This window comes from Eptatretus burgeri, chromosome 2 (assembly GCF_056783735.1).
Source record: "Eptatretus burgeri isolate ZD-2024b chromosome 2, Ebu_testis_v1, whole genome shotgun sequence".
Lineage (NCBI taxonomy): Eukaryota > Metazoa > Chordata > Myxini > Myxiniformes > Myxinidae > Eptatretus > Eptatretus burgeri.
Genome location: NC_140962.1, coordinates 153,334,118 through 153,478,296, shown reverse-complemented (window position 1 = coordinate 153,478,296; position 144,179 = coordinate 153,334,118). Strand labels below are relative to the sequence as shown.

The following is a 144,179-nucleotide window of genomic DNA, read 5'->3' as shown; positions in this document are numbered from 1 at the left end:
AAAGTGTCTTTGAGGTTTTCATCTGAGATGATGTCGTCCATAACCCGTTGGAAGCAAGCTACCCCATTCGTGACACCGAAAGGTATTCTCCTGAATTGGTAGAGGCGCCTCCCTGCCTGGAATGCAGTGTAAGGTTTGTCTTCCTCTCGGATGGGAATTTGATGATAGGCGCTTCGCAAGTCGATGGTACTGAATACCTTATAATTGGCCACGCGTTCGACCATCTCGTCTATGCGCGGCAGGGGGTAGGCATCGAGTTGGGTAAAGCGATTGACCGTTTGGGAATAATCGACAACCATTCGTTTCTTATGGTTCTGACTGCTGGTTACTAACACCTGTGCGCGCCATGGCGAGTCGCTCGGTTCTATAATTCCTTCTTCCAGTAATAGCTTGGTTTCTGAAGTGATGAAATTCATGTCAGCAGTGGTATATCGCCGCGATTTAATCGCTATCGGTTTGCAGACCGGCGACAAGTTAGCGAACAGCTGGGGGGACGTCACCTCCGCGGTGGTCAACGCATTTAAAATTAGACGAGGTTTGCTTCCTCCAAAGGGTATTTCGACGCTCGTGTGCTGCTTGAGGACATTATGACCCAGAATTACGTCTGCGCACAAATCACGAAGCACCAGTACCCTTACATCCCGATGCGTGTACCCTTTTACGTCCAATTCAACATTGCAGTACCCTCGTACGTGGGATTGTAGTGAGGTGGCGGCCATGCATACCGTATTGTCAGTCGGGTGGATTATCCATTTCCTGCCCTTCACTAGCGAGCTGTTGACGAAACTTTCAGAGCTACCGGTATCAATCAGTGCCTCAGCCATATGCCCGTTAATTCGTACGTTGATGATAGCCTTGGATAGATTCCCCGTGTGGCTTCCTTTCGGTGTTCCTCGGCGCTTACGGCCCGGAAGCTGCAGTCTTTTCCCAGCTGATTCAGAGCTTGCAGGAACTGATCGATTGTCTCCCCGGCTGCTTGCTTGCGTGTGTTGAGAAGATGTCGTATGTATACCTCGTTCTTGGGCTTCACGTAGAGCGCTTGCAGCACGTCGATCGCTGCTTCGTAAGTGTCGCACTCCGAGAAGAGCCTGTACACGCTGGGCGAGACATGATTCACGAGAGCGGCAAATTTGTCGGCTCCCTCCTCGATGATGGTCAGATAGTGTGAGAAGGAACAGAACCAATGCGACCATTTCATTTCTGCGTCAGTCGCGTTTGGGTCTGCGTCGAACCTCTCTGGTTTGTAGATATTGTCCATCGTTGGTTGAGAGAGCCGAGAAAACCAAATGGAATAAATTGAAATGAGAGCGAGAGAAGAACCTTCAGAGTTTAGGCTTTATTCCATTTGATTGGAGCCGCTTCTGTGGGCACACCGGGGAATACAGGTTCAGCTAGGAGTACATAAGCAGTAACGTATACATGTGCGATTAATCATTGCAGACTAAATCCGCGTAAGCACGGAGTTCGATATAATCTCCATTCTCACCAGTCAATGAGCACCTTCAGTTAACGAGCATCAAGTGAACAGCCGATGTAAATGGCAATGCCCCGGGGACAACCACTCGTGCCGCGGAGACCTCCCCTTATACGCGAGACGCACAACATGCGATCCCGCGTCATGTCCCTCAATTCACCTCAATTCACCACAATCTTGAAGAATAAGGGCAAGATATTTGGACAAGTGGAGAAGATCGTGAGGCCGGTGGGAAGTGTGAAATGCGTGAAATGTGTGTCCTTTGAAGATGTCGATTAGAGGACATTGTACTTTACGGTACTTCTACATATCGACGGTCCCCTGTGCCAGTGCGCATGCGCAGCCTGAGCCGGAGCCAGGGATGTTGTGGGCTTTTCAACCTGTTCAATACTTGTTTGATTATTGTCGTTCCACGCTAATAAAGTGGTCGAACAAATTGAACTCTGTTCTTATTTGTCGATGATGTGCTCATCATCTGGTTTCGGCAAATGTCGGCTCAGCCAAATATTCGGTTTCGGCCGATTCGGCCAAATATTCGGCCGATACTGTCTTTCGGTGGAGGATTGCCCAGCCAACATCATGGAATACAATGACCGGTTTGAATCCTTTCTCATGCACCAGATGCCCAAGAGTTTGAGGCATTCAAACATAACGGATTACTTCGCGAAGAAGTAAAGGATCGATCGAGCTTCGTATTGAAGTCCGATCATGGTTTTATCTTGGCTTGTTTTGTACATTACCGCACTCACTTACACATAGGCATTGAGTGGTAATCATCATCACGATGGTATACGAGTTGTCTTACAGAGTTGTTCATTATCTTTACTTTTGATAAACTGATTCATGAATTCCATCTTTGCTTGATCACTTTCCAACTCACCAACTCACCCCCACCTATGCCCCGAGGATTGTGTTTTCCTTTTGGTACAATAGCCGGCTCTCACACATATGTGTCCAGGCCACGCGTGACTTCATCCTTCACCCCACAGTCATCATGAATGTTCGCATACGCGTAAGTCGTCACATTTCTAAGTCGTCACTTTTTTCTCGGTCCCGATGGTGACGACTTACGCCTAGTCTACTGTATATATATATATATGTATATATATATATATATATTGTTGCGGTTTTCGCGCCCGCCGGCGTGCTGACGGCCACGTAACTCGAATCGCGGCACGTCGCCCACCGGACGGACAATCCAGTCGTGACCCTCTCGGACTAACGCCGGGAACCAGTCACGGGTGGACCTTTCGGTCACACCGCGATCGAGCCAATCAGCCCCCGCGTGGGATAGGGTTGCTCGCCAAATTCGAACTACCTAAGTACCCACACGGAGGGTAGACCGGGCGATCGCACCTCGCCGCAGGTCGACTTCGGACACGGGCCACTTAAGCGACCCGTTCCGTACTATCAGAATAACCGAGCGGTGTTATCGTCGACCTCGACGGTTCGATTAATTATCGGGCGTGTTCAGCCCACTACCAACCCTTTACGTGAAGCAAGATGGGGATTCAATGGGGGAAAAAGACGAAGCGAAGCGGGAAACAGTTCAACAATAAAGCACATTTATTCTCGGCACACGGGAAGCACACAAATACAATTCCACCAAATGCACACAAAAAAAAGAAAACACAATTCCATTTACACAAAAAGCAAACATAAAAGTGAAAACACAGTGCAGAGCTAATACCGACTACCGAGCACACGGCAACACTTATACAATTCTACTTCACAGACGGCGCCGACAACACATACCCAAAACCAAGGAAAAGAAATCCCCCAAGAATGAGGTAGGCCTGAGGCCGAGACCGGGTCGGGCCTACCCGTCTGGTGATGAGACGCGGAGCGGCGATGGCCCCGCAACCCGCGGGCCTCGTGGACAGTGCCTGGCTGGGGGTGGGAACGGGCCCCCTTGGTCGCACTATCTCAGCGCGGGGGGGAAACAGGAGGGGGTTGCTGATGCTCGGGGTATAGAGGATCTTTATTATGTGCGACGAGCGTCTCCACCTCGGCCAGGTCGCGCTGTCGGCCTCCCTCGGGTGCAGCTTCCTGCACGACGCGAGCACCCCCTCGTCTGGTGTCGCCGCCTTTCCACAGCTCCGTCCCCTCCGTTCCGACTCCAACGCACACGACGAGCAGCTCCACCGCCCGCGAAGTCTTGACCCTTTGCTTCCGACTCTCCTCTTCTTGACTCTCCGACCGGTTCTTGTTTGCGACTCTCTCGTTCTGACTGACGAACACCGTCCTTTTATCCCCCCCGTAACTTCGCCTTTGACCCCCTCCCTTTGACCTTTCACCTCGCTCCCCATTGGCCCGAGAAAAAGTGGGCGTGAAGGCTTTTTGATCCACAAATTTGCATATATCGATCGTTCTGGAGGCGGGGCCAATTCGCCCCTCGCTCACCGATTGGACGGCAAAAAGTGGGCGTGTGTCGTTTTTGATCCGTTTTTGAAGCAGAAAATCCGTGGTTTTGTACACGCTGTTCGACGCGCGTTCTGCATGAGTCCAACACCGGTACCCACAGCGGGGCAAGAACGGTGGCGATGCTACGGTTGTGAGGTGTGCGTGAAGGTCGTGGCGGTTGTGGTGAAGCGGTGGTTGTGGTCGGTGGTTGATGTTGTGGTTGTGATCATGGCGGTTGGTCCAAAATAAAGATAGTAAAAGAAAAACGGCTATCCTGAAGAGTCGCAGCTCGCATAAATGACATGTATTCCCACTAGACAACGGGTTTGGGCCTAACTACACATGCACTTACCGAGATACCTCACCTAAGGGACCTGAATGGTGGTTTGCGAATCTGGTAACCACAACACTACCCCTTCCCTTTTTACAGACTCGTCCCGAGTCGTCAAATTTTCGTGTGCCATCATGTGTAGTTTTCCCCTAGTACACTTTACCTACGGATCCCTGAGTGCGACATTCATGGTATTCGTGTCCCCAAAATAAATAACCTGAGGGCTGCGTAACTACCTAAACAAACTCACTCACACGGACGACTTAAATAAAATTGCCGGCGCTAAGACATACATGCCGGGGGGCGCACTCATATTTACAGTACATCTTACCTTAACTTACAAATTTTACACTAAACCATGGCCCAGGATCATTGAACTCTGCAAAAGAAAGCAGTCAGCAGGGAGCCAGGCTGCCCGCATGCAGTCTCTGGCTCAAAACAATGCAGGTGACAGGGAACGTGGCTGGCTGCTCACACGCAGTCCAAGGCCTTCCCTTTTGAACTGAACTCAGTGAACCACAACGGTGCTTGGGCTGCACAACGCAGTCTCCGTGCCAGCTCAAGTGGCACACGCAATGAACACAACGAATGGATGCATGAACGGTTTGAACTGAATGCAGTGAACCACAACGGTGCATGGGCTGCACAACGCAGTCTCCGTGCCAGCTCAAGTGGCACACGCAATGAGCACAACGAATGAATGGATGAATGGATGGACGCAAAACACGGTGCACGGGCTGCTACTGCAGGCCCGTGTTGTAGCTGCCAACAGGGCAGTTCTCGCAGCTTGCAAACTGTTGCCTTTACGATCCTGGCGCACATGGAAATGAACAGGGGGGGGCAAAGCAAAAATTGAACGGGGCTGGTGAACGTGGGCAGTGGGCATGGCATGGCAAAGGTAGCAGGCAAACACAGCCCGCAGAAGAAGGCCGCTGCAGGCAAACATAGCGGGCAGATGAACTGGCCGGCACAGGCCTTGAAGCAAACACGGCCAGCCGATGGCACAGGCCTTGCAGCAAAACAACAGCTGCCGATGAAGTTGGCCGGCCTCCGCCTTGAAGCAAAACACGGCCAGCCGATGAAGTTGGCCAGCTCTTGCCGTTCAGTGGAGGTTGGTGGAGGGAGTGCGGTGGTGCTGGCCACTTGGAAGGCGGGCTCGGACCTACCTACCTGTCTCCCTCCCAACCTATCGCCTTTGCCTGTCACTGTACATACCCACTCCCTTAATTTGTCAAACCCCAATTTAGCCCCAACTTATTTTTTTATTGTTTTTATTTTTACTTCCCCACTATAAATCGTCCCCTAACCCCCTTTATCGTCCTTGTTCGGCTAACCTATTCTGTCACCTAGCCTACTCCCAACCCCTACGTTCCCTTCCCGGAGGGGAACAAGGGAGAGCTAACGTCCTGTGTCGAGGCCCAACGAAGCCTCAGAATGGCCTCCCCAGAGTTCGGCGATCTTAACCCAAAGTGGGTCCAGCGGCCCACAACGACAGCGAGGGGATGGATGGTGCGGAGGGGTACATCTCCTAATCTACCCTATCCATTTAACTGTTAAACTACCCCGGGGCTTTCAACAAGCGCCTCTCGCTTAAACTATTGGTTCTAACAACCCAGATTCCCGTCGCCTGTGTTGGTGTCCTCACAATTTCGGGCCTCACCTCCCAATTTTCTCTCCGTGCCCTCACACGGTCTCCTGGCTGGGACACGTGGCTCACTTTGGCAGGCACGACCCTCTGCCGATTCTCCCTCTATGGCACCCCCGGGCACTACACTGCCTCCGAGCCTACCAGCTCCCTAACACCGGGGAGTGCCCCCCATGGCACCTCCCCTGAAACGCACACGTGGCAGGCCGGCCTCCCGGGCCCCTTTCCGAGGGTCACCCGTGCCCACAACACTGCCCACGCGGCTAATGGCTCCCCGGGCCCCCGCACCAAGCAGGCGCACCCGTGCCCACTACTCTATCCCGGCCCCCCATGGGCCCATGGCCTACCGCGGCCGACTAGCCTGGTGCCCGGGGTACCCACTCAGCGATACTCACCTTTCGCAGCCACGCTCCCAAGCCCGTCAACAGGGCTCCTGCACCCCTCCAAATGGGTCTCGAGCCTACTTTCCCACCAACAGCAAAACGACCTCCATTTTCAATTTGTCTAACCCAGCTAACTCACTCTACACTGACCCCGGGGGTCCCTTGGGCGGGAGTCACTCCTCCCCCCAATCACTCATCGCACCATGCATTCCCCATTCGCTCCATTCACACAGACCCGCTGGCCTCACTCACTCACCAAGCACATGCTTCCACTTCACTCACCAACTCTTCAACACACACACCGCTGAACCCTGCCATCCTTCTAACTACATCCCCTAACTAACTCGTGCTCCCACGTCGTCCCTTAAACTAGTAGCACGTTCCTTTTAACACTACGTAGCTAAACTACGTCCCCTCTACACATCCAAAGTCTGTCACTGTCCTCAAAATATCCCATTTTATTTCCCAACCTAAATCTCGCTACAATCCCTCTAACTAATCCATTCCACGGACTCCATGAGGACTTACCCCTGCCCCATGAAGTCGGTCTAACTAAGCTAACCCTTCCCCCTAACTAGTTTTCATCCTGTGCCCAGGTAAGGGGGTCTTTCACCCCTTGCCCAGGAATCCTGTACACCCGAAAGTGAGGCTTGCTCCTTTTTTTTTTCCCATGCGCAGCACCTGCGCGGCAACTCAGAGCTCGCGCACTTTGCACCTGGCCGTGACGTCATGCAGCTGCACGTGTTCCTCGTCCCTCCTTGGACGGGACCATCCGGCAGAGATACCCCTCCTGCCGAATTCCAACCACACGTGCAGCCATGGCGTCACCGTGCGCATAAAAAAAAAAACAAGCCCCACGTCTCGAGGGGTTTCCCACGCGAACACATGTGCTTTGCCCGTTGGAGCTGAACACACACGATCGCGTGGAGAACCCGTCCGGTCCAAATCCGTTTACCTGCCTAAACTTTGTCCGTCCGCGGGATCGGCAAATCCACCGCGTGAGTTTCCGGACCGGGACTTCACTCTCGCAAGCGAGCACATGGCGGTCTCGTGCGTTGCACAGCACGAACCGCGTGCTCACTGCTGGGTGAACCCGGCACGGTCCCCGAAACAACTACAGCCGCTACTCGGCTTTCGTTTCTCCCATGTCGCCGTCGTCGCCATTCCACACACGCATACCTGCGTGTTACGACGCACACAGTCCACTCCATCACATTCACACCGGGAGATGCGGCTGCGTGCTCCCGCATGCCAACCGACATCTCCCTCACATACCGCTCTCTCACACACACGGTCTCCCTTGCACACAGCGACCTTGCACACGGCCGTTCACTCACGCGTGCGGGGGCACTCACCCGCGGTGCCTCACTCGCACTCCGTGCCTCATCCACACACGCGGGGGCACTCACCCGCGGTGCCTCATCCACACACCGTGCCTCACTCATACACGCGGGGGCACTCAACCGCGGTGCCTCATCCACACATGCGGGGGCACTCAACCGCGGTGTCTCATCCATACTCCGTGCCTCACTCACACACGCGGGGGCACTCAACCGCGGTGTTTCACTCACACTGGCCGTTTCATCCACACACACGGCCTCACTCACACACGGCGTGCTGGGAAGCACGCACTCCGGCACCATCGCCACCACACCACTCACACACGGGGTCGCTTCCACACACGGGGACGCACTCACACCTTGCACCACACACACAGGGACAACCACACTGGGGATTCGTGTCCCCACAAGGGTCTCCGGGGCCTCTATACCCCCCAAGCTCTCCGTGCACCCGTCCACAGCACTCGTCCCCTCAACCTCGCAAAGCACGACCGAACTCACCTGGTCGTGACTCGCCTCAAGGGGGCATACTCCCTCCCCTCGTTCCTGGAGGAGGCCATCCCGCTGCTCGCACCGGGTCCCTACACGCTCCGCGAGCTCACCCCCATTGTCCTCCACTACCTCCGTGTGTGTGTGTGCGTCACTTACCCCGTCTTCATCGTGTAGTCTTCCCTCTATCGTTCCCATCTCCCGTGTCTCTGCCAACTCTTCACCCTTTACCTCCCTTGTCTCAACTATTATTTCTGTTGTCGTCACCTCGTGTCTCGTCTCACACGTTTTGGTCTCCCCATTTAATTTTTCCCTTTCGGTCATCGTCACGACCCTCGCCCAACACGTTCCACGAATTATTTTTTCACCCGCCTCCACCGCGGGCCTGTCAGCCGTTGCACCCCCACCCAGTTCGTTTGCTCCCACACGTGGAGTCGCCATTCCCAGCTCCCTGGTCACGGCCTTCATGCCCGCCTGCAGGCATCGGCCCATGTTCTGCGTCTCACCCCGCAGCTCTTTCATTTCTTCCCTCATTTGCTGTGTATTCGCATCCATCGTCGTTTTCACTTCATTCATTTGCTTGTTCATGTCTTTCATTTCGTTTTTCATTTCATTTGTATTTGTATCCATCGTCGTTTTCACTTCATTCATGTCTTTCATTTCGTTTTTCATTTCATTTGTATTTGTATCCATCGTCGTTTTCACTTCATTCATTTGTTTGTTCATTGCCGCCAGCATGGCGCATAGCTGGGCCATGTTGGATGCACTCAGCTGAGCCGTTTCGGCAAGGGTTGGGGAAGGGTCTTGGTGGAGAGGGGGGGGAGGTGTCATACACCGCGGCCGCTGCCGCACCCACCTCGGGCCCTGGGTTCAGTTGGGCGAGTCCGTGTTCCTGCACAATCAACATTTCCTGCTCGGGGATTCCATCCTGGACCATGGACTCTACATTATTACACATATACATTTCTAATACCCCCGGCTCCCGCTCGCCTTGAGACGCCATCTTGCTTCTCGTGAAGGGTTAATTTGCTCGCTCGTAATTTGGAGGGAATCGGGGGTCGCTTCTCTCACCCCTGGACCGATTCCCGTGAATTTCGCTGGAGACAGGAGAGCCTGTTGTCCCGCTCTCCAATACCAGTGCCGCGAAGAGGGCGATGAATTTGTATCCCACTCCTGACACCAGTGTTGCGGTTTTCGCGCCCGCCGGCGTGCTGACGGCCACGTAACTCGAATCGCGGCACGTCGCCCACCGGACGGACAATCCAGTCGTGACCCTCTCGGACTAACGCCGGGAACCAGTCACGGGTGGACCTTTCGGTCTCACCGCGATCGAGCCAATCAGCCCCCGCGTGGGATAGGGTTGCTCGCCAAATTCGAACTACCTAAGTACCCACACGGAGGGTAGACCGGGCGATCGCACCTCGCCGCAGGTCGACTTCGGACACGGGCCACTTAAGCGACCCGTTCCGTACTATCAGAATAACCGAGCGGTGTTATCGTCGACCTCGACGGTTCGATTAATTATCGGGCGTGTTCAGCCCACTACCAACCCTTTACGTGAAGCAAGATGGGGATTCAATGGGGGAAAAAGACGAAGCGAAGCGGGAAACAGTTCAACAATAAAGCACATTTATTCTCGGCACACGGGAAGCACACAAATACAATTCCACCAAATGCACACAAAAAAAGAAAACACAATTCCATTTACACAAAAAGCAAACATAAAAGTGAAAACACAGTGCAGAGCTAATACCGACTACCGAGCACACGGCAACACTTATACAATTCTACTTCACAGACGGCGCCGACAACACATACCCAAAACCAAGGAAAAGAAATCCCCCAAGAATGAGGTAGGCCTGAGGCCGAGACCGGGTCGGGCCTACCCGTCTGGTGATGAGACGCGGAGCGGCGATGGCCCCGCAACCCGCGGGCCTCGTGGACAGTGCCTGGCTGGGGGTGGGAACGGGGCCCCCTTGGTCGCACTATCTCAGCGCGGGGGGAAACAGGAGGGGGTTGCTGATGCTCGGGGTATAGAGGATCTTTATTATGTGCGACGAGCGTCTCCACCTCGGCCAGGTCGCGCTGTCGGCCTCCCTCGGGTGCAGCTTCCTGCACGACGCGAGCACCCCCTCGTCTGGTGTCGCCGCCTTTCCACAGCTCCGTCCCCTCCGTTCCGACTCCAACGCACACGACGAGCAGCTCCACCGCCCGCGAAGTCTTGACCCTTTGCTTCCGACTCTCCTCTTCTTGACTCTCCGACCGGTTCTTGTTTGCGACTCTCTCGTTCTGACTGACGAACACCGTCCTTTTATCCCCCCCGTAACTTCGCCTTTGACCCCCTCCCTTTGACCTTTCACCTCGCTCCCCATTGGCCCGAGAAAAAGTGGGCGTGAAGGCTTTTTGATCCACAAATTTGCATATATCGATCGTTCTGGAGGCGGGGCCAATTCGCCCCTCGCTCACCGATTGGACGGCAAAAAGTGGGCGTGTGTCGTTTTTGATCCGTTTTTGAAGCAGAAAATCCGTGGTTTTGTACACGCTGTTCGACGCGCGTTCTGCATGAGTCCAACACCGGTACCCACAGCGGGGCAAGAACGGTGGCGATGCTACGGTTGTGAGGTGTGCGTGAAGGTCGTGGCGGTTGTGGTGAAGCGGTGGTTGTGGTCGGTGGTTGATGTTGTGGTTGTGATCATGGCGGTTGGTCCAAAATAAAGATAGTAAAAGAAAAACGGCTATCCTGAAGAGTCGCAGCTCGCATAAATGACATGTATTCCCACTAGACAACGGGTTTGGGCCTAACTACACATGCACTTACCGAGATACCTCACCTAAGGGACCTGAATGGTGGTTTGCGAATCTGGTAACCACAACAATATATATATATATATATATATATATATATATATTTATATATATATATATATATATATATATATATATATATATATATATATATATATATGCTGGGTCGCCAAAATAGGTGACCCTTATTATCAGTAATTCTGTCTGTTTGGATGTTTGTTCGTTTGTCATCAGCATAATTGGTAGTTTTTTGACGCGGGCGGATTTTGACCAAACTCGGGTGGTAGGTACATCTTATGACCTCGTGCTTTGGAAATTGTGATGGTTGCGAGGGACGCTTTGGTTCCCTCGCAACAACCGAAAAACCTTCAAAATCGGTACCGTTCATGCGAAATCAATTCCGAAAGCCATTATCCCACGTAGGGTTATGAAATTTGGCACGAATGATCTACAGGTGATGCTCTCTCAAATATATTCCGGTTTTTGTGATATATGGAATACTTTACCCGCAGCGCCCCCTACAATTAGGGTATGCACGAAAATTGGCGAAAATTGAAGGCCCCCTCGCGACCAGATGAGTGCATCGATACGAATGAAACTTTGCAGGTTCATGGTACTCAATGGGTACTACAACTTTGCCTCAGGACATATTGACCGATTTCGCTTAGGTCAGGGGTCAAAGGTCAATTCGTGCAAAAATCGATAATATGCGAGAGCTGGAGGTGCCTTTGCGCCAACTCCTCCTATAGTGGGGCAACTTAGCATAACAATTGTGCATTTTGTGAGGAAAGCACCAAATTTGGCACACTAGTAGCCTATCATATTATGAACAGATTTGGATATTGGGCCATCTCAAAATTTTTGATGGCAGTGGAAAATGGCTGCCAAAGCCATCAGCGGCTGAATTTGAGATGGCCCAATATCCAAATCTGTTCATAATATGATAGGCTACTAGTCTGCCAAATTTGGTGCTTTCCTCACAAAATGCACAATTGTTATGCTATATTTAGCTAAGTTGCCCCACTACTATGGTTATGGTCGGATGGTCATGAAAATTCACACTAATCGTCTGGAATACATTGTGCACAAACGATCGAGCCGGATTTTCGATTTCGATCTTTGTTCACCCACAGCACCCTCTCGAACTTTGGGGATTTCCGATTTCAAACCGCATTTTCGGTACTTTTCAGTCAAATGGATACCGAGTAGTTATCAGTAGATGGAACTGGATGAGATTTGAGATGCATAATCTTAAGGTGATTCCCTATCTGCTATATAACATCCATTTTGCTCTCTGTCTTATAGTTTCCATGTTCGGCGACCCATCGCTGCCTACTGGCTTGTATAAATGTGTGTGTGTGTGTGTGTGTGTGTGTGTGTGTGTGTGTGTGTGTGTGTGTGTGTGTGTGTGTGTGTGTGTGTGTGTGTGTGTGTGTGTGTGTGTGTGTGTGTGTGTGTGTATATATATATATATATATATATATATGTGTATTGTTGCGGTTGAGGAAATTTGCAAACCACCATTCAGGTCCCGTAGGTGAGATATCTCTGTAAGTACATGTGTAGTTAGTCCAAACCCGTTGTTTAGAGGGAATAAATGTGATTCATTCGGGCTGCGACCCTTTGAGATAGCCGTTTTTCTGTTCTATCTTTATTTTGAACCAACCACGTCTCAACCGCCATCACACAACAACCACCAACCACAACGCCGCTTCACAACAACAACAACGCCAACAGCCACGATCTTTACCTTCACAACTCGCTCCCGCAAACATCGCATCACCGCCATTCCGAACGGCACCATGGCCATAAACCACCACCATAAAACCTCCACCACCTTCACCTCTCTCCTTCTGCGGCCATTCCCGCACCACCTGTGAGCATCGAGCGTCGGGCTGTCCTGGGCTCGTACAAGGTGCACGCCGAACCGCGAGTGCAAAATGCGGCCTTTCCGAGGAGAATTCGGATCAGGAATGCTGCACGCCCACTTCTGATCCGTCCAATCAGCAAGCGCGGGGCGGTTTGGCCCCGCCTCCAGGCGCGTCTGTGTGGAATCGAGATATGCAAATTATAGGATCAGGGGAGATTCACGCCCCTTTTCCTCCTTCCAATGGGCGAGCGTGGCTCCACCCCCAAGCTCGTTCTGATCCAGAAATTTGCATATGGGTTCTCCTGCCGGCCTATTAAGCGCCAAGCGCGGGGTGAATCTGGGCAGAGCCGGCTTTGGAAGAGCGGGCTTTGGAAGACCGGGCTTTGGAAGAGCGGCAGAAAAGGCAGAGTCGGCCTTGGAAGAGCGGAGAGTGGCAGAAGAGCGGAGAGTGGCAGAAGAGCGGAGAGTGGCAGAAGAGCGGAGAGAGTTTTGGGCAGAGGCAGTTTGGAGCGCGGAGTGGAGTCGGGAGGCGAGGGCGTCCCGGTGGTTTTCGGCAGTCGGCTGAGGAGAATTGGGGGAAGAGACCGAGGAGTTCGGGTCCGAGGCAAGGAAGACGGCGGTCGGCGACGAAGTCGCGGTAGAATCGCTCGTCGCAGGACCCAAGCAAGCCAGCTATACTCTTTCCCCAGAGCATCAACAATTCCCCCCCCTTTTCCCCCCCACGCTGAGATAGTGCGAAAAGGGGGCCCCGTTCCCACCCCACTCCAAGCAGTGCCAACGAAACCCACGAAGGAGCACGAATTCGGGGCACCGCCGCGCTGCCACATTTGCGGCTCATCACAAAGACACGGGTTGGACCCACCCGGTCTCGCGGACCTGACTGCTCCTTCAGGTCCCGCGCAAATATTGGCCCACAGACCTCGTCTGCCCCCTTGTCTTTGAGGGTGGCCTTTTCTTTTGTTTCTGTGTAAACGTGTGTGTGTGGCGCCAGTCTGGTGAAGTAAAACTGTTGAGTGTTGCCATGTGTCGGTCTTAGTCGGTAGTATCTCTGCGTCATTATTTCTTTTGTTACATTTGCTTTTTGTGCATAATTGTTTTAATTGTATATGTGTGCTCTCCGTGTACCGCGGAATAAATGTGCATCATGTTGAACTGTTTTCCCGTTTCGCTTCGTCTTTTCTTTAATTGAATCTCCATCTTGCTTCACGTAAAGGGTTGGTGGTGGGCTTAATACGCCCCATAATTAATCGGAACCGTCGAGGCCGACGATAACACCACTCGGTTATCTCGATAGTACGGAACGGGTCGCTTAAGCGGCCCGTGTCCGGGATCGACCTGCGGCGAGGTGCGATCGCACAGTCTACCCTCCGCGTGGGTACTTAGGTAGGTCGAGTTTGGCGAACAACCCTATCCCACGCGGGGGGCCGATTGGCACGATCGTGGTGAGGCCGAAAGGCCCACCCGTGACTAGCTCCCGGCGTTGGTCCGAGAGGGTCACAACAGAATTGTCCGTCCGGTGGGCGACGTGCCGCAATTCGAGTCACGTGGCCGTTCGCACGCCGGCGGGCGCGAATTCGCAACAGTATATATATATATATATATATATATATATATATATATATATATATATATATATATATATATATATATATATATATATATATACGTGTGCGTGTCTCCTCCACCACTCTAAAACTATAAAACCGAGCAGCCTGAAACTTTACATGCTGCTAAGAAAACTCCAAGGAAGTGCAAGAGTGAAAGTTGTGTGTTTGGGTTAATTAAAACACACCTTTTGAAGATAATTAATGGCCTTATTTAATTGTATCCTTCATCAGGCGATCCTCGGCCACCTCACTGTCTGGGGTCTGAATCCGCCATGTTTTTTGGCCTGGAAGTAAGCTCCAGATTTGAAAGCATCAGCTGTTCCGACTCCCCCAAAAAGTGTTTATTTGTCCAATTCAGACATTGCACGGGCGTTTCTGGGTAAATTCTTGTATTGTTGCGGAAATGGGCCCTTGGTGGGTTATCAAATGTAGGATTGGCCCAGATCCCCTTTTCAATGCATGTTTAGCCAGGTTGTTTGGTAATCGGACGTTACATGTGTGTCGGGAGGTGAAGCAGGATGTCCAGTGTTCATACAGTAGTGGAGTATGGAGAGGCGGCTTCCTCTTCTTACTGCCCCCCTCTGACCTCACCCCCGCCCAGCGCTCTGACAGTCAGTCAACGAGACGTGCCGGCAACCCATTGGCGGAGAGCCACTGCAGTCTCGAGCGATGGACCAATCACGGGTCCCCGGAGGCGTTCCGTAAGGCCCGCCCCAAAAAGGCGAAAGGAACTGACTGCTTTGTCGGTCGGGAACGGCTTTTGTGAGTCGGCGATCGACTTTATGAGGAGTGACTCGACAGCTCGTCCTCCTTGGTTATGGATCCAGCCCGAGGTCATCCACAGGTTGATCCTGAGTCCAGTCACGGAGCCTCGGACTGTCCTTACTCACTGCACGGGTTGACACGTCTTGTGATCCCATCGATCCACCTGCGGAGCCCAACACCCCGATTTGGCCTCATCTGGTGAACATGCCATGCCTGTTGCGGGTGCCGTGGTGGTAAAGTTTCATCCCGTATCATGTTATGGAGGTTCTATCAGGTTTTCCTGCCCTCACGCCCGTTTCTAAAGCATTTGGTGATCAGATTTGCTTTACAAAGGATAAATGTTTGACAAAGGATAAAGCAAAATATGTTTAACGCCCGATTTCTGAGCCGTTTGCCGTATTAACGTGTTTTCTGGTTTTTTTCCCCCCCCCACCAGTCACACGCAGCTGTTTATTCTTGAGGTCGGACATACGTACAGTCACGTGACTTCGCTTGGTAACACGACCCGCCATGTTGGCGAAGGGGAAAACAAACGCAGCACCGATCGCAGACTCACGCAAAGCCGAGTGATTTGTTTTTTTTTCTGTTGATGTATTTCAGATAAATTGTTGATACATCTTGTTCACCCAAGTGTTTGCAATGTCACATCAATATATAGAACATTTGTCAGGTGATGCATTGGCCAGATATCGAGCCAAAATACAGTTAATTGGCCTTGATTCTTGCCCCCTACCAGTACCCCAGTGATTCGTGGATCGACAACCCGAAGGAATGGCCGAACGTGCAATACCCGGACGTAAACACGTATCTACTCAAGACACCAGGTATGTAATTCAATTTTAAACCAAGTTTTAACTGTGTATTATCTCATATTACTGTACTGGAGTGTTAATATATTATTTATGAACTCCCGAGCTGACATGACTAGTTATTCCCGTGCTTTCAAAGAAAAGCGGGAATATTGTGATTGTCTTGTTCGTCCGTCCGTATGTCCGTCTGTCTTACCCTGTAACTCCTCCTACACCGTTTGAAATAGGAACTTGAAAGTTTGGGGCATAGTAGATATATGTATGGGGAAGTGCACAACACTTTCTGATTTTTGATATGACCCCTAGGGGCCGGGCCAGAGGGGTTGGAGTCATGGGGGGCTGATTTTTTTTTAAGTGTATTTACCATTGCACATGGTAAATTTTTTTATAAAGAACTTACTTATGTGGCCCCCATGAGTGACAAAGTCACAGGTTTTACTGTATTTATCTAATTGATTATCACTGGTCTGAATCATTTCAGAGGTCGTGCTTTCTCAACTGTTCTCATATGCTTTTTGCATGCTGAATTTAGAAATGTTTCATTTCACTCAATCAGGTCAAGTTTTTATGCTATCTCAATTTTAAGGAAAAAAAATAATCAAAATTTTTGTTTTTTTAATTAGCATTTTTTAAAATTCAAAATCAGACTTGCATTGACAGAAAATGTACAAACTATATATGAAATGACGCACAAGTACCGTTAATGTGAAATTCAACATTAAACAGACGAAGAAAAACAGCGACTGAAGTTGGGTGTTGCCAGAAACAACGATTTATCTATTTTTCTGAAATTGAAATGAAAGTAATTGAGAAGGCACTTTCTTCCACATTAAGTGTACTTGTGTGTCATTATATGTATAGTTTGTACATTTTCTGTCAATGTAAGTCTGATTTTGAATTAAAAAAAAAAATTTTGATTATTTTTTTCCTTAAAATTGAGATAGCATAAAAACTTGACCTGATTGAGCGAAATTAGATACATTTCTGAATTCAGCATGCAAAAAACATATAAGAACCGTTGAGAAAACCTAGACCTCTGAAAACAATATTTCAAATGCAGTCCAGTGTTATGAATAATTAATATTATACACAGTTCATTCCTATGATTAAATTGATGCACAGTTCTATATTGCTGGACAGTGTTAAATTAATTTTTCATGAAATGTCGACATGCTTGCGATGACTTCTGATTTAGTAAACATAGTTAGTCTTTGGTCATAAAGCACATCAAATAGAAAAGAATAGTCAATCCATTTTGAAAGATAAAATTTCACCTCGCGTTAATGGGACAAAGCAGTGCGCGCGGGAATGTGCGATGGTGTGCCATCGACAACGTAGTTCTAGTTAGTAATAGTTTTAATTGACCTGCCTTGTCTGTACTGTGTAACGGTGAGTCATCTGTGCTAGTTGTGGGTCACTCACTGACGCAGCAAGAATGTCAATGAATGATTAAAATATTGCTCACATTCATGTTGTATAAATTCTGTCTTATCCCTGATTTTAATTATGTGTATAACTATGTATGTGAGTGAGCATGTGTGCCTGTGTGTCTCTACGTTTTATAATGATGTAGCAGTGCGTAGCTATTTCTTGTGGCTGCTGAGTTGAAGCGCCTGGGCTGAGGACAAGACTGCAGTGAACTTAAAGGAAAGGCCGACACATTGGCATTGCATTTAGTTTGCAAGTTCTAATCCTATTGATGGAAATCAAGGGCCAAGGCATTAATGTTTTTGCATGATGTACCATTGCTTAATTATCCTGGTACTATTTTAATAACTAACCACAGAATATATTTTTCTTTTTAATCACAATCATGATATTTATAAACTCGCTGATTGTCCATTATTTCTGGTTATTTCCATTTTATAACACATATACATCACCAACCTGATACAAAGTGCGCTGAACAAACGTAGGTGTAATCGGACTTCGGCTCCCAAAGCTTCCCCACGGCATCTTGCGTGCCACGATTGATGGCTCTAAGCCACAGAAGTCTCCTCTCTGGATCAGTAGCCTGACTTGGTATGGGATAAAAGGAGAGTTCTGAATTTTTTGCCTTGTTATTAGTACAACTGAAAATACAGCAACTTTTCGGCATTGTTGCAAATAATAATGTGTAATAAAGGTTCCGAAAGAAACAAACTTGTAACAGGTACGAGTTGAGTGCCGTGTGATAGTGCTGGCGCTACATACACAGGGCGATCCGAGCGAACGAGGTACTTTTTTTTTCCCCTTCACCAGCGTTGCTATGCGGACATTGCATTATGGGTCGGCGAAGTTCCCAGATGTCCGACCCCGAGAATAAAGATTAATGTTTGTGAACATATCCCTGAAACGTCTGCATAAATGTAACATTGTTATTCGGTGAAAACTACTCAAGGTTTCTGGATTGTGAACAGTAAGTATTGTAGTTGGTAATCACACAGACTCCAACCTGCGTGTGTGTGTGTTGGTTGTTATCTCCATATGCTGGTTTGAGAATGTGAAATTGAGTCCTCCCAGGGTGCGCTTAAAGTATCCACCCTCATTTCAGTATGGGGTCACGATTCACGGACCAAGGTGTGCAGTTTTGTGCCGAGCGCTCTTTGGGATCGTTACTGAGCCCCGGACAGCTTCCAACTGTAGTTCATTTGTAGTAATATTCCCAGGGATGGTTTTAGTTCACCTGTAAAGTAGTTATGGGGAGCTTATGGGATGGGGCGTCGTCCGTCCGTCCACAAATACTTGCAACTTCTTCTCAGAAACCACACATATGATTTCAATGACATTTGACCACAACCTTCATCACCCGTGATGGCATAAAAAAACCGGGTTTGAAGGGGTCTATAGAGGGAATTTACAGGGGTCAGTGGGTTGCCCCCCCCCTCCCAAAGAGGTTTTGCTTTTTTCTCAAACGATACACACAATTCCGATGAAACTTCACGACAACCTTTATCACCCATGACTTACCAAAGTTTGTTCATGACATTAGAAAAATCTGCTGTAAGGTGGGTTGTCCCCAAAAATATGCATTTGCTTTCTTCTCAGAAACTACATGCAATTCCGATGAAACGACCACCATCTTCATCACCCATGATGCACTAAAGTTTGTTCATGACATTAAAAACAATTTGGGTCGAAGGAGTTCTACGGGGGGGGGGGGGTTCCCCCCCCCCAAAATATGTAGTTCTTTTCTTTTCTGAAACCAGACACACAATTTCGATGAAACTTGACCACAACCTTTATCACCCGTACCAAGGTTTGTTCACAGCATTAAAAAAACATTCATAGGTATTTACTTTCTTCTTCATTATATATTTTGCGGGTCATACACGCCTTCCAGTGGTTGCCTGGTTATCTTACCCAGCCACTACCAGGTGAGCACCCATAGGTATTTCCCCATGTTTAATATCTCTGAGATTCTTTGTCATCCTTCCTGTAGGTCCAGCTTTCACTGGTACAACTTTGGCATTCTTCAGCTTCTAGGATCTTCTCACTTCATTCTTGAGTTCTTGGTGTTTGGTCATTTTCTTGATTTCTGCATTGTTTAGTCCAAAATCACTGTTATTAACACCTCAATTAGCAATGCCTTCTTCTCTGTTTTTTGTACCTAAGTATGATATCTGGTCCCAACGCTTTGTTTTCGATGCTCGTGCTCGATGGGATCATTAGTTCGTGCGTGAGCAGTTATTGTTGTGTCATTGTGTGTGCAGCTGTTCTGACATGAGTTTGTTTTTGTGTGTGTGTTTGGTCATTAAGCATAACATATCATTTTCTTTACTCACCCCTCACATTTCGCTCTATTCTTTTTTTTCCATTCCCTCTCCATCTCCCTCTCTCCCCTTCCTCACATCCCTCCCTCCCACGGTATAACAACTTTTGGTGAGATATAGCTCTCCCCACCTCCCCCCACCCCCCTTCAAAGCTCTTCCGTCCTTCCACTCCCTCCTGCCTCCTCTCTTTCTCTCCTCCCTCTCTCCTCTCTTCCTCTCTCTCCCTTCCCTCCTTCCTCTCTCAATCCCCCTCCTTAATACCCCCCGTCAGCGAAGCGACTGGTTGTATTTGCTCGTAGCATAATAAAGAAAGTACCTATAACATCATTTTTTAAAAATCACATTCCCAATGGGATACGAGCCAAGTTTCAATGTATGGTGAAAATTTCTTGTCAATCCTTTAAGTGGTTGCAGAGAATAGGGAATAACAAAGTGCAGACACGTACGTTCTACATACGCACGTACGTGGCCGATTGTTAAACTCTGCTTTCTGTTTCCCGAGCGCGGGCCAATAACAGGAATATTGGCAGGACTTGTAGGTAGCTTGAGTATGGATGGGTGACAGTGTGCATCTGTGCTGATCCTGATGTCTGTGAGACAGTCTTGTCAAGGGATAGGATCGTGAGCATGTGGTTATTGTACATTTTTCACCCACCTCTTAAAAGAAAAATTAATTTAAAAATAAAATAAATTAGAAAATATTGTATTTTTTTAAACACCAAAAAAATGAACAAAGATACAAACATCTTTTTCGCAACTTTATATTTTTTTCTCACACTCACTCATCCCCTCAATAACAGATTTATTTATTATCTGGTGTTGGTGTAACACAGGCATGATGGGCCGCATGGCCTCCTCCCGCATAAAATTTACTTGTTATTCTTCAGCTCAGGTGGCACGAACAATGGCTCGAAGCAATTATAATGATTCAAACGCGAGGAAGCCACTGTGTCTGGGGGGATTTCACTCATACCACAACGAAACGATGAAAAACATATTTGATGACCCAACAGCCAAAAAAACACCAACAACCGCTGGCCATAAACCGTAACAATCTGCCACCGTAAAGTGGGATCGCAAGACAATAAACTGTGGAATGCGTAATCTTCGCAAGAAAAGGGCGCAGAATAAACTGAACTACATTCGAAACAAAGAGAGAAGGAAGGCGGCCTTCCGTGTCAAGTATAGGGGTGACCCTGAGAAACTAAAGGCAGCTGCCCGGGCAGCTGCCCTCGCTAGCTATCGGTTTAACCCAGAGAGGAAGAAGGCCTCATCTCGCCTTTATTATTCTGGGAGCGCAAGATCGAAATCGAAGATCAAATGGTGCTGCACATCCTCCGGGGTCCCCGAGCTGCAGCCTGTAATCGACAAACGCCCTTCTCCTGATGAGGGCCTTCCTGATGCTGCAGAAGAAGCCAAGGTATGCACGTACCTAGTGGTGACTAAGCAGCAGCTCCTGTAGTTTGTGTTCGGTTGACTTGACATCCCACAGCAACTAGGCAAGTATGGTAATCTGATTCATCGTACTAGTGGAGTACCCACCCCATGGGTGATCTTGTTCCGAGTGTGCAACACGTATCCTGACTACAGTACCGGATTAAGCCTTGCCAGGGCCTGAGGCGAAGAATATTTTCGGTCCGGTCTCAACACGGGTGCCACCATTTGAGCACAGGATGTCTGAGGTTGAATGAAGAATCTCTCGTCTCTCTGGCTTACTTAGATTTAGAGTTGAAGGAGTTGTATTCATAAAATACGTTTTTTTAAAGCTTATCTGGAGATTCCAGATAAGGTATTGTCATCGTGGTCCATCCATCTCCAAGTTCGACCTCTCCCGCCAAACTTCTGGGCCGACCCGGCTGAAAATTGGCGGCAACGTGTTCCGCTCCTCACCGGTAACGGGGATGGCAAAGCTTGTTCCGGTCAAATTGGCCGACAGTAAATTCCGTCAAAAATCATCTTCTCTAGACGCACCAGTCACAATGCTACCAAATTGGGATTACAACATCAGGATGAGGTCCTGATGTTAAATTGCGGAGGTCATGCCAATCGTGTGATCTGAAGTTTGTCAAAATGCCAGCCTTGGTAAAATTTTTGGGAAAGTTGCGTAAATTCCTTCAAAGATCTTCTCCAGACCCACCAGTCAGAATGGTCCCACATTTGGGTTGCAGCATTAGGCCAGGGCTGGGGTAAGTTACAGGTGCAGTGGTCCTGTTTTTATTTTTGTCATTTAATCGACTACGTACAAACACATATAGATAATATTAAACTGAAAAACAATCATGAACCACCTGACTTCTCAAAAAACAAACATCAGAAAACTCTCAAATAAAACTCATTACGAAGAATAATCCTGAAACAATTTATAATCTAAACGAATAAATAATATCAATATGTGCGTGTCTCCTCTATAACTCCAAAACCATGAAACCTAGCATCCTGAAACTTTGCATGCACATGAAGAAAATTCCAAGGAAGTACAAGAGTGAAAATTGGGTGTTTGGGTTAATTAAAACATCCCTTTTGAAGATAATTAACGGCGTTATTTAATTATATCTTTCATCAGGCACATCCTTGGCCACCTCGCTCTCTGGAGTCTTAAGGCGTTTCCTGGGTAACCTCGCTGCGGTCTGAAGCCGCCATCTTTTTTTGGCCTGCTCAACCTCACCTCGACTTGGAACAGGCCGCAACCATTTCTTAACGATAAAGTTTATTTTTCACTTTCCTCACTCGTATTATCGAATGCCTGTTCATCATAGCTACGAATCGCTGGGTACATTGCAATGCATATAAACACCCAGAGGCATCAGCGTTCGTTGCTTCATTTCATATCCGCACATGCGATCACAACGAGTATCTCTTAATCTAAAGAGAATTCCAAAATTTAAGCTCCAGAATCGATCTTACAAGCAGTTCCGACTCCTGGAAACGTTCATTTGTCCAATTTGGACATATTTGACATTTCAGGTGTCTCCGGGAGGTGTATGTTTAATGTGTTGCCAATCGCATGCCAAATGAGCAGTTTCTTGGAGACTGTTTCGTTTGAGTGCTTGAGCCACTTGGCGAGCGTTCTCCAAACTGCTTGGTTGTTCGTTTTGGTAAAAGTACCCGTGCTCTCAATGGAACATCTATGAGACAGACTACGTGTCTGCCTGTGTTGGGCCGTGCGGTGCTGTGCGGTTGGTTCCTCAGGAGGTGTCCCACCTGCTAAAAATGAGCAATTATATTTTTACAGGATATCGCTTTGTTTAACCTTTTATGCGATCTCCTTTTAATATAATCCACCCCTCACTTCGACATGGATACTTATATAAAACAATACGGTCCTTCCGACCAGGTGTTCGCCTTGATCTGGTTGTGAAGCCAGAGAGCAGAGATCGACATTTTGTGTTCTGGTCTTTGATATATTTTTAAATTGAATTTTGTTAATTTCCCACTTGAATTCCTCTTTCAAAGAACTCTGTTTAAAGGTAAATCTTTGTGTTTGTCGTTTTAATGTATTTTTTGTGTGTGTACGTATACAAACTATTACCATAACGTGTGTGTGTTGGTTGTTATCTCCACATGTGGGTTTCAGAATGTGGGAATGGAGTCCTCCCAGGGTGGGCTTAAAGTATCCACCTTCATTTCAGTATGGGGTCACGATTCACGGACCAAGCTGTGAAGTTTTCTGTTTTCAAAGTTTTGTACCGAGGGCTCTCTTCAGGATCGTTACTGAGCCCAGGACGGCTTCCAACTGCAGTTCATTTGTAGTAATCTTCCCAGGGATGGTTTTTAGCTCGCCTGTTCGAAGAACAGAGAGCTATAGCAATACCCCCGGCGTGAGCGTCAGCGTGAGCGTGAAAACGTTAAACTTTTTGGTTCAAGTTATTTCCTTTCTAATGTTTTTATCTACCACACTATTTTTTACTGATTACAATACTTTTTCTTCTTCTTTCGGCTGCTCCCGTTAGGGGTCGCCACAGCGGATCAACCGTCTCCATTTCGCTCTATCCTCCACATCTTCCATTGACACTCCAACTGCCCGCATGTCCACCTTCACCGCATCCATGAACCTCTTCTTTGGCCTTCCTCTTCTCCTCCTGCCTGGCGGCTCCATCCTCAGCATCCTTCTCCCGATATACTCCGCTTCCCTCCTGTGCACATGTCAAAACCATCTCAATCTCGCCTCTCTCACTTTGTCTCCAAACCGTCCTTCCATCCCTCTAATATACTCATTCCTTATCCTGTCCATCCTCGTCACTCCCAATGAGAATCGCAGCATCTTTAACTCTGCCACCTCCAGCTCCACTTCCTGTCTTATTGTTTGTGCCACCGCCTCCAAACCATACAACATAGCTGCTCTCACTACCGTCTTATATACTTTCCCCTTTACTCTTGCAGCTACCCTTCTGTCACAAATCACTCCTGCAACTCTTCTCCACCCACTCCATCCTGCCTGCACTCTCTTTTTCACTTCTCTCCCACACTCTCCGTTACTTTGTACAGTTGATCCCAAGTATTTAAGCCAATCCACCTTCCCCACCTCAACTCCTTGCAACCGCACCATACCACCACCCTCCCTCTCATTTACGCACATGTACTCCGTCTTACTCCAACTGACTATCATTCCCCTTCTCTCCAGTGCGTACCTCCACTTCTCGAGGCTCACCTCAGCCTGCTCGCTACTCTCTCTACAGATCATGATGTCATCCACGAACATCATAGTCCATGGAGACTCCAGTCTGATCTCGTCCGTCAACGTGTCCGTCACCATTGCAAACAGGAAAGGGCTCAGAGTCGATCCTCGGTGCAATCCCACTTTGACCTTAAACCGGTCCGTCATTCCGACCGCACACATCACCGCTGTCACACTGTCCTCATACATATCCTGCACGATCCTCACATACTTCTCCACCACTCCCGACTTCCTCATACAATACCACAACTCCTCTCTTGGCACCCTATCATAAGCTTTCTCTAAATCCACAAACACACAATGTAACTCCTTCTGGCTTTCCCTATACTTCTCCATCAACATTCTCAAAGCAAACATCGCATCAGTGGTGCTCTTTCCTGGCATAAACCCATATTGCTGCTCACAGATCGTCACCTCTCCTCTCAACCGAGCTTCCACTACTCTTTCCCACAACTTCATGGTGTGGCTTAACAACTTTATCCCTCTGTAATTTCCACAGCTCTGCACATCACCCTTGTTCTTGAAAATCGGAACCAGTACACTTAATCTCCACTCCTCCGGCATCCTCTCACTTTCCAAGATTTTATTAAACAATCTGGTTAACAACCCCACTGCCATCTCTCCTAAGCACTTCCATGCCTCCACTGGTATAGCATCTGGGCCAACCGCCTTTCCACTTTTTATCCTCTTCATAGCAGTCCTCACTTCATCCTTACTGATCCACCCCACTTCCTGATTCACTATCTCCACATCTTCCATATCTCTCTCTCTCTCTCTCTCTCTCTCTCTCTCTCTCTCTCTCTCTCTCTCTCTCTCTCTCTGTCTCTCTCTCTCTCTCTCTCTCTCTCTCTCTCTCTCTCTCTCTCTCTCTCTCTCTCTCTCTCTCTCTCTCTCTCTCTCTCTCTCTCTCTCTCTCTCTCTCTCTCTCTCTCTCTCTCTCTCTCTCTCTCTCCCTCTCTCTCTCTCTCTCTCTCTCTCTCTCTCTCATTTTCTTCATTCATCAGCTCCTCAAAGTACTCCATCCGCCTTCACAACACACTCTCCTCGCTCGTCAGCACATTCCCATTTGCGTCCTTTATCACCCTAACCTGCAGCACATCCTTCCCAGCTCGGTCCCTCTGTCTTGCCAATCGGTATAAATCCTTTTCCCCTTCCTTTGTATCCAACTTCTCATGCAACTCGTCATATGCCTTTTTCTTAGCCTTTGCCACCTCTCTCTTTGTCTTTCGCCGCCACTCCTTGTACTCCTGCCTACTTTCTTCATCTCTCTGACTATCCCACTTCTTTTTCGCCAACCCCTTCTTCCTTATACTTTCCTGTACTTCCTCGTTCCACCACCAAGTCTCCTTATCTTCCTTCCTCTGTCCAGATGTCACACAAAGTACCTTCCTAGCTATCTCCCTCACCACTTCTGCTGTGGTTGCCCAATCACCCCACCCATATTTACCACCATCCAACACCTGTCTCGCCTCCTTCCTAAATTCCACGCAACAGTCTTCCTCCTTCAGCTTCCACCATCTGGTCCTTGGTTCAGCCCTCACTCTCTTCCTCAACCTCACCTCTAAAGTCATCCTACAGACCACCAATCGATGCTGTTGAGCTACACTCTCCCCTGCCACCACCTTACAGTCTCTAATCTCTTTCAGGTTGCATCTCCTGCTTAAGATGTAAACCACCTTTGTGCACTTTCCTCCACTCTTGTATGTCACCCTGTGTTCCTCCTTCTTGAAATACGTATTTACCACTGCCATTTCCATTTTTTTTGCAAACTCTACCACCATTTGCCCTTCCACATTTCTCTTGTTGAGACCGTACCTCCCCATCACCTCCTCATCCTCTTTATTCCCTTCCCCAACATGTCCATTGAAATCTGCTCCAATCACCACTCTTTCATCCTTGGATACACTCTCCACCACTACATCTAACTCACTCCAGAAATCTTCTTTATATTCCATCTCGCACCCCATATGCGGTGCATATGTACTGATGACATTCATCATCACCCCTTCAATTTCCAACTTCACACTCATCACTCGGTCAGACACTCTCCTTCCCTCCAATACCCTCTTGACATAATCTTCCTTCAGGATTATCCCGACACCATTTGTCCTCCCATCCACACCATGGTAGAACAGTTTGAAACCACTCCCCATCCACTTGGTCTCTTGTACACACAGTATGTCCTCCTTTCTTCCCTCCATCATATCAGCCAACTCTCGCCCTTTGCCAGTCATCGTCCCAACATTCAGAGTTCCAACTCTCACCTCCACACTTCTACCCTTCCCCCTCTCCCACTGCCTCCAGACTCGCCTTCCCCGTCTCCTTCTCCTCCTTCGCCCAACAGTAGCACAATTTCCACTGGTACCCTGCTGACCACCGGTACCGGTGGCGGTCGTTGGTAACCCGGGCCTCGACCGATCCGGTATGGAAATTCGTTTTGTTGTCCGCATAATGATTTGGCATAGGTTTTTACGCCACTCTCCACCACTGCCCAGATGCCCTTCCTGACGCAACCCTGGTCGCCTCTTGCGACACACAGGGATTTCTGATTGCAATATACAAATACATATATTGCTTTTAAATTATTTGGATCAGACTTCACTGCAATGCTTTATAAAAAAATATTATTAGACTAGTCTTTTTTAAAAAAAACGATAAATGTATAAACAGGTGAGCATTGGGTGGATTTGACACCAACTCTCTGGTTTTTTTTTTTTTTGTACCCAAGTATGATATCTCGTCGCAACACTTTGTTTTCGATGTTCACGCTCGATGGGATCACTATATCGTACGTGAATGGAACTTCAATGTTTTCTGTGATTGCTTTTGGATTATTTTCCCACATTTTCTGGAACTGGAATATCAAAGTTTTTTGCAGATGTGCCGGCGGATTACTTTACCAACTCTGTTGTGTCGCTTTGTGTACAGCTGTCCTGACATGAGTGCTTCTTTTTGTGTTCGGTCATTACGCGTCACATGTCATTCTCTTTGTTAACCCCACCTCCACCCCTCAACTGTCTTCTTTTTTTTTTTTTCTTTTCCTCCTTCCCCCCACCCTTCTCTCACTTTCTGTCCCCTCCTCACTCCCCCTCCCAATAAAATGCAGCTCTCTCTCTCTCTCTCTCTCTCTCTCTCTCTCTCTCTCTCTCTCTCTCTCTCTCTCTCTCTCTCTCTCTCTCTCTCTCTCTCTCTCTCTCTCTCTCTCTCTCTCTCTCTCTCTCTCTCTCTCTCTCTCTCTCTCTCTCTCTCTCTCTCTCTCTCTGTCGCTCTCCCCACCTCCCCCCTCCTTTCTTGCTCTCTCATCCCCCTTCTTCATTCCCTCTGCCTCCCCTCCCCCCTTTCACCTTACACCTCCCTCCACTCTCTCTCTCTCTCCCTCCCTCTTTCTCACCCCCCACTCCTTTATTGCCCCCCATCAGCAAAGCATCAGGTTGTATTTGTTCATAGAATATTAAAAATAGGGGCAATACCCCTTGGCGCTCACCTGGTAGAATGATGATTCTGAGGAGGAAGTCAACGTGGGATGGAATCAGCAAAATTTACCGATGAACCAATGTTATAGCAAATGCCTATTTTGGGGAAAAAAGTATTTGCCCCCCCCTCCCCCCACATAAACCCATTTAGACCCCGATTTTATTTATTTATTTATTTTAAAAATAGCGTGAACAAACTTTGGTACATCACGGGTGATGAAGGTTGTGGTCAAGTTTCATTGGAATTGTGTGTGTAATTTCTGAGAAGAAAGCAATTATCTTTTTTGGGGGACAATCCCCCTGTAGATCCCCTCAGACCCCTTTTTAGGTCATCTCTACCGAGATGACCTAATAAAGCCGGACCAAATGTACGTCCGTCCGTCCGTCAACAATTTTTCTTTCCGATCTTAATGAAACTTATAGTATGTGGGTAGAGGTCGATGAGTGTTGCACAACGATATAACTTTTGTCCGGGTTCAAGGTCAGGGTCAAGGTCACGAGGTCACGTAAGTTATAAAAATCGCCATTTTCAAAACCTATCTAGTCTGCCATTCTACAAGATATTCAGCAACTGTTTATTGTTTATGATAGTAAAAAAGATTATCTTGTATCAAACTGGACAGATTTTTGAATTTCCGTCCCGTTTGGCCGCCACGTAACCTGGAAGATGGTCAAAAACACCTCCTGGTACAAAGAAAACGTTTTACTTCCGATCTTGATGAAATTTGGTATGTGGGTAGAGGTCGATGAGTGATATCCAACGACATATTTTTTTCCCGGATTCGAGGTCAGGGTCAAGGTCACAAGGTCACAGAAGTTGTGAAAGTCACCATTTTCAAAACCTATCTAATCTGTCATTTTAGGAGATGTCTGGCAATGGTTCATCGATTATGATAGCAAAAAACATTAGAGATGACCGTCACCCCGACACGGGGGTAATTTTTTTTAATGGTGTGAACAAACTTTGGTACATCACGGTTGATGAAGGTTGTAGTCAAGTTCTTTCGGAATTGTGTGTAATTTTGAGACAAAACTCTCTCTCTTCCTCTGATGTGGTGACTTCAATTGTCATCACGCCAGTTGGCTAGGTGTGGGTACCTCTCTCACCTGCCATGGCACCTCAGCAAAAGCTTTCTGCGACTCATTGGGACTGACTCAATCGGTCAACTTCCCGACCCGGATCTCAACCAATGGTACTCCATCTCTTCTGGATCTGATTTTGACAAATTTCCCTGACAATATCTGCTGCTCTTCCTTCGCTCCAATTGGTTCTTCTGACCACGTCCTTGTAAAAGTGGACATCTCTCTGGCTGTTATCAGAGAACCACCTCACCGCCGTCGAGTCTGGCCTTTCACTCAAGCCGACTGGCAGGGTCTCCGAGCAGCCATCAAACTTACAGACTGGTCTCCTATCACTACTTTTTCAAACATCAACTCATCCTGGGAATTCTTTCAAAGAAACTTGCTCTCCCTCATGCACAGATTTATCCCCTCTCGTGTTCAGTTGTCTTACCCTTCCTCCCGCCCTTGGTTTACTGAAGCTTGTGGCGAGGCAGTTGTCCTGAAACAACTTGCCTTTGCCTCATGGAAAGCAAACCCAACTGAGGGCAATCTCAGTTCTTTCCACAAAGCTCGGAACAAGTGTGTATCTACCCTCAGGAGAGCCAGAAAACAACATCTTTCTCATCTCAAGTCTGAACTCTCAAACCTCTCTCCCTCCTCAAAATCCTGGTGGCGTTTAATCAAATCTGTTTCTGGTGTATGTTCCCCCTCCATCCCCTCCCTTACCTCAAATGGCCGCACTGCTGATTCCACACGTGATAAAGCTGAATGTCTAAACTCGGTGTTTGCAGCTAAATCTTGTGTCCTAAACCCATCTCTATCTCTACCCACTTTACCCAGTCGCACCCAACTGTCTCTGGACTCTGTATCCTTTTCTCCTGACAAGGTGGAGAGCTTGCTTTCAAACCTCGAGTCAGATTCTGCAACCGGTCCAGACGGCATCAGCCCACGTGTCCTCAAAGCCTGCTCGTCTGCTCTTGCTCACCCTCTCTCTGTTCTATTCACCCTCTCATTTGTCCAAGGTCATCTGCCATCTGCTTGGAAATCTGCTAACATCACTGCCCTGCATAAAAAAGGTGCAAAAACAGATCCCTATAACTACAGACCAATCAGCCTTCTCCCAATTATCAGCAAGGTGATGGAATCCATCATCGCCTCAGATATGAAATCCTTCCTCTTCTCCAATGGCTTGATTTCCAATCATCAATTTGGTTTCAGACCAGGTCACTCTACCCTGGATATGCTGCTTCTGCTCTCCCATCAATGGATGGAGGTCCTCAATGCCAGACAGGAAATCCGAGCCGTATCCCTGGACATATCACGTGCTTTTGACACAGTCTGGCACCCTGCCCTACTCACCAAACTCTCTTCCCATGGTATTCAAGGCCATCTCCACTCATGGCTCGCAGACTTCCTCTCCTGTCGCAGTCAACGTGTGGCCCTAAATGGAGTTCTTTCATCCCCTCTTCCTGTGCAGGCTGGAGTTCCTCAAGGTAGCGTTCTGGGCCCTGTTCTTTTTCTGGTTTTCATCAATGATCTCTCGGACTCTCTGGAAAATCCTCTATTTCTCTTTGCCGACGACTCCACCCTCTGCCGTACCATCTGTCATCCCTCAGACCGGCAAGCAGCAGCTTCTTCACTCACTGCAGATCTGGATAAAATCACAAACTGGTCCAACACGTGGAACATGTCTTTCAATCCAGACAAATCTCACACTCTCACTATGTCTCTTCGAAAGGACCGTTTACAAAACCCCCCCATCCACTTTCTCAACAATCCTCTGGAAGAAGTCTTTTCTTTCAAGCTTCTAGGTCTCACTATCTGCCATGACCTTTCCTGGGAAAGTCACTTTTCCAATCTCGCCTCAAAAGCCAGTCGCCGACTGGGAATCCTCCGTCGTGCAAAGTCCTTCCTCGGCCCTCTTGAGCTCCTGACCACTTACAAAGCTTTTGTCCGTAGCTTGATGGAGTACTGCTCTCCCCTCTGGGCTGGTGCTCCTGCCTCCCACCTTTCTCGGCTTCACGCTGTCGAAACCAGGGCATTTAAGATCATCGGCATCTCCCGCAATGAAGCTGAGTCTTTGGGCCTCTCACTCAATCACCGCAGGTTGGTCGGTGGTCTTTCTGTCTTCTACCGACTCCTCTCCAGCCTTGCCCCCCCCTGCTCTCTCTGCGATTTGTCCCCACCACATTTCCACAGGGCGCTCAAGGTCCGCCAACAACCCCCTTCTGGTAAAACTACCAAAATCACGAATCACTGCTCATCTTCACTCTTTCATTCCTCTTTTTTCCCGCCTTTGGAATAAACTTCCTCACTCTATTCTTTCCCATTCTTCCCTCCAGGCTTTCAAAACAGCTGTTCACCACCACCTCTTATCTTCCCCCATCCAAATTCTCGATCTTTTCTACCCCCGATAATCCACCCAAGCCCACTTCCTTCATTTCTCCTGCTTTCCTTCCTTAAAGTCCCTGAAATGTCCATCTTCTCTTCGCCATGTTCCCCGTCCCATCCCCATCCCTCTCCCTTCCACAGTTCACCTAATGTGTCTGTTCCCCACTGTTTTGTCCCTTCCACTCCCGCCCCTCTTGTCTCATGCCTCCTTGCTGTGAGTTGTGTGTTAGCTCTCATACGAGCCTCGACCAAGGTATACAAAAAAAAAAAAAAAAAAAAAAAAAACAATTCCTCTTTTGGAAGGCAGTTGAAGTCAGGAAGTTCAGCTCACTGGAAATATCAGGCTCACCATCTACAGTGTGTTTCCACCAATGCTTTTTGCAAAAATTTTATTCGACATACCATTGGATTTTTTTCGGGGTCCCTCATCATAAGTAACACTTGACCCAAACAAAGCCAATGGAAATCTGACACAACCAACCCAGACAGTACATATATATATATATATATATATATATATATATATATATATATATATATATATATATATATATATATATATATATATATTATATATTGTTGCGGATCCGGGGTGGCGGAATTCTCACCCGGTCCGAGGCGCCACCCTCACCACCACCGTCTCCGGGGTTTATAACGCAGGCCGGCTCGGCACAGGCCTCGGGTCACGCGCCTTCAATCGCGATACCAACGTAATCCTTGTACCTTGCCAGTTGGGGAAATAGAACCCCTGGTTACAGACTGGTTTTGTCAGATGCCGAGCGTTTTCTGCCAGTCTGTAACCATTTTAGTTTTATATGCCAATCGAACGGATCGTTCCTCGACGCGACACGAATTAATCCATAGCGGCAACTTCATACGAACCAACCAGCTTTATTGGGGAACATTAGGGATCACAACACAAGCAAAATTCACGACAATGTTTTTATTAACAATCCTCAACCCGTTCTTAACTAGGGAACCACGGACTACAGGTTTCGAGGGGGTCGGTACCGAAATATGCCTTAAACAACGTGCAGACAAAGACAGATAGACAGACAGCATGCATGCAAGACAAGACAGAGTACTTGGTGATGTCTCATGGACGAGAGGACAGTGTCAAAAGCACGAATGTCGCTCGCAACAGGCGGATGTCCACGGATTCGAACTCCCAACTCGAACGCGCCGCGTGGCAAGATGGCGGCGCTATACTCTTCCCTCTCAAGGCGCCGCGTGCGCACGCCCTCCTCAGCGCGTTCCGGCCCCGCGCAATGTCGACGATGGGCCTCAGCCGATCTCTCTCAAGGTCCAGCATACAAATCCAGGCCTGGCCTGTTCACCAGACAAGGCCCAAATCGAGGTGCCGGGCTCCGGCAAGCGGATAGGCAAACGTGTCGAGCCGTTGGTGTGAGCAGGGACCGTCAGAGGCTCCGGCGTCTCCTCTCCTGCCTTCCCGCCTCGAAGCCCCACTTCCCAACTCCGTCCTCTCAATTTCTCTCTCTGTCGAATCACCTTTTCTTTCCTCAGAGTCGGTCGCCGATTTGACGTGCAGGCAGCCTCTCTTACGTTCACTCGCTTCGAAGCCCTTGCTCATCCAGCAGATCGCGACTCGACACTCGTCGTTTCTCTGTTGCCTTCCCTGCCTTTCTTTCGGCTCGTTCCTCACGAAAAACAGACACAGCTGTCCCGTGTACAGCCGATCGGCGCCACCACCAATATATATATATATATATATATATATATATATATATATATATATATATATATATATATATATATATATATATATATAATCAGCAGAGGCCAACAGGCCCAATGTGTTCGGCCCACCAGAAAAACAAGATGGCAGCCATATTATTTTGTCTGAGTGTTATGGTGGGTGCAGTCAAGCGACATGTGGGTGTGTCCGGTAGCTGTCTGACCAATGGGTGCACATTTCAAAAATCGACCCTCAACAAGAACCTCAACAACAACAATAACAGGAACGCAAAGCTCCTGTAGACCTGCAACATATTGCAGGTAAAAATTAGCAAGGACTAGCAGAACATCTGCTCGATGTACAATGTGACTTCAAGTCCTCAACTCACCCCCCTCCCAAACCACAAGTCATCAAATCCCCCCCTCCTAACCCCAAGTAGTCAACTTCTGCCTCCCAAAAGTCCTCAAACCCATCCTCCCAAAGCCTCAAACTCCCCCTCCAAACTCTGTCCCATCTTTGCTCTCCCCCTCCTCCCAACCCCAACTCTCTGTCCTCCCCTCCCTCCCTCCTGCTCATAAAAGCAAAATGGCATTTCCACATCCATCATTACATATTTCTTCAGCACCTCATCGAAACAGCAAAATATTTCACTCTTTCCACTCCCGTATCATGATGTCATCAACTTCACACAAACTGCAATCAAAACAGCAACAGCAAAAAATGGCTCCGACACGCCACAGTCCATCATGGGCCGTCAACCTCACAATCCTGCAAAATATGTGAAAACTTTGTGGAATTGCAACTCTCAACTGACCATGAGCAGCCTAATTGTGCCAATAAAAGACCCTCAACCAATTATTTTCTTCCTGATGCATGTATACACATTTTAAAAAAGTAAATAATGACATTTCTTTCACAATCTCTCAAGATTTCCAGAACTCTTCGGACAAAGACCTTCATAATGACATGGGTTTATGGTCCCTGGTTGAGTCGTTAAAGAGAAAATAGTCAGAAACAATAGCAACGACCCATGGAACCTCCACGGTGAAAGCCTTCACTCGAGAGAATACCGCATAGTTATTTGGGTGGTGTATAGGCAACAGACCGCTGCCTTGATCACTCCTAAAAATAAAAGCTAACCCGAGTCCTGGATTTGTGCATGTATTATACATTGTGATTATATAGCTCAGATTCCAATTACACTGGCCCATTCCAGTGCATGACCCTGACACCAGAGGTGTGAGGCCTAAGTCCTGTACTTACTGTAGTCTTCACATGGCTCGTTGCGCCTATCGGCTCCAACCTTTCAATATTTGATGATCCTTTTAACAGTCGCTTTGGTCATTCTACACCGAAGACAAAACTTGAAGGGAGAGCATGGCGATTGTGAACATGACAGCTCTGAAGATGATTTCAGCTTCGCATAGCACCAACATAGTGGCCGTATGATTTTTCACGTAATTGTAGGTGTAGTCGGGCCAGCTGTTCAACCAATGGGTCGAAAGGAGCTTGCACATGGATGGGTGGACAGACGGACAAACAAGCGTATTATTGTAAAGATAAGGCACAGACAAACAACCGTGGGCTGGCAACCACTGCACTGGCTCGATTGGCCGAATGGCCGCCTCCTACATTGATGTTCCTCGTAAGGGAACTCTTATTAAATTACGTAACAAATGACCTGTCAAAACAAATTCAACAAATGAATGCACAATGCACGGTTGAAAGTGATGAGGAACTCCTTTTCCATCAGGATATTTGTAAAGGTCAGCACTTAGGCAGAGTAGTGTAAACAAGAAAGAGCAATCGGAGATTGCAGACCCTTACCATGATTTGTTTTGTGTGGTGTTTGTGTCCCATTGTGTTACGTAATAAATAAGAGACATAATTAGAATTGCCACTTTATAACTGCTGGAAGTGATGACCGGGTACCAAGACATCCCGCTTTGATGCAACTCCACTTTGATTGGACACCTGACCCTGACCCATGATGTTTTTTTTTATTATTCAATTGAATTCAGAATTGGATTAAAATAAATTCAATTCAAATCAAATGGAAGACCAAATCAGTGCAGTCCTGCATTGGAGTCATCAGGAGGAACCCAAACAAGCAAAAAGCAAAGATGAAGTCATCAGGAGGAACCTGGATAGAATTCACATTTCAGCTGCTACTCCTCGACCCCAAAACCCATCCAGGCACAGCCAAGTGAGCCTTATTAAAAAAAAAAAGGAAAATAAAAATAAAAAGAACCCAGATCAAAAAAATTTCATAATTCTGGCTGCCAGACCATGTGTCTGATCAGGTTGAAATTTAAAACCTGTATTCTCCATCACTACTGGATCATAAATGTGAAGTTTCACGTTGATTGATGAAGCGGTTCCAGAGAAAACATTAAGTAATATTTTTCTTCAATCCAATATGGCTGCCAAACCATGTGACCTATCAGTTATTCCTGAACAAACTTGTACAGGACACCTAGGGCTTGGGGACATTTGTGTGAAGTTTCCCCTCGATCCGTCCAGCCTTTCAAGAGGTTGGGATTTTTTAAGGTTTTATGACGAATCAAATCTGACTGCAAAACCATGTAACCTATGTCATCATAGGGTGGGAATGTGTTGTTCTTCATAGATAGATGGTCATACTTGTAAATTTCACCTCAATCTGTTCAGCATTTCAGAGAAGAAGATTTTTGAAGGTTTTCTTTAAAAAGAAAAAAAAAAAAAAAAAGGCTGCCGAACCACGTGGCCGATAATGTCATTTTTTTTTTCTGTCAACCATTTTATCCCTTGATGACCCTCAAAATTTTTCATACTGATCAGATGTAGCATTCTACATATGCACTTATGGCATCATAACAAAGGCAACTGTCCCATTCTTGCGTATGGCGGCTTGGCTGCCAGGTAGCTATCATTTCTTGGAAGTGTGGATGTGCTGCTGATGCCGTGCCCCTCTACCAGTGCACTGGGACTCATTTCGCCGACCGCAGTCGGATGTCAGGCTGAGTCAACCCCACCCGGTGTTAATTCAGCAGCCAGCGGGACTCAAACTCAAGACCCTAGGATCCTAAGCCAGCCACCCTAGCCACTAAGCCAACACCAAGCTTGCGAAGGCACCGATGACATCATTAAAATATATATATATATATATATATATATTTATATATACATCAGACTTATTCCCCGTGAGGAGTTCTTGACATGTGCCAAGTTTCAATTTTTTCTATGGAGTGGTTTCAGAGATACAGAGGTCCAAAGTTTTTCCTTTTTTCCACCATGGCTGCCACACCACATGACGTATGACATCATCATTATAATTATAACATTCCCCATGAGTCGTCGCTCCTAGGGTGAAAATTTCATGTGAATCGAACAAGCGGTTGCAGAGAAAAACCTGACTCACGTTCTGCATGGACAAACAGACAGGAGTTGGTAAACAAGTTGTTTGTACATGCAAAATGGACACCGACGTAGAAAGGAGGAGGGGAGCAGATCAATTAATTTTATTTTATTTTAAAGAAGAAGATAGATGGTAGGAAGTTGTGTGCTCGATGATGAATGATACATGTTGTGTTTTACGATACTTGCGAAATCCACCCATCCCCCCTTCCCCCCCAAAAAGTTGCTATGGATACATCAAATTGCCCATTTGATTGAGATTAAAATTGCCGATCTTAATCAAAGCTAAGGTCAATCGGATGAAAATGTATTATTTTTCAGATGAAAATTGATTTTAGAAAGGTGACCTTGAGTTGACCTTTGACCTTTTCACCTCAATAATCAAATAACCATTTAAATGATGCAATTGCTGTTTCATGTTCAAGCTCATTGGATGAAAACTGACGGGTGTTTTTTTTCAGATAAAAATTGATGGTTTTAGAAGTTTGACCTTGAGTTGACCTTTTGATCTCAAAAAAATAGTTGGTTTCGCCAATTCAGTGACCTAATATTCAAATCCTGTTCAACTTTCAAGTCGATTGGATGAAAAATGCCGTTTTTATTTTTTATTTTTATTTTATTTTAAAAATCTGACAAGATGACTTTTGACTCGACCTCAAAATCAAGAGGCTTATCAGTTGTGACTTCCTCTGCAACTTGGTAAAGTTTCATGACAATCGTTTGAAAATTGTGACCTGTAGGCGACAGACAGACAGAATAACAAAGTCGACTAACCAATATACTTGAAAAATCTTGGATTTTTGCAAGTAAAAAGCAAAGCTTTCGATGCAGACTGGCATCCCGCCTTGCGCCCCAAACTCTCTGCTTATGGCATCCAAGGCCAACTTCACACATCGCTTCCTGACTTCCTCGACTCACGAAGCAAACGTGTGGCTCTCAACATAATCCTTTCATTTCATCTTCCTGTCAAGGCTGGAGTACCCCAAGGCAATGTTCCAGGCCCAGTACTATTCCTGATCTTCATCAGTGATCTCTCTTACTCTGGAAAATCCCATTTATATCGTTACGGTTGTGGGGGTAGATGAAGGAATTTCATAGGTAAGTTCGGATTGAATAGAGTTGCTGCCTCGCAGCTTGCTCAGCTTGATGCCGTGGAAACCAAGGCCTTCAAAAACATTAGAATCTCCCGCGCTGAAGCTTGGTCGATGGGCCTATCACTTTCACATCGCAGATATGTCCGTAGTCTCTCTGTCTTCCACCTCCTCCTTTGTGGTTTTATATCTTCTACTCTTTCCATGCCTTCCCCCCCACCCCCAGGTTTATGCAAGGCACATGCAGTCCTCCATGAACCCCCCCTTCTGGTAAAACTCCCAAAATCTGCAATCACTGCCCATCTCCACTCATTTGTTCCTCTTCACCACCATGTCAGATGGATCTTTTCTACCCCCGTTTGACATTGCACAGGAATTCAATGAGTGTTCATCTGGAATATTATGTCCAGTTTTGGTCACCACATCTGAGGAAGAATATAGCTGCCGTACAGAGGGTTAATCATCGGGCTACTAGATCGTTTCAGAGCCTAACTCGACTCGGCTATGAAAAGTGGCTGTAGGAGACAGGGCTTTCTCCATTACAAAGGAGGTGGTGATGTGGGATATGATGGAGAGGTTTCAGATAATCTCTCTATCGAGTGCAGCCTGTGGCTGCTGGTTGCATCATTGGTTGGGACACGGCTATGCCGCTGATGCAGTGTCCCCCTTACCAGTACACTGGTACTCATTTTGCCGACCTCAGAAGGATGACAGGCTGAGTCAACCCCCTGGTGTATTAATTCAGTGGCCAACGGGGCTTGAACTCAGGACCATAGGATCCCAAGCCACCACCCTAACCACTAAGCCAACACCATGCTTGTTTAAGATAATGAAGGGTATAGACAAAAATAAGTGCTGAAGAGTTCTTCAGCAGAATAGACAGTGATGGGACCAGGGGCCACATCCTGAGAGTAAAGAAGAGGAGAGTTAAGATGGGAGTAAGGCTTTCACTCAGAGAGGAGTAATTTGTTGTGGGCCGGGGGTCGGTGGCTAGAACGACCGCTAGGTGGGGAAGGTTACGCCGTCTCCCACTTGACTCCCCGGAATTGTAGGCCATCGCTCCGGATAATTCCGTGAGCTGGCGGGTCGCTGAACCGACCATGGACGCCACTATCTCAACCGCGTAGCGTAGGGTCTGTTTGTCTAAAACCAATTTACCTAAGTAACTACGCGATTTCGACTACCAGGGAAACCACGCCCTCGGCACGTCTTGCTCGAACCGTGTCACTCTACCGACTGCGGTAGAGTTCCAACTACCGACTACCAACTCCGGTTCGGGTGCAGCCGAGCGGAAACTGCCAAAACCGTGCCGGCTGGAATGAACGGATTATCGAGGATGAAACCCCACTTATACTCAGACCTGGACCATGCTGGACCAATGTAAGAAGGGACAGAAACGGACTGGGAACATTTCTCATTAAGGTTTATTAACAGTAAAAAGACACAGGCAAGAATTAATGTGAATATGCAAGCAATATTTACAAGGATTCAAGCACTTTCACAGTTCTACTTAGACGGGCCCACACGCAGACACACACACAAAAAGAAAACAAACCCAGAGTTCTTTATTGGACCCTCCAGCTGATGAGAGAGGAGTTGATGTATGGAATGGTCTCCCTGGAAAGGTCTTGGCAGCACAAACAGTTTAGATAAGTTTAAAGCTGGGGTGGATCTCGGGGTTGGGTTAACTATGGTAACTCGGGTTTAACTCGGGTAGTTAAAGCTTTTCAAAAATTTTAAACGTAAAATCTGCAACGATTACATTTAAGAAAATGCTCAAAGTATTTTTAAATTATGTTTATGTTTTCGAAGTGTACTAATACATTGTGCCAAAAATCATGGTCTGTTAGTTACTCAACATTGTTTAAAAAGACCAAGATCAAAAAAGGTGTAGTTTCTGTTAATAGTGTCATTTTAATTTCCCGATCGAACAACAACAACCATATAGTTCTTCAAAAAGGGTGAAAATTCAAAGCTGTATTCACAGTTTGTTTTTCCAAAAAAGACAGAACTAATGGATCATGATATGGATGTATAAAAATGTAATAAATACTTAAGCTGTTCCAACTTGATTGTGAATCTCCACTAACCGGTAGAGCCCTCCTGCGTCTGTTTGGATTTTGTAATGATGATCACGAGCGATGTCGTGTTGTTGGTTTGTTCCTTTTATGCATCGTCATTGTGAACTATCCACTGAAGAAAGACAGCACACTGTGTGTTACAACGTAATTTAACCATGGCTTGGTATACAAGAGATCCCGAGTTCTTATCCCATCCTATGACCGTTTAATTATTTATTTTCAATCAAAACGATTAGGACTTCTTTTCAAGTTTATTGGCGCTTTCTTTGTCGATATTTGACACAAAGAAACCCCCACAAAAAAATGTTCCCCCTCGGTCTGCTCGGCAAAATTATATCTTTCAATGCAATGTAAATCTTTTGTGCCCCACCTAAAATCTTGGATCTGCCCCTGTAAATCCCACTTCTGACACCATGTAACATAAGCAAGACTCCAGCTTGGAGGCCATCTGGACCGTGCTGGAAATGGGTTCTTTATTTTTCTGGTTCCATTGAGATAACCAACAGCAACAACAACACTAAAGTTGTTTCTGAATTGCAGGCACTTCGAACGTCCATTACTGTGGAATTAGGTACCCAGAAGCATTGAAGATAAAGAGGAATAGGGATGTTGGTAGGACTGGTCCCCTGGTGTGTGCCCCAGTTTATAATAGGTACACCGTATCCCTGCGTGCCGTAAGAGGCGACCAAAAGGGTTGGTGTCAGGATGGGAATCTGGCCATAAAACATTGTCTCAAAATGGACCATGATGATTGTTAGTGGCTAACCCCCGCTCTCGCAGGGAAAATGGCCTTAAATGGTGTGCGTGCGTGCGTGCGTGTGTGTGTCGTACGACTGGTCAGTAGTTTGATTATGGATGGGTGGTGACGGTGTACATCTGTGCTAATTGTGACGTCTGTGAGAGGGTCTTGTCAAGGGATAGCGTGTGGTCAGTGTTGTTTAGGGTGGCCTGAAAGTTGCTTTACCCCTGCTAAATTACTCGCACCTTCCTCCCACCCTCCCCTGTCATTCTCTGTGGCAACACCGAATCACTGATGCTTGAGTCAGGAGGGCGTCGGACAGCATGGCAGACACAAGTTGTTACAGTGTCGAAGAGCGGTTGGTTGCTTGTGTTTGGGTGCATGAAAGGCCACACACGGGCCAAACGATTGCTCAAGTGCAGACGGCTTTCGCCGAACGCTTTGGAAATCCTCCACCAAAGCAGACATTGTTAAATTGGGAAAAACGAGCTTTCGAAACGGGAAGTGTGAAGGACAAGAAGCGCAGTGGAAGACCGGTAACAAGAGGAAACACGTGCGCTGCTGTGTTGGCGTCCGTTGACCGGTCGCCAAGAAAGTCAGCAAGAAAGAGAGCCAGTGAGCTTGGCATACCGCGGACCACTATGCTAACTCACATGAAAAAAGATCTTCAGTTGAAAGCCTGTCATCCATCATTCGTAAGTATTACGCAGTAAAACCTGTGCAGGTATATTAAAAGAGTTTAAGAATGAATACTTTACTGGGGAGGAGTAAAGCGACTTTCAGGCTACCCTGTCCACCTCCACCCCCGCCCCCCCCCAAAAATAATAATAATAAAACCTACAAACAATTAACACCCTCGTGATGTCCCTGAACCTGGCAGACTTTTCTCATCCACTCTTCCTCGCAATGAAATATTAACTCATTTCAACGGATTAATTTAATCTGGTGTTGGTGTCGCGTGGCCATGATGGGCCGAATGGCTTCCTCTTCCATCATGTTCCCTTGTTATTCATTGTGAGATATACATGAAAGTTTATACGCTTAAAACAACCTTGAGCATTAAATTTTCATGTTTCGATGGTGTCAAGAGGGAGGTAAAAGTACGTTTGTGCACATCCTGTGGATGTGTCCCTTTAAAAATAATGTCTCCGGAGAGGTGGCCTCACCAACAATTAGTTTTCTCCACAAACTTCAATGTTATTGCCAGAAAATTATATATATATATATATATATATATATATATATATATATATATATATATATATCCATATGAGGTGTGATCAAAAAGTTCGGTGAAAGGTGTCGCCACCATTGAACACGTGATGATTGGTGACGTCAGTGTGCGGGGCTTAATGTGCTCACTTTACGTCTTGCCAGAATGCAACCACACCCATCTACTGCACACCAGTACGCCGTGAGATTGCTTGGTGCGAGGTCATGTTTGTGGCGTTTAGTGCTTTTTGTCAAAAATGTCGAACTACGAGCAACGTGCAAAGATGAAAAGAAATTTCAAACTTGGCAAGACTGCTGCAGAAACGCACAAAATGCTCGTGACGGTCTACGCAGATGATGCCGTGACGAAGAAGACCGTTTTCAAGTGGTTCCAAAGGTTTCGGCAAGGAAATGATTCGCTGGAAGACGACGAAAGAAGTGGTCGTCCGTCAACAGCACGAACCGTTGAAAACATCTCTCAAGTCAGCACGATCGTCCACGAGAACCGACGTTTAACCATTCGACACATCGTGGGAGAGACCGGTCTTTCCTTTGGTTCTGTTCATTCCATCTTGACGGACGATTTGAACATGAGACGCGTCAGCGCAAAGATCGTTCCGCGCATCCTCGGTTCTTCCGAGTGGTTTGACCAATTCCTTTCGGATCCAACATCCTTACCCAAGGTGATAACGCATGACGAGTCGTGGGTTTATGGGTACGACCCAGAAACGAAAGCAGATGATTGATCCTGTGTATCATGTAAAATGTAGATTGTTCTGTTCTTTGTGAAATTGAGATTTTTGATATGACGTGGTAGAGTCAGCGCAAGCTGATCTATGTGCATTCCCAGTGATGATCTCAAAAGAGTCTTAAAGGCTTTCACTGTTGGGGACCCCGACTATGTGCTGAGGATTTCTGTTACAATCGGTGATTATCTTTTGATGAAAGAATCCTTTTCCGTTGTTTAGTCAAATGTGACAACTTATTTGTGTGAATCTCTGTGCGGGTTCCCCAACAGAAAATGGAGTCCACGACAGATTATGCTGACCTCGGTCCCATCCCGGGCTGGCTGGACTTCCAGGGTTTATCGGAGGAGTCCCTCCAAGCCGCGGTTATGGGTCTCGGGATTGAGATCCTCGGAGCGCTCTGTGCCCGTGCCGAGCCCGTTCCTGCGAGGGTGCGATTCCGTTCTTTGGCCACATGGAAGTTCACCTCCACCATGTACGCCAAGCTCTGCTGTTTCATGGAGTCGTGCCATGGGGGGCGAGGATCGGAACTCGCTGTTACGTCGGGACATGGAAAGGATGCCGAGCAGATGGGAGGACCTGCTGGACTTCCGTGGATGAAGGTCGAAGGCAAGAAGGCAGGTGGTCCTGAAGATGAAGGAAAGAACCCAGAATATGGTGAGTCATGGAAACTACTTGCAGGTTTGTGATAAATCCTTCTTGTCATTGTGTACATCTGTGGTGAGTGTGACGTCTGTTAGAGTTAGAGGGTCTCATTAAGGGATAGTGTGGGTGCTCGGTGTTGTATATTCTTCGCCCTCCCACACTCTCACCCCTCCATGTCCTCCTCCCTCCTCCCCCATTTTATTTTAACACCTGGGTGATGTCACTGAGCCTGCCACACTTTTCTCACCCCAACTCTTCCCGCCACCCCCCCCCCCCGGATGGAATTAAATAATTTGGACAGATTAAATTAATCTGATGGTGCAGCGCAGGCATGATGGGCCAAATGGCCTTTCTATCCTGTCATTCTATCTGTCTGTCTGTGAACAGGATATCTCAAACAGTTGTGGATGCATTTGGACGAAATTTGGTGGACAGGTTGGGTGTGTGACAAGGACAAATTGATTAGATTCTGGTAAAGATGTGGATCCGAGAATGTTTTAAGTGATTCTTCACCATTTAGTGTTTGGGGCCAAAAATGATATGTAGCTTGATATCTTAAATAGTTATGGACGGGTTATTACAAAACTTGGTGGATGAGTTGGGTCGGTGACGAGAACAAGCCGATTAGATTTTGGTCAAGGTCCGGATGCAGATCCGGCGGATCAGTGTGATACAAAATGTAAACTGTTCAGCCTGAGTTATTCCTTGCAATTACTTGAGCTAAAGTGTATCATACCTGTTGCACAGTGTTAGTGCTGCCGAAGCTTTCTCTTGGCACAGGTTATGCTCGGTGGTTTGCCATTGCCTTCACAATGGATAATAATTGGCTCGTTCTTCCCAGCAGTCATTCATGGGAGGAATTTGGAATTTTCCCAGGTTGCCGGCGATAACTCGCCAACCCTTAAAACGTGAAAACACTATGGGATCTTTTTAATGCCCACTAACGACCAATGCTGGACGATGGGTCCCCAGGTTCAACGTCCATCCGAAGGACGGCACACGTTGGTGAACCACCCTGCACGTGAAACACCAGGATGACAGTTTATAGCTGGGTCGCGGTTCAAACCCAGGATGACATTTTATTGCTAGCCCGAGGGTTTTCAATCGGAATCTGCACCTCGACATCCCAGTTCAACTATCGCCAAAGTTGCAAAACAATTTTGATCACGTGATCTTGGAGGTGTTGTGCCCTGGGAGTTGTGAGATCTTGCACTGTGCTCAAAAGATAGGAAATCTAGAACGGCACTCGGTCGAGTGCATACCTCCGCCAAGTTGAACAGTTTACGCTTTGTATGCCACTGACAGGCCCTATCTGCTTCTGCACCCTGTTGCCCAAAGGTCGGATAAGCGCTATCCTGTGGATAAATAACTTTTCTGGCAGATAAAATTTCGAAACTTTTCCATATTGGGTCGTCTGAAAATTCCTCCCTCGGTGAAATCATATGAAATACTTTTTAAGATGGAACTGCTTCCTCACTGGATGATAAATGGTCGGTTAGTTAACCGTCGGACAATAATTTCAACCTCAGGAGAGCTCTTATCCAGTGGTTAAATTATCCGAGTTTTGAGCAACTGGAGCCTGGACCTTAACCAAAATCTAATCAGCTTGTTTCTGTCATCTACCCAACTCATCCACCAAGTTTTTTTTATAATCTGTCCACTTAAAAAAAAAAATCCCTTAAAATATTCTTGTATCTGGATCTGAATCTGGATCTTCACCAAAATTTCATCAATTCGTCCATGTCACACACCCAACCTGTCCACCAAGTTTTGTCCGAATTCATCCATAAATTTTTTGAGATATCCTGCACAGACAGACAAACAGGAGTGAAATCATCACCTCCGTCCACCTTCAGTGGCGGAGGTAATTATTTAAAGATCAGAAAAATCAAAAAGAACAACAATTGTAAACATGAATGTCACTTTGCTTTTTGGCTAAATCGATGGATTTGAATTCCAGACTTCTCAACTTCCCTTGGTTGCCGATTGAAAGTTTTATCCGAGGTGTATACCAAACTTTCAGGTGTTCTGCATCCAAGGTGCTTTTGGGTGATCATGCGCTTCATTTGACTACGGGGTCAAAATGTGTAGAATCCAAATTTGACATGTAAAATGTTGGAGGATGTGAAACTGTGATTGTATTGTTGGTTTCATATCAATGTATTTCAAAAGGAATTTGGATTCTCAAATAAGGGTCACATTCATGAGTGCACCACAGCTATACAGTCATACAAAATCGATAGAGAATAAGAATGAAGACCTACCCTGAAGCCCTTACAACGCATTTTGTCCGATCAGCTCACAAAACATAAGGGAGGGCAATCTAAAATGAATACAAATTCAATCACTATCTCGGGACCGCGATATGTTGTGTGCCATTGCCGATGGGGGAGTGCCAGCTTTGCAGAACTGCAACACTGCCCCCTCCCTGTTGCCAGACTCGTCCCAAGTCGCCAGGCCATCATGCAGCATGTGGGTATAGTTCCTCTAAAACGAATTACCTACAGATCCCTGAGTGTGACATTTCCAAAGTTCGATACATGTCCCAAAAATAATAAAACAAAATGTGTTGCATTAACTAAACTAACCTGACTCACATGGACAACCTTATGCTACATTTCCAGAATTTGAAGTTAAACATACACAGGTGAGCTCACATCAATAACTATATACATTTGTAATATTTGCATGTCCATGGTCCAGAACCTGCAGCTCAAGGAAAAAGGTTCAACAACAACAAAAAATACGAAATGGCTGCTCCTCGGCTCGCTCCGGCAGCAGGCGTCCAGCAAGATGCTCTGGTCTTCGACCCTCTCTGGGCTCTTATCTTCGACCCTCTCTGGGCTTTTTAAGAAGTTTGCCCCTCAATGGATCAACGTGGGGTCACAGAACAAGTGGTCCTTTTGGGCACTTGACAGCAGGCAAAGGCACAGCAAGGCATGGCAAAGGCAACAGGGTATGGCAAAGGCAAAGGAAAGGCAAACCAAGCAAGGCAAACCAGGCTGGCAGGTGATGCTGGCCGGCCTTGTGATTGTATCGTTCGTCATACAGGGGCAGATTAGGCAGCCGACTTTGGCTCTAACCGAAACTTAACTATCCCGCTAATCCCTCTAACCACACTTACCCTCTTTAATCCCTATAACCTAGCTCTAACTTAACTCTTGTCTCTCTCTAAGCCTTGCTTGTTAATCTATCCCTCCCAGGTCCTTTAATCCCTCAAACAGTGGAGAAGTCCAATGGGGGTGTGCAAACCCCTATACTAAAATTTGGGACTCAATGGGTCCCCTCAAAATCCAATTACCATACCCCCTTTTCCAATGGCCGCAATCACACAATAATGGTACAAAGGGGGAAGCATCCCCCCTCTAACCTAGCGTGATAAAACTCCACTTCTTTTACAATTACACCCTTACAACCACCCCCCTCCCCCCAACAGTGGTTTGATGCAACCAATTTTCCTGTCGTCCCGTGCATTGGTGCTTCATCAAATTGTGACCCAGCCCTCAATTTTTTTGTTCTGTGTCATCACAATATTGTGGCTGGGCAGTGTAGTTCCAGTTACAGGTTTTTTCTACCTGCTAAAACTCGCACATGGTACCCCCCCAGCCACAGGGGCCATCTATCAAGCTTACCTGCTTTCCATCCCGAAACATAAGGGAAGTTCTCTTGGAGGGTAGGGTCGTTAAGAGGGGGTCGGGGTAGGGCACACCGCTTGCCAAAGTATGCGACGTGCTGGACAGTTGTGTCATCTCCACTTCTGTGACCAGTGCCGCTGGCCCAGGTGCGAGTTCGGATGGCGTGCAAGCAGGACTTGCACATCACACACATTCAGGCACGTAAACACCCCCATGGAGTGTTTCCTCATGAAACCCGTACTCCCCATTAGTATCATTGGGTGGTACATACCTGTTCTTGGCAAATGCCGGCTCCACGACACGATCAGGAAACACCACCGGCTCCAGCCACACGGATGTGCTCACCTGCAGGGTCAAGCGCTCCCTGCACAAATTTGTCACCGCACATACTCCAATCTCCTCCTTTCCTGTTTGTTATAAATAAATTATCGTGATACAGCTCTGCAAATAAATATTTTATCTCCAGTATCTCATATTCCGGCTTTGTACATAAATCTACCTTGCTCTCCCGCTCCGGCTCTGCTTTCACTACCTCCTGTGGTTGTGCCTCTTCCCTTGCAGGTAATGGTGCTGGTCACATTGTTCCCTCTACATTACCCTTGACCAGACCGGCCGCCATTATGCACTGTGCGTCCCGCACTCATGCCACGTTCTCTCCCCTTCCCTCGCTTACCGATGCACTGCCAGGGCCTGCCCAGCCTTTGCCTCTGCTCATTCAGTTCGCCTGTCGCTGCACATCGCCTTCATCTTTACAACCAGCCCTTGCTGCCCTGCTGCATCCAGTGTTTCAATCTTGCTGCCCATTATTTTAATGTCACTGCTCAACTTACTGCCCATCACCTTCATCTGGCTCATCATTCATCAACCGGTCCATTTCCGATGGAGCTCGTGAGGCCGATCTGCTACTCCGGAGGGAGCGCGACATTTTCTGGGAGAAAAATTTGGGAGTGGAGGCCCCCGAGCATTACCAATGTCTCTGCTGCACCCCCTACCGAATATTTCCCCAAGGACTTACCTTCTTCCATATTGCTCCACTGGACCATGGGTTCCTCTGCCATCTCCATTTCTAAACCCACTTGGCCTCGCTCATCTTGGTCCGCCATCGTCCGCACAAACAATAAAAAAATTTTCTAACCTTAATCTGCTCTTTATAATTTTGGGGGTGGGTGAGCCACCCCCCAGGAGCAAATCCCACTCCTATCACCACACTGTTACAGATCCAGGGTTTGAGGCTCGTGTCGAGGAAGTTTTAAACACCTATAAAACAGAAAAGACTGTATAGTCCAATTGAGGTTGTTTATTGTGATAAAACAAAAGTGACTCACGTGTGGAGGGAAAGCCTGTTGCAAATTCCAAGCAATCTCTTACTATATGTGAAGCTACATTGAATAGATATGTAATTTTAGCAAGGCATGGTTTACTCTCTGAGCATCATTTCCAAGAAAACTGATCAATCAATGACAAGCTACAGAGAGGCTTTGAGAAAGTACAGATGGGTTTTGTAAAGTTAAAATCACAAACACAGGATGAAAAACGGCTCCTTATCTGAGCCTTGGTCCAGATGGCCCGGACGAGGGAGTATGAGAATACGAGCTTTTGGTCAGGGCATATGTGGGCTAGCGGAGGCTTTCACAAGGCTTTTAGTATCGGGAGGAATGTGCATACAACAGACAAAACCGCCCTGCTAATTTTCCCAGCATATATTTATTAAATTATTTCTGGCACACAAGTTTTACTTAGGCTAATTCGCATTTTACCCCATTATAAGTTCAATTAAAGTTTATTTTACCACATTCGGGTCCCTCCCGAATGCCCGGTCCTGAGGCCTCCGGACACAGATAATTCTGCGCGTTGGCAAGTTGCTCAGCAATCACTAGCGCCAATTGGTACTGCCAATCTGGCAGGGTTACACTACCTCGCGTGATACATTACGTGTGGATGCCTGTACCAAGGGGGCCTCGTGCCCTCAATGCATACTCTAGTTAACTTACTGGATCAGGTGCAGCCAAGCGGAGCTGTGAGTATGCACCGGCTAATCAAGAGCAAATCACGTAGGGCAGAACGTCATGGCTAAACTGCATGCGGATTATGCTGGACCAATGGGGAAAAGACACGGCGAGGTGAGTACATTTACACAAATGAGGCCAAAAAGCAGGTATTTACAAAAAGACAATGAAGGACACGGCAGAATTTATACGAATACTACACTTCCACAATCTTATCTTGCACTAGGACAGGTGCCATCAGATTCATTCCCGAGGAAATTATTGTCGAGAAAGATAGAGACAGTTTGAGGTGATTGCGACCTCAAGAATAGCGGGTGTGGCCGATGGACCAGCGCAAACCCAGTCACTTCGGTGGAGGAAAGAGGGAGGAAAAACAGTGACATGCAAAGAGGAAAGTGTAATGATGTGGGTCAAGGAGAGGGGGGGGGAGGGGAGGTGTTGGAAATGAAGCAAAGAATGCGTGAGGAGAATAGACTTGATTTTAGCGTACGCCCCATCCATGAGCGCATCTCCTTGTTCCCGCTGGTCCCAAAGGTGGTAGTAGGCATTAATGATTGTGGTTGAGCGACAACAGCAGTGGTATAGCGTAGCAGTTGTAGTGCAGCAAGCTCATGATGGAGGTGGTCGTTGTGGCATCAATGGTGAATGTAGGTGAGCTTTAGCTGTGGTCCGATGATGTGAGGATTTTTATGAAGGCGCCGCTGTGGTGGTTGGAGAAATGTTGTTGTGTTGGGGTTCGAGTATGGCGAAGGTCTGAGGTGATGTGTCTTCGGAGAATGGCGCGAGGTCTGAATCGGTTTTGGCGGCATATGCCAATTAGTTGTGACTATGCGTGCATGCATGCATAAAGAAGGGGAAGCGAAGCATGGGCAAAAAGGCAAACAAAATAGAGAATAAGAATAAAGACCTACCTTGAAGCCCTTGCAACACATTTTGTCCCATCAACCCACTAGACATAAGGGAGTGCTCTCTAAAATGAATAGTAATGAAATAACTATTTTGGGACCGCAATATGTTGTGTGTCATTCCTTCGAGGGGAGTGCCGGCTTCACATAACAGCAACAATATGTATAACCATAAAGCCCCCTGTCCAAACTAATTCATCCTTTCACAAAGTTTCAGGTGCCTAGGCATTTGTAATTCCGTTACCTCTTGGTAAAGGAATTATGTCAACTCGCTGGTAACAAGGCTAACAAGTGACATCAGTGCATCAATCACAGTCCAGACACCAGATGGCAGCATCTGCAGGTGCCTCGGTAGTTCCAATTCCATACACTAGATGTTGCTAGTTGAAACTGCCAATAAAAATTCCCAGTGGGGCATTCCCAGAAGTGGCAAACTTGAAGAAAGTTCCAACTTTAGTCATTTTACCAGAATGTTCCATCCAGAGAAACAGAAGGATCTTCTCCCTATGTTAATTTGCTGCATTCAACGAAGTATCCATCTTTCCATTCTAAAAATAAGTACTGACACACCTTGACAAGCAACATACATATCCATCATGTTCATGGAGACAACTTTTGTGTCCAGTAATATATATATATATATATATATATATATATATATATATATATATATATATATATATATATATATATATATATATATATATATATATATATATATATATAGTTACAGCCACGGGTACCGAGACACCAGTTTGTTACTCAGGGGGTTTAATCCCCAGTTGTCCTCGGAAGAGCCGGACCTGGGGCCACCGCTCACATTTAACGTTGTGGTACGGTGGGTTGCTTTAGAACCACAAACACCACCCAGTTAACCACGAGTTCCAATGTCCACCGTCTAATTATGCCGTTTAACCAGAGGTCACTAGGTTAACTGAACGGGGAGCGCGTCCTCGGCAAAGCACCAATCTTATCTTAATTAGGGCGGCCGAGCGTTTTAACTGCTGATGCGTGCCGACTATTATTGATCAAGTCTGTGGTAATTACCTCCCAGTCTATCTAGGTTCAGACAATGCTGGATCAATGGAAGGAAACGACAAGCACGGACAGGTTGGAATGTCAACAAATAATTTATTAATAAGAAAATAAATAAATAAATAAAACTTTTTATTTCCGTGAGGTAAATAAGTGAACTCGAAGCAATCAAAATATTCGCAAGCAAATAAATAACTAATCAGGCAAAATCAAAAAAAGATAGGAAAGAGACAGAGAGAAGATGCATATCGGGTGTTGACTTACTTAACAACTAAACACAGACAGGGGTACCCAGCAGATAATTTAGGGTGGCGAGGGGGGGGGGGAAGAATCGTCTTGCTCACCAAAAATAAGTCGTCCATCAAATGAAAACGTCCTGAAGTGGGTGAGCTCGCCAACACCCAGCCTTGATGTGCACCCACTCGCTAACAGCCTTGAACACCAGTCGGTGTCACCCCCAAGGAACAGGTATGCCAAGGGCAACCATCTTCCTGGAACGATGAAGCAACCCCTCTGACTGGCACGGATGAACTCTCACCACTTGTCATTTGCAACCAGCTATCGCCAACCGACTAACAAACTTCCTCATTTGTGACTGACCCACGCGCGCGTCGCTCACTCCCACACTCCACTTGTCGTCCTCCAAGAACGGACTTTGCTCTCTTTTATATAGGCGGCCTATCTGGGCAGGCACAGACTCCCCCCAAAATTCACCCCGCCCCACTTGCGCACCGTTACCATGACAACCCGCAAGTCCGCGGTTATGCCTCACTTACGATGCCATGTCTGAGGTGCGGGTGTCAAACGCTGATCGAAAAAGGACGGATCTCGGCCTCGGTGAAAGAAATGTGTCAACGTTGCTGGAAAAAGATTGGCGTCGGCGTCCGTGAAAGAAATGGCAGGCATAAATATGTCTGTCGTAAAGATAAAAAGCTTCCCATAAGAGAGGGGATCTATTCTTTACCCTTCTCAATGCATCACATTTAGAATACCACCAGACATGGGGATGGGTCTATCCTGGACATGCATTTAAGGAAATAACTATCTGAGGACCTGGATGTGTGGATGCACTCATCAGATCAGATTCTGAAATCCATAACAATATATATATATATATATATATATATATATATATATATATATATATATATATATATATATATATATATACACACACACACACACACACACACACACACACACACACACACACACACACACACACACACACACACACACACACACACACACACACACACACACACCTCCCTCTCGCTTTCTCCCTCCATCTCCGTTATGCACGGCCACATCTTTTAAGTTGCAAACTCCAACATTGGGGTACAAATACAACTGTGTGTGTGTGTGTGTGTGTGTGTGTGTGTGTGTGTGTGTGTGTGTGTGTGTGTGTGTGTGTGTGTGGTGTTGGGGGGGGGGTGTAAATTATCTTTGTGAATGTGTACTGTGTAGTGCCACCTCGTGATCATGGAAGAGGATATTCCAATTTCCTGTTTTACAAAGGTTAACGCTGAGGTTAAAGCACTCTTCACATGAATAAATTTGTCCTCCTCCCCTTCTCTCCCCCCCCAAAATAAAACCAACAAAAACCGAGTGGGCTGTGGGAAGGGACATCAGGACAAAAGTGGGGAGGGCAGCGGGATGTGAGGGCAGGGAGGGGTGTGGGGGGGAGGAGGAGTTAAAGCACTTTGCAAGGGTAAATTTATTTTCCTTTCATTCTTCTTCTCACCCAAACTTTTTGGTAAACACACCAACTAATTCGTCCATTAGCGAAGCGATGGGTAGGCTCTGCTGGTGTTTGTATAACGAGGAGTGCTCAGGTGAGCTTATAACCATTTGCCTCTTCACCGCATGTGATGCCAATTGTGGCTACCCAATCATGCTAATAAGACCCAGAACATTTTAGAAGGAAAGCAACTGTGCAGCCAAGATCTTATTTTATTAACCTCCGCCATCTTTGAAGATGGATGGAGGTTACTGTTTTCACCCCTTTTTGTTTGTTTGTTTGTTTGTTTGTTTGTTTGTTTGTGAATAGTATTACAGAAAAACTCCTCGACGGATTTCGACGAAACTTGGTGGGGGGGGTTAGGTATGGTCCAAGGATCATGCCATTAAATTTTGGACTTGTTAGAGTCGAAAATTGTTAGACCCCCCTTCTCTCCCCCCCCAAAAAAAAATTGTTAGGGAATTTATTTTTTTTTTTTGCATTTTTGCATGTTTTAAGTGATTTCCACCCCCCCCAAAAAAATGTTACCCCCCCCAAAAAAATAGAGAATTTTTTTGCATTTCTACATGTTTTAAGTGATTTCCAACCCCCCAAAAAAAATTTAGAGAAAATTTTTTTTTTTTTTGCATTTCTACATGTTTTAAGTGATTTCCAACCCCCCCCCCCCGAAAAAAAAATAATTGTAAGAGAAAAAAAATTTTTGCAACTTTTTTTTCAACAAAATTTCGATTTCTTTTTTTTACATTTCTACATGTTTTAAGTGATTTCAAACCCCCCCAAAAAAAATTGTTAGAGAAAAAAAATTTTTGCAACTTTTTTTTCAACAAAATTTCGATTTCTTTTTTTTGCATTTCTACATGTTTTAAGTGATTTCCAACCCCCCCCCGCACCCCCCCCAAAAAAAAATGTTGGAGAAAAGAACTATAACTCAGCACTGTTGACATATTTAATGAATAAGATATAAGGTTCACTCGAGTGACCCAGCAGTATTGGCGGCGGAGGTTTTGCACTCTCCCGAGTGCTCCCCCTCTAGTTTATTTATTGATTTTTTTCCGAGATTTTGAGGTTGGTGATGTCTGTTTAATTTCATTGCGAATGTTTAAACTAAATGGCAAATGTTTTAATATGTGTTCGTAGGGGGGGGGAGCTTGCATATCCTGTCATTGTGTCAGACTGAAATAAAAATTAAATATTGGGAACTTTTGCTTACGGAAATTTTGCTCCCAATTGTAGGTCAGGTGTCAGGTATTGCACTGACCCAAAAATAGAAGATGAGGCGCTATCGAGTCACGATGGATGAAGATAAGAAAAAACTGGTCAAGAAAAAGGACAGAATGAGAAAACAAGCGAAGAAGAAATCCTTATCTGATGGTGACCTGTTAGCTCTGAACAAAAATAACAGGGATCACATAAGAAAGCATAGAGCTGCCAAGAAGGGAAAAGAAGATAAAAGCTGTGGCCATAGTAATACAAGTCCAGCGAAGCTCAGCAGCTTCAGCCCTCCACAGTCTCTGGGCAAAGCCAAAAAAATGTGTTCCTTCACAGTTGCCACAGTCACCAACAAAGAGAAAGACAGTAATGGCCTGCTTGGCAAATGAGGTGGGTTTATCTGTGCAGCCACCTTCAAAGAAAGCTAATAGCGACTAGTGTAATCAACTCCACCGCTGTGCAGAAGGTTGATGTTGTGGCTTTTACGTCAATCGTTCTTGGATGTACCCAGGTCAAAAAGATGTCGTCACTCAGCAGGACAAAACCATGGGAAAGAAGCAGAAACTCCAAAAAACACGACATGTTAACTACCCTTGCTGAAGCCCATGCTACTTCAGTTGAGGAGAACCCTGACTAAGATTTCAGTCAATAACTTCTTTGCATTGCAGTCATCTCAAGTTCAGCTCCAAAAAGATATACCACATGACTCATGCCTTTGCAAGTATCATGAAAATGTGAAACTCTTGCTTTGCTCCCTTTCCAAAGGTTGTTTGGAAATGCCCATCGGCCACCATGAGTTCATTTTTTTGCATTACGTGTGACCAGGAACATGAACAATGTATGGATGGTACATGTCATATATACCCTGGAATGCAGGTTTTTTTGTGCTTCCTGGGGCCATGGCCCAATCATCAGTGGAGGTGGTATCAGTGGCAAGTTCAATATGGCAAAACTGCAAAGTTTGCATTTTCAGGAACTATAGCAACCTACATGGATGAACTGGAGAGCAAAGTACCTAAATCTTTCCAGCATACTTACCAGAGTCTGTGAAACATGATCCAAACAGAATTGGAATTGAAGTTGATTTTGCAGAGACCGACATGACTAAAGTTCAGAATGAGATGCAGTAAGCTTACTGGACCGACAGCACAGTGATGCTGTTCACAGTGTGTGCGCGGGAGCAAGGTGTCACCCATTCAATGGTCATCGTTTCAGATCACCTCTCTCATGACAACTGTGCTGCCCACACATTCTTCACGTTGGCCCTGGACAAGCTGAAAGAAATGCTCCAAAAGTCATTCAGGTCCGTGGTTGTCCATTCAGATGGAACAGCGAGCCAACTATTCAGATGGAGCTACCAACTCTGCAGCCTCATTCATTTCAATTGTGATCAAGAATGGAGCTTTTTCACAACTAGCCATGGGAATGGGTCTGTGGATGGAATTAGGGGAGAAACAAAGATTGAGGTCCTCAGTGGGAAAGGTGATGTCAACACCAGTACCCAATTTTGCAGAAGTGGCATCACAAGTCTGCGGTAAAACTGTCATTATCCATTTTTCTTCAGAGAAAGCGAGCAGTGTGATCCAGCAGTTAAATCAACAATGGCATTGTGTTGATGGCATAAAAAAATATCCAGCAAGTGCACATGGTGGTGGTTGTGGCACCAACCATTATTGATATACAGCCACGTGCCAAATCTTTGATCTCCCACCATCACTTATTCAGGAAAGATGCAGCTTGTAAGGCTACTCCTCCATGTTCCCTCAACAGTATCAGCTCAAAAGCCCACCTCTGTGCCTGTGCAACCACCAGCATTAGTGACGCAAGAAAGACATGAACTGCAAATCACTCCTGGAAAATGGGAAGTTTTCACTTATTCTGTGAAAAGACTGTTAAACGGTTCATTGGCCAGACAATGTCAGCAGATGCCAATCGAGTCATAGTAGTCAAGATCCTTTAGCCAAAAGGAGGTAAATTTGTGTGGCCCAACTCTGAGATGCAGACACTGTCAGCAGGTCTTCGGTGGCTGCTATTTCCGCCAGTGCCCCAAATGCACAGACGTAGAAGTTTGACTCTCCTCGTGGATTTTGGCCTATTACAAGCTCGAAACATGCTGACCAGCTTAATCGTGTTTGCTTGCATTCAACCATGTATAAATTGGTGCATTTTTCAAATAGTTGCTACAACACAAAAATTTCATTTGAACTACCAAATCCCCCAAAAAATTGCTTGTTTCACGCATTTCCAAATGTTAATTGCATAAACAAAGTTTCATTAAAAAAATGATAATTAATGTGCCCATGATTGCATTTCTTGGTATTTGACATTTTAACCCTGCCCCGCTGGGGGCAGGACCAAAAATGATGCTGCTCTTGCACCTTTTTGCCATGTGGTGATCACCAACTATCAAGTTTGGTGTTTTTCTGCCCAATTGTTTAGGAGGAGATAGCATGATGGATGGACAGACGAATAGACAGACGGATGGAGCCGATGACAATATCCCCCCCATTTGTTTCAAAAAAGCATGGGGATAATAAATACGAGTCCAGTATTACTGTATTATATTGGCAATACCACAAAAATTTTTTTAATGTATGGGTGAGATGAGGTTGATGACAAATATCTGTCTGATTCGTAATTCCGTTACCGTGGAATCGCCATTTTGATGATGTTTGGCATGAAGGTTTTAAAAAAAATGTTTTACCATTTTTAGCTCGCCTGTTCGAAGAACGGAGAGCTATAGCGATACCCCCGGCGTGAGCGTCAGCGTGAAAATGTTAAAGTTTTTGGTGCAACTTATTTTTTCCTTTCTAATGTTTTTATCTACCACACCATTTTTTATACGCCCAATATATATATATATATATATATATATATATATATATATATATTTATATATATATATATATATATATATATATATATATATATATATATATATATATATATATATATATATGGGGGCGTATTATGTGATACCGGTCGTCTGTCTGTCTGTCCGTCCGTCCGTCCCTGTCCGCACTCTAACTTCAAAAGTTTTCAACTTTCACATTTCATATTTGGTACATAGGTACAGACTGTGGAGACTGTCGTGACACGTTCGTCATCTAAAGTGTTTGCCATGGCAACCAGGATGCTGTTTTCCATCCGTTCCTGTCCGCACTCTAACTCCCAAAGTTTTCAACTTTCACGTTTCATACTTGGTACATAGGTATAGACTGTGGAGACGGTGTGTCGCGACATACGTTCGTCATCTAAAGTGGTTGCCATGGCAACCAGGATGCTGTTTTCCATGTAGTAGCACAATTCTGTATATACCTTCTTGTTCGGGCATATATTGTGCTCACTTGCGCTCTTGTTACTGATTACAATATACAAATACATATATTGCTTTAAAATTATTTGGATCAGACTTCACTGCAATGCTTTATAAAAAAATATTAATTATTAGACGAGTCTTTTAAAAACGATAAATGTATAAACAGGCGAGCATTGGGTGGCTTTGACACTAACTCTCTGGTTATAAGTTTAAGGGTACAATCCCTGAAAGAAAAACAGTTTGTGTGAGGTATGTCAGGTTGACCTAATTTGTTTTGTTCACCAACTGAAAATGGAGAAAAATCATCATGCTCTTGATCACATGATTTGGCAGAGAAGCACATGATCAGCTTCTTGACCTCCTTTCCTGGTGCAGATTGAAAGTTATCTCAATGGAGTTTTCTGGAGGGAAAGCAAATTCGCCAGCCTCCTTCGATATCCACAGCTTTTGTTACAGAAGACCATCACGCATTTTGAAGACTCTGCCAATGAAATGGTCCGAGAAGCTGTTGGCGACTTTCTCATTGGATGTGCCATTCGGTAACACTGGATTACACTTCCAATAGATACGCTTGTGCATGGTCTTTTGGTCAGATGCACAGCTCGTCACAGCAGATGATCTCTCTGATTTCTACAGAAGATTGATGTGACATTGATTCTGGTACTCAACTCATTTTCCCCTCCTCCCTCAAAAATGTAAACAAAATATCTCTCCTTCACCTTCTTTATCATCAGGTCAGGCCAGATTAGATCTGTGACTTGTTTACAGGTACCATGTAAACCTGTACTAACCTGTTTCATGGTCGGGTTGTCGGCGACTAAACTGTCTCCCCCACCAGGTTTCCTTGTGAGGAGGGTGTTTGGATATGGACACCCAGCAGGATTAAAAACAAAACCTGTCAAATGGTGGAGGAGCTCCTTGTGAGCCAAAGGCCATCCATATCTAGTGCCCAACTGTGTCTGCGGATGTCCTCCTGCAGTTGGGTTACTTTTATTAGGAGGTTTGTGGCAGAATTTGCACTCCAGCCACCATAAAACCCTTCACTCCGCAAAACACAAGAAAAATGCAAAGAAAATTGAAAATCCACTCTGTGGGAGTACCACCTGTGCAGCTGCCCTCTGCAGGGCAGCTCGCCAGATGACGGGATTGGGGCAAAGCCTTCCGGACCCCCACTCTTTGATGATGGGAGGAAAACCATGGGGTAACCTTCCCGGGACAGATTGCGGTAGTGTGTTGGGGTGGTGCTGAGGTGTCCTCCACCAGACGGCGTTCTCCTTGGATGAACATGAGGGGGTCCCATGGAGTGGGTGTCTGGAATGTCCCATCCCTAAGAGAGGACGATCACATAGTCTGTTATCATCTGAGCTCAAGCATTTGAACATTGGTATTGCAGAACTCTCTGAGGTTCAGAGACCGGATAATGGCGAGATCATGGCGGGAGGTTACACCTACAATTGGTCTGGTCGCTCTGATGGTTACCATACCCAAGGAGTTGCTGTAGATGTGTCCAATAATCTGACTCCAATGATAATTGAGGTAACACCGGCCAACGAGCGTATTATGAGAGAAAGGATTCATCACTCCTTGAGTGTCATTTCCCTGGTCTCTGTTTATGCTCTGATAGAGGCGAGTGATCTCACCATGAAGGACGCATTCTATGCCACACTCGAGTCTGTGGTTGATCAGTGCCCCAGGCAAGATACCCTTCAAGTCTTGGGGGATTTCAATGCATCAACTGGAACTGATAGGGATGGTTATGAGACATGTTGGTCCCCATGGGTCTGGAACTGTGAACCAGAATAGCACTAAGTTCCTTGACTTTTGCAAGTAGTCATGGACAGAGGGTGGCTGGTTCATGGTTTCTGCACCCACAGACTCATCGTTGGACTTGCTCTTCTAACGCGAGTGGTGTGGCAAAGGAGATTGACCATGTGCTTGTTGATGGTCGCTGGAGGATGATCCAGAACTGCAGGGTCTACCAGACTGCTCAGTTCCTCAATACCGACCACAGGCTTGTGGTAGCAACTCTGAAGTTGCAACTTAAATCTGGGAGAATGGTACCATCCCAGCCTTGGCTGGATGTTGGCAAGCTCATGGATGAGAGAGTAGTTGAGAAGTTTGCGAACAGGCGGAGTGGGGTTTTGGGAGGTCGAGGTGCTTTCGGGAACCCTGAAGAGTTGTGGAGTGCCTTCAAGACCACCATCTTTGATGTTGCCGGTGGATGTCTTGGAACTCACCAGAGGGTGAAGAAGTATTTTGTCTCTCATGGGACACTGGATACCGTTGATCAGAGTCGCAGGACCAGGCTGAATGTCAGAGCTGAGCTGTTCAGGGAGTTGACACATAAAACTGGACGTGCGCTGAGTGTGGACAAAGTCGATGTGTGAGGGGTGAGAACATCACCTGTGGTCAAGTGATTCTTGTCCTGCTTCCAGTGGAATTCACACATTGCGTTCCTCCAAGCCCGTCCCTCGGTGAACTGCAGTTAGAGCCGAGAGTGGTGGGCTCTTGACAGAGGCTGTGGTGAACTTGTTGAAATGGGGTATGGCTCCTGGGATCTGTGGCATCCATACTGAACTTCTCAAGGTTGGTGGAAATGCTGTACTTGTGTCATTGCCTGTGTTCCAGGCAGAGCAGAGAACTACATGCATCATCCCAGCTGACTGAAAGAGGGGCCTTGTTGTCCCTCTCTGGAAAGGGAAGGGTGATCACCAAGACTGCAACAACGACCGAGGGGTGACGCTGCTCTCGGTGCCGGGTCAGGCCTTTACTCGGATAATTCTTGATAGGATTTGCCACCATCTGCTTGAGCGCCAGCGCCTAGAGCAGTCAGGCTTTACACTAAAGAGGTCAACGATTGACCGTATCCTCATTGTTATAGTTGTTACTATAATTATAGTTAGACAGTTGTTACTGGAGTTTGTCAGGGGTATGTACTGGACCCCACACTTTTCAGCACTTATATGGACTGGATTCTGGGGAGGATGTTGGAGAGATCAAGCTGTGGTGCATCATTTGGGAATATCAAGATCTCTGACCTTGATTTTGCAGATGATGCAGTCATCTTTGCCGAGACTGGATATCCTTTTGGGGGCCCTCGAGGTGCTGAATGAGGGTTCGGAGCCACTGGGATTATGGGTTTCCTGGGTCAAAACTAAGATCCAGTCTTTCAATGACATCTTGTCTGTACCTGTTTATGGTGAGGATGTAGAGGTCACGGAGAGATTCACTTACCTTGGTGGTGATATTCATATCTCCGCTGGCTGTGAGCCAGAGGTAAACAGATGTCTGGGTCAGGCCTGGGGAGTCATGGATTCACTGGATTATGGGGTGTGGTGCTGTTGGTACCTGTGCAGGAAGATGGAAATCCAAGTCTTGAGGTCCTTGGTGCTTCCAGTCTTGCTCTATGGATGTGAGACTTGGACTCTGACCAGGGATCTGAGATGGAGACTTGATTCCTTTGGTACCAGGTCTCTTCGGAGAATCCTTGGCTATCGCTGGTCAGACTTTGTGTCCAACGAGCGGTTGCTGAGAGAGACTCAAATGACATTTGTTACCTGCATAGTCTGTGAGTGTCAGCTGCGGCTACATGGACATGTGACTTGTTTTCCTGATGCTAACCCTGCTCACCAAATTCTCTCAGCGAGGGAGCCTCACAAGTGGAGGATGCCAACGAGCCAACCACGTGCCTCGTGGTTGATCGACATCTCAAGGAGATGGGGATGGGCCAGGCATCTATCTGGGGGATGGCCATACGGAGGCTCTTGGAGTGCCGGCGGAAAGTGGACGCAGTGATGCGCTGCTCCGGCGCATGCTCCCATACCTGACCTTACCTAACCTGACCTGACCTTCATCCAGAAAAAAACAAACATTCAGGAAAAAAATCCCAACGACCAACAGCAACAACATCAGAAAGAATAAAAAAACTTTTTTCGAAAACACTCAATTTCCTGTACCTTCCTTGCAACATCCCCACATTTAATGAAACATTTCTCTTCTTCAAAAACTCTTCACAATATTAAAAAAAATATATTTTATAACGCTTCCAAAATGTATCTTAAAATGCCTTGCTCCCCTTATTACTCCATCATTAACAACCCTTCATTCTTCCTTTTCTCTTTGACAAGCTTACTTCCCAAAACCTCACTCCAAAACGCTTAGTTCATTCAGCTTCCTCTTTCACTTGCAGCCGAATTTTCCTCCATGCCTTCTACCAAAAACACTCTCACCGCCACCCGACCTATGATACCTGTCACAGGTTATCCAGTCTGGGAATCCTGAGGCATCGATTTTGCAAAGAGTGTGTGCACATGACAAAAATTTCCCCTCACGTCCATTCATGGTGTCAAACCCCTCCATGCCAGTACCATCCCCACTTCTGCCCCCCTCTCCCCTAATCCTGTCCTCTCTCAACTACAACCTTATCATTGCCCCTCTCAGCTTCCCCCCTCTGAGTCATGCTTTATATTAAAAAAAAACTCCATTTCTCACTCTCCATGTACTGCTCTTGCACCTCCCAAACCCCAGAAATACCTCTGCCTGCAACTTACCCTCTGTTCTCACCTCATGTTTCTCTATGTGTTTTACCGTCCTCCCAACAATAATGACTCCAAAAACATATATACATATACATATACATATACATATACATATACATATACATATACATATACATATACATATACATATACATATACATATACATATATATATATATATATATATATATATATATATATATATATATATATATATATATATATATATATATATATATATATATATATATATATATATATATATATCTCTTTCTCATATGTGGTGACTTCAGTTGTCACCATGCTAATTGGCTGGGTGTTGGTACTTCTCTCACCAGCCATGGCACTTCTGCAAAGGACTTCTGTGACTTCATGGGACTGACTCAATCTGTGAACTTTCCTACCCAGATTGATCCCAATGGAAAATCTTCCCTCTTGGATTTGGTGAGGTCCAACTTCCCCACCAATGTATCTTGCTCGTCATCTAATCATGTGCTTGTGAAGGGGTCAACATCTCTCTGGCCATTCTCGGGGAACAGCCTTTGCGCAGGCGAGTCTGGCAGGTCACTCAAGTAAACTGGCAGGGAATGCGAGCAGCCATCACACTTCAAGACTGGTCTCCTTTATCTACCGCCACTAATATTAATTCAGCCTGGGAATTCTTCCACTGAAACCTGCTCTCTCTTATGCACCGATTAATCCCATCTCTTCTTCAGTTATCTTACCCATCCTCCCACTCTGAGTATTCTGAATCCTGTTGTGAGGCTGTTGCTTTAAAACAACTTGCATTCTCCTCCTAGAAGGCAAATCCAAGCGAAGACAACCTCAGATCACTCCACAAAGTCCACAAAAGTTTGTGTCAACTCTCAGGAGAGCCAGAAACATCATCTGTCCAATCTCAGGAATGAGCTTTCAAACTTGTCTCCCTCCTCTAAAACTCTGTGGCCCCTTGTCAAGTTTGTCTCTGGTGTATGCTCTCCTTCCATCCCTTCCCTCACTTCAAATGGCACCACAGCCGACTCCGCTCATGAGAAGGCCGAATGCATCAATTCTGTGTTTGCTTCACAATCTTGTATCCCTAATCTCTCTCTTCTCTCTCCTCTCTCTCTCTACCCCCCCCCCTTTCCCAATTGTAGCCAACTTCTCCTGAATTCTGTTTTTTTTTCACCTGAAAATGTGGAAAAGTTTCTGGCAACCCTCGACTCTGACTCTGCAACTGGACTCAACGGCATCAGCTCATGTGTCCTAAAAACCTGCTCTGCTGCTCTTGCACTACCTCTTTCTGCCTTCTCACTCTGTCATTTACCATCGGTCATCTTCCATCTGCAGGGAAATCAGCCAACATCATAGTATTACATTAAAAAGGTGCAAAAACGGATCCCCTTCACTACAGACCAATTAGCCCCCTTCCAGTCATCAGCAAGGTCATAAAATCCATCATTGCAGTTGACATAAAATCCTTCCTTTTCTCCAAAAGACTCATCTCAGATCATCAATTCAAATTCAGATCTGGTCACTCTACCTTGGACATGCTGCTTTGACTCTCCTAACAATGGATGGAAGCCCTCAATGTCAGACATGTGAGTAGGGCCATCTCTCTTGACATATCGAGCTTTTGATACATCCTGGCATCCTGTCCTGCTCTCAAAACTGTCTGCCTATGGAATCCAAGGCCAACTCCATTCTTGAATTCCTGACTTCCTTCACTCTCGTAGCCGACGTGTGGCACTGAACGGAACCCTTTCATCTTCTCTCCTTGTTAACCCTCGAGAGCCCACAAAATGTTCTGGGTGAACAAAAAAATAACCCCTGGGGCTCTAGAGGGTTAAAGCTGGAGTACCACTTGGCAGTGCTCTCGGCCCCATCTTATTCCCAGTATTCATCAATGATCTCACTGACTCTGGAAAATGCACTTTATCTCTTTGCTGATGACTCCACTCTCTTCTGTGACATCCCTCATCCCTCTGACAGACAAACAGGCAGCAGCCTCTTCCCTCTCCTCAGACCTTGACAAAATCACAAGCTGGTCAAACACTCGGAATATGTTTTTCAATCCGGAGAAATCCCTCACACTCGCTCTCTCTCCAAAATGACCGTTCCACAAACCCTCCCAACGACTTTCTCACCAACCCTCTCGAAGAGGTGCAGTCACTAAAACTCTTGGGTCGCTCTTGGGCAAGCCAAATTTCAAAGTTAGCCTCCAAAGCCAGATGCTGACTGGGCATCCTCCATCATGAAAAGTCCTTCCTTGGCAAACCTGAGCTCATGTCCACCTCCAAGGATTTCATCCGCAGCTCAATGGAGTACTGCTCTCCCCTCTAGGCTGGCTCCCCTGCCTCACATCTTTCTCAGCTTGATGCCATGGAAACAAAGGCCTTCAATACCATTTGAATGTCTCGTGATGAAGGTGAGTCTATCACTTCGCCATCACCGACAGGTAGGTGTTCACTCTGTCATCTTCCACCTCATTTCTCAACTTGCACCCTCTGCCCTCTCCGTGCTTTGCCCCTCCCCAGGTATCTGCAGGGCGCACACAGTCCACCAGCAACTCTCTCCTCATGAAACTTCCTAAATCCAGAATCACTGCTGACCTCCACTCATTTATTCCTATTTTTTTTGTCCCACCTGTGGAACCACCTTCCATACTCTCTTCAATCTCATTCTTCCTTCCAGGTCTTCAAGACAGCTGTTCAGCACCATCTCAAGTCATCCCTCATCCAAAATCATGATATTTTCGACACCCGGTAAACCACCCCCCCACTCCACCCCTCATCCTTCCCAAAAATTTGCTTATGTATCAATATTGTCCACTCTTTGCGTTTTCCCTTACTCCTCGTCATTTCCTGCATCCCTTGTTTGTCCGTCACCATCTACATTCTCCCTCCGCCCTGCTGTTGATGTTTCCCATTTCTCCCGCTGTTCCCTTTGTTGTGTCATCACTCTTCCATGAGCCTAGACCATGTTTTTTATTTTTAAATAACTTCACGTTTGGTGCACTTCAAGTTTGGATCTTCTCCACTTTCTCTCCATTATACGGCTTTGCTGCCCAATTGCTTTGCTGTTGCTTTGCTGCCCAAATTTAATTCTTATACCACAGTGAGTTTGCTGTCAGAATAATATGTCATATCTTTTTTGACAGGGTAACCAGGTAAAACTCACGCAACTTGGGCACGGTTGGGGATGGATGGATGGATCGAAGGAATGAGGCCAGAAGTGGGTGGAGTGAGGCATTCGAAAAAAAAAAATCGGTGTACTAGCCAGTCTGCAGTGGGTGAGAATCAAACCCATTAACCAGGCCTCCTGCTGAGTAAGTTGAAAAGCCCTGGACCTAACCTTCTCAGGGCAAGAATATGAGAAGCTGTTTCAACAGCCCAATTGAAGGCGGGGGGGGGGGGAGGGGGGACTAGGATGGCCTTCCATAGAGGCATGCAGACTCTCCTATTAGCTGTCATGCCTGGGTTTGAATCTCCCAGTTAGAAACTGTCATCCTGCTGTCTCGCAAGCAGAGTGAGACATCAATGTGTGTGCCATCCCTTGGATGGATGTTAAACTGGGCGTCCCGTCTGCCAGCATTAGTTGGTGGACGTTGAAGATCCCACGGTGTCCTTCGCAAAGAGTCTGTGAGCTATCGCCGGCACTCTGGCCAAATTCCAAGTTTCTTGCCTTAACCTACGGGGGGGGGAGGTGGGGGTGATACCTTAGCAGCACAGCCACACTCCTGGCTAACAATGGTACTTTCAGCCATGCGCTGCATACGAAAGACGAAGAAGAACAGCCCATTGTGGGGATCATACTCCATGTATGGCTTTTCTCTCCCCTATTTGGGCTGGTGTTCCATGTACCATATGAATCAGGCATTCAAATTTAAGTCCTTGTACACTATAATGAGCTGCGCACATCATGTGATGGATTTTGCTTTGCGGAGCATATCCAGACACAACGACTGGCCTTCAAGTCCATTGTGGGGAGACATTGTCCATTAAAGGCAGGTTACGGCTAATAATGAAGCTCTAGAAAATAAAGCCCTTGACCTTTTGATATTTTTCCGGGTAAGGAGTTGTGGTTGGGGGGAGTACATCAGTGGTCCCAGCAGCTTGCAAGCTACTCAGAATTGAGGGTGACATGAGAGGGTGGTGCACAGCTTGCTTTGAAGCCCTGGAGGTAAGAGTGAGACCAAACAGCCTTTGGATGGGAGAAGCGAGGAATAAAAGAGTTGAGGTGTGCACCGTGCAGTCATCCTAGATTTTCAAAGCCTAACTGGAAGGGGGATAGTGGAAGAACGCATGCATCCTGGAGTAGATTGGGAGGGTTGGGGGACTGATTGAGCAGAGGGAGTAATATTGAAGAAGAGACGGTCAAAAGAAAAGAGAGATGATCTGCTTGCCTGTGGTGTGAAAGCAACAGGCTTCATGCCTCAGCCTCATCATGGGAGATTCCAATAATTCTGAAAGCTTTCGATTCCACAGAACCCAGGAGGGACAGATGAGATGCTGTGGCACCAGCCCATTGTGAATAGCAACACTCCATTGCTGTACAAACAAAGGGCTTTAGGCTGAGTGGCTCTGATTTTCCATTTAATGACTTGTATTGACGGAGGATGTCTGTGGCTGGCTTTGGAGCTTTGCTGTGTGGTCAGCCCAGGAAAGGTCATGGCTGATGCTAAGGCCGAGAAGTTCAATGCCTAGAAGATTGAAATATGAAATGGGAGGGTTCATTTGATGATCCTCCCAGAGCGATGGGGTGAGACTGTGAGAATTTCTGGTGTTGAAGAACATGTTCCATTTATCAGACCAGTGTCTAATGATTTCCAGATCAGCAGAGAGATAAGTAGCTGCTGTCTGCAGATAGCAGAGGGATTGGGGTATTGTACGACAGTGTGGAGTCATCTACAAAAAGGAAGAAAAGTTTTTTTTCCCCCCCGAGCATCAGAGAGGTCTTTTATGTCGAGTAGATAAGGAACAAGACTGGGCCCAAAACACTGCTTTAGGGAACTCCACTTTCTTGTATATCTCTGAAATAAAGGAGTTTCTGGTCTATCCTTTTTGCTTTTGTTATCTTATGTCTTTAACATTTCCGCCTTTTACATGCTCAGCTTGCTCGTTGTTTCTGTCAAGCCCGATATTGTGCAAGTTTATAATGACTGATGATAATCGTAACTATCGTGGTTCTTAACCTTGACTTCCATTATGAAAATTCAATATCTATTCACTGTGAACCTAAAAGCTTTGTTTTCCGATTCAGGAAGTGTTGAGAACTGACTTTGATTTGTCTTGGTCATCTTCACAGGGGCAGAGATGGAACTCCTCATCAAGTTCCCTTGCACTACGTGCTCTCACAGCTTCGCCACCAAGGCCGGTTTGAAGATTCACATGAAGAGGCACCGACCCGGTGCCAGTGATAAAAAGTACAAATGCCCCGATTGTCCTTTCAAGACGCAAAATAAGACCAACTTCACGACGCATACTCGGATCCACACGGGAGAGAGACCGTTTACCTGTCTCGTATGTGAAAAGGCATTCAATCAGTCAGCGGCTTGTCAAGCGCACATGCGAATTCACACCGGGGAGCGCCCGTATGTTTGCACCGTTTGTGGTAAGGCGTTCGTCGAGTTATCTCAGTGTCAGGTACACATGCGGATTCACACCGGAGAGCGACCGCACATCTGCAATGTTTGCGCAAAGAGCTTTTCGGATCGATCGACTTTGAAAAGGCACTTGACCACACACACGGGCGAGATGCCGTATATATGCAGCGTGTGCAGCAAGGCGTTCAGTCAGTCATCGAGCTGTAAGAAACACATGAGAATTCACACCGGAGAGCGCCCGTACACATGCACAGTATGCACGAAGAGCTTCTCCGTTTCGTCGACCCTCCGACAGCACATGCGGATCCACACGGGGGAAAAACCGTATTCCTGTAGTGTGTGTGGCAAGGCATTCGTTCAGGCGGCGAGCTATCATAGGCATATCAAAATTCACATGAGGTAATGGCCACTCAGTTGTATCAGAGTGCGACAGGAGATTTCTTTTTGTATTAATAATATAGGTGCATGGAAGGTGGACGTGATGGATTGTGGAAAGGCAACTTTCTGAATGTGGAGCATTAGGCAGACCCAACAAGCTCTGGAATGAAGGAAAGGGAAGAGGAGGCTCGAGAGGTAAAGAAAGATGGAAGCCTGTAAGTTGGAGAGATTAATTTGGGGAGGGTTAATGGGGGCAGAAAATATTACAGGTAGTACATGAATATCTAGGCATAAACTTTTCCGCCATTACCTTTTCTGTTATTATTGGACATGATGTACCTCCCTTTGTAAATGTCATCTCTTAGATTTTTAGTTGTTTACTGTTGTTTTGTTTTCTTTGAAATAAAGAATGCGCACAGCGCGGTAAAGAAATTGCTTCAGTCTTTCCTTGTCAGTCGGCATTGAATTATTTCAGTCTATCTGCCTTTCAGTCAAAAATTTTTTTTTTAATAATTCCAAACAGGAAACTTGGTTTTTTTTAGTCTCATTAAGGACACAAACAACAGGCATGAAGAACTAATTTAGCTTGTTAAATAAGGTGATGTGAAAGACAGCGTATCCCAAATGCATCAATGGTGTTAAACTTCCAATTCAATGTTTCTTTGTTTTCCCCTCCGCCCTTTAAAACTTATTTTGTTTCAGTTGAATTATATATTGTTACGGTCTGGGTTGGAGGTTCGCCATGAGGGGAAGTACTCGAGTTCCTCCCGAACTCCTGGTCCTAAGGCCACCAATCAAGGATAACTCCACGGCCCGGTGAGTTGTAAGGCAACCACGAATGCCGATTGGTACTGCCAATGTTGGCGGGGTCTCACAACTTTGCGTGGTTACCTTACCTTTGTACGGCCGCACCAAGCAAGTTCCATGCCCTCAACGCACACCCAGATTACTGCCAAGCGATACTGTGAGTGTGCACTGGCTAACGAGCAAATCACGTGAGGTAGAACTTCCCGGCTAACACTACATGTGGACTATGCTGGATCAATGGAGGAAAGGACGCGATGAACTGGGTACATTCACAAAAATAGCACCACCTGTCTTGAAGCTCACCTGGATCAGGAGCAACGGTCACTCAACCCCCACAGACCCCCGCAGACCCTGATTTTTTTTTTTTAAATTCCATGAACAAACTTTGGCACATCACGGGTGATGAAAGTTGTGGTCAAGTTTCATCGAAATCATGTGCAGTTTCAGAGGAGAGCAAATGCCTATTTTGGGGGTTTAAACCCCCCACAGACCCTCCTAGACCATGATTTTGTTTTTTTTAATGCCGTGAACAAATTTGGTACATCATGGGTGATGAAGGTTGTGGTCAAGTTTCATTGAAATCATGTGTGTAATTTCAGAGAAGAGGAAAAACATCTATTTTGGGTGTGGTTAACCCCCCCCCACCCCACCCTGTAGACCCACATAATGAGTACAGATTTTGATGCGGTGAACACATCTTCGTTCAGCATTAGATATGAAGCTTGTGGCCAAGTTTCATCAAAATTGTGTGTTTGGTTCAAGCGATAATGATTTAAGTGTTTCCTGACTGACTCACTTTACTCACTTATGGACACTGCTTGATTGCATGAGCTAGTTGTCCAGTGGTCACATCGTTGTTCAATGGGTAACCAGCCCAGTACATGCACCAACCAGAGCCAAACTGTGGGACCGGCACAATCACCTTTTCTACCTTTCACCTGCACGAGAACGGTGACCACATCGGTTTTGCACGTGCTGAACCTTCCTCACCGGGCTGCAGAGGCGTTAACTCGATAAAGAACCTCACGGTGCCCGTTCGGCCCGTAGCTAGTATTTCCATCTTGCTCTTCTGGTCCATCTACTGTGGTGTGTTTGAGAGCCCATGAAGGATTCGTTTATTTTAGGCTCTTCCTTCCATACGAAACCTGGAGCGCGTATTTCGGCAATTGTGAATCAGTTTGTATATGAAATGCTTGTATGTTCCCTGTTCTCCCTCCCCCTTTTCTTGAATACACACATGAATTAAACTCGGTCTCCTTTGTTTTTTTGAGTCACCATGATCGCAAAGCCGTACAGTCTTAAGGTGTTCCATTATCAATCAGCTTGCTATCGCTTTGCATGCCAGCCATTCCTTATCAACCGTTTTGTTGGAGTGCTTGCTTGAGTGGTTAAGCCGCTTATTCTACATTTCCAGCAGCCATGTCTGCGAACCCAAAGCTGTGTCGTCATCCTCTGTCGTTTCTCCTTGAAGTATTGGTTTACAGTTGGTATCTTTTTTAACAAAACAACTCCTTTAGCCTCCTTTGTTTGTGTCACCTTTCTCTTTGAGCTCCCACTTTAGGTACCGCTGATCTAATGGAAACTACAATATGACAAATGACGCTGCATGTCATTTGCATATTGGAACATGAGTTTGTAAAAAATAACAAATTCCCGACAGACTTGCGATTGTTACGCTGCGCTCATGAAGCGAAAAGTGTGGTTAAGCGATTGTAAACGTACGTCGTACATGCCCGCGTTTTCTTGAGTGGACATCGAAAACCGTTCAGCAGAAGAAATTGAAACTTTACCAAAGGACCGTGTGATATAGTGATCACTTTTGAGGTCAACATATGCCAGAGGTCAACATCGGCCAATTTTCTGAAATCCTCAATTTTCGTCCTATCGACGAGAAATTTGAAGAGGATTTGCATATCTGATCACTGAATACCACCAACTGTTTTTGAGGTCAACCTCGACCAAAAGATCAACATAGGCCAAATTTTCTAAAATTGTCAATTTTCATCCGACCGAGTTGAAATTTGAACGGGATTTTCACATCCAAATCCATTGGGACCACACTCTGTACAGAGCGTCGGTGCTGCCGAAGCAGTCTTCTGGGCTATTGGGCACAATCCTGGACAGTTCGCCACTCCGACACAGGATACTTGAATGGCTCAATCATCCCAGCAAGCTGGTACTCATTTTGCCGATGACAGGCTGAGTCAACCCCACCTGGTATTAATTCAACAGCCAAGTAGGATTTGAACTCAGGACCCTAGGATCCCAAGCCCACCCATCCATCCATCCATTGGGACCATACTCTCTGCAGAGCATTGATGCTGCCGAAGCAGTCTCCTTGGCTATTGGACACAATCCTGGACTGGTCACCACTTCGACACAGGATACCAGCAAGCTGGCACTCATTTTGCCGACCTCAGAAAGGTGACAGGCTGAGTCAACCCCACCTGGTATTAATTCAACAGCCAAGCAGGATTTGAACTCAAGATCTGAGGATCCCAAGCCCACCACCCTAACCATTAACCACCAGGCATATTTTCATATCATTTCACTTCATTCAACCAAAAATTATTTTTGAGGTCAACATCGGCCAAAAGGTCAACAAAGGCAAAACTTCTTAAAGTCATTTTTTTTGTCCGATTGACTTGAAATTTGAAGAGGATTTGCACATCAGGTCATTCCATTCAACTACCAATTATTTTTGAGGTCAAAATGTCAACATCGGCCTGATTTCTAAAATTGGCAGATAGGGTTAAAGACTAAATATATCACGATATCTCAAGAAGTTGTGGACGAGTTGGTTAGGTGACAAAAGAGTTGGCTCGCACAAAGTCCTTCTCAAGACTGCACGGGGTATGTATTCTATGAATACCATCTAGTTTCGTTAATTAGTTTACATACATTACGAAAAAATAAAAATAGCGTTACGGAGTTTTTAAAAGGCCCCATATTGTTGTTAAACATCCGTGACCATGTGACGAATCAGCTCGTTCGAATATAACTGTGGCGGAGGCTGACATGGATGAGAGGTGTGAGTCAATGCTTTAAATGCGTGTTTCCCAATCGGCCCGTGACCTTGTGACGAATCAGCTCATTCGAATATAACCGTGGCGGAGGCTGACATGGATGAGAGCTGTGAGTCAGTGCTTTAATAGCACTGTAAATGCGTGTTTCCCAATCGGCCCATGACCGGATTTTGTCGCAGGTGTATGACCACAGTGTGGTCATTCTTTTTCAATAAATAATTGTACTACATCAAGTATCGTTTTCGAACCTCCAACGAGACTCGACGGTCATGCAGTGCTCGAGTACAGAGAACGCCGCAACAGTATGAAGCCGAAACCAGGCCCGAAATACCCCGAACGGTAACTTGTAACTGGAGACATAATATTGTTGTGGGCTGGGGGTTGGTGGCGAGGAATGACTGCAAGATAGAGCAGTAGGGCCGTTTCCCACCGAACACCCGGAATCGAAGGTTGTCACCCCGGATAACTCCGGAGTCAACGGGTCGCTTAAAGGACCGTAGTCGCCAATATTTAGACGGCGTGAGGTTGGGTCCACTTGTCTATTCCAATTTACCTAAGTACTCACGCCATCCAACTACCGTGGAAGCCACACCCTCAGCTGGCTTTGTCCGAATGGAGTCGCTGTTACCGACTCGGATCCGGCGTAACCGAGCGGAAATTACCAAAGTCGCGCCGGTCCAAATATCTATTTACAGCACAAGCGGCCTCTCTAACTCTCAAGCCCGGACCGTGCTGGGTCAATGGTAGAAACGACAGGCAACGAACTGGAACATTTAACAGGGGTTTCTTTACAATAATCGGGAAGGGAGACACAGAGTAAACTTAATCACGACTATACAGGCAATGTACAATGAGCACTCAACACTTATACAATTTCTACTTACAGGACGGCGCCACCACACACACACACACACACACACACACACACACACACACACACACACACACACACACACACACACACACACACACACACACACACACACACACACACACACCAAAAGAAAATGGACCCGGATTGTCTTTATTTCGACCCTCGCAGCCAAGGGGGATAGACAGGCTGGAGGTCAGAGTTTGGTCGGTACCTGGCCGCCTCGTGCGGTTTGGCCCACGACTGCAGGTGTGAAACTCAGGGTCGTCGGCGAGCCCAGACACGGAATATCGGGGTCCATGTGGGGGCCAGGGTCGCTCCTCACAGAGGGCCAGCGGAGATTCCGGCTCTGACTCCTGGTTATTGCTCGACAAAATGAGAGATGGAAGTCGACGGCTGTGGAATCGTCAGAAGACCAGCTTGAGACACGGCAACGACGACCACGGACGATACCCCTTTCTTCTCCGACAATTCCAACCCAACTCCAGTGAACACTCAGGAGAGCCCGGCGATTCTTATCCCTCCCCCGGGCGGGGTGGGATGATCGGTCCTCTGAGGTAATCTTTATCCAGACTGGACAGGGTTTCGTGGGGTGATCGGTCCTCTGAGGTAATCGTTTTCCTGATTGGACAGGGTTTCGTGTGGTGATCGGTCGTCTGAGGTAATCTTTAACCTGATTGGACAGGGTTTCGTGGGGTGATCGGTCCTCTGAGGTAATCTTTATCCTGACTGGACAGGGTTTCGTGGGGTGATCGGTCCTCTGAGGTAATCGTTATCCTGATTGAACAGGGTTTCGTGGGGTGATCGGTCCTCTGAGGTAATCTTTATCCTCATTGGACAGGGTTTCGTGGGGTGATCGTCCTCTGAGGTAATCGTTATCCTGATTGGACAGGGTTTCGTGGGGTGATCGTCCTCTGAGGTAATCTTTACCTTGATTGGACAGGGTTTCGTGGGGTGATCGGTCCTCTGAGGTAATCTTTACCCTGATTGGACAGGGTTTCGTGGGGTGATCGGACCTCTGAGGTAATCTTTATCCTGATTGGACAGGGTTTCGTGGGGTGATCGGTCCTCTGAGGTAATCTTTATCCTCATTGGACAGGGTTTCGTGGGGTGATCGGTCCTCTGAGGTAATCTTTACCCTGATTGGACAGGGTTTCGTGGGGTGATCGTCCTCTGAGGTAATCTTTACCTTGATTGGACAGGGTTTCGTGGGGTGATCGGTCCTCTGAGGTAATCTTTACCCTGATTGGACAGGGTTTCGTGGGGTGATCGGACCTCTGAGGTAATCTTTATCCTCATTGGACAGGGTTTCGTGGGGTGATCGTCCTCTGAGGTAATCGTTATCCTGATTGGACAGGGTTTCGTGGGGTGATCGTCCTCTGAGGTAATCTTTACCTTGATTGGACAGGGTTTCGTGGGGTGATCGGTCCTCTGAGGTAATCTTTACCCTGATTGGACAGGGTTTCGTGGGGTGATCGGACCTCTGAGGTAATCTTTATCCTGATTGGACAGGGTTTCGTGGGGTGATCGGACCTCTGAGGTAATCTTTATCCTCATTGGACAGGGTTTCGTGGGGTGATCGTCCTCTGAGGTAATCGTTATCCTGATTGGACAGGGTTTCGTGGGGTGATCGTCCTCTGAGGTAATCTTTACCTTGATTGGACAGGGTTTCGTGGGGTGATCGGTCCTCTGAGGTAATCTTTACCCTGATTGGACAGGGTTTCGTGGGGTGATCGGACCTCTGAGGTAATCTTTATCCTGATTGGACAGGGTTTCGTGGGGTGATCGGACCTCTGAGGTAATCTTTATCCTGATTGGACAGGGTTTCGTGGGGTGATCGGTCCTGTGAGGTAATCTTTATCCTCATTGGACAGGGTTTCGTGGGGTGATCGGTCCTCTGAGGTAATCTTTACCCTGATTGGACAGGGTTTCGTGGGGTGATCGGTCCTCTGAGGTAATCTTTATCCTCATTGGACAGGGTTTCGTGGGGTGATCGGTCCTCTGAGGTAATCTTTATCCTGATTGGACAGGGTTTCGTGGGGTGATCGGTCCTCTGAGGTAATCGTTATCCTGATTGAACAGGGTTTCGTGGGGTGATCGGTCGTCTGAGGTAATCTTTAACCTGATTGGACAGGGTTTCGTGGGGTGATCGGACCTCTGAGGTAATCTTTACCCTGATTGGACAGGGTTTCGTGGGGTGATCGGACCTCTGAGGTAATCTTTATCCTGATTGGACAGGGTTTCGTGGGGTGATCGGACCTCTGAGGTAATCGTTATCCTGATTGAACAGGGTTTCGTGGGGTGATCGGTCCTCTGAGGTAATCTTTACCCTGATTGGACAGGGTTTCGTGGGGTGATCGGACCTCTGAGGTAATCTTTACCCTGATTGGACAGGGTTTCGTGGGGTGATCGTCCTCTGAGGTAATCTTTGCCCTGACTGGACAGGGTTTCGTGGGGTGATCGGTCCTCTGAGGTAATCTTTACCCTGATTGGACAGGGTTTGGTGGGGTGATCGGTCCTCTGAGGTAATCTTTACCCTGATTGGACAGGGTTTCGTGGGGTGATCGTCCTCTGAGGTAATCTTTACCCTGATTGGACAGGGTTTCGTGTGGTGATCGGTCCTCTGAGGTAATCTTTACCCTGATTGGACAGGGTTTCGTGGGGTGATCGGTCCTCTGAGGTAATCTTTACCCTGATTGGACAGGGTTTCGTGGGGTGATCGGTCCTCTGAGGTAATCGTTATCCTGATTGGACAGGGTTTCGTGGGGTGATCGTCCTCTGAGGTAATCTTTGCCCTGACTGGACAGGGTTTCGTGGGGTGATCGTCCTCTGAGGTAATCGTTATCCTGATTGGACAGGGTTTCGTGGGGTGATCGGTCCTCTGAGGTAATCTTTATCCTGATTGGACAGGGTTTCGTGGGGTGATCGGTCCTCTGAGGTAATCTTTATCCTCATTGGATAGGGTTTCGTGGGGTGATCGGTCCTCTGAGGTAATCTTTACCCTGATTGGACAGGGTTTCGTGGGGTGATCGGTCCTCTGAGGTAATCTTTATCCTCATTGGACAGGGTTTCGTGGGGTGATTGGTCCTCTGAAGTAATCTTTATCCTGATTGGACAGGGTTTCGTGGGGTGATCAGTCCTCTGAGGTAATCTTTACCCTGATTGGACAGGGTTTGCTGAGGTGATGTGTTGACTATCCGTGATTGGACAGGGGAGAACCCCCTCCTTTCCTGGGCGGAGTTGGTGTTCTGAGGTGAGGAAAACTCCCGCCACGTCCGTGGTCGAACGCATGTGGGCAATAGGGTCGATGGTGCGAAGAGGTGAAGAATTGATTTGTTGGCGTTGGGTATTGCAAAAATGTAACGAGAAAGATTCGTAACAATATGTACAGATTTATTGTGGTCGATCTGGTATCGAACATTTTAACAGGAAATGTGTTTTGCTCTTTGGGGCCATCGTTGAGCGTGGAAGCCTGGCACGGGCCTTGCGTTAATCCGCAGCTGATCGTACGTAATAAATCGACGGTACCAAGTACGTGTCACGTGTCAGCATTTAAATTTTTTTTTTTTTTTTAGAATATATATATATATATAATTAGCGACGGATTATATTATTTGTGCCTCTGAGTGCTGTTCGTGTCCGGCTTAGTCACGTGTCTCGTCGATGAAACCCTCTTGCGTTTTCAGTGGTTCACTCGAGGGTCGTGGACACGTGCGCCGACCCGGATATCCGGTTTGGTGACGTGGAAACTCGATCGCTTGTAACGGGTATCACGTTGTACGCGACGTTAAATCGGCGAAACGATCAGTAAAACGTGAACAAATCAAGAAAGGAAAATTAAATTACATTTACATTAAAAAAAATTTTTATCGGAAGATTTGGTGACTGCTGAGAGATGATGGACTCCAGGGGAGATCGTGGTGGACCCGGTCCCGTCCCGACGTGGCTGGAGATCCAGGGTCTATCGGAGGAATCTCTCCGAGCCGCCGTTACGGGTCTCGGGATCGAGATCCTCGGAGCTCTCTGTGCGCGGGCCGAGCCTTCGACGGTGAGGGTTCGATTCCGTGCTTTGTCCGCACGAAAGTTCACATTCACCATGTACGTCGAGCTCTGTCGGTACATGGAGTCTTGCCGTGCGGGGCGAGGATCAGAACGGACTGTGGTGGCCGGACGTGGTGAGGATGTTGAGGAGGTGGGAGGACCTGCTGAAGTCGTGCGGATGGAGGGAGAGGACGAGCACCTGGTTGGTCCTGAGGAGGACGAGCACCTGGTTGGTCCTGAGGAGGACGAGCACCTGGTTGGTCCTGAGGAGGACGAGCACCTGGTTGGTCCTGAGGAGGACGAGCACCTGGTTGGTCCTGAGGAAGACGAGCACCTGGTTGGTCCTGAGGAAGACGAGCACCTGGTTGGTCCTGAGGAAGACGAGCACCTGGTTGGTCCTGAGGAAGACGAGCACCTGGTTGGTCCTGGGGAGGACCAGCACCTGGTTGGTCCTGAGGAGGACGGATGGGACCTGCATGATGGTGAGTCGTCTGAACTGTCGGCACTTTTATACACGTGACATAATGCAGTCCGCACGTGATTTCCCCCACCAGTCCCCCAAAATAATTTAACCATCACGTGACAGAAACTGCCAGACATATCAGAGTGTGCCTTTGACCACTCCTGAGGAAGAGAGTGTAAGAAAATCGGAACAACATTGAGATGTCTGATGGTGTTTCGAGACGACGGACAAAGGCACGACCATGCAGATGGAGTGTCTGCTCTCAGTCTGGGAGGTTGGAGGTTCAAACCCCGGCAGTCGTACCAAAGGCTTCTTGTTTTTTTCAATAGTGTTCTCTTTCAAGGTTTAGTCGGTTCGAGGGTTAGAATGTGCCCCTGCACATTGACGACAACGTTCACTTCTGGAGGACAGTGTGAATGAGACTCATCAAGGTCCAGAATTTGTTCCTCCACCAATGTTCACTTTGGAAGGACAGTAAGTGTTACACTCACGAAGGATCAGCATGTGCCTGTCCACTGACGAGGACATGGCCACGAAGAACAGTGAGGATGAGGGTCATCATGGCTCAGATTGTGCTCTCCAGTATCAACCTTCGAGGACTTACTTGGCCACTAAGGACAGTGAGGATGAGAGTCATCACGGCTCAGATTGTGCACCTCCAGTCTCCAGCGACGAGGACCTGGCCACTAAGGACAGTGAGGATGAGAGTAATCACGGCTCAGATTGTGCCCCTCCAGTCTCCACCGACGAGGACCTGGCCACTAAGGACAGTGAGGATGAGAGTCATCACGGCTCAGATTGTGCCCCTCCAGTATCAACCATTGAGGACCTGCCAATAAGGACAGTGAGGATGAGATTCATCATGGCTCAGATTGTGCTCTCCTGTTTCAACCTTCGAGAACCTGCTAATAAGGATAGTGAGGATGAGAGTCATCACGGCTCTGATTGTGCCCCTCCAGTTTCCACCATCAAGGACCTGGCCACGAAGGACAGTGAGAATGAGGGTCATCACGGCTCAGATTGTGCCCCTCCAGTTCCACCGACGAGGACTTCGCCAAGGACAGTGAGGATGAGAGTCATCACGGCTCAGATTATGCCCCTCCAGTCTCCACCGTCGAGGACCTGCCAATAAGGACAGTGAAGATGAGAGTCATCACGGCTCAGATTGTGCCCCTCTAGTTTCCACCGTCAAGGACCTGCCAATAAGGACAGTGAGGATGAGAGTCATCACAACTCAGATTGTGCCCCTCCAGTATCAACCATTGAGGACCTGCCAATAAGGACAGTGAGGATGAGATTCATCATGGCTCAGATTGTGCTCTCCTGTTTCAACCTTCGAGAACGTGCCAATAAGGATAGTGAGGATGAGAGTCATCACGGCTCTGATTGTGCCCCTCCAGTTTCCACCATCAAGGACCTGGCCACGAAGGACAGTGAGAATGAGGGTCATCACGGCTCAGATTGTGCCCCTCCAGTTCCACCGACGAGGACTTCGCCAAGGACAGTGAGGATGAGAGTCATCACGGCTCAGATTATGCCCCTCCAGTCTCCACCGTCGAGGACCTGCCAATAAGGACAGTGAAGATGAGAGTCATCACGGCTCAGATTGTGCCCCTCTAGTTTCCACCGTCAAGGACCTGCCAATAAGGACAGTGAGGATGAGGGTCATCACGGCTCAGATTGTGCCCCTCCACCAACGTTCGCTTCTGGAAGAGAGCAAGGATGAGAGTCATCATGGTTCAGAATTTGTTCCTCCACTGACGATGGATGAGATCGAGTTCCCTCTAAAATCAGATTTAAAGCTCTGCAAGTTCAGCGTCCATTCCACAATGTGAGATATGATCTCTTTAATTACATGTCAGATGTGATCATGGGTGCTCAGACACAGGTGCGAGCTAAGAAGACGAATCCATGAAGAGTGTGAGGTGTCGAACTAAGAACAAAAACTGCTTTATTGTGTCTCATGAGAAACTAGAACTGCACTCGGTATAGCACATACCTCCGCCAGGCTGATTGGTTTACATTTTGTTTCCCACTGAGAGGCCGGATCTGGATTCTGACCTGAACTAAAATCGAATCGGCTTGTTCTTGTCACCTCTCCAACTCATCCACCGAGCTTTGTCATAATCCATCCATAACTTTTTCAGATATCATGATATATATCATTTTTGGCCCCATCTCTCAAATGTGAAGAATCACTTCCAAAAATTCTCAGATCCGGATCCAGATCTTCACCAAACCGGTCAATTCTTCCTCGTCATACACCCAACACGTCCACCAAGTTTCGTCCGAATCCGTCCACAACCCTTTGAGATATCGTGCTCACAGACGAGACACATGGGGGTGAGAACATAACCTCCGTCAACCTTCCGCGTAACGATGTAATGATGAGTCGAGCTTCGATGATGTAATGGCATTGTGACGTAATGATGTAAGCAAGTGTTATTTTGCCAGAGAGGATTACTTGACGTCGACTTGCACTGATAATTTCTTATTTTCCGGCCAAGTGTGTCATCCGGTAGTATAACATCGAGACATGCACACGCTCATAATTTGAGCTCTCGAGCCTGGGTTAGAATCTCAACACGGCGGTAAACTCTCATCCTTTGTCATACTTGTGTTTTCCTTGCAGGATGAGGCATCAGAGCACCGTCCCTCTGATGGACGTTGAACTGGGTGTCCCTTCTGTCAGCATGAGTTGGTGGGCGTTAAAGATCTCACGGTGTCCTTAGTGAAGAGTAGGCGAGTTATCGCCGCAACCCTGAACAGGTAACCAATTCCTGCGTGTGCCGTGGGTAGCAAGTGATCTGGTCCTCCTTGGAGGTTCCTTGGCACCTGCTTGCTACCTTAGAGTGCGGTCGATGTCTGGGCAGCAGCTTCTGCGCGACAAACAAATTGACCACGTGGTTTGCACATTTCCTGTGAGCAGCCGTCTTTGGATATGAAGGGTAAGAGTACACGTTAATTTTATCGATGTGTGGTGCTCGCTACTTGGTAATACGTGTGGTGCAAGGAAATGGAATTGTTGTTACAGAATGGCACGGGGAGTGAATGGCAGTGTGCGCTGTCCATAGTTCATCATCGGTGGCATTGGTCCACGTTTTGGCGCTTCACCTGATCAGGGCACTTTTAGGTTGGTGACAGGAAGTCGACTAAGGCGAAATTCGTCCTTCAAACTGGGAGCAATTTCAAATTTTCTGAAATTGAAGGACTTCGTGAACTTTCACCCTGCTTCGTTGCCGGTTGAGCGATCAACGCCAATGGTGGATCGCTTTCATGTGGCAGCGACGGTGATTGGGAGGGATCGTTGTATTTCCATGACCTGCTCGGGGCTGAAGAAGTTGATTTGGAGCAGCTCACGAGTCCTCAGAGTTGGAGGTTACAAAATTAGACATATTCTCCTTGTCATTGTATGTGCTCATTTAATTATTTATTTTAAAATTTTAGGGGGCCGGAGTGGGGTGTGGGGGGGGGTGGTTTAACGGGCTCATATTTAAAAAAAAATTCCCGCCTCTACCGACGAAGTCCACCACGCTAACTTGTGAACCAGTGATTGGATTTTGACCAAACTTCACACAAGTATGTATAATGATCGAAAGATGAACTAATTCGATTTTGGAGTGAAGAGGTCAAAGATCAAAAGGTCAGAGGTCATGTGAGGTAAAAATTATTTTTCCGCGCTAACTTGTGAACCAGTGATGGCATTTTGACTAAATGAGGATCTAAAGATGGACTGATTAGATTTTGGCATCAAGAGGTCAGAGGTCATGTCAAGTAAAATGTGATACTTGAGAACAGCTGAAGGGATTTAAATCAAATTTGGTACAGGTATGCATGATGATGTAATGATGTGGGCAGAGGCATAACGGTCGACGTCGCGACGTCTAATTGTGCCGTTCTCGTTTAATATCAGAGCTGGAATGGCGGATCACGAAAGGGCTTGTGAAGGTTAGTTTTCTTTCTTTCTATTCAGCATGCCTGGTGTGAGCTTGATGGTTTGGGTGGTGGGCTTTGGATCCTCGGGTCCTGAGTTCAAATCCCGCTCAGCTGTTGAATTAATACCAGGTGGGGTTAACTCGGCCTGTCATCCTTCCGTGGTCGGCAAAATGAGTGTCAGCTTGCTGGTGTACTGTGTCGGAGTGGCGACCCATCCAGGATTGTGTCCAATAGCCAAGGAGACTGCTTAAGCAGCATCAATGCTCTGCACAGAGTATGGTCCCAATGGATGGGTGGATGGGTTTTCCCTTCTATTCTCCTCTTTTTCAATTGTCCCAATCTCCCCTCCTCTTTTCAGCAGTTCTGAGCTGTATTCTATATCGCTCCATCCACGGGGCCTGCACTATAATTCGAGCACAGAGACATTTGGACATTTTTTTTTTTTAGACCTATTTATTTCAAAAAAACAAAAAAAGGATTTCCTTTTTTTTTTCTCTTTTTTTTTTTTTTTTTTTTTTCTTTCTTCTTGCAACAGATCAAAGTTCTAAATGTGTTTTGAAATGGAAATTTGGAACTTTGTGATAATTGTCAAATTAGAGTTCTTTTCGGAGCTCGGTGAGCCGTAGTCGTTAAAGGGATCGATGATAAGTCGCGGCATTTTGCATCTGAAAGGAAAACAATAGCCAGCCTTATTTGTGCTTCCTCTACTTCTTAGACTTTCTTGTTAAATTGGAATCGTTTTCGGTTTCGGTCGAATGTTCGAGATGTTGACGATAACTTGGTTTTCTTCTTTGTTTGAATGATCTTCACAGGGGGACGGGTGGATCTCATTGGGAAGTTCACCTGCACATCATGCTCTCACAGCTTCACCACAAAGGCTGCTCTTCAGGTACATTCGAAGAGGCACCGACCGGTTTCCGAGGACAAAAAGTACAAATGCGGCGATTGTCCTTATAGTACGCACGATAAATGGGCATTCACAAGACATTTGCGGATCCACACGGGGGAGAAGCCGTACACCTGCAGTGTGTGTGCAAAGGAATTCAGTCAGTCTTCCAACTGTCAGAATCACATGCGAATTCACACGGGCGAACGCCCGTACATGTGCATGGTGTGCTCAAAGAGCTTCTACGATTCGTCGTCTCTTCGGCAGCACACGCAGATCCACACGGGGGAGAAGCCGTTCGCCTGCAGCGTGTGTGGCAAGGGATTCAGTTTGTCGTCAAATTGTCAGAAACACATGAGGATACATAAAGGAGAGCGCCCCTTCACGTGCACCGTATGCGATAAAGGATTTCACGAGTTGGCCCAGTGTCAGAAGCATATGCGTGTTCACACGGGAGAACGCCCATACAGTTGCAAAGATTGTGAAAAGACGTTCTCTGATCAATCGGCATTCAGAAAGCACTTGCGTATCCACACTGGGGAGAAGCCGTACACCTGCACCGTGTGCGGGAAGGGATTCAGCCAGTCGTCAAACTGTCAGACTCACATGAGAATCCACACGGGAGAGCGCCCGTATGCTTGCACGAAGTGTTCGAAGAGTTTCTCGAACGCGTCGACCCTTCGCCAGCATGCGCACATCCACTCGAGGAAGCGTCCGTAGGCGTGCAAAGTTTGCAACGTGGGAAGTTGCGCATGTTCAAACCATTACGCAGTGGGACAGAGAAATAAATCTCCCTGAAATCGAATAGACAAGTTCATCTTTGGATTCAACTTGGCCTACGTCAAGTGAGAATGTTGCTGCATGTGGTGTCATCCTAAACCTCTCGTTGTTTTCCAGGATATATGGTTCGATTAGTGGTACGTTCTTGAGATTCCCAATGGTTATTTACTCATTTGCGTGAAAGCATTCTCAGCATTTCTGAACTATAGCCGCCCTATTTCCGAGCTGCAGCTCACAGCGGGGTTAAGCGATTGGTTCACTGTGTCGTCCGTCTACAGACGTCTTTGTACGTGATTGTATTGTTTGTTGTTTGTTTATTTATTTAATTATACATTTGAACACTGAAGAACACAAATCGCCTTGTTGGCACTTCCAAAAACCTCAAGTTTAGCAGGACTCGCGCTCAGCGTTGAGGAATATCGATATCGAGACAAAATCACTGCTCGTAGGAAATGTAGATTATGGTCGGAAACGCAAAGCAAGAGTTGAAAATAGCCTTTCCATGTCCTTTGTCTTAAGACTGCACAGGATAAGGTGTTCTATGAACTCCATAGTGTTACTCCGCACGCGAAGCAAAATGTGGGGTTAAGCAATCGGTTCACTCTGTCTGTCTCCAGACGTCAGTCGATGATCGAGGAATTTCTTGATTTCAATTGGACGTTATATTTTGAATAATGTAGAACACAAACCTGTGGTTTAGCAGTACTTTGGTTCTGAATTTGGCAAATTGTATGGAATTTCCTCCCGATCGCGCATGCGCACATAGAAGGAAAGTAATTGATGTAGTCTGTCTGCCTGTCTCGCAATCAAACAAAATTGAAAATCATTCCAAAACAGGAAGCTGAGCTGTTTTTAGCGACGCCATAAATGGCACAAATAACTAATTTGGCACGTTTGATAAGGTGGTGTAAAAGACTCTGCATCAACGGCAGTAAACTTCCAAAAAGTTTATTTTATTTTATTTTTTGACAACCTGCAAAATCTTTATTTTATTTCAATTCATTTATATACGTACTTGAACGCGACAATATAAGTGGCCTTCTTGGCACTTTCACAAATCTTCAGTTTAGCAGTACTTGGACAAAACGTTTTGCCATTTTACCTCATCTCAACCAATCAAATTTGCCACTCTTAAGGGCTTGCGAAGGTCAGTCGTCGTTACGGACCGTGCTCTCAGCATTGGGGAATATCGAGATTCAGACAAAATGGCCTCGTAGTAAATAGATTGTACTATTCACCTTCCCATGTCCTTTTTGTCTCTCTCGCCCCCTCTCTCTCGCCCCCTCTCTCTCGCCCCCTCTCTCTCGCCCCCTCTCTCTCGCCCCCTCTCTCTCGCCCCCTCTCTCTCGCCCCCTCTCTCTCGCCCCCTCTCTCTCGCCCCTCTCTCTCGCCCCTCTCTCTCGCCCCTCTCTCTCGCCCCTCTCTCTCGCCCCCTCTCTCTCGCCCCCTCTCTCTCGCCCCCTCTCTCTCGCCCCTCTCTCTCTCTCGCCCCTCTCTCTCGCCCCCTCTCTCTCGCCCCTCTCTCTCGCCCCTCTCTCTCGCCCCTCTCTCTCGCCCCTCTCTCTCGCCCCCTCTCTCTCGCCCCTCTCTCTCGCCCCCTCTCTCTCGCCCCTCTCTCTCGCCCCTCTCTCTCGCCCCTCTCTCTCGCCCCCTCTCTCTCGCCCCCTCTCTCTCGCCCCCTCTCTCTCGCTCTCACTCTTTCTCGCACTCTCTCTCTCAAGACAGTGTGGGGGCAAGGTGTTCCATGAACTCTGGTCTAGCTTGATTTGGAGGAACTTCTTATCCATCTCAACTTCCTTGGAGAAATTTTCTGCTAATCAGGTTTCAAGGCAACGTCTAAAACTATCTCGTCGCCTGTAATTTCCCCAAGAGTTATCGCTAGTCATGTTTACCTCCGCCACCGAAGGTGGAAGGTGGTGATGTTTTCACCCCTTCCTGTCTGTTTGCTTGTGTGCAGGATATCTCAAAAAGTTGTGGACGGATCGGTATGAAATTTTGTGGACAGGTTCAGAGTGTGACAAGGACTAACTGAATAGATTTTGGTGAAGATCCGGATCCGGATCAGACTACTAGAATTTTAAAAGTGATTCTTCACCATTGAGAGATAGGGCCAAAAACTATACATAGCACGATATCTCAAAAAGTTGTGGACGGATTCGGATGAAATTTTGTGGACAGGTTCAATGTGTGACAAGGACTAACTGAATAGATTTTGGTGAAGATCCGGATCCCGATCGGACTACTAGAATTTTAAACTGATTCTTCACCTTTGAGAGATAGGGCTAAAAATGATATATGGGGCACGGTATCTCAAAAATGTATTGGGCTCGATATGTTCTCGTGGATCAGGCATTGCGTGGCGGAGGTATGCGCTCCACTGAGTGCTCTTCTCATTGATATAGAATTTTTTTAATGTCTGCTCAACGGTCATAATTATTTAATTTCATTTGCAACAGCAACCCCAAGCGATTTGGAATGAAACACCATGAAGGAGGTGTTAAGTCGATCTCACCTCTGCAGTTCCCGATGAAATATTTCCTGGCTATTCATTGAAGCTTTAATTTGTGCAGCTAATCGAGGGCCGGCAGCATGTATTTGAGATGTGCGCATTCCCTCTGAGCTGTCTTGCCTGGTTTTTAATCTCGACCCAGCTGTAAACTTCCATCCTGGGGTTTTACATGCAGGGCGAGGAATCGATATGCGTGCCGTCCGTCGAACGGACGTTGAGCTGGAGGACGCGTCTGCCAGCACTGGTCGGTGGTGGATATTGTTGAGCCCTTTTTGTTTTTGTTTTGTGAATAGTAGGTGAACTATCACCAGCACACTGACCAGATTACAAATCCCGGTCCCAAACTCTCGTCAACCCACCCCTGGCAAATGTGGAGAGTTTGCCAATACCGCCCAACGTGAGTTGAGAGAGGCCTTCATCGTCCACTCGACTGGAAACAGGATGATGCTGATGCTGATGTTCATCATCATCATAGTTGCTGAATTTTTTAATTCCAAGTTTGAGAGTCGGTGACTTATGTTGTTGATGTTGTTCTTGTTGCATGAGAAGGCAAATGATTCTCCAAACCCTTAGCACATTGTTTTTTGAACTCCTAACTTTGGATCATCATGGAGAAGGACAAGTTTATTTTATTGAGGAATATATGGGTTTTAGCACTTTTATTTGATTGTACTTGTGTGTTTAAAAATAAATAAATAATAACAATACTTCACCCAATTTCAAACTGCACTGTATGAACCCCTTTTGTTCTGTTCAGTTTGGTTTCATCTCCCTGGACTCACCCCAAGCATCCTCTCTCTCATGTCTTTCCTGCTCATCTTGATGAAATAAATGAATTCTCATCTTCATTCGTGAACTATGGTGAAGCTGCGGTGTTTTATTCCATTTCCCTCAGTGTTGTAGTTGACCTTATTTACCTGCTGATGTTCTCTGTCAATGAAATTGTTATTATTTTGTATCTTATGATGATGTTATCTTTTATTTAATCACCAACAAATACCACCTGTCGCTTCACTTACGGTAATACTAAAGGGGGGAAGTGGGAGAGAGGGGTTGGGGAGAGTGAAAAGGGGGACAGGAAAGGAGAGAGTAGATTAGAGAGAGGGGAGTGAGGAGGGTGGGGGAAGGGAATTTAATTTTGGGTGTTATTTCAAAAGCACTCACTCGGGGTGACGGAGCGGGAACCTCTCGCTCGGGGTGACGGAGCGGGAACCTCTCGCTCGGGGTGACGGAGCGGGAACCTCTCGCTCGGGGTGACGGAGCGCGAACCTCTCGCTCGGGGTGACGGAGCGCGAACCTCTCGCTCGGGGTGACGGAGCGCGAACCTCTCGCTCGGGGTGACGGAGCGCGAACCTCTCGCTCGGGGTGACGGAGCGCGGGCCTCTCCCTCGGGGTGGCGGAGCGCGGGCCTCTCCCTCGGGGTGGCGGAGCGCGGGCCTCTCCCTCGGGGTGGCGGAGCGCGGGCCTCTCCCTCGGGGTGGCGGAGCGCGGGCCTCTCCCTCGGGGTGGCGGAGCGCGGGCCTCTCCCTCGGGGTGGCGGAGCGCGGGCCTCTCCCTCGGGGTGGCGGAGCGCGGGCCTCTCCCTCGGGGTGGCGGAGCGCGGGCCTCTCCCTCGGGGTGGCGGAGCGCGGGCCTCTCCCTCGGGGTGGCGGAGCGCGGGCCTCTCCCTCGGGGTGGCGGAGCGCGGGCCTCTCCCTCGGGGTGGCGGAGCGCGGGCCTCTCCCTCGGGGTGGCGGAGCGCGGGCCTCTCCCTCGGGGTGGCGGAGCGCGGGCCTCTCCCTCGGGGTGGCGGAGCGCGGGCCTCTCCCTCGGGGTGGCGGAGCGCGGGCCTCTCCCTCGGGGTGGCGGAGCGCGGGCCTCTCCCTCGGGGTGGCGGAGCGCGGGCCTCTCCCTCGGGGTGGCGGAGCGCGGGCCTCTCCCTCGGGGTGGCGGAGCGCGGGCCTCTCCCTCGGGGTGGCGGAGCGCGGGCCTCTCCCTCGGGGTGGCGGAGCGCGGGCCTCTCCCTCGGGGTGGCGGAGCGCGGGCCTCTCCCTCGGGGTGGCGGAGCGCGGGCCTCTCCCTCGGGGTGGCGGAGCGCGGGCCTCTCCCTCGGGGTGGCGGAGCGCGGGCCTCTCCCTCGGGGTGGCGGAGCGCGGGCCTCTCCCTCGGGGTGGCGGAGCGCGGGCCTCTCCCTCGGGGTGGCGGAGCGCGGGCCTCTCGCTCGGGGTGGCGGAGCGCGGGCCTCTCGCTCGGGGTGGCGGAGCGCGGGCCTCTCGCTCGGGGTGGCGGAGCGCGGGCCTCTCGCTCGGGGTGGCGGAGCGCGGGCCTCTCGCTCGGGGTGGCGGAGCGCGGGCCTCTCGCTCGGGGTGGCGGAGCGCGGGCCTCTCGCTCGGGGTGGCGGAGCGCGGGCCTCTCGCTCGGGGTGGCGGAGCGCGGGCCTCTCGCTCGGGGTGGCGGAGCGCGGGCCTCTCGCTTGGGGTGGCGGAGCGCGGGCCTCTCGCTCGGGGTGGCGGAGCGCGGGCCTCTCGCTCGGGGTGGCGGAGCGCGGGCCTCTCGCTCGGGGTGGCGGAGCGCGGGCCTCTCGCTCGGGGTGGCGGAGCGCGGGCCTCTCGCTCGGGGTGGCGGAGCGCGGGCCTCTCGCTCGGGGTGACTGAGCATGAACCGCTCACTCATGGTGATAGGTATAGCTTGAACCCTTCAATCACTTTGTCCAGATCGAGGTAGACATAGTTTCAGGTGTTTGTAGAAAATCCATTCCAGTTTTTGTCTGGATATCATAATTTTGAAAATTGTCACCACAAATAGCTTCAGACTGGTGTTCCCTGAACAGTGAATTTGACTTGCTTAAGATCTTGGGCTCCTGGGTTTGTGCCCCCTGTCATGCCGTAAGGTAACCCCAGGTGGGTTGATGCAGCCTGTCATCCGTCCGAGGGTGGCAAAATGAGTTCCATCTTAGTGGGAAGAATGAGCCATTTGAGTATGGCGCATCAGACTGGCGACCAGGACTGACGAGAATGCCATCCAGGATTTGTGCCCGCAAGCAAAAGGAAAAACCGCCTTGGCAGCCCTATGCTTCTGAAGACCCGAAAGTAGTGGTTCTTCTTCCACGTTGTCTCATTCCTCAGGATGTTACCCACAGTTGACTTGGAAAGTCCCATTACCGCAGACATGTTAAAGCTCTGGCTTCCGCTAACCATTCCAGGCTGAAGGTCAGTCGGCTTTTTACTTCGTGGAATATTGAGCATTACTGAATTTCATCACCACTTCCTCCGAAGAAACATTTTGTCGTTTAAAGTGATGCAAACCCAAGTCTTCCCCTATTTGGCTGAATCCTCACATTCTTTTTTTCACTTTATCAAATTGTTTTTAAAGTTTAAGTTGCCGAAAACCCTTATCATGAACATAACACTCCCCTCAACTTTTAACTGCACATTGTTATCAACTACGTGGTAAACTTGTTGGTTCGGTGCATAAATCCTCACTACTTTGCTGAACTTGTGTTGTTTTAACTTCCTGGACTGTTAGTCACCACTGCCTCCGCCAAACAGGTTTCACCACCTTCCGGATATTATGAATGCTGTTTAGAAAGAGCAGGCCTTATTTTATTTGACCTGTGCCACAATGTCGGCAATATTAAACAAACTTTACCCATATTACCGAAATTAAGCAAATACACAAAAGGAAGTTCATCAAAATGTCAGCATAACGTCTGAATTCTGAAACTGCGTTGATACTGCTTGGATACGTCGGTCAGTCCTCGTGCTGTTGAGTGTCAATGTTTTATTAACATGTTCAATCTCAAGCAGGAGCGTGACTCTCGCAAGTGTGAAACCAACCAAGCACCATCTCATAATGGAAACCACGTGAACAAAGTAGTACAGGAGTATGATCTGGAGCGCTGTTGTGAAGAGGGCTTAATTCGCAATACAGCAGCGTATGGTTGACTTGCTGGTGTGGTGAGTAGTAGCATTAATTGCAACTCATTTTCGTGAAGGCAATTGTGATTCAGATGATAACATAGAACAAAGAGATAACATTATAAGATCAGCGAAACACAGCAATACTGTGGAAAAAAAGTGCTGTATTTAGCATCTATTGTGCAAACCTTACTGGTTCAAATCAATAATCAGCAAAAAACAAAACCTTCAGCTTGCTGCTGGGAATACGCCCAGTGTGATGAAGGGGAAGACGGGGCCACAAAATGTCTTAAGAGCAGTGCACGCCAAGCAAGGATGTTCCAACGAGCTGTTGAATAAGCTCCACTGAGGCTGGAGCTCTGAAGAACACCGAGCCACTGGTAAGATTCTTGTTTCAAATGGAGAATTACTTCGCGTGGAACAGAGCAATATGATGATGGTGACTTCACCAGCGTCTCATCTTCGTCATCCAACATCACCATCTCTCAACATCAGGTTCACACATTTTATAAGCTGCCTTGCAGCAACCTCACTCTCAAGGGTGTGGGTGCAATTTTAGTCACAAGAAACTATAATTCAAATACAAGCTGTTTATTGGATAAAACAAAAGACACTCCTGTGCACAGAAGGAAGACCTTGACTCTCGATGATATTGCGAGCCGAAGACTTAAAAACCACGTAGAATATTGAGTATATAGGGTGGCCCAAAAAATATACAACTTTTAAAATGCTTCGTTTGATCCCAAAAAAGCACTAGTTTTGTCACTAATGCTTCATTTCTTGTTGCAGAGACCCTGAAGTTTATTTTGATACCAAGCAAGTGCCAGAAAAATGCCAAGACTGACCGTACAACAACGGACGAAAATTGTTGTACTTTGGCACCAGACAAAAAGTGTCATACAGGTGCAACGTCTTTACTCGAGACATTTCGGTATCCACTTGCGCCATGCACCAAACTTTCGGACAATAAAGTGCACCATCGCAAAGTTTACCAATGTGGGAACCATCTGTGACCTTCACAAGGGTCACAGTGGTCGGAAGAGGACAGGTCGTAGTGAAGAAAATGTGGAAATGGTGAGACAGGCGGTCGTTCAGAGTCCAAAAAAATCGATTTGACGACTTTCTGCTGAGACAAACATTCAAAAGAGCACCATTCAGAGGATCCTTCGCCAAGACATTCATGCCTTTCCATACAAAATTCAAACGGAAACGGTGCTTACTGATCAACAGAAACGCAAATGACTAGACTTTGCAAATTGGTTCTCAGGAAAGTTGGAGGAAGATGCAGATTCCTCAAAAAACTTCACATGACGGACGAATGCCATCCTCACTTGTCCGGGGAGGTAAACAAGCAAAACTCGGTACTGGGGAACTGAAAATCCTGGTAATGCATCAACTGAACTGGTGCCTCGATCTGTTCTCAAAGTCACCATGTGGGTGGCGGTTGGTTGGTATGGGATAATTTGTCCATACTTCTTTGAAGATGAACAGGGACGCATTTGCACGGTAAACCAGAGGAACTATCGCGAAATGATTCAGGAATTCTATCTGCCTGAGCTACGTACTCAGGCCCGTAGGAGAAACAACCTGATCCAGATGAGAACCCAGTGGTTCCAGCAGTATGGGGGCACCGCCCCATGCAGCCAGGGAAACAATGCGTTTTCTCAACCAACATTTTTAGGGCCGCTTTATCTCCCTCTACGAAGACGTTGAGTGACCACCGTATTCCCCTGACCTTACTCCTCCAGACTTCTTCTTGTGGGGGTATCTCAAGGACAGGATCTATGGAAACCCTAGGCCTCAGACTCTTGATCAGCTGAAGGAAAACATCCACCGAGAAATCCAGAACATTCCTCAGGAAACGTTTCCCAAAGTGATGGAGAACATGACAACGCGTTTGCAGGCAGTGATCCGACAACGTGGAGCCTACGTCGAACATGTGGTCTAAAATAAAACGACGATTCTATACCAAAATTTAAATTTTGGTGGCAATTTTGACATTGGTACAACAAACTTCAATCTTTCAGCTTTCTATCCAGCCATATATCTTTAAAAAAAAACATATATATATAATATATATATATATATATATATATATATATATATATATATATATATATATATATATATATATATATATGTTATGACCATCCTCTTTGCAGATGAAAAGTTGTATTTTTTTTGGGACACCCTATATATGCAGTTTTTTCCACGATATCAGATGGAACTTTGTGGTCTTCAAATTTGCTACACAAAGCGGTTTTAGTTTGTTTTTGCAGTTTGTTTACAGCCTCGGGAAGGGATAAATAGAGATAGGAGAGAGAGTCATTGTTTTGCCCTGCTGACTAAGATGGTCACCAGACAATGGTCACCAAACAGATAAGGTTTTACAAGGTTGTGTACGACTAAAGTAAAGATCATGTGTGTATTCTGCTTCTTACAAGCCTTCTCAGCATTTATACTTAGCTTTCTCAGCATGTATGTTTATTAATTTTTTTTCTCAGAAAGAACTAAACTAAGTTGATTTGCATTTTACATGATTATAAATTTGATTTTAATAATTCAATTTTCACAAGGGTCAAGCATACAATACGGGGCTTTCAAAATGATGTGTGAACGTTAACGAGGCCTTTGGGGCATGTGCGGTGTGTGCGTTTTCAGCGACTCACTCCCTCAAGACAGGCACTTTTAACTTGCTGTTTTTAAAGTCTTTCAGACAAAATTTTCATCATTTCACTGTTTGAATGGTAAAAAAAATTTAGTATGCAATACGAAAATACGGGATTTTTTCAGGCATAGGGAATAAAACGTCTCTGTTGTTTAGGAGGCAACCACAGGAACAAGCACTTAAATAGGAACAGACAATACAGATTGTTGAACAATGATGCGGGCCATGATCGTGCCCAACAGCATCTCCCCCCCCCCACTTTCTCTGGTTACCCTTCTGCTCCTTCTTCAGTCAGCCTGCATGAGTCCATCCTGTTCTCACTGGTCACTGCTGCTACTCGCCTTCGTGTTCGGGGCTGCGGGGGCTGCTGCTGAAAGAAAGCGGAGCTGGACGGGGTCGGCAATCAGGCAATCCACGAGCTGGTCGGCATGGAGCGTAATGCACCGCGACCCCTGTAACCAAGCGGGGAGGGGTGTTCACACATGACTGCTGTGAGGTGGGGCCACTCCGTTCGAGCGATCCCCAATAGGTACAGACATTTACACTTCCAAACATTTAAACAGATAGGATAGGAACTTTATTCTTATGCATCTTCTCCTTCCATCTTTCTTTCCATCTACCTCGTCCACTGTGAACACATAAAAACATTAGCGCGATCAAAGCCCTATTGTTATTTTACGGGCTGAACCGAAGAAGCGAACGTACTGACTTGCATTCACATTATCCTCTTGTACAATGCCACACCTCCATGTTGCATGACACCACAACTCCCACTCCCACATCTCGACACAGCCAGTATTCCTCCTGCCTACCTCTCCCTAAGCGTTCTGGGTTGGTTTATCAACCGACCGCGCCAGGTACTGAGAGGACATTTACCCTCATCTGTTCTTTCTCTCTGCACTATATAATTTTCCATGTGTGTGTGTGTGTGTGTGAGATGGTGCCTGTCAGTATAATTTAAGATTGTAGAAGGTATTCGGGATAGCTCTGCTCTGTGTTTACTTTGGTAAGATTGTCTTTTTCCACACCCCACAAATTACTTGCTTTTCCTGCTGTACAAAATACCAATAAATCCCATTCATTGTGCCACATACCCTTCTTGGCTTTCTGGTTGTAAATAAATGCCCCCTATGTAGAAATGTTCCCAACTCGTTTTCATGTTTTCTTTCATTGGTCTCGCATGACCCACTCCCAAGCTTAGCCAGGACGTTATTCCCCACAGATTTGTTTCGTCGCCGATACACACTTGGAAGTTCTGCTCGGCTGCACCTGATCTGGGAAGTAACCTGGTTAACACAAGTACGTATTGAGGGCGTGTTCCCCGGTAATGAGATCATGGGACCCTTAGGTAAACGGTTTTAGACAGAGGACCCTAAGTCATGTGGTCGAGTTATTGGTGTTCACGGTCGATTGGCGACCTGCCATGTCACGAAGTTATTCGTGTGGGACGACTTGCGATTCCGATGAGTCTGGCGAGTCACCTGAGGCAGTCCATCCCTCATGGTTTCCCCGTGATGCTGGGTCCACAACTATATATATATATATATATATATATATATATATATATATATATATATATATATATATATATATATATATATATATATATATCTGTCTGCATCGTCATCAGCCATTCCTTTCGTTTCAATCAACGGAAAACAGTAATAAAATATAGGAGTTCTCATTTTCATAAGTGTATTTACATTTAGTGTGGGAGGAAGGGGTGGTGGGAAAATGGGTGGAGGAGAAGGGAAGGTGAGAATGGGAGGAGAAAGAGGGGTTGGGGAGAATGGGAGGAAGGGTTGGAGTGAAGGGTTAATGGTAGGAAAAGGGGTGGGATTGGGAGAAGGGGGAAGGTGAGTGGGAGTGAATGGGCAGGGGGTAGACTTGGAGAAATGGGTAGGGGTTTGCAGTCGAAGTTGTGGAGGGGGGGAAAAGGGGAAGAAGCTCCATTTTTTTTGCAAACACCCATATATAAACCCAGTTTAATCTTCAGTTTCACCTTTCATCTGATTTTGAATGTTTCTTGTTTGATGAACCCATTTTGGGTTCTTCTGCATGGCAAGAACGTGTTCGACTGACGTCATTGGAGTCTTCCCATTTTAAAAGAAATGGTTCCAAATTCAAGTGCAGTCCTCCTGTCTCGTCCAACAACAACAACAAAAATTTGTCTACCAACCATAATGTCACCGGAAAAGGAAGTGTTTGATGTGAGTTTAAATTATATACGTTTATACAGGATATTGAGAATATCAGAGTTGAGTTGTTTTCCAGATAAATGTTGTGTTGGTAGATTAAATTAGATGGACGAATGAATGTGTAAAACTCATGACTATGTTAAAAATATAATACACAAAAAACTCCAAATATGAGAACGGATTTTTGGGGAATTTCTCGGTTCTTGACGGACAATGGGCATGAGGAGAGCTCGTGGAGGCCTCGGTCCAGTCCCAGCCTGGCTGAAGATCCAGGGTTTGACAGATGAGTCGCTCCGAGCCACGGTTATGGGTCTGGGGATCGAGATCCTGGGAACTCTCTGTGCCAGAGCCGAGCCCGCTCCGGTGAGGGTTCGACTCTGTTCTTTGTCCGCACGCATGTTCACCTTCACCATGTACGCCGAGCTTTGTCGGTACATGGAGTCGTGCCGTGCGGGACAAGGATCGGAATGGACCGTACTGAGACGAAGAAAAGATGTTAAGAAGAAGGAACGACCTGCTGGAGGACCTGCTGGAGTCTTGATCAAGATCGAAGATGAGTACTCGGTTGGTCCTGAAGAGGAAGGAAAGAACCGGGAGGATGGTGAGTTCTGTGAACTGCAGGCTCTTTGTGATCAGCTATCGATTATACCCAATCAAGTGTTGCAAAATCGATTTCCTGTCCAAATCACGAGAGATTTTAATCATTCACATCATTTAATTACGTGTCCGTGTTCTCCATAACTCCAAAACCATGAAACCTACCAGCCTGAAACTTTTCATGCTTACTAAGGGAAGTTCAAGGTCGTGCATGAGTGAAAATTGGATGTTTGGGTTAATTTAAACACCCCTATTGAAGATAATTAACGGCCATATTTAATTATATGAGGGCATCCTTGGACACCTCCATGTTTTCTTGGTCACTTCGCTGTCCCTCACTGAGGTCTTTATTCGCCATTTTGTTTGGCCTGCTCAACAATGCCTCGAGTTAGAACAGGCCACAACGGTTTAATGATAAAGCGCAATTAATTACGTACTACTGGAATGTACTTTTCAACCCTTTAGACTGCTGAGACCCCTTTGACCGTTAAATACCCTTTAAGACCCCCCAAGACCTAAAAGTCCCCAGACAACCCAATGACCCAAAATTCCGAAAGGACCACAAAGATCCAAAAGACCCACGTGATCCAATGGACCCCGGTGACCCAAAGGACCCCAAGGAACCAAAAGACCTTGAAGACCCAAAAGTCCCCGGATGACCCAAAACACCCTGAAGACCCCAAAGAACCAAAAGATCCTGAAGACCCAAAAGTCCTCAGAAGACCCAGATTACACAAAAGTCCTCAAAGACCCAGTTGACCCAAAAGACCCTGAAGTTGACCCAAAGGTCCCCGAGGACCCAAAAGACCCTGATGACCCAAAATATCCACAAGACCCCTTTTACCTTTAAGACCGTTTTAGACACTTTTAGATCCCTTCACCCTTGAGACCTTTTCTACCCTTTTGACACCAAGAAACTTTAGATCTTTGCACTGCTTAAATTCCTTTAGACCCCCTCAGAACTTAACACCATTCAGACCCCTTAAACCCTTCATGTAGATTCGACCCTTGACCATTTAGAGCTTTAGATCACTTGGACCTTTTTATCTCTCTCGCTCTCTCGCTCTCTCGCTCTCTTGCTCTCTCTCTGGATTTGTTCCTTATCCTCGGCCACATCTTTTAAGTTACAAACTCCAAACTTGGGGTACAATTACAACCATGTGTGTGCACGTGCGTGCGTGCATGTGTGTGTGAGGGGGGGGGGGGTAGGGGTAACATAGGCTATGTGGCTGTAGCCTCACATGGGGCAGGAGGGGGGTGTAAATTATTTATGTAAATGTGTACCGTGTAGCGCTACCTGGTGGTGTTGGCAGCGGGTATTACAATTTCCCTTTTTTACCTGGGCAATGCTGAGGTGAAAGCACTCTTCACACGGGTAAATTTGTTCCCCTTCCTTTCTACCCCCCCGCCCCGAAAAAAAAAATTGAGTGGCCTGTCAAAGCCTGTCATCGTGTGTGAGACATTTCTAGCGGGAAGAGACATCAGGACGAATGGGGGGCAAAGGTGAGTTGGAGGAACGAGATATCAGGATGGGAATGGGGAGTGGGTGGAGGGGGGTGTTGGGGTGAGGGTGAGGGGTTAAAGCACTCTATGCATGGGTAAATGTCTTTCTTTCCTTCTCCTTCTCACCCAAAAGTTTTGGTAACTATGATGATTAATTGATCCGTCAGCGAAGCTCTACTTGTATATATTATGAATGTATATTCTCTATGACACGACGCTGATGTCATGTACATAATTATGCCATCCGATTCTTACCATTCTAACCCAGTGAGATGGGAAGTGTGGGCCCCCTGCTCAGGGAGGGGGGGGTGGTCCCGCATTTCTGGTGCGAAGCCCATGGGTCAGCCAGCGTAGTGCGCCTCCGCAAGCTACGTTCGTGTGCTGTGCGTGCCCGCCGGCATGTGACTGGTGACCCGCTTTGGGGACAGTTCTGAGTGGGGAGTTTCACTCAGGTGGTACACCTGTCAAACGGTAAGGCAAGTGTCCTCAGGCAAGCTCAGGGAGGAAGCAAACCTCCCGTGGAACAGAAGGGCGAAGGCTCGCTTGATCTTGATTTTCAGTATAAATACACACCGTGAAAGTGTGGCCTTGTTATCCTTTTGTCTTTTGGGGTGTTTAAGCCAGAGGTGTCAGAAAAGTGACAACGGATAACTGGGTGTCGCGGCCCAGTGTCCATAACGACGTCACTTTTTGATCCTTCGATGTCGGCTCTTCCTTGCATTGCAAAGCAGAATTCACCAAGTGTTGGATTGTTCACCCACTTACAGGGAATGTAAGCTGGGATTAGACCATCGTGAAACGGGTTAGTTTTACCCAACTGATGCAATTTTGTCACCGAGGTTGCAACCCTGCTCAGTAAGAGAGGAACCATGGGTTCAGACACTTGGCGTGTGTGTCTGGCTGAGCAGCCAGTGGCACGAAGCTACCCTCTGAGGGATTTTGTCTGAATGCCTCTAAGTCAGAATCCCTCTTTTGGCACGGCGATACTGTTGCATGTGTGGCTTCGGCCAAGATAGCGTACAATTTTTGAGCCAGTGGCCCCCTCCGAACTTTGTGGGGCAGTTTCCAGTGCAGTCCTCCACACGGCATCAGTTTTGAGGGTCATCCGATGAATCTTCAAGTTATGGGGTCGATTCAGGATATATATATAGTTGCGGACGTGGGGTTCGAGGATTACCACAAGGGTAAACACATGGATTCCTCCTGAATGCCTGGTCCTGTAGGCTGCCGTGCTGTGGATAACTCCTCGGCCCGACAAGGTGTTTTGCAACCGCGGATGCTGGTAAAAGCAATTGCATCGAGCGAGGTCCTCGCGTTCACAACCACGTGACCTACTCGTTGGTACAACTATCTGAGCAAGGGTCCACACCCTCAGCATGCACCCGAGTACTTATTACTGCCGAGCAGGTCAGTGGGTGCAGCACTGGCAAGCCTGCTGAGCCGATTAGGGAGGTAAAATCTTCACATCTATTACATACACACTTTGTTGGATCATTGGAACAAAGCACAACCAAGCAGATTGGAAAATGTAACAACTGTTTATTTACACACACACACAAGCAAGCAATCGTTGAACACGTATTTACAAGCAAAAGGCATAGAAAAGCAGACTTACCCCAGTACATATTCCCCTTAGACAGACTTACTTAGAAAAAATACATATGGCAGTCATTCAGTCCGGGAAGAAAGAAAATAAGAACTGAGGAGAAAGAAGCAGAACGTCGTGCGGAGGCGATTTTTCTCTTACATTGCACAACCATGCGGGATTACGTCGGGCCAAATATTTTGAGAGGATGGGAAAGATGTGCGATGGAGTGTCAGAAGCATGTATGTATGGAGCTGTGTGACACCCTGGGAACTGAACCGCACTCCTAGGTCATGGACCGCTGGCCTCCGGCCTTCGCATGACTCCTTCCTGTGCCTCATGTCCCAGCGCAGCAGGGTCCAGTGAACCCCTCACTCTGGCAGACAATGTCAAACAGGCAGTCTGACAAACTCACGGCACCCTTCGTGCATCAACAACAGGCCCAGGGCGTCAACAACAGACGGGAACACTCCCCGTGTTCTGTCTCAGGAGTATCAATGAAGAGTGGTCCCCGGTGCTTTGACAACAGCCCCTAGAGCATCAACAGCAAGTACAGCAGCTCCCAGGATGTTGTCAGCAGCAGCAGCAGGCTCTAACGCATTTGCGTTTCATTTCTTAAAGCAGCTTCGGCTGGACGTGGTTTTGAGGGAGTAAATGTCATGCGAGCATCTTCCTCATTGACGAGTGTCTGATGGGGGGTGGGTGTGGCAAGCGGGCAGTGGAAAATCCCACGTCTTTCTGTCGTGATGGCCACGCACACCTCCACCCCACCTTTCATGTGCCCAAGGCAGCGACGAGAACCCCCTCTCCCTCCCTCGTGCACAAGCGTTCCATTGAACAATGCGTACTGTATCGTGTATGTGAGATGCGTTGTACTTCACTGCATATGGGAAAGGCGTTGTCCCGCATGACAAATGTGGAAGTGCAGGGAAGGAAGAATGGAGGTGAGTAATCCGATCGGCATGAAGTATTAATCGTCTCCAATGATGAGGGATGAATGAACAGATGGTGAATAATAACTTCAACATTTACCATCACTGGGGATGGAAACATTCACTTGTACTAAAACAAATACGCAATTTGGTGTCTGTCTGTCTCTGGTCAATGCATTTGGTGGTTATTTATCAAATCTCAGCCAAACTTGCCAGGGGAATTAAGAGGCACGAGACATAGGTTGCAGAGACTGCCCCCAAATAGACGACGTACCCTTTCCTGATGTCCTTCCACAAAAAACTTTGGCAATTCCCTAAACGCCTGTCCATACTTCTTCCACTCCTCTTCCAAACCTTTGGCTTCTGAACGTTCCGCCAACTCTCCTTGGAGAAACTGACTATTTTGGAACGATCTTTGAGAAAAAGATGCATTAATCAAAGATATGTTTTGGACGAAAGTTGCTTTGTGGGTGCATCGCCAGGCACCGCCATTTTTGTCTGAATCTCCCTGTTAGCCCACACTCAGAGCGCTCAGCAAATTCAATTGGTCGAGACAGCGTAAAATTTTACCCAAATACTGCTAAAACTGGAGGTTTTTTGGAAGTGCACACAAGGCAATTTGTCTTATATAATTCAATTGAAATAAAATAAACGTTTCAAAGGCTTTTAAAAAACAAACAAACAAACAAACAAACAATCATAGGTTTACCTCCATTGACGCACCCTCTTTTACACCACCTAATTCAACTTGTTAAATCAGTTATTCGAGCTTGTTGTTTATATCCTTTATGACATCCCTAAAAACAGTAAGTTTGTTGTTCAGAATGATTTTCAATTTTGTTTGACTGTCAGACAGACAGACTGAAGGAATTTCTTTATCGTGCTGTGCACACATGCGATCAAGAAGAGATTCCATTCAATTTTCCAAGTTCAAAGCCAAAGTATTTCTAAACTGCAGTTTCATGTTCCAATTTGTGTTCAAAATGGAACGTTCAACTGAAAACCAGTAGTTCCTCGATCATGAACTGATGTCTGTCATACAGATAGCGTGACGCGATTGCCTTAGCCCCGCTTGACGCTCCGCACGCGGGATAATAATCGGTAATAATAATACGGATAATAACATCACCCCCTCTCCCCTCCTGGCCTCTCCCGTAGGGAGCGGGTGTTTCTCTTATTCCAAAATACTGAAAAAGTATCTCGATCGTTTCAAGTTGTGTGGTGTTCAGGTTCATCCAAATGTAAATAAGATTATCCTTATTAATCCCAGGGTCCTGAGTTCAAATCCGGCTTGGTTGTTGAATTAATACCAGGTGGGGTTGACTCAGCCTGTCATCTTTCTGAGGTCGGCAAAATGAGTACCAGCTTGCTGGGATTATTGAGCCGTTTAAGTATCTTGCGTCGGAGTGGCGACCCCTCCAGGATTGTGCCCAATAGCCCAGGAGACTGCTTCGGCAGCACCGACGCTCTGTACAGAGTATGGTCGTGATGGCTGGTGGAGGTTTTGGGGGAGACATGAAACAGAAGTTTAGTTTGGAACACATGGTTGAACAAATTTTTGTTTGGAACACAAATTTTGATCCAAGTGGACGATCAAAATTTTGCTTACGTATAAAATAGATGGCCCCGAAGCGGCCATTACAATGTGCTCAGGCCTGGTCTTCAGTCACAACCTATTGGCATCAATTTTCAAACAAGTGCTGCTCATGTGTGAACGTCAACTCATGCATATTCTGACCATGTACTTGGGCAAAGGAAGGTGCATCCGTGCACAGGCCTTGATCCTTGAACGTCCAAACCACATGCATCCAACATTCAATCTCATGACTACCTTCAGCTATTCCTCCCAGTTCATTCATTTTTAAAAAAATGATTTGCAGAACTCATCCAACCCTCCACTATCCCCAGCCAGGACTGTTCCGTGCTGATATATTCAATGTTCAGCAAGGATAAAGCACAAATGCAAGGGTACAACCAGCCTCAGTGGCGTCATGGTTACAATAGATTGTCTGCTCTGAGTCTGGGAAGTCAGTGGTTCAAACCCTGGCCGAGTCTTGCTAAAGACTTTAGAAATGGTACATGCTCCTTCCTTGCTTGACTTTCAGCATTTGAAAGGATAGCGCACGGACAATCCTCCATTGGTTGGCATCCATGGAGAGGAAGAAATTCCTCCTTCGCAAATGCCCCCCTTGAGTGCGGTGAGCAAGGCAGTGCCATTGTTGCGGCATTGTCGGTCGGTACCCAGAGTAACCGGAGAAATGAGAGCTTTTCACCCAAACTCGGTGGCTGTTTGTCTTATCTATTCATCTGTGTGTGTGTGTGTGTGTGTGTGTGTGTGTGTGTGTGTGTGTGTGTGTGTGTGTGTGTGTGTGTGTGTGTGTGTGTGTGTGTGTGTGTGTGTGTGTGTGTGTGTGTGTGTGTGTGTGTGTGTGTGTGTGTGTGTGTGTGACTGCTCCACTATGATCCTTCGATCTTACAAAAAAAATCCTCTCTCTTTCATCCCCCCCGCCCCCACTTGGTGCTCTTTTTTTTAACAAGAAAAAAGGTGATAAAATAAATTCTTCAATGAATGACAAAAGATAATATTACAAAGACCTGAGTTTAAAGAAGACTGTTCAGTGTCAAGGTACTGCACAATCACCTGCTTTTCCTTGTGTGTGTGAATGATCTTTTCAGGAAGACAGGTGAAGCTCATCAAGAAGTTCACCTGCACCTCATGTCTTAACAGCTTCACCACAAAGGCTGCCTTGCAAGTGCACATGGAGAGACACTTGCCAGTTTCCACGGATAAAAAGTACGACTGCACCGATTGTCCTTTCAGTACGCACGTCAAATGCAATTTTTCGAAACACACTCGAATACACTCCGGAAAGAAGCTCCACACCTGCAGCGTGTGCAAGAAAGAGTTCTTGACATCGTCAAACCTTCGGACGCACACGCGAATTCACACGGGCGAGCGTCCTTACACGTGCACCATGTGTGCGAAGACCTTCTCGGATTCGTCGTCTCTTCGGCAGCATACACGCACCCACACGGGAGAGAAACCGTATGCCTGCAGTGTGTGCAGGAAGGGTTTCAGTTTGTCATCCAATTGTCAGAAGCACATACGAGTCCATACCGGAGAGCGCCCGTACAGCTGCAAAGTTTGCGCAAGGACATTTTCGGATCAATCGACGTTGAGTAGGCACGCACTCATTCACACGGGGGAGTTGCCTTATATCTGCACCTTGTGCGGTAAGGGGTTCAGCCGGCAAACAATGTGTAAGAAACATGCCAATTCACACGGGTGAGTACTCAAAGCACATGGAGATAGATGTTGGGTAGAGAGAGAGAGAGAGAGAGAGAGAGGTTTTCTACTTAATTGGCTCTTCCACAGCACACACGGATCAACTGACCACCGAATCAAGACTGGACACAAACATGAAGACAAGAGACCGGAAAAGACATCTCTAACTCACCTTGCAAAAAAAAATTCCAAGAACAGGTGCGAATAGAAGTTGCGACACATGAAACTGAAACAGCAACGTATGCAGACCCAACGATTGCAAAGAAGACAAAGGAAAAATATGAAATGAACTAGAAGGGCACTAGAACTAGATACCTCCACCGGGCTGATTCGTTTATGTTTTTTGTATCTACTGATAGGTCGGAACTGGATTCGGACCTGAACTGAAATTTCATCGGCTTGTTCTTGTCACCGAACCAACTCTTCCGCCAAGTTTCGATTGAATCCGTCCAAAACTTTTTTAGATATCCTGCTATGTGTCGTTTTTGGCCATATCTCTCAGTGGTGAAGAATCACTTAAAAAAAAATTCTCAGATCCGATTCCAGATCTTCACCAAAATCGAATCATTTCATCCTTGTCACATACCCAAGCTCTCCTCCAAATCCATCCACAAGTGTTTGAGACATGACAGACAGGGGTGAAAACAACCTTCATCCACATTCGGTGGCAGAGGTAAATATCAACAAATATACACCGACAACTGGGAGAATGGCAAAAGGGCAGGAATTTTTTTTAAAAAAAGACCCAGAAAGATTGGGGATTGACAAGAAAGGCTCATTGGAGTGACTCATAAGAAGTTAGCTCAACCGGAATGGAGAACGAATAATAAAAAATTCCCAAGACCAAGGATACCATACCAATGGTTTTAACCAGAGGGTGGGATTGAGTCAATGGGATGCGGAAGTACCAAAGAAGAACCTCACTGAGATCTTAAAAAACAATACCAGGAAATATTACGACAAACGAACTACAGTTGGAGGCTGTCGAGTGTTCAGTGACTGTCCTGAAAATAACACTCGGAACAAAGACACGAGAACAAGAAAACTTCACATCTTGGTCCACGTAACGCGATCCTTCATCAAAACGGAGGTGGATACCTTGAGTCCTGGGAAGGACTCTGTTCCACCTTCTGAAACCCGCAAATGGAGATTACAACAAACAAAATCATCCAACAAACGAATCATCCCGATTCGTTAAAACCGTGATCCTCAACCCGAGCCTGTGTCTGCTATTACACACAGTCGTGTGCCGCAGGATCACTTTCTTTAACTTTTCTGAAGCATAGGAGAGTGACCGGAGTGGTAAACGTGAATATGTCAGGAAATGTCACGATTAAAGAGTTGCAACTGGAGGCTGTCTGTGGTTCCTTGGTAACCCTCGAACGAGCACGTACGTGGAGTAAAGATGCTCAATTGTCTTACAGCAAACTATTACATAATAAACTCATTGTTATTTTTTTGTTTTTTGGTTGTTTTTTTTTTGTATACAATGTCGAGGCTCGTATTGTTTCGATGCTTGTTGTACCGTATAAATAAACATGAAACATATTTCCACCACGTAAGCCCGGGAGCAATAAGCGTCGAGGGGACAGTGTCGCGGACGCAACTTCAATGGCACTTCTGTCGAACAACAACGATGTGGAAGCAGATTTTTAAAGGTAAGAAAACATGTCTAAAATGTCAGCCACGGTTGGTTGAAGTACAATTTAAACAACTTCTCAACACGTTGCACGTGACGGTTGACGCTCAGATGACACAATCTTCCTCCTCATAGTCATTCCCCTGAACTTCTCAGCAAAGCATTGCGCTTTGAAGTTGTGCCCATTCACGAGGTACGAGCTCAAGTACCCGGTATTTAAATGTTTCCTGCTTGGTGAGAACTTGGTGAGTTGTTGGCCTTGTGGTTTCGTATGAATTACCAATCTTGGGCGGCGTGACATGCGCTTGGACCACCTTCTCTTCCTTTTATTAATTTTTTTTTTTTTAAATACGTACAACAAATCACGACAATCTCAACATATGATGTTCACCAAAAAAATATGACTCCAACGTTCCTGGGGAAAACCCAAGCAGTGTCTAAGCAACATACTCACTCAAGACCTGAACACGGAGGTGTTATAATAAACCTGTGTAAAGCAATCTTTTTTTTAATAACAGGCACGCGTGTAGACACTAAAATAATTAAACTTGTCTTGTTGACAACAAATCGCTGCAACCTCAACATACGATCTTCACAATACATATTACTTGATCGCTCTCAGGAAGAAAAGAAAAAAACCCAGGCAATGTATAAGCACAAGAACCGATTGAGGCTTGAAGGCCAATTATGTGGTTTTATCTGGGGTGAATGATTTTTTTTTTAATCCAAACATAGTTGTCGACCTTCACGTGGATGAAAGAGGAGGCCGTGCAAAAGTTTGGTCGCACTGGTTCCTGCACGGTCCGAATGCAGAAACAAACGAGAAAGAGCAGACCTTGCAGACCCTCGTCGGGACTTATTTTGTGTTGCAAATAAATGGAAGAATGTACTAAATGAAAGGTCAGTGATTGCGAAATGAAAATACCTAAATGGTCTAGTTGTAAATGTGTAAAGGTCTCAAAAGTTGCTAAGGTCGAAGGGGTCTAAAGAGTGTAATTTAAGGTCTGAAAGGTGTGAAGGGAAGAAAGGAGTCTAAGGGTCTTCAGGGTTGTAAAGGGTCTAAGAGGATCTCGGGGGTCTTCGAGGTTTGGGAGTTCTAAAGGGTGTAACGGGGTTTATAAGGGTCTTATAGGGTCGGAAGGGTCCTCGGGGTATTTGGTGTCTTTATGGTCTTCATGGGTCTTTGGGTTGCAAGCGCTTTTAGAGGTCTTAAGGTTCTAATGTAATTCACACACATAGTCACGTTCTGTGTGGGCAAACAGACCTAAATGTAAACTTTCTTCTTTATATTACAAGTGAGGGAAGCGTTCAGTGAGGGAAGCCCCCCCCCCAACAACCAATCAAAGTGGTGCGTACGTAATAAATAGATTGGCCGATAATCTCCATCATTCCCGAATGTTTTCTTTTTCAAAGCCGTTGCAGTTTAGTTTTTGTTTCCTTCAATACGTGAAGCCGCAAATCGACCACCGGAAGTACCGACCACGACCCGGAAACAGATGAATACTTTTATTGTTGTTGTTGTTGTGTTAAAAAGTAAATTATTTTCCTTTATATTTCTCGTTCGCTCTTCAAACAAACTACGAGCGAAGGTTCAATCCCCAAACAACCAGAATCAGGAAGAAAAATCGAGCGGACCGGAAACCGGCGGATTCTCTCTTCAGGATCGAGCGCCATCGGCGCCGTCAAGGTGCCCTTTGTGGAGAAGATGTTTGAAGATGATGAGGAAAACGGTTAAAGGTTCGAGATTCCGTGTGTCTGAAGAAAAGGTTTCGGCCGGATGTGAGGAAGGTTCGAAGGTCGAAGAAACGGAGCGAGGCGGGGGATTTATTTATTTATTTATTTATTTATTTATATAATTGTTTTTAATCTCTCGGCGCAGGTTTTTTTTTTCGCGGACAATGGAGTCCGCGGGAGCTCGCGACGTCCTCGGTGCCGTCCCGACGTGGCTGGAGATCCAGGGTCTATCGGAGGAGTCTCTCCGAGCCGCGGTCACGGGTCTCGGGATCGAGATCCTCGGAGGTCTCTGTGCCCGGGCCGAGCCCGCTCCGGTGAGGGTTCGATTCCGTGCTTTGTCTGCACGAACGTTCACCCACACCATGTACGCCGAGCTCTGTCGGTACATGGAGTCGTGGCTTGGGGTGGGAGATGATGAACCGACCGTCGAGGAGGTGGAGGCACCGACTGGACTTCTGCAGATCAAAGAAGAAGAAGAAGAAGAAGAAGATTCTGCTGGTTTTGAGGAGGAGGGGAAGGATTCGGAGGATGGTGAGTCGTGGGAATTGCAGACACTTCGTCATAAGCTTGCACTGTGACGTATGGAGTGTCGAAGTGTCGATCGCTGGAGAAGGCAATGATGACAATGAGGAACAAGACTGTCGATGACACCTCCTCCTCGTTTACTCCCAAAATCCAGGCTTTCTGCCAACCTCATCACGCACCCCATCCTCCTACCCCCCCCTCCCCGACACCTCCCCTCTATCCAGTCGGTGCACCACTATCTCATGTCATGCCACATTCACAACCCTGATCTTTTCTGCCCCCCATTAACCCTAACGGCTAACTCAACACTCTCTTTCTTGCAGGTTACTGTTTCTCTCCTCTCCTCTCCTCTCCTCTCCTCTCCTCTCCTCTCCTCTCCTCTCCTCTCCTCTCCTCTCCTCTCCTCTCCTCTCCTCTCCTCTCCTCTCCTCTCCTCTCCTCTCCTCTCCTCATTAATGTCCAACCCTGGCTCCAATACCCGTTACCTCGCTCCTGCACAAGCTTCAACGATTCACGTACTTCCTTTAAAACGAGGAGCCGATGCTCGCAGGCCTTTTTTGGGCGGCATGACGGATCGACGTGCGTGATATGAAAGCTAAATATCGAATGTTTTTCGAAACGACGCATACGCTAGCCGGTTCACCTTGATGGTTGCCATGGCTACACAATTCAGACAATCGCCGCCGTAATCTAATCGGGTTGACGTAATGTCACGAGGAATAGAATAAATATATCGACAAAATGAAAGGTAAATGTTCAACAGTTTTTGAAATATCGCGTACATGGAGGGATGATCGGTCATACAGAGCGCGTTTTAACGTCCCCCCCCCCGCTCCCCCCCATCTTCACCAACCTTGGTGGAGGGGTGAAAGACGAAAAAAGAAAAACGTTTATTTGAGAAAACTGCTTCACGCTGCAGTCTGGTGGGCGGGGATCAGTGTTATGACGTCATAAATAAATGAACAAGCCGGTAGGCGACACAGGTGGTCGCTATATAATTGCATACTAGTCATACCATTTTTGACGGATCGAGCTGAAATTTTTTGACAAAGAGGTTGATTATAGTGCGCATAAAAGTGCAGAAGCTGATTTTTGATTTTTGAAAACATTTTTTTTTTTTTTTTTCAAAAATTTCAAAGTACCGTTGCTCGGTGACGGCGTCCATAGCAACGGTGCTCAAACGCATACAACTAGATCCTGGTATGAACCTACCAGTCAAGTTTCCTCAAAATCGGTTGACTCCTGGCCTCCAGAGCTGTCCATTACATACAAACAAACAGACGGAAAACCTGAGACTATGGGTCGTCTCGCGACCACCCAATAGCATAATACGACTTGAACTTGCATTTTACAGAGAAACAAAGGTATGACGAACTGATCAGAATATGTATACGAGGTTTTTCAAAAAAAAAACGTGTTTTCAGGGTTCCACAAGATCACGTAGTGACGTCGTCATAAAATTCCACGAACTGCTATAAAATACGAGCAGAAAAGGCCGTCGAAATAACGTGTGACCCGTCTGTATTTTCACACTATTCCATCTTGAACACTCGGGGTAAAACCAAACTATAACGTACAAAAACCTTCATTTATTCTCATTCTTTTTTTTTGTATATGCCGTCGAGGCTCATATAAGAACACACACACACACACACACACACACACACACACACACACACACACACACACACACACACACACACACACACACACACACACACACACACACACACACACACACACACACACACACACACACAACGTGCAACAAGGGGAGCAGGAGACAAGAGGGGTGGGAGAGGGAAGCACAAAACTATGCGTGACATCGTTGTTGTTTGTTTATTTATTTTGTCTGTAAACAAAATATCTCAAAAAGTTGTGGATGGATTCAGACGAAACTTGGTGAATGAGTTGCTTAGGTGACGAGAACAATACTATTACATTTTCGTTCAGGTCCGAATCCAGATCCGGACGATCAGTGGGATACAAAACGTTAACGACAAATCAGCTTGGCAGAGGTATGCACTCCACCGAGTACACTTCGTTTGAAAAAGTTTGAATCGTGTAGTTGAGATTTCTTCTGATGTTTCACTATCGGAAAGAAATACAACACCTGTATCCTGTACCGACGACACCACTCTGATGGCAGAAAGTAAAGAGGATTCGATGAAACTGCTGCAGAAGGTGAAGAAGGAAAGTGAAAAATCTGGTCTTGGTGTGGATAATGTGGAGGAGAAATGAATAGACGGTCAGCGTTGGGGAGAACAGCAATGTCAGGATTGACAAAAATCTGGAAAGACAATGAGGTGACAAAACAAACCAAGAGGAGGCTGGTGACTACTCTGGTATTTCTAGTTACAATGTATGGATGTGAGTCATGGACAGTGAAAAAGTAAGGACGAAGAAGATTGACGGTTTTGAAACATGGTGTTGGAGACTAATGTTCAAAAAATTCCATGGACTGCAAGAACAGACAGATCGGTCTGCTTGAAGAAATTAGACCACCATGGATGTTCGAAGCACTGATGCTGAAACAGAAACTGTCGTACTTTGGACACATCAATCGTGCGTGCAGAAACCGAAAGACTGGAGAGGTCAACCATCCTGGGTGTGGTTGAGGGAAAAAGAGGAAGAGGAAAACTGTGTATTTGCTGGATGGATGGGGTAAAAAGGCTGCAACCAAGCTGTCTCTGCTGGAGCTTCGGGGAGCAATACTGGATCTCGGGATGTTTGGAGAAATCTGATCATGGAGATCACCAAAAGTTGGACACGACTTGATGGAACCACATAACGAGATAGATATTGTTACGGATTCAGGGTTCGAGTTTTGCCATGAGGGAAAGCACTCGATTTCCTCCCAAACACCCGGTCCTGAGGCCACCGAGCACGGATAACTCTGCATGCCGGTGGGTTGCTAATTTTATTTTTTTAGATTTCTGTTTCTTTTCATTGTGAATTATCCTGGATACCTCTTCAGATCCACTCGTGGACCACGGGCAGGATGATGTGTGGTAGGCACATTCTCTTGGTGTATGATTCACACGGTGATTACACCCTGTGTGGCACAACCGCAACAAGGAAGGAGCTCAGAGTTCCGACGTAACATTATTCGACGATCAGCACGTACAGTCATCTTGTATGGAAAAAAGAACAGTTCTGCTTTAACTGCGTTCAATTGAGCGTTGCCGGGGTGACCCTCACTTATCTTGGTCAGGAAAGCAATGACCTTGCAGCAACGACACGAACAAAATTTTTGTTTTAATTTTAAATCTGATTTGCAGAGTACCCACCATGCGGGCGATCTTGTTCCAAGCATGCAACAAGTCCTTACACATCCCTTTATTTTGGTGGTGTATAAACAACAGACCGCTGCCTCCATCGCTGCCTAAAATAAAATATAACCCAGGTTACGTACCTCAAGCAAAGACATGCCTACAGCTTATGTGCATCTATAATACATTGTGGTTATATAGTTCGGATAATTCCAATTGCACTGGCCCAAAGGCTGACAGATGTCTGAAGAGGTCTGAAACCTCAGGCCTATATGTACTGCCGTCTTCACAAGACCCAAGACGCCTATTGGCTCCAACGTTTTGATATTTGATGATCCTTTCAACAGTTACTTCAGTTGTACTACACTGAACGGAAATGTTATAGGGAGTGCATGGCGATTGTACGCCTGGTGTTGGCTTTATGGTTCGGGTGGTGGGCTTTGGATCCTCGGGTCCTGAGTTCAAATCCCACTTGGCTGTTGAATTAATACCAGGTGGGGTTGACTCAGCCCGTCATCCTTTTTGAGGTCGACAAAATGAGTACCAGCTTGCTGGGATGATTGAGCCATTCAAGTGGTCCTACATTGGAGTGGCGACCCCGTCCAGGATTGTGCCCGATATCCCAGGAAACTGCTTTGGCAGCACAGACACTCTGTACAGAGTATGTTCCCATTGGATTGGATTGTGATTGTGAACATGACACTTCCAAAGAGGCCTACCATAGCACCAAAATGGCAGATGTGTGATATATATATATATATATATATATATATATATATATATATATATATATATATATATATATATATATATATATATATACATTTTTCAAATTACAATTGTGGGTGGCATCAAGCACCAATGGGTATAGAGCAGACATGTATGTGCTTGCTCCATTATCTATAGATTATTTGACAATCCTTGAAGAGGAAATGTGCACACCTTTTACGAGGACTATCTATAATGGTTCACGAAAAAATATTTTCACGAAAAAAATAAGTGACCTCTGTGTCTGTGTCTGTCTGTCTGTCTGTCGCATAGCTCCGTGGGTTTTGATCCGATCCTGATAAAATTTTGGTGGGAGGTTTATATCATGATCTAGTTGTGTTTTCCTGAAAATGGGCTTGGGGCGCCCATTATGGGCAGAGCCACGCCCCAAAAACGTGTTTTTAGGCGGTAGCCGATTTCAATTTGCATCTTATCCTCGGGGGTTTGTCGAATCTGACAGGGGTTTCGGTATTTGGTTAGCCCAATGGCACCTGCACAGCCCCACGGAGCTCGGTTTTTTTTTTTTGTTTTTTGTTTTTTTTTCATTTTCGTCACAAGGTCACGAACTCAGAAAATTGCGAATTTTGACATAAAAATCATACGACCGCCCAAATTTTGAGAGCAAGGATGACTATTTTTTTATGCATAATCTTGAGGTCATTCCCCACCTAAAGTCTTGAAACCATTGTGCTCTATCTCGAACACCTTGCCCGTGGCGCCCCCTTCAAGTTTGTTTTTACGCTAATTTCATCAAAGTATGGATAATCCGAGAAGTGCGAAATGCCATGTAGCCTATATGACGTTATATTGTTCCTGGAATGTTCCAGAGGAAGTTTTGCACCAAAGGTCATAATCCTTGACCTTTGACCTTTAAAGTTCACAAGGTCAAATTGTCAAAGTTGTGGGGATTGAACCGGGTTTTCGACCTTCTTCGTCGAACCAACTCCATTAAGCTATAGTACGTATCCTGTTTCCTTATTTTAATGTCCACAACATTGTTTTGTGACCTTTAAAGGTTATGCAAAGGTCAAATTTTTAAAATTGTTGAACGAAACCGGGTTTTCGACATTTTGCAGCTAATAACCTGTCACCCGTACCACATCATGTTGATCATTTTTATAACTTGGTCAAACATTAACACATTATCCTTGACTTCTGAAACAATCTACATCGTCAAATACCGCTCGTGAACCATCGTCGTCTTCAGACTTGTTCTCCACTATCTCCTCAAATTGGATGTCTGATTTGTAAACGTGTTTTTTTTTCGAGCTTCTTAAGCAACTTTCTTGGAAATTACTTATTTTCCTTTGTCGTGTGGCATGATGTTCACAGGGGCACCACTCGAGCTGATGAAGAAGTTCTTCTGCATCTGTTGCTCTCAAAGCTTCACAGTTCCAGCCGATTTGCAAGCGCACATGGAATGCCACCAAAAGGTTTCCAGTGAGAAAAGTTACAAATGCAGTGATTGTCCCTATACCACGAGTCACAAAAAGTATTTGATGAAACACATGCGCATACATACCGGGGAGAAGCCGTACTCCTGCAGTGTGTGTGACAAGCGATTCAGCCAGTCGTCGAACTGTCAGAAACACATGCGAGTACATACGGGAGAGCGCCCCTACACGTGCACGGTTTGCGCGAAGACCTTCACGGATTCGTCCGGTCTTCAACAGCACACACGGATCCACACAGGAGAAAAGCCGTACATCTGCACTGTGTGTGGTAAAGGATTCAGTTTTTCATCGAGCTGCAAGAAGCACATGAGAATTCATACGGGAAAGCTCCCGTACACGTGCACCGTTTGCGCGAGGAGCTTCTCCGATTCTTCGACCCTTCAACAGCACACGCGCATCCACACGGGGGAGAAGCCGTATACGTGCAGTGTGTGCGGCAAGGGATTCAGATCCTCATCGCAATGTCAGAATCACTTGCGAGTCCACACTAGGGAGCGACCGTATGCTTGCATGGTTTGTGGAAAGACGTTCGCCGACCCATCGACTCTTCGGAAACACAAACTCATTCACACGGGGGAGAAGCCCTACTCCTGCAGTGTTTGTTGTAAGGAATTCCGTCAGTTATCGCACTGTCAGAACCACATGCGTATTCACATGGCCTAGTGCCTATCCATGCTCCGTGTGTAAGAGGATGTTCTTCGATTCCTCGGCGGTTGAAACGTCCTGCACGGATCTGCACTGGACAGCACCCTCACCTGGGCAAGGAGACAGACTCCACATAGTTCAGCCCAGACTGACCAGATGGTAGATCGAATGCACTTTTCCTTGAGGTTCAGTGAGACAGCTGGATTTTTATTTTTAACAATGTTGTCAAAACTTAGTGATTTTTTTTTAAAGGTTTTTTGGGGTTTTTTTTTCAGAAGCCAAAAGTCTCAATGATTACTGCTGCTGCTTTTCGTCAGATTTTAACCCACAACTTGTGGAATCGCACGGACACTCCCTATGTTTAATACAACTCTAATCCTCAAAAAATCGACCAAGATACAAACTACTAAACTTATGTGGTACTGACCAGTCGTCTGCGGCGAATTTCATGGCCAAGAGCACTTGTGAATCTTCTGGACAGTTTCACCCAGCTCCAAAACAGCCTACTTGTATTTCTTTTTTTTTCTTTTTCTTTTTCTGTTCAGACAGCCAAACTCAAACTTGGTTTGAGTTCAGTTTTTGGCTTAAACACGAATGACTTCTCTCAATTTTCCAAACTTGGAAGGATTCCACAAGGTAGGCATAGCCGCATACCTACGCTTCAGACAATGAAGGGCCAAGAGGGGTGGGATAATGTCTGTCAATCGGTTTGGAGAAAGTGGGGGGGGGGCGTTATGATGCAATTGGCCATGGGCCAATTACACCACACGGTTGCACGTAACTGTGAAATATTATGTCCAGTCCGCCAACAGAAAACCATTTTCAAGTTTGTCTACTTTTGTTCGGTCTTCACACCCTTTGTGTTCCTCCGTTAGTGTTCACTCGCCAGTTTTAATGACAACAAGCTTCATAGTGCAATCAAAATAAATACTTTTTCTTTCCTTTTTTAAGTACAGAGACGAATAATTTTTTTAAAAAAAACATTTAAATTAATTATATCAAGGATGAAGGGATGATATTCCAAAAGGTATGGAAACAAGGTTGGGATGGTCACAATAAATTATCATGTGAAACCGTCCCAACATCTTTCTTTGAATCATGTTTCTGCCTGGAAATGACACGAAACACCTCTCTCTATTTGAGTTCACAACCGCCACAAATTCCTCGCTGAATCGTGCGTGCGCGTGCGTGCGTATTTGGGGTTTTTTAAACCTCACTGGTCAAATTAATACATGGAAACTATCAACACGCACCATCGTAAATGGATGCAGGGCTGGGCAGAGAACAACCATTTTTTAAAGAAGATGCAGGGATGTTTTCACATGATCATTTATTGTTGCCATCCTTAGTCCCTACCTGGTTTGCGTATGTTTTGGCAAAGCATTCCGACATCCTGTTAAAATTTTTTTAAATATTTAGATTTAAATATGATTCCCCTGTACCTACATGTCCACGGACGGTATTTCTCATGCTGATTTGTCCATATAATCCGAATGACGTAGTCCTGAATGTAATATATTTATAAGTTTCTCCATGAGCCTTAGATACCGAAGAATAAGAAAAACAAACTGTGTAACAATTTCTTCATTGTTTTTGACTCTCTTTGGATTCACTCATATCTGAGAGCTAACTTATCTTGTTTCATGTTTGTCTCGATCAAATAAAAGATCATCTTGTTTGATTTAGGGGAGGGTGGTTAGTTTTTGTTCAAGCACTTTGCCCGTTTTATTCGTCTCAGTTCACAACTGAGCTTCTTATTTTGCCTTCCCTGTTAAAATTAATGGCAATTTTACAAAATAATTCATCTAAAGATTTGTTTTTCTTTCTTTCTCACATTCTAAGCATAGCTAATTGAAAATGCAACAAAATTCTATCAGATTGAGCAATTAATATAATGGACCGCAACTGGTCCTGTTCGTGAAGGCTCGAGTCGATCTACATCGGCGGACAGGTGGAACAATGGAAGGAATCGGCACAACATTTATCGACTGAGCTTAACCGCCATGGTAAGAAAGGAGAAGCTGACATTACGAGCGTTGACTCTTCATGCCCTTTTGCCCCGACGAAAGGTGAACACCTGAAACGTCAGCTTACTGTATCATTCTTCGATCAACGTCATGTTGATTTGATCCACTGAGCAAGAATACACATTTTTATCTTGCCAAAACGAAGTTTTGCAAGATAAGTTAGTCAGCTTGTATGTTTTTTTTTTTGTTTGTCTGTAATCACATAAAAAATTCTGCAGAGCACAGTTATCATTGGAAATTTTTGTACTTCGCATATCAGAGGCCTATAAAGGTCCCTTTCAGTGCACAAAATTTTGAAGGTCAAGGTCAAAGGTCAAGGTCACTTTGTCGCAAATCAGGGGAGTCGACGAAACCCTTATTTTTTGAGTAATTTTGATCGGATCGTCTTCAAACTTCATGGGAATATAGTTCATGGTCTGGCGCTCAGCTGATTGATTTTTGGTGGCGATTGGCCTTGACCTTCATATGTTTTTTTTTTTGTTGTTGTTGTTTTTTTTTTTTTTGGTCTGTAATCACGTATAAATCACTCTGCAGAGCACAGTTGTCATTGGAAATTTTTGTAACTTCGCATATCAGAGGCCTATAGAGGTCCCTTTCATTGCACAAAATGTTGAAGGTCAAGGTCAAAGGTCAAGGTCACTTTGTCGCAAATCAGGGGAGTTGACGAAACCGTTATTTTTTGAGTAATTTTGATCGGATCGTCTTCAAACTTCATGGGAATATAGTTCATGGTCTGGCGCTCAGCTGATTAATTTTTGGTGGCGATTGGCCTTGACCTTCATGGTTAGTGCCGAAGGTCAAACATATTTGACCCCAAGGTCAAATTTTCAAGTTTTAGGAACCATATCGTGTAGTACCTCAAATTGAACACTTTGATGAGCGCTTTCTAGATATGTCAAGCTTGAGACATTGTGACGTTATGAGGCAAAAGCATATTTTTCATGGTTACTCTGTAGAATGATTCTCATCGGAATCTCTCGTAGGCAGATATTCCTCAAGGAGTCGCTCCTGGTGGATAGCAGCTCTGTTCACCTCAGTGTGACCTTTAAGAAGTCACACGTGGTCATCTTTTGGCAAGATACAGGTCACCCTGCGGATGACATTGGTTTATATTTTTTGTTATTTAGTAAATATATATATATATATATATATATATATATATATATATATATATATATATATATATATATATATATATATATATATATGTATATGTTATGGGGTCAGTGTTGCTCCTTTTCTTTAATATATATTTATATATATTTTTACAGTGCGGCGACATCGCGCTGTTATGTAATTGGCTATTCTGTCGTGTCTTCTGTCACACTTATGGTCGTGTATGTCCCTTTGATCTGAGGGCTATAGATAGAAATTTGTCCAACGTCACAACTCTTCCCATCATGCATGCTAATTCACCGTGTCTGCATTTAAATTTTATAACTGCAAAATTGTTTCATCATTCTTAACCTCGACTTTTACTGCCCCCGGCCGCGCGATATCGAAGTATTCGCTTCTTGTTTGGTAGGTTACTGTAAAGTCAGTGCTTTTTGTTTCACTACATAGGTATCGGTCAAACAATTTTATGTAAGGCTCATGGAAGATCTTGTACCTATGATATGCAGGACAAACACACTTGGAGATGATGGACAGATTTTTCCTGTTTGTGGGACGTGATCCAGGGATTCCAGCATCATAAACCACAGACCCATCTGAGAATACCAAACGGGGCAACCTGAGCTATTCTATTTTGTGGCTTTATCTCAGATGTCCAGCCAATGACAAGGTTGAGGTGAAAAGGCGGATACGTGATGAGCAGAAAATGTCTATGTTCAGGCAGAGGGAGCAGGTTTAGAAGTACTTTCGGAACCCGTTATTCGCGGATTCACTATTCGCGGACGCCGCATATTCGCAGTTTATAAAATGCGACCTGCTTCGACATTTGTGGCCCTGTGCTTCATGTATTTACAGTTTTGTAGGGGGTGGGGGTGCAGGTGCATTCATGGTTTTTCAAAGGATTTTTGATTTTTTCCCTCAAGAATCACGAAACGCCGGAACTTATCCCCCTTTTTCCATTGAAACAATGCCCTGCCATTCGTGGATTCGACATTCGTGGCATTCTCCAGGAACGTATCCCCCACGAATATCAGGGTCCACCAGTAATAGAAAAGGCCATGGGGGTAAGAAGGGGAGACCACATGAGATGGTGGATTGGTTGTTCTCTCACAGATAAATATGCAATACGTTTGTGAAGTACAACATGCTGTCTTTTGATTAAATCCATCAGCGAAGCAATGGGTAAACATGCCTAGTCTATTACGAATGGAAGCACTTGTGCATGAAACCTAGCATTTGGCAAAACAAGAAGATGAGTGCAGGTTTGAGTTTATTTCACAGCACCATGGGAGATGAAATCTCTACTGTTGTAAAGAATAAAAGGGGGGGGGGAGAGGGTTTTCAAGGCAAAAGAGGGAGCGAGGATTGAAGTTTTGTCTTGTAATTTGCAATGTGGCTTCGAGATCAGCACAATGCATGGCTCGCTGTCTCCTTTCTCCAACTTCCCCAAATGCTTGGTTGTCCTGCCTTTTATATCCAATTACTCGTACTTCTCGATATTACTAAGTCTTTAAACCTTGTCAGCTCATCTAAGCGCAAGACAACCGTTGGCGTTGTTTATCTCGTCTGTTTCCTCATGCTTCAAACAGAGGTGGACCCATCATTGTGCACCCACCCTGAGCATTCTTCAAAATGCTGTTTCACTCCCCTGTGTGCTTCCATCTCACTCCAACAGCAACACATCAGCCCTTACTGGTAGTTCTATCACTTATCTTTTTCCTACATTTGTGCTCTGGTTCCTTGATGGTGAAAACAGCTTTGAAATTGAACTCCAATTTCCGATCAGCATCTGCAGATGGGCAGCAGCAGCTTGATTGACTGCCGACAATCCTCTCAGGTTCTCTGGAGTATAGACCTGACAATTCCAAATCCTTACAGGTTGGGTCACATATCTATATTACATCTCCATTCTCAATGAATTAAATTGGCAAAAGGACAGGTGCGCATGGGTTGAACAGCCAGTAAGAATACAAAAGGGAAGAAGACCAGATTTCAACACTGAAACAGCATAGCAAAACGACTGTCACGTAAATACATCGACACTTGCGAAATGTGGTGCCCACTCCATGATCCCCAAATAATGGCCCCAAATAACAATGTACTTTCCACATAGAAGGTTGTTGGTTTAGAATGGAATGAGTGACATAACATGCAGAGAAGCAGAATTTGTAGATAATTGGCTTTAAATAGCAGCAAACGGACATATGTCAGCATGGATTATCGTAACTAAAGCACCGCAAGGGGTGAGTTCAGGGTCTGTTGTTTAAGAGTTTTAAGAAATATGCTCTCGGTAGAGTGGGGATTAGTTTTATTAAACTTGCAGGCGGCATCAAGCTCAGGATAAATGTGATGAAGCTTGTAAGAAGCGATGTAAGGGTAGAATAGTTTGGATGTTCGAGGCACTTTGCTTCGGAGGATGGGCCAGGAAGTAGTCAGTTGATTGTGATTTATGAGTCGGTGAATGTAAGGGAATGGTAGTTGGTTGAAATGACAGGTGACTGGTGACATCTTAATTTCTTAATCAGAACATGGAGTGGGTTGAACTGGAATTTGATTTTGGAATAATTGTACATAAAACACTCAGGATTGACAGCCAGACATCGCAAGATCTTCGTATACAGCCTTGTGGCTGCTGGTTGCATCATTGGTTAAGGGCGCGGCTACGCCGCTGATGCAATGCGCCTATTACCAGTACACTGGTGCTCATTTCACCGACCTCGGAAGGATGACGGGCTGAGTCAACACCACCTGGGTTTTGATTCGACAGCCGCCAGGGGCTTAAACTCAGGACCCTGAGATCCCAAGCCAGCCACCCTAACCGCGAAGCCAAAACCAGGCTTATCACAAGATTGGTGATAACGATTATAGGAGTTGCTAAAGGGCGTTACGTTTAAGTTATTGTAAGTCCTACCATTGTACAAAAGTCATTAAACCACATCGAGAATATTGCATTTAGTTTTCCTCACCTTAAGAAAGAATGTAACTGCATTAGAGAAGACTTATTGTCGATAATAATGGAAATAGCTTGCTCGTGCAACATTCTCTTTTGAGTACATCTTGTATTTCTGGGACCCTCGGTTCAACTTTCACGTACCATGTTTTATTCCACCTTTATATGCTAATGCTGTATTGATGTGGAAGTATTTATTATGTCCTCTCATGTCCTTATCACTTATATAAAGATGTGCGAGCTCCTTCACACAAGAAACAATAAAGGGGTCACTCCAATGTATCCACAGCTGTCTTCGATAAAAGGAGACCGGGATGTTTGCATCAGGGATTCCATCTTAGATTAAAGAAGACTGGGATGTTTGCATCAGCGATTCCATTCTCGATTGAAGAAGACCTGGATGTTTGCATCGGAGATGAAGGAGACAGGACATTTGCATTTGGGATTCCATCTTTGATTGAAGACAGGGAAACAAGACAGGGGGGATAAATTGATGTTGGGATTTAATAGAGGTCCTTGTAATTATATCTGAGAATGAATGAATGGATGTTTTTGAGATGATTGTAGGGGATAAAGGAGAATGGGTCCATTCTGTCATCTTAGGTGCACATCATGAAAATAGGAAAAGTTAGGTCCATGATTTGTTTTTAACTCCAAGAATACGTGGTATGTGAAATAGTTTCCCAGGAAGAATATTGAAAGTAAAGACAATCAATCAGATCAGTTTAAAAAGTGGTGAACTATCTAGAAGCTAGATGAAGTAGGATTGAGCAGGTGGGCCTTGCTGTGCATACCTGTGCTGGGCTGCATGTGTGTACCGTTATCACGTTTGCCTTTGCCCAAATTTCAATTGCCCTCTGCCCTTTTCTCATGTTCCATTTCTACCAATCGGTCTATCAATCATCTCTCCAATTTTATAGAAAGCAAACATGTTGTTGTTTTTTGGATGTTGATTGTTTATTACATCACTGCACTTGTCAAGTGGCATTGTGGTTTTTTTGGAGTAGATGTGCATTATAGTGTTTTGAGAGGAAAAATATGGTGCAGGATCACCTTCTCTGTGTCTCACGTTCAAATCGTCTCTCATTCATACGTATAAAACGGTTTGATGAACTTTCAGATGGTGTATAAACGAATCTGGTTAACGTGCTGTGTTGTCTTTCCCATTCATTCACGGCAAACGAGCCTGTGGCTTTGCTTCGTTGAGAATACAATATGAAAAAGCGAAAAATCCTCTGCAGTGGTGTGAGGAAAGATGTCTGCTGTTGAGTTATACTCTGGCCTGTTTGGGTAAATCTGTGGAGTAGATCACGCTAAAATATCCATCAACGGGCTCGTCGCCTTATCAACGGGCTTGGCGATTCAAAATGAAATGGATATCGTCTTGTTGTCTGCATTGTCTGGTGAATGTGAAGTGTTTACGGTTTGTTTTACAGGAATAAAAAATACTGGCATGTCGTACCAACGACCAGGCCATGGGACAAATCTTCGCTCGACGAGCCATCCAAACTCTTAAATTCATCGTGATGCACAAGAGAAATTCCCAAATCCACCATTTAAAACAAGGACAAATGTGTCCAAGAGCCGTGTCCTTAAGGTTTTTGGCTTCACCAGAAGAAGAAGAAGAAAAAAAAACAACAACTTCCGATATTTCGTCATGTGCCTTGACGGAGCCAATAGCGAGACCCGTCATGGACGATCGTCGTTCATGACGAGAAAATAGTGTATTTACGAAATTACAATACATTAAATGGAATAACCTTTCAATAGTAACGTGAACTTTTCGAAACTTTTAAGCAAATGTCTGAATATATTTAAAAGTTCATGATAGACGCTCTCAAAAGGCACCCTCAATGCGAGGATGTGTACAAGTGTTTAGTATTTAAGGAGATCCGGATCCTGTATATAAAAGAGCTGAGTCCGAAAGGTTTTGTCTTCACCAGAGGAAGAAGAACAACAACGCCGAGCTCTCTTAGAGCCACGTCTTGCTAAAAAAAATTTGGCCAATTCTGCGTCGTACTTGTCTGCATTTTAGAATCATTAAATGATGGGTATCAGTTTTCTGGAACGAAGCTCATTTGGGCAGGCCTTGCACTGGACAATGTCGCTTGTTCACAAACTGTTACCTCAAGGAAAGCATATTGCAATTCAAAAAAGTCTGAACACAAACAACAGGAATTTTCAAGGTGACAGAGCATCACTTTGTCACTGTGTCTTGTGTACTCGCAGAGGAGGAGATACTGAAATGGTGGGCAACGTATTGTTGTGGGCCGGGGGTCGGTGGTGAGAACGACCGCGAGGTGGGGAAGTTTACGACGTCTCCCCAGAATTATAGGCTGTCGCTCCGGATAACTCCAAAGCCGGCGGCTCGATTAATCGACCGTGAAATGCCAATATCTCGACCACGTGGCACAGGGTTAATTGTCGAGATCCCAATATACCTAAATAACCACGCAGTCTTGGCTACCGGGGATTCATGCCCTCGGCACGTCTTTCTCGAACCGGTCACCTACCGACTGTGGTAAAGTTCCAACTACCGACTACCAACTCCGGTTTGGTTACAGCCGAGCAGAAACTGCCAAAGCCGTGCCAGCTTGGATTAACGGATTATCGGGGATGAAAACTCGTCTGAACTCAGACCCGGACCATGCTGGACCAAATAAAGAAAGGACGGAAACGAGCTGGGAACATTTCTAAGAATTTATTTACAATAAAAGACAAGGAGGCAAGACTTGAAGCGAATATGCAGAACAGGAATTTACAATGATTCAAAGCACTTACTCAATTCGACTTACAGATGGGCCCACACGCAGTCACACACACAAAAAGAAAAGAAACCCCGGAGTTTTTATTGGACCCTCCAGCCGATGAGAGAGACGAGCTGGGGGCCAGAGTTCGGATGGGCACCTGTGGGACGTCGAAGGTCCCAGTCGCACGTGTGGGACTCTTGGCGGCAGCCGCGTGGAGCAATCGGAGCTCCGGGGCGGAGATCAGGGTCGCGGACGGGACCCACCAAGGCTCCAGGAACAGGCTGGTTCACTCACTCTCCAGCCCAACCACCTAAGCAACTTGTAACCACTCAAGTACTCCAGATCTCCCAGCGCCAACACCAACGACAACCGAGTCTGCTCGGGGATATATCTTCCCCCACCGGGGCGGAGCCGTGGCCCCTGTTCGGAGACCCCATATTCTCTATGTGGCCACGTGGCCTTGCTCGCGCAGAGCAAGAGGGTCTGCCCTGAAAGGCCCACTGTACAAAAACTATCGTTTATGGGGCCTGAGGACCGGAACCGCGAGGCCCCCCTCTTGGCAAGTCAAGGTTCGAGCAGCCAGCGGGTGGGGATGGAGCGTGATGGGAAGGTTTGGGATGGCTCGTTGGATGTAAAACCTAATTAAAGACGTCACAACGCACACATTTAATCCTCCCGCTAAACAAAAGGACGGGGTCCTGACTACACCTACTTACCGGCATAACTAACTTTGGGACCTGAATGTTAAGTGCGCATGGTTTCCAGATTCGTAAGAGTATCGACAGCATATTTATTACCCCGCACGTGTGAAGCGAAAAGCTGGGTTCAGTAATTAGTTCACTTTGTCTGTCTACAGACATCAGTCTATCCATCAAGGAATTACTTAATTTCATTTGAATGGTATATTTTGAACTCAAATCTGCAGCTTAGCAGTACTTTGTCTCTGAATTCATCAAATTGTACGGAATCTCGTCCCGAGCGCGCATGCGCCCAGAAAAAGAGTGAGGTAATTGTTTTAGTCTTGTCTGGCAGTCAGAGAAAATTGAAAACCATTCCAAACGGGAAACGTACTGTTTTTAAGGACGTCATAAAGAACACAAACAACAGGCATGGAGAACTAATATTGTTGCGGGGCCGGGACGTCGGCCGACGAGCTCGACCACCAGATGGAGCAGTGGAGTCGGCTGGACCGATCGCCCGGAATTCGGATCGTTGCCCTGGATAAGTCCGGAGTCGACGGGTCCTTTGTTTTGGACCGTGAAGTGTCAATATTTCCACCACGTGGTACAGGGTTATTCGCCAAATCTCAAAATACCTAGAGACCACGTGGTGATCTACCGAGTCTTCACACCCTCGACGGAACTCGTACGAAAATGAGTCGCTTGGCGCGCTCGTTCCATGTGCGATTCCGAGTGGTTTAATCGCCGAGAACCGTCGGTCCAGATTGTCCTGTTACAACGGCAATGGCAGTGGCCTGCTAATTCCCCAGCACGCGACACGCTCAGTCAATACAAGAATGGACACAAACGAGCTGAAAACATTGAACAATCGGGGTTTATTTATGATGCAATGGGAGAATGAGGGGAGCACATAAGGCAGAGCTATACCGAATATAAGAAATGCAAGTATATACAGCAAAGGCACTTAACAGTATATTACTTATGGATGGGCCCACCGACACACACACACACACACACGCACACCCAAAGAATTGGACCGAAAGGTCTTCATTTGGACCTCCAGCGCAGCCGGACCCGGCTGAGGTGAGACGAGGTGGTGTCCAAGCTCGCGACCATGCGGAGGAGGAGGAAGAAGATTACGGCGATGACCAAGCCTAGCCAGGCAGACTCCAGACTCCTTCTTGCGAGGATCCTCTGCTCCTTTTATCCTCCCCAGCACGCTCGCCCAGACAGACATTCGTTTTGCCATCTTCGAGGCGTGGCTCAACCCCTCCCCCACTTGGCGCTTTTTCCAATCGAAACGGTGGGTGGGGGCTTAACCTTTCCCCTACTACGCACGCGGAGGACGCCGGGAGCTGAGGGTCTCCGCTTGGTGTTCGGGGGGTGGGAGTTGACCTCTCCCCTACTAAGCGCGCGGGGGACGCCCGGAGCTGAGGGTTTCTGCTTGTTGTTTCATTCCGAGCTGGAGTGGTCCACTCTGTTGTTGTAGTTGAAACGACAAGAAATCCTACTACCAAAACAAATCGCAGCGCATTTACATTGATTTACCCATTAGACAAGGGAAAGGAAGCTATCTATAAAACACATACTTACCGAGATATCTGAGCTAAAGGACCTGAATGTTGAGTGTGCTCATGGCTTCCAGATTCGCAACAATATGACATGTTAGATCGGGTGGTGTGAGAAACAGACGCTGCATCAATGGCAATTAACTTCCAAAAAAAAGTTCGTTCTTTTTTTTTCCTACAGTTTTTAAAACCTTTATTTTCATTTGAATTGTATACCGTACTTGAAAACTGTGGAACACAAATCACCTTATCGGCGATTCAAAAACCATCCGTTTCGCAGTACTTAGACAAAAGATTATGCCATTTTACATCATCTCGACCAATCGAATTTTCCGCTGGCTCTCTCATCGTTGGGGAATTTCGAGATTCAGACAAAATGACAGTTTGAGGGAAATATAGATTGTGCTCGAAAACACAATAAGCAAGAGTTTAAAACACCTTTTCCATGTCCTGTCTTTTTTTTCTCTCAAGACTGTGTGGGGTGATGTGTTCTATGAACTCTTGAGTTAAGAATGTGACACTTACTTGAAATCTATCATTTCTGGAGATGAAGCCTGGTGTAGTGTGACAACTCAAAAAGGAGAACTCATTGCATTCATCAGAATGAGAGGAACTGACTTCTCTTTCTGAAAAAAGGACAAATGCCAATAATGGAGCATCATGGTACTTCATTTTTTTTGTTGTTATTGGAATTTTGCTAAATTGGGCAATTCCACAGGGTGGAACAGTGAATGGAGATTGTGATCATATGATTAAGATGCACATCTTCTGAGGCCTGCAGTATACAAAGTTGTGAGGAGTGCCAAAGAAAGGATTTTGCCCATGAGAGGATACTCGGTTGGCATCTCGCCTTTTTTGAAGCCAGTGGAGAGAAAGTTTCTGATGTTGGGCATCGGAAACTTAAGAGGCCAGGCTTCAACAAGCGACTGTTAGATATATGAGAAATGCGAGGTGGATTATTATTATTATTTTTGGTCGGGAAAATGAAGGACATTGGATTTATCTGTTAATAAATATTTCACTTGGTGGACCAGTTCCTGATGTTCTCGAAGTGAGTCTTGAGGGATGTTGCAGAGCCTGTCACGTTGGTGGAGAAAGATGCAACACAGGTGACAATGGCCTAAAAATTGACATAGATGGTTGTTGAAGCATATGGATATGTCATGTATTTACAGCAGGAGGATTGGACCCAAGATACCACCTTGAGGGATGCCCGCTTCCACGAAATAGTGGAGATAGTGCCTTCAAGAGCCACATCTTGCTTGCATGGAGTACATCTGCCAATCAGGTATTGAGTGGGACATATACTGTTGGCTGACATGTTAAGCAAAATTTGGTCCTATCCAGAAAAAATACATCAGATATGTTTTTGGAGAAACCCAAATTTTTCTCAAATGCGTGCACATGATCCTGATACTTTAAGCTCTGAAACTGATTGTTCCACAATAAGATAGTAACAGGCTTGAAAGTAATTGTGCTTTTCATGAACTGTATACCTACTCCAAGGGCAGACACTAAGTAGCAGTCCATTTAGTTATCCAATGTATTTATTTCCCCAAACAGACTTGGTGGCATTGTGGTTAGAGCATCAACTCTGCGTCTGATAGGTCGGTAGTTCGTCTTTGCTTTCATACGTTACCACCATACTTCTTGACCGTGTGCTTTAAGGTTCTTTCAAAATTGACAGTTGCTTAGAAAACTAGACTTCATAGAACACATTATTCTAGCTGTCTTCAGAATCAAGGACACCGGCGGCGTGTGCGTGACTTGAGTCGCAGGTAGATTCTGCAGGTCTTTGTGGATTGGACGCTCTGGGTTCCCTTGATGACGCCTGCAGTGTGTTTGGGGGAAACATTTGTTTACCCATCAGGGTCTAATAGACACATGCAGATTCACAATGGTACAAATAAAAGTTGTGACACATGAAATCAAAACCGCAACAAATACGGCCACAATGATTGCAAAGAAGACAAAGGAAAAGTACAAAATGAAATATCAATAAATATACACCAACAATGAGGAGAATGACAAAAGAGCAGGAAGATTTTTTTTAAAAGCCTGGACAGATTGGGGATGGACAAAAACAGGCTCAATGGGAGGGCTGAAAGGAGGTCAGCTTAACTGAGATGGAGAACGAGTTATAATACAGTAAATGCCCAAGAACATTGTACCAAAGGCTGTAATAAGATGGCAGGATTGAGTCAAATCAGACAAGTGTAGGTTCTCTAAGATAGAAACAGAAAACACCAATCACCTTCTCACGGGGGTGTAAAATACGAAAAACACTCATGTCAGAACAGCTGTACACACAAAGGTACAACAATGTGCACAGAGTAATCCACCGCCACAGCTGCAAAAACGTCAATATCCCAGTCTCAGAAAAATAATGGAAACACAAACCAAAAGGCAAAAATGAAAACAAGGAAGTAATGCTCACATCCAACCTCATGATCCCATCAAACGTGTACAGAGAAAACAAAGCATTGCAACCTGAATTATCACTCATATGCAAAAATGATGTGGGAAGCGTCTTTTCAACTCTTGCTTTGCGTTTCCGAGCATGATCTATGTTTCCTGCGACCCACAATTTTGTCCAAATCTTGTTCTTCCCCAATGCTGAGGGTGTGAGTGGCACATTTGATTGGTCGAGATGACATAATTCGTCCAGGGCTGTGTGAAGCGAGGTCGAGGCCATTTATTCCTGAAATGTCAAATACCCAGAAACCCATGCCAAAAGGCTATTTTTGTTCTCCAGTATTCAACGGTAAAATTAAATTGAAATAAAATAAGATTTTGAAGGTTGTAGAAAAAAAAAAGAACTTTTTTCTAGGAAGTTTACCGCCGTTGATGTACCGTGCTTTACACCACTGAAAGTGAAGGAGGTTATATTTTCACTCTCTCTGTCTGTCTGTCTGTCTGTCTGTCTGTCTGTGTGCAGCATATCTCAAAATTGCAGACGGATCCGGATGAAATTTGGTGGGCAGGTTGGGTGTGTGACAAGGACGAACTGATTAGATTTTGGTGAAGATCCAGATCCGGATCCGACTACAAGAATTTTTTAAGTGATTCTTCACCTTTGAGAAATAGGGCCAAAAATGATATATAGCACAGTATCTCAAAAAGTTGTCGACGGATTCGGACGAAACTTGGTGGACAGGTTATGTGTGTGACAGGGAAGAATTGATTCAATTTTGGTGAGGATCCGGATCAAGATCCGACTACTGGAATTTTTAAGTGATTCTTCACCATTGAGAGATAGGGCCAAAAACGATATATAACACGATATCTCAAAAATGTATTGGGTCAGATATGTTCTCGTGGATCAGGTATTACGTGGAGGAGGTATGTGCTCTTCCGAGTGCCCTTCTGGTTTAACATGTTATTACATGCAAAATCGAAGATTTTTCAAGTATATTGGTAAGTCGATTCTGTTATTTGTTTCTTTGCTTGTCAATCGCTTCTTGCAGGTCACGATTCGATCGCCATGAAATTTCCCAAGTTGTCGAGGTGGTCTCAACTGATAAGCCTCTTGATTTTGAGGTTCAAGGTCATCTTGAGGTCACATATCTAAAATCGTCATTTTTCATCCGATTGACTTGAAATTTGAACAAGATTTGCATATTGGGTCATTGATTTGGGAAACCAACTATTTAGGTCAACAGGTCAACTCAAGGTCAAACTTCTAAAATCATCAATTTTCATCTGAAAAATCTTCAATTTTCATCCGATTAACTTGCCGATTGAACAGCAATTGCATAGTCCATCATTGAATTTGGAAACCAACTATTTTTGAGGTCAAAAGGTCAAAGATCAACTCAAGGTTAAAACTTCTAAAATCATTAATTTTCAACTGAAAAATCTTCAATTTTCATCCGATTAACTTGCCGATTGAACAGCAATTGCAAAGTCCATCATTGAATTTGGAAACCAACTAGTTTTGAGGTCAAAATGTCAACTCAAGGGCAAACTTCTAAAATCATCAATTTAAATCTGAAAAATAATCAATTTTCATCCAATTAACTTGCCGATTGAACAGCAATTGCATAGACCATCATTTAATTTGGAAACCAACTATTTTTGAGGTCAAAAGGTCAACTCAAGGGCAAACTTCTAAAATCATCAATTTAAATCTGAAGAAAAATCAATTTTCATCCGATTGACCTGAGCTTTGATTAAGATTGTCAATTTCAATGTTAATGAAATGGACAATTTGATGTATCCATGGCAACCTTTGGAGAGGGTTGGGGAGAAGGGGGAATGGAACTTGCAAGTATCGTGCTATGCACTACTTTTTTTTTTGTACTAGTTCTTCATACCTGTTGTTTGTGTACTTAATATCGTCCCTAGAAACAGTAAGTTTCCTGTTTGGAATGATTTTCAATTTTGTTGAGTGCAATTCGGCTGTGCGCACTTGGGATAAGGTTCCGTATAATTTGCCAAATTAAGGTCCAAAGTACTGCTTTCGTGTTCTGCATCGTTTTTTCGTCTTCCGATTCATGTTCTACATTGTTCAAAATATAAAATTCAATTGAAATTAAGTCCCTCAATCATAGACTGACATCTGGAGACAGACAGAGTGAACCAATTGCTTCACCCCGCTTTGCACTCACGCATGGGGTAAAAATATTGCATTGCGAATCGAGGTATCACGAACCAGTGATTTTGGTCTAAATAACGCAGAAATTAGGAAAATGACCAAGTACCAGGATCTTAAAAATGAAGTAAAGAGAACCTGGATGTTGAGGAGTGCTGACGTTGTGCCAATTACAGTCGGAACAATGGGAGTGATAAATAAGAACCTCACTGAGATCTTGTAATAATTATGCCGGGAAATATTACTACAAACGAACTACAATTGGAGAATATCCTGAGTTCAGTGATGATCCTGAAAAGTACTCCTCATGGAGAATAATTGTGATTTCTTTATGACGTCATCGGTGCCCTCTTTATGACGTCGTAATTGCATATGTAGAACGCCACATCCTTGCCAACGACCGGACACAAAGCAGTGGCCAAGATGAATGAAATCTCATACAAAGTTAAAGTTTAATTTTTTGTTTTATTTGCAGTATTGCTCCACGTCACACACATCTACAGACATAGTAGCCTCATGTAATTATTTTTGCACAGAACTTTGAAAAAAAACAAAAAAATTCCATTTGGTGCAGTATTCCAACAGTTGTGAAATGTCGCACGGTTTCAACATGAGTGTTGTTTGATGTGAAATCCTCCGCAGACGACTGCGAGGTTGTTTGTCGGTTTATAAGATTATATATTGGGAGATTTTATTTGAGGATTTTTTGTTGTATTAAACCTATGGAGTGTCCATGCCATCCCTACATAGGAAGTCTGGCGACTCTTCCCAATGTGCTACAACACTCGTCAGTCCGTCACATATTGCGAGATGACAGAATCTCATAAGATAATTGTGATTTAAATGTTGTTTAATTTTAACGTTGTGTGTGTGTGTGTGTGTGTGTGTGTGTGTGTGTGTGTGTGTGTGTGTGTGTGTGTGTGTGTGTGTGTGTGTGTGTGTGTGTGTGTGTGTGTGTGAGGCATGCTTTTTGTGGAGTTCGACTGGAGCCTTCTGATATGGAATGTGATAAACTAAAATGATCGTCATGATCTCCTGAGTCGATTGGACTGATTAATTACAAAGAACCCGGAGGAATTCCCATGTTTTGAACGCACGTCATGTTAAGGTGTATAGAGCAGCTTAATCGGTCCTTCCACAGCATGGCCTTCTAATCTATCTATAATTCCAGCGATCTCTGTGTGTCTGTCTGTCTGTGACCGCTGTTTCTTGACAACCATTAATCCGATCTAATTGAAACTGGCTAGGTATATTGCTGGGGACCTGAGGATGTACCTTTTCAAGGTTTGATATTAATCGGACAAGCGGTTTCCAAGTTATAGCTATTTATTTACCAAGCAATGACAGGACACGGTGCTATGACATCACAATTGACGTCACAATTGTTTTTTTGTTTTTTTTGCACGTACGGGCACGCACTAGTTACAAAATAAATTACATCAACAATGATGACATTGTAACAAAGCATTTATTAATTAATACGAATACTATTTACAACAATAATAATGGTATAATTTGGCAAGAATAATAACGAATGTGTCATCTCTGGGCACATCTGGGCTTGGTTGAAAAGCAAACTAATGCTCAAGCAGTGCAGGTGCAGCAGGCAGTTATGATCCAAGACCGTGATGAGCAATGAAAACTTGGTCCAATGGACCAACGGGCCCACGAGTTGATGGAATGGTCTTCGACTGAAGGTGATGTAGCAGCAGGAGGGACACTAGAGAGGGTTAAAATGTAATTACACTGTCAATACATCCGTGCAGGGGGTCACCACTCTCGAATTAAAGACCACTGTCAATTACGACCATCCTAACTCCTCTTCTTCACTCCTATCTGTCATAACGCTGACTCCTCTTCTTCACTCTGACTGTCCAGACTCCTCTTCTTCAGACTAACTGTCCAGACTCCTCTTCTTCACTCCGACTCTCCAGACTCCGCTTCTTCACTCTAACTGTCCAGACTCCTCTTCTTCACTCTGACTGTCCAGACTCCTCTTCTTCACTATGACTCTCCAGACTCCTCTTCTTCACTCTGACTGTCCAGACTCCTCTTCTTCACTCTGACTGTCCAGACTCCTCTTCTTCACTCTGACTGTCCAGACTCCTCTTCTTCACTCTGACTGTCCAGACTCCTCTTCTTCACTCTGACTGTCCAGACTCCTCTTCTTCACTCTGACTGTCCAGACTCCTCTTCTTCACTCTGACTGTCCAGACTCCTCTTCTTCACTCTGACTGTCCAGACTCCTCTTCTTCACTCTGACTGTCCAGACTCCTCTTCTTCACTCTGACTGTCCAGACTCCTCTTCTTCACTCTGACTGTCCAGACTCCTCTTCTTCACTCTGACTGTCCAGACTCCTCTTCTTCACTGTAACTGTCCAAACTCCTCTTCTTCACTATGACTGTCGAGGCTCCTCTTCTTCACTTCTGACTGTCCAGACTCCTCTTCTTCACTCTGACTGTCCAGGCTCCTCTTCTTCACTATGACTCTCCAGACTCCTCTTCTTCACTCTGACTGTCCAGACTCCTCCAATTCACTCTGACTGTCCAGACTCCTCTTCTTCACTCTGACTGTCCAGACTCCTCTTCTTCACTCTGACTGTCCAGACTCCTCTTCTTCACTCTGACTGTCCAGACTCCTCTTCTTCACTCTGACTGTCCAGACTCCTCTTCTTCACTCTGACTGTCCAGACTCCTCTTCTTCACTCTAACTGTCCAGACTCCTCTTCTTCACTCTGACTGTCCAGACTCCTCTTCTTCACTCTGAACGTCCAGACTCCTCTTCTTCACTCTGACTCTCCAGACTCCTCTTCTTCCCTCTGACTGTCCAGACTCCTCTTCTTCACTGTAACTGTCCAAACTCCTCTTCTTCACTATGACTGTCTAGGCTCCTCTTCTTCACTTCTGACTGTCCAGACTCCTCTTCTTCACTATGACTGTCCAGGCTCCTCTTCTTCACTATGACCTTCCAGACTCCTCTTCTTCACTATGACCTTCCAGACTCCTCTTCTTCACTCTAACTGTCCAGACTCCTCTTCTTCACTCTGACTGTCCAGACTCCTCTTCTTCACTCTGACTGTCCAGACTCCTCTTCTTCACTCTCACTGTCCAGACTCCTCTTCTTCACTCTGAACGTCCAGACTCCTCTTCTTCACTGTAACTCCGAAACTCCTCTTCTTCACTATGACTGTCTAGGCTCCTCTTCTTCACTTCTGACTGTCCAGACTCCTCTTCTTCACTATGACTGTCCAGGCTCCTCTTCTTCACTATGACCTTCCAGACTCCTCTTCTTCACTATGACCTTCCAGACTCCTCTTCTTCACTCTAACTGTCCAGACTCCTCTTCTTCACTCTGACTGTCCAGACTCCTCTTCTTCACTCTGACTGTCCAGACTCCTCTTCTTCACTCTCACTGTCCAGACTCCTCTTCTTCACTCTGAACGTCCAGACTCCTCTTCTTCACTCTGACTCTCCAGACTCCTCTTCTTCACTCTGACTGTCCAGACTCCTCTTCTTCACTGTAACTGTCCAAACTCCTCTTCTTCACTATGACTGTCTAGGCTCCTCTTCTTCACTATGACTGTCCAGACTCCTCTTCTTCACTGTAACTCCGAAACCCTCTTCTTCACTATGACTGTCTAGGCTCCTCTTCTTCACTTCTGACTGTCCAGACTCCTCTTCTTCACTATGACTCTCCAGACTCCTCTTCTTCAGTCTAACTGTCCAGACTCCTCTTCTTCACTCTGACTGTCCAGACTCCTCTTCTTCACTCTAACTGTCCAGACTCCTCTTCTTCACTCTGACTGTCCAGACTCCTCTTCTTCAGTCTAACTGTCCAGACTCCTCTTCTTCACTCTGACTGTCCAGACTCCTCTTCTTCACTCTAACTGTCCAGACTCCTCTTCTTCACTCTGACTGTCCAGACTCCTCTTCTTCACTCTAACTGTCCAGACTCCTCTTCTTCACTCTGACTGTCCAGACTCCTCTTCTTCACTCTGACTGGGCACATCTGGGCTTGGTTGAAAAGCAAACTAATGCTCAAGCAGTGCAGGTGCAGCAGGCAGTTATGATCCAAGACCGTGATGAGCAATGAAAACTTGGTCCAATGGACCAACGGGCCCACGAGTTGATGGAATGGTCTTCGACCGAAGGTGATGTAGCAGCAGGAGGGACACTAGAGAGGGTTAAAATGTAATTACACTGTCAATACATCCGTGCAGGGGGTCACCACTCTCGAATTAAAGACCACTGTCAATTACGACCATCCTAACTCCTCTTCTTCACTCCTATCTGTCATAACGCTGACTCCTCTTCTTCAGACTAACTGTCCAGACTCCTCTTCTTCACTCAGACTGTCCAGACTCCGCTTCTTCACTCTAACTGTCCAGACTCCTCTTCTTCACTCTGACTGTCCAGACTCCTCAAATTCACTCTGACGGTCCAGACTCCTCTTCTTCACTATGACTGTCCAGACTCCTCTTCTTCACTCTGACTGTCCAGACTCCTCTTCTTCACTATGACTGTCCAGACTCCTCTTCTTCACTCTGACTGTCCAGACTCCTCTTCTTCACTATGACTGTCCAGGCTCCTCTTCTTCACTATGACTATCCAGACTCCTCTTCTTCACTCTGACTGTCCAGACTCCTCTTCTTCACTATGACTGTCCAGACTCCTCTTCTTCACTCTGACTGTCCAGACTCCTCTTCTTCACTCTCACTGTCCAGACTCCTCTTCTTCACTCTGACTCTCCAGACTCCTTCTTCACTCTGACTGTCCAGACTCCGCTTCTTCACTCTAACTGTCCAGACTCCTCTTCTTCACTCTGACTGTCCAGACTCCTCTTCTTCACTCTGAACGTCCAGACTCCTCAAATTCACTCTGACTGTCCAGCCTCCTCTTCTTCACTATGACTGTCCAGACTCCTCTTCTTCACTCTAACTGTCCAGACTCCTCTTCTTCACTCTGACTGTCCAGACTCCTCTTCTTCACTCTGACTGTCCAGACTCCTCTTCTTCACTCTAACTGTCCAGACTCCTCTTCTTCACTCAAACTGTCCAGACTCCTCTTCTTCACTCTGACTGTCCAGACTCCTCTTCTTCACTGTAACTGTCCAAACTCCTCTTCTTCACTATGACCGTCTAGGCTCCTCTTCTTCACTTCTGACTGTCCAGACTCCTCTTCTTCACTTCTGACTGTCCAGACTCCTCTTCTTCACTATGACTGTCCAGGCTCCTCTTCTTCACTATGACCTTCCAGACTCCTCTTCTTCAGTCTGACTCTCCAGACTCCTCTTCTTCAGTCTGACTGTCCAGACTCCTCTTCTTCACTCTGACTGTCCAGACTCCTCTTCTTCACTCTGACTGTCCAGACTCCTCTTCTTCACTCTGACTGTCCAGACTCCTCTTCTTCACTCTGACTCTCCAGACTCCTCTTCTTCACTCTAACTGTCCAGACTCCTCTTCTTCACTCTGACTGTCCAGACTCCTCTTCTTCACTCAAACTGTCCAGACTCCTCTTCTTCACTGTAACTGTCCAAACTCCTCTTCTTCACTATGACTGTCTAGGCTCCTCTTCTTCACTTCTGACTGTCCAGACTCCTCTTCTTCACTTCTGACTGTCCAGACTCCTCTTCTTCACTCTGACTGTCCAGGCTCCTCTTCTTCACTATGACTCTCCAGACTCCTCTTCTTCACTCTGACTGTCCAGACTCCTCCAATTCACTCTTACTGTCCAGACTCCTCTTCTTCACTCTGACTGTCCAGACTCCTCTTCTTCAGTCTAACTGTCCAGACTCCTCTTCTTCACTCTGACTGTCCAGACTCCTCTTCTTCACTCTGACTGTCCAGACTCCTCTTCTTCACTCTGACTGTCCAGACTCCTCTTCTTCACTCTGACTGTCCAGACTCCTCTTCTTCACTCTAACTGTCCAGACTCCTCTTCTTCACTCTGACTCTCCAGACTCCTCTTCTTCACTCTGAACGTCCAGACTCCTCTTCTTCACTCTGACTCTCCAGACTCCTCTTCTTCACTCTGACTGTCCAGACTCCTCTTCTTCACTGTAACTCCGAAACCCTCTTCTTCACTATGACTGTCTAGGCTCCTCTTCTTCACTTCTGACTGTCCAGACTCCTCTTCTTCACTATGACTCTCCAGACTCCTCTTCTTCAGTCTAACTGTCCAGACTCCTCTTCTTCACTCTGACTGTCCAGACTCCTCTTCTTCACTCTAACTGTCCAGACTCCTCTTCTTCACTCTGACTGTCCAGACTCCTCTTCTTCAGTCTAACTGTCCAGACTCCTCTTCTTCACTCTGACTGTCCAGACTCCTCTTCTTCACTCTGACTGTCCAGACTCCTCTTCTTCACTCTGACTGTCCAGACTCCTCTTCTTCACTCTGACTGTCCAGACTCCTCTTCTTCACTCTAACTGTCCAGACTCCTCTTCTTCACTCTGACTGTCCAGACTCCTCTTCTTCACTCTGACTGTCCAGACTCCTCTTCTTCACTTCTGACTGTCCAGACTCCTCTTCTTCACTCTGACTGTCCAGACTCCTCTTCTTCACTATGACTCTCCAGACTCCTCTTCTTCACTCTGACTGTCCAGACTCCTCTTCTTCACTCTGACTGTCCAGACTCCTCTTCTTCACTCTAACTGTCCAGACTCCTCTTCTTCACTCTGACTGTCCAGACTCCTCTTCTTCAGTCTAACTGTCCAGACTCCTCTTCTTCACTCTGACTGTCCAGACTCCTCGAATTCACTCTGACTGTCTAGACTCCTCTTCTTCACTCTGACTGTCCAGACTCCTCTTCTTCACTCTGACTCTCCAGACTCCTCGAATTCACTCTGACTGTCCAGCCTCCTCTTCTTCACTCTGACTGTCCAGACTCCTCTTCTTCAATCTAACTGTCCAGACTCCTCTTCTTCACTTCTGCATGTCCAGACTCCTCTTCTTCACTCTGACTGTCCAAACTCCTCTTCTTCACTGTAACTGTCCAGACTCCTCTTCTTCACTCTCACTGTCCAGACTCCTCTTCTTCACTCTCACTGTCCAGACTCCTCTTCTTCACTCTGACTCTCCAGACTCCTCTTCTTCACTCTGACTGTCCAGACTCCGCTTCTTCACTCTAACTGTCCAGACTCCTCTTCTTCACTCTGACTGTCCAGACTCCTCTTCTTCACTCTGAACGTCCAGACTCCTCAAATTCACTCTGACTGTCCAGCCTCCTCTTCTTCACTATGACTGTCCAGACTCCTCTTCTTCACTCTAACTGTCCAGACTCCTCTTCTTCACTCTGACTGTCCAGACTCCTCTTCTTCACTCTGACTGTCCAGACTCCTCTTCTTCAGTCTGACTGTCCAGACTCCTCTTCTTCAGTCTGACTGTCCAGACTCCTCGAATTCACTCTGACTGTCCAGCCTCCTCTTCTTCACTCTGACTGTCCAGACTCCTCTTCTTCACTCTAACTGTCCAGACTCCTCTTCTTCACTCTGACTGTCCAGATTCCTCTTCTTCACTATGACTCTCCAGACTCCTCTTCTTCACTCTGAACGTCCAGACTCCTCTTCTTCACTCTGACTCTCCAGACTCCTCTTCTTCACTGTAACTGTCCAAACTCCTCTTCTTCACTATGACTGTCTCGGCTCCTCTTCTTCACTATGACTGTCTAGGCTCCTCTTCTTCACTTCTGACTGTCCAGACTCCTCTTCTTCACTCTGACTGTCCAGGCTCCTCTTCTTCACTATGACTCTCCAGACTCCTCTTCTTCACTCTGACTGTCCAGACTCCTCTTCTTCACTATGACTCTCCAGACTCCTCTTCTTCACTATGACTCTCCAGACTCCTCTTCTTCACTCTGACTGTCCAGACTCCTCTAATTCACTCTGACTGTCCAGACTCCTCGAATTCACTCTGACTGTCCAGACTCCTCTTCTTCACTATGACTGTCCAGACTCCTCTTCTTCACTTCTGACTGTACAGACTCCTCTTCTTCACTCTGACTGTCCAGACTCCTCTTCTTCACTCTAACTGTCCAGACTCCTCTTCTTCACTCTGACTGTCCAGACTCCTCTTCTTCACTCTGACTGTCCAGACTCCTCTTCTTCACTCTGACTGTCCAGACTCCTCTTCTTCACTGTAACTGTCCAAACTCCTCTTCTTCACTATGACTGTCTCGGCTCCTCTTCTTCACTATGACTGTCTAGGCTCCTCTTCTTCACTTCTGACTGTCCAGACTCCTCTTCTTCACTCTGACTGTCCAGGCTCCTCTTCTTCACTATGACTCTCCAGACTCCTCTTCTTCACTCTGACTGTCCAGACTCCTCTTCTTCACTATGACTCTCCAGACTCCTCTTCTTCACTCTGAACGTCCAGACTCCTCTTCTTCACTATGACTGTCCAGACTCCTCGAATTCACTCTGACTGTCCAGACTCCTCTTCTTCACTATGACTGTCCAGACTCCTCTTCTTCACTTCTGACTGTCCAGACTCCTCTTCTTCACTCTGACTGTCCAGACTCCTCTTCTTCACTTCTGACTGTACAGACTCCTCTTCTTCACTCTGACTGTCCAGACTCCTCTTCTTCACTCTAACTGTCCAGACTCCTCTTCTTCACTCTAACTGTCCAGACTCCTCTTCTTCACTCTGACTGTCCAGACTCCTCTTCTTCACTCTGACTGTCCAGACTCCTCTTCTTCACTCTGACTGTCCAGACTCCTCTTCTTCACTCTAACTGTCCAGACTCCTCTTCTTCACTCTGACTGTCCAGACTCCTCTTCTTCACTATGACTCTCCAGACTCCTCTTCTTCACTATGACTGTCCAGACTCCTCTTCTTCAATCTAACTGTCCAGACTCCTCTTCTTCACGTCTGCATGTCCAGACTCCTCTTCTTCACTCTGACTCTCCAGACTCCTCTTCTTCACTCTGACTGTCCAAACTCCTCTTCTTCACTGTAACTGTCCAGACTCCTCTTCTTCACTCTAACTGTCCAGACTCCTCTTCTTCACTCTGACTGTCCAGACTCCTCTTCTTCACTCTGAACGTCCAGACTCCTCTTCTTCACTCTGACTGTCCAGGCTCCTCTTCTTCACTATGACTCTCCAGACTCCTCTTCTTCAGTCTAACTGTCCAGACTCCTCTTCTTCACTATGACTGTCCAGACTCCTCTTCTTCACTCTGACTCTCCAGACTCCTCTTCTTCACTCTGACTGTCCAGACTCCTCTTCTTCACTCTGAACGTCCAGACTCCTCTTCTTCACTATGACTGTCCAGACTCCTCTTCTTCACTCTGACTGTCCAAACTCCTCTTCTTCACTCTGACTGTCCAAACTCCTCTTCTTCACTGTAACTGTCCAGACTCCTCTTCTTCACTCTACCTGTCCAGACTCCTCTTCTTCACTCTCACTGTCCAGACTCCTCTTCTTCACTCTGACTCTCCAGACTCCTCTTCTTCACTCTGACTGTCCAGACTCCGCTTCTTCACTCTAACTGTCCAGACTCCTCTTCTTCACTCTGACTGTCCAGACTCCTCTTCTTCACTCTGAACGTCCAGACTCCTCAAATTCACTCTGACTGTCCAGCCTCCTCTTCTTCACTGACTGTCCAGACTCCTCTTCTTCACTCTGACTGTCCAGACTCCTCTTCTTCAGTCTGACTGTCCAGACTCCTCTTCTTCAGTCTGACTGTCCAGACTCCTCGAATTCACTCTGACTGTCCAGACTCCTCGAATTCACTCTGACTGTCCAGCCTCCTCTTCTTCACTCTGACTGTCCAGACTCCTCTTCTTCACTCTAACTGTCCAGACTCCTCTTCTTCACTCTGACTGTCCAGACTCCTCTTCTTCACTCTGACTGTCCAGACTCCTCTTCTTCAGTCTGACTGTCCAGACTCCTCTTCTTCAGTCTGACTGTCCAGACTCCTCGAATTCACTCTGACTGTCCAGACTCCTCGAATTCACTCTGACTGTCCAGCCTCCTCTTCTTCACTCTGACTGTCCAGACTCCTCTTCTTCAGTCTAACTGTCCAGACTCCTCTTCTTCACTATGACTGTCCAGACTCCTCTTCTTCACTCTGAACGTCCAGACTCCTCTTCTTCACTGTTACTGTCCAGACTCCTCTTCTTCACTCTAACTGTCCAGACTCCGCTTCTTCACTCTGACTGTCCAGACTCCTCTTCTTCACTCTGAACGTCCAGACTCCTCTTCTTCACTCTGACTGTCCAAGCTCCTCTTCTTCACTCTGACTCTCCAGACTCCTCTTCTTCACTCTGACTGTCCAAACTCCTCTTCTTCACTGTAACTGTCCAGACTCCTCTTCTTCACTCTAACTGTCCAGACTCCGCTTCTTCACTCTGACTGTCCAGACTCCTCTTCTTCACTATGACTGTCCAGACTCCTCTTCTTCACTTCTGACTGTCCAGACTCCTCTTCTTCACTATGACTGTCCAGACTCCTCTTCTTCACTATGACTGTCCAGACTCCTCTTCTTCACTATGACTGTCCAGACTCCTCTTCTTCACTTCTGACTGTCCAGACTCCTCTTATTCACTCTGACTCTCCAGACTCCTCTTCTTCACTATGACTCTCCAGACTCCTCTTCTTCAGTCTAACTGTCCAGACTCCTCTTCTTCACTCTGACTGTCCAGACTCCTCTAATTCACTCTGACTGTCCACCCTCCTCTACTTCACTATGACTGTCCAGACTCCTCTTCTTCACTTCTGACTGTCCAGACTCCTCTTCTTCACTCTGACTGTCCAGACTCCTCTTCTTCAGTCTGACTGTCCAGACTCCTCTTCTTCAGTCTGACTGTCCAGACTCCTCGAATTCACTCTGACTGTCCAGACTCCTCTTCTTCACTCTGACTGTCCAGACTCCTCTTCTTCACTCTGACTGTCCAGACTCCTCTTCTTCACTCTAACTGTCCAGACTCCTCTTCTTCACTCTGACTGTCCAGACTCCTCTTCTTCACTCTGACTGTCCAGACTCCTCTTCTTCAGTCTGACTGTCCAGACTCCTCTTCTTCAGTCTGACTGTCCAGACTCCTCGAATTCACTCTGACTGTCCAGACTCCTCGAATTCACTCTGACTGTCCAGCCTCCTCTTCTTCACTCTGACTGTCCAGACTCCTCTTCTTCAGTCTAACTGTCCAGACTCCTCTTCTTCACTATGACTGTCCAGACTCCTCTTCTTCACTCTGAACGTCCAGACTCCTCTTCTTCACTATGACTGTCCAGACTCCTCGAATTCACTCTGACTGTCCAGACTCCTCTTCTTCACTCTGACTGTCCAGACTCCTCTTCTTCACTCTGAACGTCCAGACTCCTCTTCTTCACTATGACTGTCCAGACTCCTCTTCTTCACTCTGACTCTCCAGACTCCTCTTCTTCACTCTGTCTCTCCAGACTCCTCTTCTTCACTGTAACTGTCCAGACTCCTCTTCTTCACTCTAACTGTCCAGACTCCGCTTCTTCACTCTGACTGTCCAGACTCCTCTTCTTCACTATGACTGTCCAGACTCCTCTTCTTCACTTCTGACTGTCCAGACTCCTCTTCTTCACTATGACTGTCCAGACTCCTCTTCTTCACTATGACTGTCCAGACTCCTCTTCTTCACTTCTGACTGTCCAGACTCCTCTTATTCACTCTGACTCTCCAGACTCCTCTTCTTCACTATGACTCTCCAGACTCCTCTTCTTCAGTCTAACTGTCCAGACTCCTCTTCTTCACTCTGACTGTCCAGACTCCTCTAATTCACTCTGACTGTCCACCCTCCTCTACTTCACTATGACTGTCCAGACTCCTCTTCTTCACTTCTGACTGTCCAGACTCCTCTTCTTCACTCTGACTGTCCAGACTCCTCTTCTTCACTCTGACTGTCCAGACTCCTCTTCTTCACTCTGACTGTCCAGACTCCTCTTCTTCACTCTGACTGTCCAGGCTCCTCTTCTTCACTATGACTCTCCAGACTCCTCTTCTTCAGTCTAACTGTCCAGACTCCTCTTCTTCACTCTGACTGTCCAGACTCCTCTTCTTCACTCTGAACGTCCAGACTCCTCTTCTTCACTCTGACTGTCCAGACTCCTCTTCTTCACTCTGACTGTCCAGACTCCTCTTCTTCACTCTGACTGTCCAGGCTCCTCTTCTTCACTATGACTGTCCAGACTCCTCTTCTTCAGTCTAACTGTCCAGACTCCTCTTCTTCACTCTGACTGTCCAGACTCCTCTTCTTCACTCTGAACGTCCAGACTCCTCTTCTTCACTCAAACTGTCCAGCCTCCTCTTCTTCACTATGACTGTCCAGACTCCTCTTCTTCACTTCTGACTGTCCAGACTCCTCTAATTCACTCTGACTGTCCAGCCTCCTCTTCTTCACTCTAACTGTCCAGACTCCTCTTCTTCACTTCTGACTGTCCAGACTCCTCTTCTTCAGTCTAACTGTCCAGACTCTTCTTCACTCTGACTGTCCAGACTCCTGTTCTTCACAATGCCTGTCCAGACTCTTCTTCTTCACTCTAACTGTCCAGACTCTTCTTCTTCACTTCTGACTGTCCAGCTCCTCTTCCTCACTTCTGACTGTCCAGACTCCTCTTCTTCAATCTAAAAACTGTTCAATCTTCTATTTTTCACTCTCAAACGGTCCGAACGAGCTTTTTGTTTTACGGATGCTGAAAAGTAACGCCTCCTCTATTGTTTTTCCTCAGAACAGGTGGGAGTTTTCCAATGAAACAAAGCGCACACACACGTTCATCCTTCCCGCCATTTCGGACGCTCGACGTGAGGGGCCTCGTCAGTCAAGATGGCGGAGTGGAGCAACCGAGGATGGACGATGTCGGTGCGGTCCAAGCAGATTGCAGTGATGGAGTTTCTGAGGGCAGAGAAGGTTCCTGCTGTGGACATTCACCGGCGAGTTCGACTCGTGTATGGCGATGTGAGTACCGTGGGCTCCGTGGCCGAGGTTACCTGTGTCACTTCATTCATTCCGATACGTTTACCTGGTTTGGAGGATAATAATCGGAGGCGTTACCTTTGAGCACGTCGTGTCGGCTGCTCCTCGTGAGGAGAATACGTGTTGTTCGAGTTGTTTATGGATGTTTGTGAATGGCGGGTTTACGTTGATGATGAGGTCGACACGTGGAGAACGACCTGTTGGAGGGACAAGGACAAGGGGAGTGACGTTCATCGGTGGAGAGCAAGCGAGACGATGCTGTTGGTTCGTCTGCAGCCTGTGGTTGCATCATTTTCTCGAAGCGTGGCTGTGCCGCCGATGCAGTGCCCCCCCCCCCCCTGTTTCCAGGAAGCTGGTATTCATTTTTCCCACCTCGGGAAGGATGACGGGCTGAGTCAACCCACCTGATGTTATTGCAACGGTTAGACAGGGGCTCAATTCCCTGAGATCTTCGGGCAGCCACCTTAACCGGAAAGCCAACACCAGGCTTCGAGAAGTTGCTCATCGGTGAAGAGTGAATGCAAGATTGTGATTGGCAGGCAAGGTGGTGGATGCGCATCATTGGAGAGCAGCAAGAAGGTGGTGATTGGCAGGCAAGGTGGTGGATGCGCATCATTAGAGAGCAGCAACAAGGTGGTGATTGGCAGGCAAGGTGGTGGATGCGCATCATTGGAGAGCAGCAACAAGGTGGTGATTGGCAGGCAAGGTGGTGGATGCGCATCATTAGAGAGCAGCAACAAGGTGGTGATTGGCAGGCAAGGTGCTGGATGCACATGATTGGAGAGCAGCAACAAGGTGGTGATTGGCAGGCAAGGTGGTGGATGCGCATGATTGGAGAGCAGCAACAAGGTGGTGATTGGCAGGCAAGGTGCTGGATGCGCATGATTGGAGAGCAGCAACAAGGTGGTGATTGGCAGGCAAGGTGCTGGATGCGCATGATTGGAGAGCAGCAACAAGGTGGTGATTGGCAGGCAAGGTGGTGCTCGTGGTGTGAACTTTCTCTCCGGTGTTCACTTCACACTTTACGAACATGAAGCTGATGGATCGCGCGGCAGGATCGGGGATTGCGCGGCAGGATCGGGGATTGCGCGGCAGGATCGGGGATCGCGCGGCAGGATTGGGGATCGCGCGGCAGGATTGGGGATCGCGCGGAAGGATCAGGGACCGTGCGGCCGGATCGGGGATCGCACATCCGGATCCGGGATCACGTGTCCAAATCGGGGATCACGTGTCCAAATCGGGGATCACGTGTCCAAATCGGGGATCACGTGTCCAAATCGGGGATCACGTGTCCAAATCGGGGATCACGTGTCCAAATCGGGGATCACGTGTCCAAATCGGGGATCACGTGTCCAAATCGGGGATCACGTGTCCAAATCGGGGATCACGTGTCCAAATCGGGGATCGCGCACCCGGATTGGGGATCGCGCGCCCGGATTGGGGATCGCGCGCCCGGATTGGGGATCGCGCAGCCCGATTGGGGATCGTGCACCCGGATTGGGGATTGCACTTTCATCACGCTCTTCACAACATCGTTGCCTTGCTATTCTTACCATCGTTGCCTTTCCCCATCCCTACATTTCCCTTCTTCATTGAGTAGCACTCGATTGTTCTGTCCTTCCATCTGCGGCCTCGGTGCCGCATCGAGGATCATACCGGTGCCCTTGTGGCACGGTCTCGTGAGGTAGTTTTGAATCGATATTGTCTCGAGTTCAAGTCGGGGTTAATTTAATAGGTGATATACAGGATGGCGTGATAGTTGCTTTATCCCTGATAAATTACTCACACCTCTCTTCCCACCCCGCCTTTCTCTACGGCAACACTGGAGTCAGGAGGGCGTTGGACGGCATGGTGGGCACTTGTTGTTACAGTGTCGAAGAGCGGTTGGTTGCTTGTGTCTGAGTGCGTGAAAGGGCACACGTGGGCCAACCAATTGTTGAAGCGCAGACAGCTTTCGCAGCTCGCTTTGGAAAACCTCCACCAAAACAGACGTTGTTAAAATAGGAAAAACGAGCTTTTTGAAACAGGAAGTCTGAAGAAGAAGAAGAAGAAGTGCAGTGGAAGGAAACACGTGTGCTGCTGTGTTGGTGTGGGTTGCTCGGTCGTCGAGAAAGTGAACTTGGCATGCCGGCGATACCGTGTGCCACTGTGAAAACTCACATGAAAAAAGATCTTCAGTTGAAACCCTGTCGTCCATTGTTTGTAAGTACTGCAGTTGAAAACCTGTACAGGTATATTAAATGAGTTTACAAACAAATTATTTACCGAGGAGGGGTATAGCAACTTTATGGCCACCCTGCCCAACTGTGATTGCTCGTTATAACATTACAGTATATGCTTTCAAAAGGAGTTGGAAATATTCAAATGATTGTGCATTGAATGGACTCGTGTTTCGGGTGACGGTCCTTCCGTGGACTATCTAGATTTGTCAAATCAAGTCAGGATAATAATGACCTGGGTTTGGAGATAGCCCCCCCCCCCTTTGCACTCCAGCCATTGAGTACTTGATAAATCGATGGACTCTCGCACTGTGGAAAAGGTAAACCTTGCCTTCATTGTTTTTCAACAGGTAGATCGACATCGTACGCACACTTCGTGAGCATCGTCCTGATACGAATCACCTCGTTAAGCAATGCCGATGATTCTTTACTAAACGGTGTGCAACTCGTCAGGAATGACCAATCAGAGGGAGAATCTGACCAATAACGACCTGACAACCACAATGGCACCGCTGCTAAAGGAAGTCTCAAAAGTTGCTTTTGAGATGATAGGTATAGATAGTATAGGTATCGACGATCGTGAAAACATTGTGAATGTTTCAAGTTAACCTTTATGTATGTATTAAGATGTCAACAAAGGGTTTGATCTACCCCCCTTTAGCCATACCTCACGCAACCCTCTTTCAGGTTACTCTGTCTCCTCTCAGATCCCTCCTGACCCTCACAGACCCCCCACTCCCTTCTTTACCCCTACCCACCTTTTTGTTCCGTTGCTTGTTGAATTCAATTTGGACCAAGCTGTGATTACACTGACATTTTACCCCTTTGTCAACTCATTCGTCCATGAGTCGCGATTGTATTTTAAAATAAATAAATAAATAAATAATACGTGTCAAAACGGGTATTTCATATATTTTGAATATTTCACGGTGTCACTTTTCCTGCAGACGATGGATGCAAAAACTCGGGGCGACCTCGGTTACATCCCGGCCTGGCTGGAGATCCAGGGCTTGATGGAGGAGTCTCTCCGAGCCGCGGTTACTGGTCTGGGGATCGAGATCCTCGGAGCTCTTTGTGCCCGAGCCGAGCCCGCTGCGGCGAGGATTCGTCTCTGTTCTTTGGTCCCACAAAAGTTCACCTCAAAAATGTACGCCGAGCTCTGCCGTTTCATGGAGACCTGCCATGTGGGGCAAATGGCAGAATGGCCGGCTGTGCCCAGATGTTTAAAGGATGCCGATGAGACGAGAGGACATGCTGGAATCCAACCGAAGAATTTGGAAGATGAGTGTTCTGTTATTCCTGAAGAGGAGGCAAAACATCTGGAAAATGGTGAGTCACGAGGACTGCAGGCCAGTCATGATAAACTTTAAAAAAAAATAAATATATATATATATATATATATATATATATATATATATATATATATATATATATATATATATATATATATATATATATATATATATATACAGTATATATAATAATATTTTTATTTTTTTTTGAAAGAAGAAGAAGGTGCTTCCAACCACAAGTAATAAAACTAGATTGACTCCGCTAATTTGAGCAAAAAAGCGAGAGCAGACCCGGTCTCGGGCGACGTTTTGCCGCCTTCACAGCCGGCTTCATCAGGTACAATAGACCTCGAGCCTCGGTACGTGTCCGGTTTTTATTTCGATATGACCGCTCATTTCCGGTCACGAGCTGGTGCTCGAGGTCTGGAGGAGTGCTTGTATTTTTTTAATTTTGCAAAAGCAAAAAAAAACAAAACAAAATGTCAAATCAATCAAAAAAAAATTTTTTTTTTTTTAACTTGCACGCGATCTGGTGTTGTATGTGTGTTGTTTTTGTGTTTCCTGGGCACAAACACTGCTGGTTTCGTGTCCGGGTTGGGCATGATGAGGAGTTGGTTGTGTGAGTGTTGGGGTTCTTGCTGGGTTTTGTGCACATTGAATGTGGTGTTTGGGATTGGGTGTTATTTGTTGCTCACCTTATCCAGCTGTTTGCACCATCCAGTTTTTGCCATTTGCATCAGAGGTGTGTATTGTGTGGGTACGTCCACCGTCTCCCCAGTGGGACCACCCTCCC

General features: G+C 46.4%; 3 protein-coding genes across 4 annotated transcripts; all 3 read left to right on the top strand.

Moving 5' to 3' along the window:
- Positions 1 to 40,483: 40,483 nt before the first annotated feature.
- Positions 40,484 to 83,413, top strand: LOC147033601 (uncharacterized). Its single transcript, XM_085851746.1, has 6 exons — positions 40,484 to 40,972; positions 42,508 to 42,892; positions 66,555 to 67,252; positions 75,583 to 75,666; positions 75,830 to 76,457; positions 81,187 to 83,413. The coding sequence occupies exons 1-6, from the start codon at positions 40,601 to 40,603 to the stop codon at positions 81,978 to 81,980; spliced, it is 2,961 nt and encodes a 986-aa protein (XP_085707872.1). The 5' UTR covers positions 40,484 to 40,600; the 3' UTR covers positions 81,981 to 83,413.
- A 9,668-nt stretch (positions 83,414 to 93,081) lies between these two features.
- LOC147033600 (uncharacterized) lies at positions 93,082 to 102,633 on the top strand. Its single transcript, XM_085857744.1, has 2 exons — positions 93,082 to 93,912; positions 100,605 to 102,633. The coding sequence occupies exons 1-2, from the start codon at positions 93,525 to 93,527 to the stop codon at positions 101,216 to 101,218; spliced, it is 1,002 nt and encodes a 333-aa protein (XP_085713870.1). The 5' UTR covers positions 93,082 to 93,524; the 3' UTR covers positions 101,219 to 102,633.
- Positions 102,634 to 104,586: 1,953 nt separating this feature from the next.
- LOC147033599 (uncharacterized) lies at positions 104,587 to 118,486 on the top strand. Of its 2 annotated transcripts, XM_085857612.1 has the most exons (3): positions 104,616 to 104,632; positions 104,733 to 105,118; positions 110,485 to 118,486. In XM_085857612.1, coding segments are annotated over exons 1-3 (1,173 nt in total). In that variant the 5' UTR covers positions 104,616 to 104,630; the 3' UTR covers positions 111,270 to 118,486. The 2 variants fall into 2 exon arrangements, with proteins under 2 accessions (XP_085713747.1, XP_085713738.1); XM_085857621.1 differs by having other exon boundaries at positions 104,587 to 105,118.
- The last annotated feature ends 25,693 nt before the right edge of the window (positions 118,487 to 144,179 follow it).

Excerpts from the sequence above, each read along its gene's own strand:
- LOC147033601 (XM_085851746.1), top strand. The coding sequence starts at position 40,601 with ATGGCAGACACAAGTTGTTACAGTGTCGAAGAGCGGTTGGTTGCTTGT. Across the intron at positions 40,973-42,507 it reads AAGCCTGTCATCCATCATTC|AAAATGGAGTCCACGACAGA; the intron begins GTAAGTATTACG and ends GTTCCCCAACAG. Across the intron at positions 75,667-75,829 it reads TGCGCCGACCCGGATATCCG|ATGATGGACTCCAGGGGAGA; the intron begins GTTTGGTGACGT and ends GACTGCTGAGAG.
- LOC147033600 (XM_085857744.1), top strand. The coding sequence starts at position 93,525 with ATGGGCATGAGGAGAGCTCGTGGAGGCCTCGGTCCAGTCCCAGCCTGG. Across the intron at positions 93,913-100,604 it reads AGGAAAGAACCGGGAGGATG|GAAGACAGGTGAAGCTCATC; the intron begins GTGAGTTCTGTG and ends TGATCTTTTCAG.
- LOC147033599 (XM_085857612.1), top strand. Across the intron at positions 105,119-110,484 it reads GGGGAAGGATTCGGAGGATG|GGGCACCACTCGAGCTGATG; the intron begins GTGAGTCGTGGG and ends TGATGTTCACAG.